Raw genomic sequence first — 144,179 nt, 5'->3', positions numbered from 1 at the left:
ACGTGAAGCTGTTGGAACCACCACTATCATTACACCAAAATCTTGAACTGTCAGTGAATGGGTGTGCAGCTAGAGTTAAGGAACTACGGGAGGTAGGAGAAAGCCATGTCACGAATCCACAGGAGGTGCTGACCTACCAAATGGCCAACAATCCCCCCTCAGTGACTACTGAGGATTCCAGGGGCAACTCCAGGGATTCAAACTTGTGACCTAGCACTCTGATACCATTTATTGGAATCACCACTAGTGTACACCAAAAGATCGAACTGTCAGTGAATGCACGTGCGGCCAGAGATAAGGAACCACGGGAGGTGAGAGAAAGACATATCACGAATCCATAGGAGGCGCTGACCCACCGAATGACCAACAAAAGCCAATTTCCTTTTTATATAATGTATTTATCTTTTAGTTCATTACATATATCTAAAATCTAAAATTTAATAAGAAAAAAAAGGAACATAGCTTGCATCTCCATTTAAGCATTTGCATTCATTTTTCTTCATCTTTCCATTTAGCAAGCTTTATTAGAAGATGAAACCCTTTGTGTCCCTATAGTGCAGTCTCGATATTGTGGGGCTTGTCTATGAGCTTTACGACCCAGACTGTCATAGGAGCTATAGTTGGGAAGACATCTAGATGGAGTTTACCTCCCAATCATTAAAGTCCTCCTCTACTTGGTGCAATGATCAAAGATCCTCTGCTTGACCCAAACAAGCCTTTCACATATCGTCATCTCCATATTTCTTTCAATTGAGTCTCGTCAGATATTATCTCTCAGACTAACTCCCTGATGAATTCTATGTAGCCTTCTCCTCCTATCATTGACCATGACTCCCTTGTCACTATATAATTTGACCATACTCATTGTCTAGAGGAGAACCAGATAGATTTCAAAGGGTTCCTTAATTGAGATAATTTCCTCCCCCAGGATACGAATGTGATTAACACTCTAAGAAACATGCTCATCTCAAATAAGAAAGGTTTAGAGATGCTAAAGGCATTGTCCATGATTATTAAAATCCATATACCCTTGGTAGATGCACCCCCTTGGGATAACCAGTTTGATGCCTCTAGTTCTCAGACTAATGTTGACATACCAAGGTTGAATTTTCATATGGTGGATTCTACTTTTCCTAACATCGATGCCTCATCCACTTCCTTGGGTTACACAGGTATTTCTAGTAGCTTGATCTCTACATCTAGTATAGCTCATATCTCTATGATCAGCACTAGTACTACATTTGTCAGCAGCATTGGTCCTCTTGGAGGTACCAATGGAGGAGGTGGCACATATGGCACACCTCCACCTCCTCCAGCCTCTAATCTTGTCTTGAACACTATCTTATTAAACATGGGGCAGTTACAGTTACAGTTACAGTTTACAAATCTAGCCTCCTCTTTTAGTCAATCATCTATGCATGCATACTATAGCAAGAGTCCCCTTGAAATCATTATCCTAAACATCATCATTCCTTCTATGGCCAAATAATTTAAATTTGATAGGTTCAACGATGATGGGGACCCTAATGTGTACATTGACTCTTTTATGACCATGTGCACCAATTATCACATCCTAGACTTTGTATTGCTTAAATTGTTCTCGGGGTCCCTTAAAGGAACCACATTATAGTGGTATAGGTCCTTTCCAAATCATTCTATCGAAACCTTCGATCGACATATGGATCTTTTCCTTAAACAATTTCAGGCTAATGTTGGCAACAAGGTCACTATAAATGACCTTGTTCACTGAAAGAAAAAACCCAATGAAAAATTCATGGACTTTATCTCAAGATATCTGTCAATCTTTATGAGGATCCCCTTTGTGTTGGCATTTTGGCATTAAGTTGTCATTGATGTCAACCAATTTGGCAAGGCCACCGGTAAGAAAGAAGAAGTGGTCGATATGATGGCAATACACATGAGAGTGAGTAGATAGAAGGAAGGATTACTAATAAGGCAGAAAATAGGATGAAGGATGTGTGTGCTAGAATGTTGAGTGGCAAACGGTAGAGAAATAAACTGGTCTCGAGGTTGGCTGCCTATTTATGATGAAGAGGTAGAATGCTAAAGTAATCACAATCCACCAAAGGTGAAGATGTGCTACCAACGTAATGTACACTCCCAACTAGCAAAAGGAGTAGGTCTCACTGGTAAAGGTGTGTACTAGTATGAGTTTGCTAGATGTTCAAGTATGAACCATCTATGCGTCAATGAGCTAAGTGATTGATCATTGTGATGCAATGTGGAGCTGAGGTGACAAACATGCAGAAGTTAGTGAACCCTCCATTTACATGGTTGTTGAAACAACGAATCGACATTAATGAAACAACCACAAATCACGGGATTGAAACTAACTAATGTGGCTCAAGGAAGAAAGAACAATAGAGTAAGATCGGGGAGTTGTTGGTGCCTGGATCAATGCAAAGGAAATCAAATTGGAAAAAGACCTTGAAAAGGAAACAACTAAGTGCTTTGTGAGTATAGGTGATTGATCCAAGACAGACTGGATTGGATCTCATGAAGATTGTGTTGGGTAAAGGAAACCCTAACCACTCAGTGTTTGAATGCATTCTTGGTAGGAAATCATGGTGATAAATATATGAGCTTGAGACAGAGAAAGATTATGTTGTAGAGAATAAAAAGAGAGAAAAGAGATTAAATACAGAGAAGAATTTTGGCGTTAGAATTTATTCTAAGAAAGTTGTAGAATAAGTGAGAAAGAAAACCAGTGAGAGGTTTTAATCAATAGTAATTGGGTACCAGTATAATTGTAGTCCAACAATTAAGAAAATTGGTGAGGTGTGGCAGAGCAAGACAACATCCAAGTGTGACATAGTGTGTTGTGAGATTGTGAGAAAGAGAGATAATAGAGGCCAAGAATCAGAGAGAGTAATCGCACAACTGGTAGTGTGAGATTCAGTGGAGGAGAAAGGAAAGTCCACCGGTAGTAAGATATTTGATCAAGAGTTGCAAAATTCATTTACAACAAGAAGCCTTAATTGTATCTAAACTGTATTTCAATATGCATCACCAGGTTGGATCTTGGTGCAAGGGTTGGTGCTCCTTGGGTTGGTTCCCTAAATCTTTATAATCTTGTGTTTTACTTGTGAGGCTAGATTGGAGAAGTAGTCCCCAACAACTTTTCTCACTGAGGTTTTTCCCATATTGGGTTTTCCTCATACATCTGGTGTTGTGGGTTACATTTGTGTGAATGATCTCTTTGGTTTTCGTTTCTACTTCATTGGCTTGATTGTTTAGTGCTTAAGCTGATAACCGGTATTCTGGAGTTGTTTTGAAAGATCAAAAAGTTTAGGAACCACTGATTCACCCCCCTCTTAGTGGTACTATGTGTTCAACATTTGGTATTAGAGCGTAGGTTTTTGGTTATTTTGAAACCTTGGGTAGATTCTGGACTTTTAACACAGTGGAAAGAAATGAGTCTTCTTCCTCAAAAGCCCCCATGTTTGATGGATCCAACTATGCCTACTGGAGTAGAAGAATGGAGACCTATATTTCCTCCCTGGGTTTTGATGTGTGGATGTCTATCAAGAATGAGTATGTTGTTTCTAGTATTCCTCCCATTGATCAGGATGCCAAAAAGGAGTATGAGAACAATGCAAAGGCCAAATATGCTATCTTGAGTGGGTTGTCTAGTAATGAATTTGTCAAATTCATGCACCGTGTTTAGCAAAGGAGACTTGGGATAAATTGTAGAGGTTGTTTGAAGGAGATGCAAAAGTCAAAGAAGCCAAACTGCAAGCACTAAGGGGCCAACTTGAAATCATCAAGATGAAAGATGATTAAAAGATTACAGACTATCTTCATAGATTTTATGAAACAGTGAACACCATCAGAGGACTTGGAGAAGAGATTGCAGATGAGATTCTTGTTAAGAAGGTACTTAGATCTCTCATAACCAAGTATGATACTAAGGTGTATGCCATAGAAGAAGCCAAGGATATAAATACTTTTATAATGGATGAGTTATTTGGCTCACTGATAGCCTATGAGATGAGAACAACCGGTGATACTTCCTTAAGGAAAGAAGTAGCATTCAACATCACCAAAAAGGGAAAAGTAGAAGCTACTCATAAAGAATCCAATGAAGACTCTGATGCAGAAGTAGAAAACTTTGCCAAGAAGCTCAAAAGAGGATCCAACCGGTATAAAGGAAAGTTACCACTTAAATGTTTCAACTGTGGTAAGGTCGGACACTTTGCTGCAAATTGCCTCTACAAAGAAACTGGTGGAGATGAGTCAAGAGAGTTCAAAAAATCTATTGCCAAAGATAGAGAAAGAAATGACTTCCGACAAGGAAGGAGAGGCTACCAAAATCAGAACAACCTATATACTATTGAGGATGATACAATAGATGAAGAAAATGTATCAGAAGATGATTACCATGAGAATGAAAGAAAAGTCAATCTCTTCATGGTACTTGATGAACCAATTGACAAAGATGAGGAAGAGAAGGATATTGAAGCTGAAGTGGATTTGGAAGGTGAACCTATTAGTGCTCTTGAGGAATTGAGTAAAATAAGAAGAGAACTCAAAAAGCTCAAGCTTGTTGCAGTAGATGAATAAGATCTCTTGAAACAATCCCTAGATGAGTCCAGTCAGGTTATATCGGACTTAAAATTGCAGCTAGAAGAAACTAAGAGGATATGTAAAGCTACATCCTATGATCTGACAAAGAAGGAAAAGGAGCATCAAGAGTTGGAAGCAGAAATAGTAAAGCTCAAAAAGGAGCTTGGAGAAAGTAAGGAAGAAATAAAAGTAAGGAGGAAATATAAAGGTAGCACTGAAGCCTTAGACAATATTTTGAGCAAACAAAAGCAATCCAAAGAAACAGGTGGCTTGGGCTTTGAAGAAGGTCAAAGCTCAACCCACAAAGATAAATCTAGCAAAGAAATAAAGTTCACCTCTTCAATTGAAGGTGAAGAAAGGAAGACATTCACTATAGGCAAGGATATCGGTAAAAAGACATATGGAGATGTTGTTGGAAATCGCCACTTAAATTGGTATACAACAATGAACCGGAGGCCACACTCTTTGTACCAACATGTAGAAATGCAAGATTTGACCATGAATGATTCATCAGATTCAACAACATGAAGGGAAGACCCCCAATGAGGCAGTCCCATTCAGGACCAAGGCAACCTAACCGGTATGTTTCAACTTTCATGGTTACTGTTATCAGTGTAACAAATTTGGGCATATAATAGCTGACTCTAGATTAATCAATAAGTCCTCTATGAGTTATGAAAATAGAAATCCATTTAATGCACTCTGGGATATGAATATTGTTTTCTAAGAGTGCAATGGATATTGTCATAAGAGTTTTGAATGTAGGAAGAATAAACCGACACCCTACAATAATTTTAAGGATTTACCCTCTAATGAAAATATGAAATTCTATAACTATCAAGAGTTTGGACACATAGAAAGGTTGTGCAAAAATAGGAAGATCAAGCAGAAGAAGACAAATCCTGATCAAGAGCCGGTAACGGAACCTGAACACAATATAGAAGCTAACAAGAAGAAGGAAACCAAACTGTTATGGGTTGAGAAAGAAAAAGAAAAGGCAGAATCAAGTCTTATAGTGCAGACTGCCTTACATGCTGAAAAGAAAAATCTATGGGTTATAGATAGTGGTTGCTCCAACCACATGACTAGTGAAAAAAAGAAATTCAGCAAACTTGAAGACTGGAATGGTGGTTCAGTAAGATCTGGAGACAACTCATCCATCAAAATAAAGGGAAAAGGCACTCTAAGTATTGATGGAAAATTGAAGGCACATGATGTATATTATGTGGAAGGCCTAAAGCACAATCTACTGAGTGTGAGTCAGATGCGTGACAAAGGTTATAAATTCACCTTTGACTCAACTAGTTGCCAGATAAAGAAAGACAGTACCGGTCAGGTTGTGGCAAAAGGAAAGAGAACAGATTGAAATATTTATAATCTAAAGGAATGCTATGAGTCCCAATGCATGTTAGGATAGGTTGATGAAAGTTGGCTATGGCACCAAAGATTAGGCCACATAAACTTTGATAACCTGGTTGAAGTAAGCAGAAAGGAATGTGTGAGGAATATTCCACCCATCATCAAACTAGTAGGCACATTTTTCAATGAATGTGTGAAAGGTAAGAAAAATAAAGTGAGATTCAGGACACAAGATCACAACACCTCAAGACAACTTGAAATTGTTCATATAGATCTATGTGGTCCAACTAGGACAAGAGTACTTGCAAGTGAAAGAAACTTTATCCTCTTTATTGATGATTACTCAAGAATGACATGGGTCAGATTCCCACGAGATAAGTCACAAGCATTTGAAAGATTCAAGATCTTTAGGAAGATGGTGGAGAAATAAAGTGGGTGCAGATTAAAATGCCTAAGATCAGACTGGGGTGGAGATTTTACCTCAAATAAATTTGAAGATTATTGTGAAAAAAATGGAATTAAAAGGCAATACTTAGCCCCTAGGACACCACAACAAAATGGTGTGGTAGAAAGAAAGAATAGGATGGTTAAGGAGATGGCCAGAACCATGTTAAATGAGGCCAGTCTACCAGACACATATTAGAAGGAAGTTGTTCATACTGGTGCATATACTTTGAACCAAGTTCAATTAAGAACAAACAACAGAATGACACCTTATGAGTTGTGGTATGACTGGAAGCCATCAGTCAAATATTTCAAAGTATTAGGAAGCAAGTGTTTTATCAAGAAAGATATGGATGGTCTAGGAAGTTTTGACTCTAGGAGTGATGAAGGAATCTTTCTTGGTTACTCATCTAACATCAAGACCTACAAATGCTACAACAAAAGACTAAGAAGATTCATTGAAAGTGTGCATATAAAAGTTGATGAGGATATGCACAAAGGATGTCAACCACAAGATAACTGGTATGATGACTCTGGTGATGAAAATGGTGAAGCTCAGTCAGACAATGAACCATAAGAAGCATCCAAGAAGGCTCCCAACTGGTATGTATAGCTAAATCACCCAGAAGAGCAAATTCTGGGAAATAAGAGTGATGGTGTGCAGACTAGAAGAAGACTTTCCTGGAATGATGAACAAGTCAACCTCTGCCTCATGACTGAAGTTGAACCCAAAACATTTAATGAGGCTAGCAAAAGACAAGAATTGATGGATGCCATGGAAGAAGAATTGCAATAGATTGAGAAGAACAAGACTTGGGAATTAGTCCCTAGACTGGAAGACAAGAACATAATTGGCACAAAATGGGTCTACCGAAATAAGATGAATGAAGAAGGTAAGATTGTTAGGCATAAAGCTAGACTAGTTTGCAAAGGATACTCTCAGGTAGAGGGGATTGACTGAAGAAAAAATTGCACCGGTAGCTAGATTAGAAGCAATTAGAATGTTTCTAGCCTTCTCTTCCTACAAGGGTTATAAAGTATATCAAATGGATGTAAAATATGCCTTCCTAAATGGAAATTTGGAAGAAGTGTACATGGAGCAATTGGAAGGGTTTCTACTACATGATGATGAAACATATGTGTGCCAGTTCAAAAAGGCCTTGTATGGCCTAAAGCAAGCCCCTAGATCATGGTATTCAAGATTAGATCTGTACCTAAAGGAGTAGGGATTCAAAAAGGGGAGTGTTGACAACAATCTACATATAAAGAAAGATGGGAACCACATGATCATTGTGGTTGTGTATGTAGATGATATTATATTTGGGGGCAACAAGGACACCCTCTGCAAAGAATTTGCTGATTAGATTCAGTTAGAATTTGAGATGTCAATGCTTGGTGAATTGACTTACTTCCTTGGTTTTTAGATATTATAACAAGATAAGGGAATATTTATCTCACAAATCAAGTATGCAAAGGAGATGTTGAAGAAATTTGAACTGGAAGATTCTAAACTGGTAAGTACCCCCATGGTGACCGATAGTAAATTGAGCAAGAATGATGAATCACCGATGGTGGATCAAACTTTGTATAGATCCATGATAGGAAGTCTATTGTATCTAACTACTTCAAGGCCGGATATAGTTCAGGCAGTATGCATGGTGGCCAGATTCCAAGTTGCACCTAAGCAGTCACATATGAATGTTGTAAGCAAAATATTTAGGTACCTACAAGGGACACTCAGTTATGGTTTGTGGTATCCTAAACAAGGAGATTTTATCTTGGAAGAATATAGTGATGTTGATTGGGTAGGTTGCATTGATGATAGGAAGAGCACAAGTGGTGGTGCATTTTTTGTAAGTGATCAGTTGGTCTCATGGCATAGCAAGAAGCAAGACTCAATCTCTCTATCTACTGCTATATGCTTCTCTTAGGTGCTTTGGATAAAGCAGATCCTCAAAGACATAAAGGTGGACATCACTGATCCTATTCTCATCCAGTGTGACAATTTGATTACAATCAACATGGCAAAGATTCTGGTGATACATTCCAGAGCAAAGCACATTGCTATCAAGTATCATTTTCTCAGAGAGAAAGTTGAAGGAAAGGAGGTGAGGATGGATTATGTCCCTATCGGAGAACAAGTAGGAGACATTTTTACCAAACCATTATCGGTAAGCACTTTTGAGTACCTCTGACACAAATTGGGAGTTGTATCATCTACCTAGGAAGGATTTATGTGGCTTAGGGGGAGTTTATAGTTGTCAAAGGGGTAGTTCGACATGGATCAAAGGGGGAGTGTAAAATACCCTTTGTCATTGTGTCAAAGGGAGAGAAATGTATAGGTATGAAGTGTCTTGCGATAAGTTGACATCAATGCCAAAGGGGGAGATTGTTGGAATTTTGCAATTAAGTTGTCATTGATGTCAACCAGTTTGGAAATGTCATCGGTAAGAAGCAAGAAGTGGTTGATATGATGGCAATACACATGAGAGTGAGCAAATAGAAGGAAGGCTTACCGATAAGGCAGAAACCGGGATGAAGGTTGTGTGTGTGCTAGCATGTTGAGTGGAAACTAGTAGAGAAATAAACTATTCTAGAGGTTGGCTGCCTGTTTATGATGAAGAGGTAGAATGCTAAAGTAATCACAATTCACCAGAGGTGAAGATGTTCTACCAGCGTAATGTGAACTCTCAGATAGTAGAAGGAGTAGGTCTCACTGGTAAAGGCATGTACCGGTATGATTTTGTTGGATGTTCAAGTATGAACCGACTGTGTGTCAGTGAGATAAGTGATTGATCATTGTGATTCCATGTGGAGATGAGGTGGAAAACATGCAGAGGTCGGTGAAGCCTCCATTGACATGGTTATTGAAACAACGAATCAACATTAATGAAATAACCACAAATCATAGGATTGCAACTAATTGATGTGGCTCGAGGAAGAAAGAACAACAGAGGAAGATCAGGGAGTAGTTGGCACCTGGATCAATGCAAAGGAAATTAGATTGCAAGAAGACCTTGAAAAGGAAATAGTGGAGTGCTTTGTGATTTGATAGATTTAAAGGTAGAAAATCATGTACGAGATTGCTATCTTTAGTAAGTATGTAGTGGATAATGAAAAACATGTACAGATGCATCCCTGAAGTACAGGTGATCGATCCAAGACAAACTGGATTGAATCTCATGAAGATTGTGTTGGGTAAAGGAAACCCTAACCACTCAGTGTTTGAATGCATTCTTGGCGGGAAATCATGGTGATAAATATTTGAGCTTGAGACAAAGCAAGATGATGTTGTAGAGAAGAAAAAGAGAGAAATGAGATTAAGTACAGAGAAGAATTTTGGCCTTAGAATTTATTCTAAGAAATTTGCAGATTAAGTGAGCAAGCAAACCGGTGAGAGGGTTTAATTGGTAGTAATTGGGTACCAGTATAATTTTAGTCCAATAGTTAAGAAAACCGATGAGGTGTGGTAGAGCAAGACAAAATCCAAGTGTGACATAGTGTGTTGTGAGACTATGAGAATGAGAGATAATCGAGGCCAAGAATCAAAGAGTAATCTCACAACCGATAGTGTGAGATTCAGTGGAGGAGAAAAGACAGTCAACCAACAGTAAAGTATTTGATTAAGAGTTGCAGAATTCATTTGCAACAAGGAGCCTTAACCATATCTAAACAGTATTTCAATATACATTAGAAAGTTGGAGCTTGGTGCAGGGGTTGGTGCTCCTTGGGTTGGTGTCCTCAAATAGAAGGGGTTGGTTCTCCTTGGGTTGGTGCCCTAAATATTTGCAATCCAGTGTTTTACTTGTGAGGTTGGATTGGAGCAATAGTCTCCAACATCTTTTCTTATCGAGGTTTTTCCCATATTGGTTTTTCCTTGTACATCTGGTGTTGTGGTTTGCATTTGTGTGATTGATCTCTTTGGTTTTCCTTTCTACCTCACCAGTTTGATTGTTTAGTTCTTAATTTGATAACTTGTATTCTAAAGTTGATTTGAAAGGTCAAAAAGTTTAGCAACCACTGATTCACCCCCCTCTCAATGGTACTGTGTGTTCAACACTTTTCCCTACTAGATAGTTATTTGCATTGGATGTTCATCGACAACCTACAACCAACATTAAGGGATAAATTCTCTTAATCATTATCAAAACTTTGCAAATATGTGTTCTGCGCTCATAGACTACCAACACATAATGACTTAGTTTGAAGAGTCTACTTTGAACCCTCATAGTGGGTTTTTTGTAGGAACATTCATTGAAGTGTCTATAAAGAACAAAGTTGTAGCTAATATTATGGTTATTTCTTTGATAGCTACTACACAGGGATCACAACAAAATAGAGTCTTCACTAAATTCAATGATTCCTACTTAAGCATAATACAATGATTGCTAAAAGATAATCTAATTACCCTTCCCGAGGTTAGACCACTATTCGATAACATACCATATCAACGTTGGTACAATGGGTCAAAATTTTGTCATTACCATCATGTACCTAGTCATGACACTGAGCGATGTTATTGTTATATTATAGAATACCACATTGACAATGGTGCGGTTAAAGTTTATGAGTAGAAGCATAAGTCAAATGAGTCTATTGATAAGACCAATCATGATTTGTAGATCTACGCCAATCTATTTCCCTCACATTTGGCTAATTTTATTTCTCCATCAGATCCTCCTTCAGATGATGGTCCATTTGTAAATATAGTCAATATCACTCCTATTGGTTTGTCTCCTAGCAAGAAGGGTAATATCTCTAATGCGTCATTATCATCCACCCCTCTAGATGTCTTATATGGTGGAGGGACTTCTCTTTTGTAGGTCCCTAATAAATTGAATGGCCAAACTATCATAGGTGTGATGGTTGAACATTCATGCAGAGTTGATGTCATCATGGAGAAAATTCTATTTGTGAATAGTTGGCATAGGCCTACATATGATGAATATCGATAAATTCTAAGGATGCATGTTTTTTTTTGTATCCCTTCTTTCAGTAGCATCACCTTGACGGTCCTTGTCGGACCCAATGCTATTTGATCAACCTTTTTCATCATTTCCAAGTAACACCTTTTTCACATTAAGTTAGGTATTCCCTGGCTAATAGTAGTCAACACGGTCCCCTTAGTTGTTGATAAATATTTGAATTTCTCCCATGAGGCTTTGGTGCATCTCATCCAAGACACTAGATGTCGACTCCTCATAGATCAAGGATATTTTAGTTGGATCATTTCTGGCCTTCTCTAGTGGGGCCCATACTTCCCTGTGGTCATTTCATATATTGTGCTTACTATCAAAATAAGATGATGGAGTTGGCCCCTAAGTCAATGCAGCCTAGTTATTCGTTACTGATTCTTGTATTGACTTCTACTTTATCCATTCTGGTGCTAGAGTGGGCGGATTCTTCTTGTAATGTGGGGAAATGGTGAATGATGGATCAAGAGGAAAAATACCCTTTCCCTCAAAGAGAGATGAGATTTTCAATATTGATTACCCTTCAAACACTTTTCACCAAATTACATTTAGAAGAGGAGAGTCCAGAATTCACTAGATTCAACCCTCCATAGAAGAATATTGAATTGTGAATGAAATGGGAATAATAAGTTGATCCCCTCTTCCTTTTTTGAAATGGAAAGGAATTGATTGACTTATGTAGTGAAAAAGTGACAAAGAACTGATTAGAACTTAATACTAGGATATGGGATGAAGTTGTGCACTTGGATTTGGCAATGAAATGTCGATACCAAGTCAACCTGCGAATTTGAGGAAAATTTGCGTGGATCATGGTGGGAATGTACACAGTCCTCTAAAAAATCCATGAAATGAAAAGGGTTTTTCCACCACTATAAATGGAGCCCCAATATGAAAGTATAGTTGCACACCTGCAACCTACACACAAAAAAGAGAGGAAAATGGGTTGGTATTAGGGGTTTCCCTTTAGGTCAAACCCTAGTTTTGGAATTAACCAAGTAATGAAAGAAAGTACTTGCAAGTAGATGTAAATGAAAGAATGAATTGTAAATAACCTCAAACGAGGTTATGATAGAAATTTTGATAGAAATGGTTGTGTGGAATTGAATTTTGGAATCAATCTCCTCTTCAATGGTTGAATCCTTGACTTGAATGCAACACCTAGGCTTGAAGGAAGACTTGAGAATGCTCAATGCTAGAAAATAATGCTTGAATTATCTTGAATGCTTGATCTATTATGCAACATAACCTTATCAAAATTCCACCTTATGAACTTATGCAAAGGAGAGGACAAATGTCCTCTTAAATACATGTTAGTGGATTTGATTTTCATCACAGGCCAACATCGAGGGAGTTTCTCGCACAATGAACAACCAACAATGCAACCCTAGGAAGAGTCCTACCCCAAAATAGGGTAGGGACAGGGGTGCTATGCCCTTGTCCTAACCTTTTATTGAGGGTAGAGTGCGGAGAGGGTGATGCAGAGGCCAAGAAAGAAGATGTTTCAGAGGGTTGAGCAATATCCAGTCTCTGATCAGGCTAGAGGATTTGATCTCACGTATGTGAAGACCCTAATGCAATCAAAAATTTCTAGGGTCATAATTTTATGATACTATATTTATCCCCCACTTTAGCGGGAGTATAAGTGTACGCCAATACTATCGGTAAATTACAAGGAAACAAGATTGAAAGAGTTTTACCACGTCAAGGAGGCAAGATGCGCCAAGCCCCCAATGGACTTAGGATATAACGACTTTGATTGAAAAAGTAAAAGGGAAGATCAAGAAGGGGAGAACCATAACTTCAAGTAGCAAGGTTCCCTTTGCTATGAGTCATGAAGGCAAGGATACCAAAGATTACAAAGACAAAGAAAGTTAACTAAGTAATTCTAAGTATCAAGAAGGAAAATATGAGCAAAGTGTGTGCCCCCACATTAAAGCAATCACACGCACCTTATCTGGAGTGATTTATTTAAGGTAAGATACACCCAAGAGCGAGAGAATAAAGGGAGCACGTTATCGCAAGGATTTAGCCCCGAATCAAGGAATAAACCCAAGGATATTGAACACAAAACATGAGGTAGTGTCACTTTCCTCAGGGTCAGTATGTTGTATGATAACTCATGTATATCATGTATGTATATGCATATAATAATCATCATTCCCCAAAGGACACTACAATTAGAAGAAAGTGAAGAGAGGATGCCTTTTGAGTCAACATGAAAGAGACCAAGAAAAGATCTCAATGCTTTTCATATTCTCCAAGAAGAGATTAAGGGAACAATAAAAGAATAGGGATACACATAGAAGAATGGTCATAAAAGAGAAAGAAAGGAGAGAGAGAGAAGATCTACAGTGATAATATTGCTAATCTAGCATGACATCTACCTCCCAATATTGTTGATCACTATTTCGGGAAGGTGAGCAACATGCCAAAGGAGCAACATCGAGAACAACAGATGGAGCTATCACAAGATCTAAATAAGGACTATGCTCTTGTTGTAAGTCACTTTGTTCGATTCTAGGAGCTAGGATTAGGGTTTATGAAAACTCATCTGATAAATGCTTGTCTACATCAACATACTCATACTCGCTATCAGAAGCATTAGGAGTTGTATTTCCATTATGAATAACATTTTCACCCTTTTCTTCATCAAAGTTTAGAGAAAGAGCAACAAGAACATAAGTAGGATTCAAACCATTACATGTTTTGTGCAACTTATGATTTGGAGATGTTGGTTGAACATATTTCTTGGGAGCAAAGGGAATCATGTCAACTATCAGAGTCTAAGGAGATTAAGTATTTTGAAGGATAGCTTCACGAGCTCAAAAACGACATCTTCATCGATGTTCTCTAGCACAACAATTTCGTCTAGTCTTAGTGGAAGGCTAAGAAGGAGGGGGGACATTTGAACAAGTAGGAATTTTTTTCTCCTTGATAGTTTAATGTTTAGGTTGAGGTTTTTTTGGTTGAACAAGAGGAAGGAGGTGGAATAGCGCCATAGAATGGAGGAATATTAGGTGTAGGAAGGAGACTATGTCCATCAATAGGATGAGGTATAGTTCTAACCTTAGGAAGACTATTTTTGTTCTTCTTAGGAGAAGGTATAGTCATATCCATACGAATAGGTTGATGATCTTCCTTAGGAGGGAGATTAGTTCTATCCGCGAGGGGAAGAACCTCATCTTGAAGAATAATAGGAATGTCAAGTTTTGGAGATCTAGGTTGAATTAAGGATAAGATCATATCTTTCTTCCATTTTTTATAATATTGAAAAAGAGTATCGCTCATTGATGGAAGAGATTGAAATTGTTTAGGCCAAAACAAATCAATAAGAACACCAGGGCTTCTTTCGGATGGATGAAATAAGATATGGTTCACGATTATGATTTTTCCATTATGAGGAAATTTCAGATACTTGTGGATGGGAGAAGCAATAACCTTCATGGAAGATAGCCAAGAATAGGGCCCAACTTCACACGGAATTGCTCAGAACAGGGTATGATAACAAAGTCAACATCCATGGATTTAGTATGAATTTCAATAGGAAGGGTGATAGAACCTATGGTAGGACAAGATAATCCATCAAATAACTTCACAACCACATTAGAAGCATCATATATTGGTTTATGCAATCGTATAGTGAAAAGATACTCTTCAGTTATGACATTAACCATGCAAGAGGGATCAATAAGGGCACCATAGCAAGGGATATCCTTAACCTTCACAACTATGTATAAAGGGCCATCGGGTGCTCTAATGGTCTTCCTAGGGTAAAATGTAATACAATGATCCTTAGGCGTATCTTGTGCTTCTACCATATTAACCAAGTTTGGAGCCATAGAGGTGAATTCTTCAGAAGAGAAAGAATTAGGCATAATCTCAATAATGTTTGTGGTATGAGAAGGCAAGGGATTAGTGAAAATATTAAGATTCTGATTAGGAGGATCTACTAATATATTCTCTTTATCATTCACACCTACCACAAATATATTATTATTACCAATCAAGCCTTGAATCTTATTCTTTAATGCAAAACATCTCACAGTATCATGACCAGGTTGACGATGAAATTGAAAGAATGAATTGTTATCAAAATGAGAGGATGCAAGTTTTGAAGGATCAATTTTTTTTATAGGAGGAAGTTTGATAACATTTCTATGCAACAACTGAGACATAATACTATGTAAAGACTCATTCAAGGAAGTAAACTATCTTTCTCTTTGGAAACATTTAGAAATAGGAGGCATACTTGTTGTAGCATTCACATTGTTGTTGTTGATTATATCATTGAACTTGATCAATATTTTTTGTTGGTTTGAACTTCACAAATGGTTGTTGAACACTCTCCCCCTTGTCACTCAGAGCCATAGGAGTATATTTCTCCATTTGACTCACAACCAATTGATAATTGTGGAGTGTTGCGCAGAACTACGGAAAGGAAGTAAACTTAGACAAAATAAGCTTTTCCTTGATATTTTTTTTGTAAATTAGAAATGAAATTTCTTTGAATATCATTGTCAAGTACATGAAAAGAAATTTGAGCACACAAATATCTACCAATAAAATTCTTTTGTTTAACACCTTATTTACAATGCATTAAATTAGTCAAAGTGATTTTGGGACCAATGTTGTTTTGAAATGATTTTCCATTTGTTGAAATGAAGTGGTAGAATAAGAAGGCAAAGAGCAATACCATTATAAATCCTTATCTCTTAGTGTTCTTGTAAATAGTTTTGCAATCAACCTTTGATCATAAGAAAAATCGGTACACAAGGTTTGAAATATTTTGACATGCGTAAGAGGATCACCTTTTCCACTATAGAGTTCTAATCAAGGGATCTCAGCATGTTTAGGTAGCACAACTTTAACAATATCAAGATAAAGTGGGCTCGCAACATCAAAGGTGGGTATAATAAACTTGGATTGACTCATAGAAGCAATTTGTTTTTGTAAGGAATACATAGTTTGAGAAAGATTGTTAATTGTTGCTTCAATAGAAGAAATGATGTTAGACATAGGTGATTAAGAAGGTGGTGGGATGTTACTGAAAGAAGGCATGGAATAACAATAAGGTGGTGGGAAATTATGATAAGTAGGCATAGGTGATGATTGTGTAGGAAAAGGGACACTTAAAAGAGGAATAAAGTTGTTAAAAAAATTGCCCCCTTGTGTCACATTGATTGGTTGAGGAATAGCAGGAATACTTATGGAAGACATAGGTAAAGATGGAGGACTAAATGAAGAAGAAGGATTGCCCCCATAACCAGTGGTTGTAGGAATGACATTTTGAGCTGATGTAGCCATGATATTGGAGGTAAAAGTAGGAATACTAATTGTAAGAGTAGTCAAAGGAATCAAAGGATTGACTTGTGTTGAAGGTTGTGAATAACCTAGGGTTTCACTATAACTCTTGATAGGCATGACATTAGAATCAACAATGTATAAAATGACACACAATATATCAATTCCATTCTTATCACTTTGAATCATGCATTTAAGGCCTTGAATTAATGGAAGAGATTCACTATTAGGGTATTCTTGGGACATCCATTGTTGGAAGTTATCAAATTGATTGTCCAATCTAGAAAGTTGATCTATAGAGACCCTAGTTAAAGCTTCTTCTTCTGTTGGCCATCTGGTGGAATTGATTATGTGTTTCATTGATGTTTTGTCATAGATGCCAACACTAGTTGTTTGGATTCTTTACCGGTACTCTTCTAGTCCCGGTAGGATGAGTGGTTTCTAGTTGGTTTGGATCCAGCATGATCCGGTAGGCTCTGGTATAGTTTGGTTATGAAATTGGCTTGTTCATGATACTCATGTTCATATTTAGTAAGTTGTTTTTGTCTGGTGATCGGATGCTATCCTATTTCCTTGGAGGCTTTGTTTCTGGTTCTAGCAAGGATTTCACCGGCAGAGCTTTTGATGAAGATCTTTGATGAGTTACATAAGTGGTGTTGGTGCAACTTCTGGTAGAGCTTCAGGATGCTGATGGTGATCATGTTTGAGACTTGGTGGATGGAGATAATTGCTTTAGGGTGTGGACCTATATTGGATCTCGGTTGATCTAGGTTATGGACTGGCTTAATGTAATGTGAGGATTGGACCTCTCGATGTGTTTCTGGGATGTCTTATTTATTGGATATTATTTGTTTGGTCTAAGGCTGACATGTTTTGTAATTATTTAATTGGTTTATTAACTGGTGGCTGATCAGATTGTTTATGGTTGAGGGTTTGTATATATATGATGTAAGATCTCATTATAGATTATATGGTAGAGAAAAAGGGAATGTGATATGGATATATAATATGCGAATAATGTAATATCATTCAGACAAAGGATTTTGTCAATCATTGGAGATAAATTTGGGTTTGTGTAAGAGGATTTAGTCCTCCATTACTAAGTTTAACCGGAACTATACTCAGACATAAGAGATGCTATCTTCATAGTTCAACACTTCCTCAGATTGTAGTCTAAATTTCTATATAGTTAGTGAGACTCCTTTTGTGATGAGCAGTGCGCTCTAGGCTATTGGCCTTCCTACAAGTGTAGGCCCCTTAATTGTAATTCACATACTTACTGCAGAAGTATTATCTGACTGTGGGTAGGCTTTCCACTGTGGTTTTTCCCTTTACTGGGTTTTCCACATATAAATCTTGGTCTCATGTAAACGGTATTTATTCTCTGATTACTGTTTGTGCTTAATTAGTTTAATTGATATTCCAGTATTTGGTTTAAGAATTATGGTATTAATGTTTTGGGTTCTGGTATTAAATTTTTAATTTCTAATGGTTCCGATAATTTAGGAAAACTGATTCACCCCCCCTCTCAGTTGTCTTCTGGTTATTTAAACTGTCTAACAATTGGTATATGAGCTTTGTTCCTCTCTGTAGAAAGCTTAAATGCTTGAGGAAGATCCTATGGTGACTAATAGTTCAAGTTCATCTAGGTCATCTGGAGCTATCTTTCGGAGAGATATTTGTAGTCTTGATAGAACAAATTACACAGTATGAAAGATTCAGATGGAGACTCATCTAAGATATCTGTGCAAGGATATTTTGGAGATCACACAGAATGGTGTCATATATTATAATCTGGCATCTATAAATCCTCCTCCAACAAACCTAGATAAGGAGCTTGAGAATGATTTTAGAAAAAGAAAAGCCCTCTTGTGTGCAATTTCTGATCAGAAAATATTGAGATTAACTGACAAATCATCCAGAAAGGCTATATGGGATAAGTTGGAGACTCTTAATGAAGGTGACTCTATAGTGAAGATTGCTAAAAATTGATGGTTACCGAGTAAGATATGAAAACCTAAAGATGGAAGAAGATGAAAGGATTACTGCATTCATGGAAAGGGTAAATAAGATTGTTATGGGAATTCAATGTTGTGGTGGAACTCTAAGTGAAGATGAAATTGTTTCTAAAGTTTTGAGAGCCCTACCCCTGGCTGAAAAAATGAAGGCTACTATTATTAATGAGCTGAGAATAATATATTATACATATGTGAATAGAGATACTTTGGTTGGGAAATTATCTGCTTTTGAGCTTGAAGAATTTGGACCTTCTAGAGTTGTGAGGACTGAACCTGCTTTTCATGCATCTACATCTGCAACCGGTAAGAAAGATTGGAAATCTTTATATGCAAAGGAATTGGAAGACATGAAGAGAGAAGATGAATAATTTGAGCAACTTGAAGCACTATTTCCTAGAAGAGTACCTAAAGGACCGGTAGGAAGTAAGTATGAAGTAAAAGAACCTTTTAAATGTTTTGCATGTAATAAGATTGGTCATTTTGCATCTAGATGTCTTGAAAGGAATTCAAGATTTGAAGAAAGAGTTAGAAGATATTTTAAGCCTAACCTTGGATATCAGAACAGGTATAAGTACAAGAAAAACATAAACAAATCATGCTACATAGCGGATGAGGAAGGCATTATTGATTTTGATGATGAACCGACAGAAGACTCTACTAGTGGTTCCGACAATGGGAAGAAATGGGTGTTCTTGGCTATCAAGGAAGATGTTCTGGCACTGTAAGAGAATATGCTTGAAGAGAAGGCACTTGTTGCTAAAATTCAAGACAAGGATGAATGGGTAATTGACAACAGTTGTTCACATCATATGACTAGAGATAAATGGAAGTTATATCTTTGCAAGAATTTGATGGCGGTTTGGTTAGATTTGGAGATGACAAAGCATGTATGATCAAAGGAAAATGAACTATATCATTGGATGGTAAAAATAATACTGACAATGTTTATTATGTTGAAGTTTTGAGGCATAATCTTTTGAGTGTAGGACAATTGGTGGATAAGGGATTTCAATTATAGTTCAAGGATGGAAAATGCAAAATCATTAACAGATTTGGCTTGGAGATTGCAAGTGGTACACAGACAAAAGGTAATATATTTCATTTGAATTCTGGTGAGAAGACATGTTTGATTACACAGATTGATGAGAGTTGGCTATGGAATAAAAGGCTGTGTCATGTTAATTTTGATTGCATTGTGAAGATTAGTTCAACTAAGGCACTTAGAGATATACCTAAGATTATGAAGACCTATAATCTGGTATGCAAAGAAGGTCAAATGGGTAAACATGTCAGAACCTCTTTTAGGAGTATACAAGATAAATCTAATGATGTTCTTGATCTTATTCATACTCATTTGTGTGGCCTTGCTAGAGTTAAAAGTTTTCAAGGTGATATATATTTCATGCTAATCATTGATGATTATTCTAGACTGATGTGGGTTACTTTCTTAAAGGAAAAATATGACGCATTTGAAAAGTTTAAAATCTTTAAGGCTAAAGTGGAAACTGAGACAGGATTGAAGATTAAATGTTTGAGGCTAGATCATGGTGAAGAATTCACATCCGATGAATTTAATAACTTTTTTGAGAAGCATGGCAAAAGAAGACAATATTCTGCTCCCCGAACTCCTCAGCATAATGGAGTTATGGAAAGAAATAACAAAACTATCTTGGATGTTGATAGAACAATGATGATGGAAGATAGTATACCTCATATCTACTAGAGAGAAGAAGTGAGCACAGTGGTTTATACATTCAACAAAGTACATATCAAAGGAGAAATCGGTAAGACAACTTATGAATTATGGTTTGGAAATACACCTATAAATAAGTATTTCAGAATCTTTGGTAGTAAATGTTATATTAGGAGAGATTATATCATTGGTAAATTTGATCCTAGATGTGATGAAGGAATATTTCTTGGTTATTCTAATGAAAGAAAATCATATAGATGTTATAACAAGAGATTGCAGAGAATCATGGAGAGTGCTAATGTCAAAGTGGATAACCTAAATAAAGGTCAAATCAAATTTTATGAGAAGGAACCGGTGGTGGAAATGATTATATCTAAACTAGTAGCACCTTTACTAGAACAGAGTGTTGAACCAGTTACTCCAGAAGTATCAAAAAATTCTACAGTATCTGAAGAATTGGGAAGAGGAATAGAGAGTCAGAGGACTTCTAGGTATGTAAGATTAAATCATTCAGAAGATCAGATCATTGGGGATAAGAACAATGGAGTAATGACAAGAAGAAGATTGACAACTAATGAGGTATGTTTAATTTCACAAGTTGAACCGGTATCAGTAATTGAGGCATGTAAAGATGAATATTGGTTGAATTCCATGAAAGAAGAATTAGATCAGATTGAGAAAAATAATACATGGACCTTGGCTCCCCAACCTAAAAATAAAAATGTTATTGGAACTAAATGGGTTTTTAGGAATAAATTGAATGAGGATGGTCAATTTATAAGGAATAAGGCTAAATTAGTTTGTAAAGGATATTCTCAGAAGGAAGGAATTGATTATGGAGAGACTTTTGCACCTGTAGCTAGGATTCAAGTTGTGTGATTATTTCTTGCCTATGGTGCTTATAAAAACTACAAGGTTTATCAGATGGATGTTAAGTGCATTTTTGAATGGGGATCTTGATGAGGAAGTTTATATTGAGCAACCTAGAGCTTTATATGGTTTTACTAAGGGTAATGCTGACAATAATGTATATTATAAAATTATTGATGATGATATACTGATTATTGAAGTATTCATTGATGACGTTATTTTTGGAGGTAAAGATAAGTTGTGTAAGGAATTTGCTAACAATATGAAGAATGAGTTTGAGATGTCTATGATTAGAGAGATGAAATTTTTCCTAGGTTTGCAAATTACTCAGACTAACAAAGGTATTTTCATCTATCAAACTAAGTATGCTAAGGAATTTTTGAAGAAATTTGGTATGGGAGATTCTAAACCGGTAAGTACTCCTATGGTTACAAGTGAGAAATTGACAAGGAAAGATGTTTATGCACCAGTAAATCCTACAAGATACAAATATATGAATGGAAGTCTTCTTTATTTGACTCAAACTAGGCCTGACATAATGAATGTTGTATGTATTGTATCAAGATTTCAAAGTGATCTTAGAGAAAATAATGAGAGTGCGGTGAAAAGGATTTTAAGATACTTACAAGGTACATTTGAATATGGTTTGTGGTACCCTAAGGATGATAACTTTACTTTATGTGCATATAGAGATGCAGATTGGGTTGGAGATTTTGATGACCGAAAAAGTACTTCTGGTGGAGCTTTCTTTTCTTGGAAAGAAACTTGTTTCATGGATCAACAAGAGCAGTCATGTACTTCTTTATCTACTACTGAAGCTGAGTATATTGTTGCTGCTACTAACTATACAAAATTTCTATGGATGAAGCAAATGTTGAAGGATATAAAGATGGATTGTAATGGGCTGGTAGTTATTCACTATGATAACTCTACTACTATTAACATATCAAAGAATCCGATATTTCATTCTAAGACAAAGCACATATCTATCAAGTACAACTTTTGAAGCAAAAGGTGGAAGAAAATGAAGTTAGACTCGTTTATGTGAACACTAAAGAGTAGATTGCAGATATTTTCACTAAAACTTTGCCTAAAGAATTGTTTGAGTATCTGAGAGATAGATTGGGGGCTTCTACCCCTCTAGTAGAGACTTGATTGATGTGGTTTGGCATCAGTCTGGTATGCATTATCAAAGATACTTTTCATTCCAGCACTGATGTAGGGATGCTACTCCTTAGGAGGAGTAGTCAACTTTATGATTCAATGGTTTATGTTTTTGCTTTGATATTTTTGTCAAATTTCTAGCATTGATGTCAAAGGGGGAGAGATATTGATGTGGAAAAGAAAAATTTAAGGAGATGTATACATTAGAGGGAGAGATATATGTACAATTTAGAGCTTTACAGAGATATCATTCACAAGGGGAGTTTGGTCTTTTTTCATAACTTCATTACTATATCTTTGAGCGGGAGATTGTTGGTTGTCTTTCATTGGGGGAGACTTGTTTGGCATTTCTTGGTACTTATATATTTTTCACATCTAGTGTTTCCATCAATGCCAAAGGGGGAGATTGTTGGCCATTCAGTGAAATTGATTATGTGTTGCATTGATGTTTTGTCATTGATGCTAACACAAGTTGTTTGGATGCTTTACAGGCACCCTTATGGTCTGGATAGGATGAGTGGTTTCTGATTGGTTTGGATCTGACATGATCCAGCATGCTCTGGTATAGTTTGGTTATGGAATTGTCATGTTCATGATAATCATGTTGATATTGAGTAAGTTGGTTTTGGTCTGGTGATTGGATGCTATCCTATTTTCTTAGAAGCTTAGATTTTGGTTCTAGCAAGGGTTTCACTAGCAGGGCTTTTGATGAAGATCTTTGATGAGTTGCATAAGTGGTGTTGGTGCAGCTTCTGGTGGAGTTTTAGGTTGCTGATGGTGATCATGTTTGAGACTTGGCGGATGGAGATCATTGCTTTAGGTTATGGACCGACTTAATGTAACGTGTGGATTGGACCTATAGATGTGTTTCTAGGATGTCTTCTGTGTTGGATATTATTTGTTTAGTCTAAGGTCAACATGTTTTGTAATTATGTAATTGGTTTATTGTCTGGTGGCTGACCTGATTGTTTATGATCCAGGGTTTGTATATATATGATGTAAGATCTCATTGTAGATTATATGGTAGAGAAAAAGGAAATGGTATATGGATATGTAATGTGTGAATAATGTAATATCATTCAGACAAAGGATTTGGTCGATCATTAGAGATCAAATTGGTTTTATATAATAGGATTTAGTCCTCTGGTATTGAGCTTAATGAGAACTTTACTTAGACATAGGAGATGCTATCTTCACAGTTCAATACTTCTCCAGATTGTAGTCTGGATTTCTATGTAGTCAGTGAGACTCCTTTTATGATGAGCAGTGCACTCTAGGTTGTTGGCCTTCCTACAAATGCAGGCCCCTCAATGGTAATTCACATACTTACTCCAAAAGTATCATCTGACTGTGGATAGGCTTCCCATCGTGGTTTTTCCCTTTACCGAGTTTTCCATGTATAAATCTTGGTGTCATGTGGATGGTATTTATTCTGTGATTATTGTTTATGCTTAATTAGTTTAATTTCTATTCTAGTATTTGGTTTAAGCATTTTGGTATTAATGTTTTGGCTTCTGGTATTAAAGTTTTAATTTCTAATGGTTCTGGTAATCTGAGACAACTGATTCACCGTTCCCCCTCTCAGTTGTCTTTCAATTATTTGAACTGTCTAACATCTTCATTATGGGATTCATCAATGGGGTGAATAGGCACATGATTAGGATGGGAAGAATTAACATGATCCTCATTAAAGAAGTCACCCAAATTAGGCTCCATCTCCTCAGGAGTTAAACCTTGGGAAGCCTTAATTCTAATGCTTTGTCTAATAGGGATAGGATAGGTAGGACTAATAGTGGTAAAACTCATGCACTAGAGAGAAAATTTGAATTTGAAACTTGGAACAAAGCTTACAAAATTGAGCAATGCAAAATTTAAGAAAACAATTATTAAACAATTTGAACTTTATTGGATGAAAAGGATGACACAATTTCCAAAAATGAAAGGAAATTGAAATTTTAAAATTATGGCCAAGGGAATACCACTTAATTTTAGAATCACAATTTTTAAAATCAGGGCAAACTTTAATTAACCTCTTAATTTTAAAAAAATTCCTGAAAATTTGAAATGTTGAATTTTGGACGTGTTTCCGATTCTAGAGGGATCAAAAATCGACAAAATCAACCAATCGTTTGGCTTTAGGCTATTAAATACAGTCATAATAGTCTCCCAAAATTTTGGGAAAAAAGTTGAGGACCATGGTGGGAAGGCACATGGTCTACCCAACTTTTTTCAAAATTTTTAGGGATGAATATTATGATGCTTTTAAAGCTATCCCCAAAGAATTGGCAAATTTTACAATTTCTAGATAGGTGAAATTAAGGTGCAAATGTCAAAATAGGACCCTATTAGGGTTTTGAAGAAAAAAAGAAATTGAATTGCAATTTTGAAAAAGGTCAAACCTAACAGATAGGGACACCTTGGAAAATGTTTGGAAATCAGATTTTGAATGAAATTGATTGAAATTTGCACCAAATCTAGTGAATTTTGAAAATTATGGTTTTATGACCTAACCACTGAATTTTGAAATTTGAATTTTGGAAAAAAAAGGGGGGAGAAATTGAAAATTTGAATTGTAGGATTGAAGACAAATCTGAAAAACAATCAGAAATCTAAAAATTAAATGGAAATCCCATTTTGCACAAGTTCAAGATGATTTTTGAAAATTAGGGTTTTGACAAGTAACCTCTTAATTTTATAAATTTTATTTGTAAATTGAACAAGACAATGAGGAAATTGAATTTGATAAACAAGATGATTTTCAGATCTAAGATAACCACAAGCAAAGTTTTACCACTAGTACATTCGGAGCTGATTTTCGATGGCAGTTTGTCAAATTTGTGATGAATTTTCGTCGGAGTGTCGACAAAATCCACCGTCGAAAACTCAGCATTGGATTGGTCGATGATGCCATGCCCATCGAAAATTCAACAACCAATGGACTCTACCAATGGTCAAAGAAGTCGTCAATCGAAAGCTTGGTATTCATCGTAATTCTGACGATGATAATTTTTATCAAAAAATAATTATTATTATCATCGAAGATAATTATTATCATCGATATAAAAGAGCCATCGAAGGAAGGAAATGCTTATGAATTCTAGAAAGGACTCACTGAAGATAATAACTTCATCGAAAAAAGATATCAAAGAAAGCAGAGAGGGTCTTCATCGACAGGAAAAGTTCTCGAGGAAATAATACTATCGGTGCAACATAAAAAGGACCCACCGATTATGCGTTTTCATCGAAAGAATAATATCGATCAGACAAAAGGAAGCTACAACGAGAAAAGATATCGATGAGGATATAGGTTTTGAGGAGGTTAAACTTCATCGACAAAAGATATCATAGAAAGCAGAGAGGGTCTTCATCGACGCGAAAAGTTCTCGAGGAAATAATACTATCGGTGCAACATAAAATGGACCCACCGATTATGCATTTTCATCGAAAGAATAATATCGATCAGACAAAAGGAAGCTACATCGATAAAAGATATCGATGAGGATATAGGTTTTGACGAGATTAAAAGGCATGTTCTCGATATGCATGGTTTTGCTGATGTAACTTTATCAGTGAAGAATGATAAGGGAAAATAAAGAAAAGATTCGGTGAGATAATAGACTCATTCATTGATGGGGCATAGTAATATCGATGAAAGAAGTATTTCGATGGAAAAATAAAGGAGGCCACCAAAGCCCAAGGTTTCTTCGACATAAGAACCGATGGATATCAGATATGTTTTGATGAGGAGACAGCCATACTGACCAAATATAGTATTTTGATGAAGGGAAAAAATACTTGATCGAAGTAATATTCGAAACAAAAGTTTTGTTGATAGAAACAAAGAGATCGATGGACTCAAGAAACAAATGATCGAAAGACATATCCTCATCAAAATGATTATTTATTGCCACAAAAATTAGAAACAAATCCCATGGAAGGTCACATCGCCATTAAATTTGAATGTGTGCCCGAGTCACCATTGTCCAAACTGCCATTACTAACTGATTAAATATGCCATAACTAGTGGATCAACATCAAAGGACACAACATTAAGGAATTCATAGGTGACGAACTAAAAGAAGGAATTGGGCGAATTCATAGATAAAGCTCAGTAATTCCAAGTAATTTGTTTGCACATAGACCTCTATTTTAAAATTCAAATGGAATCATCATCTAAAACTAATAAGACCAGAAAGGGAAAACAACCTATCGCTGTTGAAGAAAAACCTAAAAGACAGAAAAGGGAAGGGAATTCTTTGGCCCAAGACCTGATTGGCCAGTGCCCATCATCCACTTTGAGGTCCAAGAAGATTAGAGTTGATGAGGAAGGCTTGGAGGACCGGTTTGAGCATCTTGGAGACATATGGACATAATTGAGAGGGTATGAATTATTCATATATGGGTACAACATAAGAGTTTCCCCTCAACCTATCAACAATTTATGGTGATTGAACTTAGGAAGGTTAGTTGTGGCTAATCTATTCATGAATGTGGAGCTCATGAAGGAATTAGCAAACAATTATGACCCTAAAACTAGGACCATATATAACTACATGGGTGAGCCAATTCTTGCAATCAGAAAGGAGGTTATTGACACCGTGTTTGAGTTGGATTGGAGATTTGAAGAATTGATTGACCTCAAGAAGTTAACAAGTGAATATTTTAACCTAGAGCACACTTACAAAACGTGGAGACTCCCTATACATAGACCTAGGAATGTAGGGTCCTTAGTGCCACTAGGTCAGGCTGACAAAGCTCCCTATGATGTCAACTCTTTCCATCCATATTTTAAGTATACCTATTATTGTGTTGCCCAAGTGCTAAGGATAAAATCCCATCCTTTGATGGATATTGCAGCCATGGTCATTTGTGCTGATTTGTTGTCTAAGGACCCTCACTTCTTTGATTTTTCTGCTTATTTGGTTGAGGTTTTGAATCATGGGTTAGAAAAGTTAAAGGGGGATGTCATGAATGTTCATTTCAAGCATTATTCCTTACTTATGCATATGCTATTGTATGTGGGCCAAGATGAAGGGTTATGGCCAGAAGAGTTATGTGTCAGGACATATGACAATGTTGGGATGAGAAAACCCGTGCAACTATGGGTTTCTTCATGGGACCAGAGGTATGTGAATAATCAATATTGGCATTTTGAGGGATTCTTTGCCAAGCCATTATATAGACTGTTGGGATGCCCATGCGATCATGCCCTTGCACCAGAGGTTCAAAGATTCGTAAGACCAAAAGATTTCACTGAAGATCCCTCAATTGAACACAATTTGGGAGATTGTTATTGTTTTTCAGAATGCACACAAGTCAGGGTATACAGGTTCAAAGGGAGACCATACTTACTACCACTTACAGTCCCTAACAAAGTGTCTTGTCTAGAAATTGTGAGGCAACTATCAATAGTGAGTACAGAACATCTGACAAGCCATGGGAAACAATCAATTGTACCTAGGTTGTTAGAATTTTCAGATTTTATTGTGAAAATTTCAAAGAGTTATGGCTTGCTGCAGACAAAATTGGATTATTATGGCATGGGTATGGGGGATCCAAGGCCCAATTTCAATCCTGAAGGATACATAAGGATAGCCCGGTCATCACAAAAGCTAAAGGCTGGAGAGCATAAATCTTACCTACTGGATGACCTCATTAAAAACATTGGCAGAGAAGAGGCCAAAGTGAAGCGAATAAAGTTTGAGAAAGAAATGCAGGCTTATAAATGGAAGATTTTTAGAAGGAAAATGGATGAGGATGTGCTACAAAAGATTGAAGACCCCTTGGAGTTGGCCAACAAACTTATGGAGCATGAATTGGAAATACTTGAGGGAGTCCCGCCTCATGTTTTTAGGGATTACATTGATACTATTAGGAATACAAAGCCTTTGGCTCATATGTCTCCTACTTCCACATCTGGCATCATTCTATTCACTCCTTGAGAGGATTAGCCCCCTGATTATGTAGAGGATACATTGATAGACTTGGCAATAGGACAACTGAATGTTCAAGAAGTGGCTGACATCAAATTCCTGGAGCATGAGGATTTCATTGTTGATAGTGACTTCATTGCTTCCAAGGAGTTCACCGCATTCCTCTATCAACATAAAGGATCTCAAATTAGGAGTAACATGAGAAATAGTGAAGAAGAGCACCAGCTTCAAAAGTTACAAGAGGAGATGGATCTTGTGATGAGAGAAATGACACCTGAGAAGGGAAGATAGTTTCTTAAGGAAGCTGGTGTGCTATTATACTCTGGATGGGACATGAACTCTTCCTTATTGTTTGATGGATTCCTCAAGAAATAGGACCCAAGTAAGCAAATGATGCCAAAAGAGATTGATAAACTCTTTAGAGGATCAGGATATGATCCAGATCAGAAGGCTCTTCTACAGTGGGCTATCTATCCCAAACATAAAAGACCTATATTGGTTGATACAAAAGAAGCTTTTGGACATTTGATGGTGCAGCAGGTTGGAAAGACTAACCCTAGAACAACTGTTAAACTAAATTTGGATGTCGCTAAACTAAACCAAGATCAGATAGATTTTCTGGTCTGAGAAAATTCTAAATACAAAATCCTTTATGAGAAAACCGATGTAGAAAAATAGAGGCTGAAAGCAAGATTTCTTCAGATTGATATAGGTACCAGTCAAATAGGGATGACATACGATATTGACAAAGATGCCATGGATGCCTTAACAGATGCTATGTATTGTAGGAACAGGGCCGAAAAGACATCTCGACAAGTAAAAAAGGAACAGGAAAAGATGGATAAGTTATTTCTCGAGGTCGTTGAGCATAGATTCAAAAGTATGGTGCAAGTTGTAGAAATCTATTGGAAGACATACACTGGAATAGTCAAAGCTTTGAAAGAGCATGAAAGGCTCAGGTCTCGGTTGGAAGGCATGATGAATGACAATAGTCTGATGAATCCAAGTGATAAAATTGAAGTCAAGGCTTACTTGAAGTCCCATGATGAATTGGAAAATCAATTAAGGAAAGAGCTTCAGAGGTTGGACGATGGGAATACCCCTAGGGTACCCTCTTTTTACAGTAATGGTGAGTCAGTATCGTTGGAACAGTGGAAACAAGATTTCAGTGATGAGAAGAATCAAGCAATAGTAGAGTTGGATCGAGACAAAGAAGTGTCACTTTGTGTTAACCATATTCTATCCAATCATTTCCAAACAGAAAGTGACATCAAGACACTAAACAATGACGTTGTAATGTATAAAGATGATAAGTACATTGAAGACATAGGAAGGCTGAACTTGTTTATCTTCCAGTTTGTTAACAAAAGTGCTAATTAATAGTTATGTGCTAAAAAGCCATGATGCTTGCTGACAATGTATACCCTCATATAAATGAGGGAACTTTTGTAACAATAAGGATCATTAGACAAGAAGTAGAATATAGCCTCAGGCTTACTATGGTACCATTTTGTGAACATACATAATATAATCAGTCGTCTTTCCTTTGTGTATATGTTGTGGATTACTACATCTTTCTGTAGGCAGTTGCTTGTGATATAATCTAAAGGAGATAAGGTTACTTGTGTTCTTCCAGTAAAAATCTTTGTTTCATATTGTGGATTTGAATAAAAGATTTACTTGTGAATATAGTGTGCTTGCATATTATCTCAACCATAGTGTGCCTGCATATGTATATAGTTTTGTTTATAGGTGGAAAGCCCAAGGTTGAATGTCAAACTTGGTTGCTTTGATACCATATGTAATATTCCATTAATTCTATACTTAAAGAAAATAAATTGTGATCTATATTAAGATAAAAAATTGAGCATTTCAAAATAAAACATAACTACTTTAGTTGAAGGAGAAAACTAACTAAATGTTCTTCAACATAATAGGAATCTAATTAATTTATCTAAAAGGAAGGTAATCTTTTAACGATAAAAAAAATTGAACAAATATTATTAAGCTAATCAATATGAGAAAGGAATTCAAATGGCCAGTTTCATCACTTAGATAAAGCATCACCATCTTTGCCGAGGTTTTAACATTGCAAGCACCAATGCATTGTTAGTGTTCACCTCCCTTGCTCATCTTGTACATCCAATTCTTGAGCTCAACAAACTCACTAGTTACCAACCATCTAAACAAGCCATCTACTTAATGTGTACTAACAATAATGGTTATTAACAACCATCATATGATAAATAGCATACACTTGAGCCAACTAACTCACTGGTTTACTAACCAACTATCTAGCGAACTGCTTAATGTCTACTAAGAATAATGGTCATAAATGACCATCATAAGATAATTAACATACACTTGAGTTAGTTGATTCATTGGTTACAAAACTTCTAGGTTTAGTTGATCCAATTCGTTACATATCAGTCTCATGTCTACTGACATTAACGGTTTACAAGGACCTTCATGGGATTGTGACATAACCTAACAAGCCAACTGCTACAAATCCCCTATCTCTAACAAGATTCAACTATCATCATGGAATTAAACCTAATACAACATTGGTTCCCTTATTTAGCTAAATTAACACATCATATTATGACTCAACAAAAATTACGGTTCTAATATATTTTTTTGTCTTTCTATATTCCCAAAAGTATGCATCTAATTGATGATAAGAATCCTTCTTCAGGTCTTGCAACCATGGAGACTGGTTATAATCTGATTATAACCATCCTATAAGATAGAAACCATCCTAGGAGCCTCCAATATATCAAAAGTTGAGAAAGTAGAAAGCTTACTGTACAAAGACAATGATCACTATAAAGTTGTAGTCAAGTTCAAAGCATTGATTTGTGGGAACAAAGGGTTTCATATGGGGATAGAGTAGTCTCATGAAATATCAAGATAGTCATAATCATAATCTAAAGAGTAGTCAAATATTCAAGATAGATTAGTGATAGTGCAGTCATTCATTAATTGTTTTGGACATTTCAAGCTATGTTTTCCTAATAGATGGTCAAGTATAGAACAACAACACTCAGAAAATATAGTCTAGAGAGATTGCAGTCTACAGTAAAGCCAGTAGGTAGTCATACCAAATAAAATGACAGTAATCAAGTCTAATAAGTGAAAAAGAGCAGGGTATAAGTCTCTAAAAGGTCTTTTCAAACCTTAACAACAAATAACACGTTATTGTTGCAACATTGTCAAAACTTGACAAGAACAACACCTTATAACCTCAAGAGGCATAGCAATCATAGGGTAACTCATGTAAAATGTGCAAATCAATACAATAAATAATCTTAGTTTGTAGCCCTATAGGATCATAATGCAGTCCTTCACCAAGTATGCATACAAGAAACATCTAGTTCTATTAAGGCAGAAGCATCAAAGTCAGAGGTTATGATAGCTAGTCAAAAACATCAAGTACAAAAATGTTAGTCTCAGTCACTAGAACACAATTTGCAACATGCATTAGGAGTTGTCCTCCTTACAAATACATTAAAAAGGTATTATCAAAGCTACAACCACAATTCAAAGAGGAAGCTTACAAAGATAGGACAAAGCTAGGTACAATCATAAGTCAAGGCAAATACATAGTTGAAACTCAGTCCAAAATAGTGAAGAAGTGCAACAAATGACATGACAAGTCTAAAGAAGTATTATAGAAATCATGAGTCAAGGATTAATGAAGAGATTTTTTGCATCCATGATACAATCCTTAAAAGCATCCATGATACAATCTCAAACACACTTTTTACCATTCTCTTGGTGATTGTGCCCAATTGTGTATGTCTTGCTTATGTATGAAATGGCATTTTGCAGCTTTCCACTGATGATGTATTTGAGATGTCTTTGATTTAGATATGGCATGAGCTTATTCGTAGAGTGAGACTAGGGAGTTGGACCATCTCAACCATGGTGCACCTACATATGTATATAGTTTTGTGTATTCATTAAAGATTTTTATTTAATTTTAATCAACTAAAGAGCAATATTCATGACTTACAAGTAATTAAAAACTTACAAGGATGAGGCATATTCATTACTTAGAAGTAATAAAAAAACTTACAAGGATGAGGCATATTCAAAACTTTTGCAGTCCTACCTTGGATATCAACACTAGAAGAAACTCATAGTGTTCATGTACAGACAAGACAATATGGGAGTTCATTATACCCAACAACTTGTGGTGTTGTTGTTTGTGTTGGCTCTGTTGGACCCTGCAATTAAGATTCAATATACATTATTCAATAAGATTAACTATGCAACATAATGAAATATTGAAAAGTGTGTTACCTTGTTGAGCTTCGCTTGGTTTCGAGAGTAGTTTAATATTCTCTACTTAACAGGGCCAACCACGTGAAGGTGGAAGCTTATTTGGCCCTTCCCCCCCCCTAACATCACTCTAAATTCCCCGTTAACATCTTATAACATTCATTCATTCAATATTTCTACCATTAATAAAATATAGCATTCATTCATTAATATCACATAACATTCATTAACACATAACATTGATTAACATTAATTAACACACAACATTCATCAATATTAATTAACACATATCATCCATAACCATTAATTAGCACATAATTACATTCACTAACACATAAAAATCAGTCATTATCGAATAAGTTAGATTACAATCATTTCTTTCTTTGTTTTTTCTTTGAAGCTATGAAAAGACTAAGTGGAGCATCGGTTTCTTCATCATTTCCTCCTTCTGCAGATGTTCTGCCAACTACTTATGATCTTAATGTATGCCTAGTCCTATATTGAGGATGATGACACTAAAGTGAAGGGGGATCCTTTGCAATAACAAAGAAATGGGTTTATTCAAAAAAATAAATTATTATTGTTACAAGTATTTCATTAATTTAGAGAACATAATCATTGTTCTCTTTACCTGATGGGGCCACATCATTTTGTGTAGCCTCAACCTCAACATGCTGAACACCCTCTAGATCATCTAGAGTTGAAATACTAAAGGTTACATTAATGCTGAACACCAATTGCAATTATATTTGTTTAAAGCAATAATAGTGGCCCTCTTTACCTGAGTGGGAAACATCATGTTCTTGAGGTTGTGTACCCAGATCATGCTCCACTTGCTCACCACTGACTACATGCTCTAAAATATTAACAAAAAAGGTTACATTAATTACTACACTAATTACAAATTAATATGTTTAATTATATTAATAGCTAGCTAAATAAATTTGAATAGCAAATGAATACCTTCACTACTGGGATGCACATCTAGACCTTCATGTGCAGGTGGTGTTTCACAATTAGCAGGTTGCATTCCAATGCCATGCACATTGTTATCATTGCTTGCTTATTTAAAACAAATATAGTCACTTCATGTTGGAACTCAATATCAATTAGATTATTAGTAAAGTATTCAATTTGAAACAACTTCCATTTAGCATATTTACCTATGTGATGGATGCACTTGAATGTTGTGTATGCCCACTCAATTCTCGTAGCTGATCAGCCATGGCTGAATAACCTTGTTGGTAGGCAATTCTCTTGTCATCTTCTCTGGGAGCTCTATTGAATTTAGAGCCCTGCATTTTTGCTTGGTACCATGAATTTTGCTTGCATTGTTTGATAAAAAAAACCGTTTGCAATTTATTAATATTTTGATGCAATATTTCATTTACATGAGATACTTACAATTCGCACAGCAAGTTTCATGTAACCACCAGAGCTGAGTTTGTGTTGCCCGTGCTTTTCTTGCCTTGCCTTGGTTTCCTTTGATGTGTCACTCAGTCTATAAAAATTTTGAAATATGTTAGATTATATAAATATAAAGAGTAATTAATTAGTACATAATTACATTCTTAATAGTATCTCATACCTTCTTCTGGCGTCTAGTGGTGTATTTCCTTTTTTCCTTTCAATTCTCTCCTTGGCATCCAAAATCAGGTCCTTCCACTCCCTCTCTAGAATCATGGGGGGATGCTCGTACTTTACGTTCCTCTCCAAATGGGTCCTGTATTGGTCCCTCACATACTTTAGATATGTGCTAGCTTTTTCAAGGAGCTTGGTTTTGTCAAAGGTGTCATTTACAAACCACTCAACCATTTGGTTTGTCAATTCATCTTTTAACCCTTTTTCTTGGTCATTCCACCTTTTAAAAAAAAAAAAAAACCTGTTAGATTCAAAAATGAACTGAAGCTACATTTATTACACTTCAAGAAATGGATCAAAGGAAAACTATTCTAGAAATGATATGAAATCAAAAGTGGATTAGGGTTAGTTCACATATGATGTACCACCTGTAGACACCTAAAAATGGTCAACGCTTGCGGAATCGTACTTTAACATTTGTGCATTACCTCATTTTAGGTTTTTGCGTTGCATTAACATTTCTCCTATGATTCGCACTTGGTTTTTATCATTTGCGAGCATCGAGTCATTCTTCTATATTCTTCATTCATCTCGCCTTCAAATTTGGTCTTGTCGACAACAATCTTCATTCATGATTTTGGTCGATCTTTGTCCTTGTCAATCTTGTCATATTGCGATTGATTCATCATCGATCCTTGTCCTTTTCAATCATGTCAATTTGGATCAATTTGTCATTGATCCTCAACGCATTTATCAATCAAAGCATTTATCAATTCAAAATCATGATCGAATCAACATCAAATCAATTTTATATCAAGACCTAATTGTCGTCCTTGCATTTCTAATTTAACCTTGTTTGCCATTTTCTCTCCATTCTCCCTCTAGGTTAAATAATTTATTTATTTATCCTAAGTCTTCTTGTCACAATTAAATGTTTATTTAATTGGCTAATTAATTCCTCCTATTTTTGTAAATTAATTAATGAATGAGAAATTATTAATTAATTTACCTAATTTTCATCAATTTCCTAATTTCCAATTCATTATTTCCAACTTATTTTTCTAATTTCTTCTAAATTCCTAAAATGTCTATTTCTATTTCAAAATCTTGTCATAAATCCTTGCATAGAAATTTGTCATAAATTGTCATAAATCATCAATCAATCAATTCTTGCATAGAAAGTGCATAATTTGTCATAATTTGTCATATTGATTTGCAATTTCCATTTGAATCTTTCATGCTAATCTTGTCTTTTCTCCAATTTACCTATAAATTGGATGAATTTATTCAATCCTAATCTAATAATTACTTTGTCGAAATAATCACTTTGTCAAAACAATCACATTTCAAGTACTCTTGCGCCATAATCTTGTCTTCTCATGTGTATGCACTTGAAGGTGAGATCCACAAACAAAGGCTACTTGGAGAGGAAAGAAGAACAATGGAGCCGCATGAAGGAAGCATTCAGATCTACATTTGGTTTGCATAGTATTTAGTTTTGAATGTTTTGTCTTTATGTCTTTATTGAGTGTGTTTAGGATAGATCATTGCATTTTAGTTTTCATGATTGAACTAGTCTAATTTCTTATTACTTTGATGATTTCCAGATTCCTAGCTACATTAATTGGTGAACCCGACGTGAACTAACCCTCTAATCATGTCTTGAGTGCCTTTTGAGTTGATTTGCAGGCCAAAAACCCAAAAATAGGGTAATGCAGGGCTTTCTGGGGACTTCCGCGCCTGTGTGAGACAACCTACGCCTATGTTAAGCAACTTGCACCTGTGTTAAAGACATTCTATGCCTGTGTCATGAGTGCTGCGCCTGTGTCATGAGTTCTGGGCCTATGTAATGTCTAGAAACAGAGGTAAAAATGCAGTCTTTTGCTTAAAAATTTGTTTTGTTTTGCATTCTGTTTTCTTCTTTTTGGTTTTTGGTACTAATTCTCTGTGCAGGACATTAGCATACACATGGAAAAGACAACAAATGAAACTACTAACATGTTTTATGTAGGTTCGATAGTCAAAGACTAAACATATCAAACTTCTGACTTGGGTTTTTGCAGGTTGCCTTGGACTACAACTAAACTTTGTCTTTGCAATTAATATTTTAGGCACCTAGTATGATTTCTAAATAGGTTGGAATGAATGTATGTTTGCTTTGATTGTTGAGCTTGACATTGGAGTAGGAGAGTATGCTCTCATCCTTCTTAGGGTGATCAGAAATCCAGACCTTTGATACCATTCTCATGTTTTTGATTGTGTGTCACCTTTAGAGGGCCTGCCTTCCCGACCATTTGCTTTAGCAAGCAAGTGATAATTGTGAGAAGGGAATGACCCATAGTGAGTACGGCTAGAATACCTTGGCATTCCAACTCACTATAAATAAATACCTGATGAGCGAAAGCTTTGAAGGAAGGGTTACGTGGGAATTGCAGTTACTTGGGAAGTGATGACCCTTGAACTCTTTCTCATATCAACATCTAAGTAGGGCCTCATGGGTCTAAATCGTGCTTGCGCGACTACATTTGTTCGGTATCTTGGTGGGCTTAATGTCTCAATCACGCTTGCGTGACATCAAGGAGTAACACTTAACAAAAATCCTTACTAAACACCTTGTTTTTAGAGGCCAAAAACCTTTCTAGTTGCTTGAGAAGGATAATTTTGGATACTTGGAAGAGATACTAAGTTCGCCATGGGGAGATTTCCATGGGGACTGATGCTTGGCTGCCCTGAGAAGTGAGTGCCGTGGAGTGGAGCCCGTGGGGTCAAGCATCTATGTATTCTCCTTGAATTCCATAATGAGTCTACCTCTCAAGTACCTAATGTCCTTGCCTACCATAAGAAATGTGTGAATGAGCATTATTGTCTTGAGTCTAAGTGGAAATATCTTGTCTTCTTTGCTTGTCGAAAGTTGAATTGTATCTTATTTCAAAACCCAAGACAAATTGATTCAAAACAAGGTTAAACACAAGAGCATTTCATCTAGCAAAGTTCAAAACACCTTCAAACATGGTTGTCAAACATTTTTCAAAGTCTTGTCTCAACATTCATGTCACTTAGATTTAGGTTCATCTTAGGTTTGCATTTTGCAAAGTCACTGTTAACTATCAAGGTTAAGTTTCATCTAGGTCATACTCCTTTGCATATCAATAAGGGTCATCCATTTGCATATGTCCTCTTGCATTAGAATAATACCATTGTCATACATTCATATTTGCATACCCTAGGTCTCTTCATTAAGTTTAGGGCATTATCATATCATATTAGGGTCATTTGCATAAGTAATTGTCTCTTTGCATATAGGGTCAAAACCAGGTTTTGTCATACTTGAGTAATGCAAATCTTTGATACAACCCTAAGTCATTGTTAAGAAGTCTAGACCTTATCAAACCTTTTCTCTTTTTGTCATCAATGTCATTTGGTCAAACCTAGCTTAGTATCCAAGCATATAGGGGAGACATTGTCATTTTGTCCTTTTGTCACTTGGTCCTTTTGTGCTTTGAGGTCTAGACATCATTTCAATTTCCTAAGGGTCTCTTTTTAGATTTGCATTCCAAAAAGTTTGTCAAAATCTTGAAAACAACAAAAACATAGGTTGCAATCTTGCCATAGATTGCATTTTCACCTATTTAGTTTGCATTTAGTTGCATATCATACATTATCCTTGAAAAATCCCAAAAATATTGCATAGTGACATGTCTATTGAAACAAGGTTCCAAGCACCAATGATGCAACAAAGTTTGACGTATCAACCAACAATGCAATTGAATTTTAATCCAAGGCAATCACAATTATATCCAACCCAACAACAAGGCAATATTGATCAAACTTTTTATGATGAAACAAGTCTCCAAATACAAAAACTAGAGGAGAAACTAGCTCAAGAAAATGAGATATTGGAACACAGAGTGAAAAACATTGAGAAGAATAGATCACAAATGTCCAAAATGTTTCAAAAATTTCCAGGTCAAAATCCAAAGATTGAGCCAATTGATGTAAGATCTCTTCTTGAATGATCAAACATACCAGCTCTCCTCTCACAAATAGAGATGATGAAACAATTTCAAGAAAAGAGACAACATCAATTTCAACATTATGTGCCTCCACAAGAACAAGAAGGTGTTTACTATCAATCGGATTTTCAACCATCACAACCAATTGTTCAACAGTTTGAACATTTCCAACAAACACAACCAATTGTTCAACATATACAACCAACACAACCAATGGTCCAATTTGAACAATATGTCCAACTAACTATACAATGTCAACAAATAGTTCAACCAATGGTGGAATATCAATGTCAACAACCACAACGAAACATTCAAAAACAAAGGTTGCAACACACACCAACCCAAGTTTCAAACATGTCAGAACAATTGAACCAAGTCCAATATCAAAACATGACATCAGATCAGAACCAACTCCTTACCAAACAAGTTCAAATTCAAGATACAACTATGTCAAAACCTCGAAAGAAAGGTGGCTTTATTGCAAGGCTCTTAAGGAAACTACCAAGTGAGTTCTTTGAGGAAGATCAAGATAATACACCTATGTCTAGCAATGCCTCATCCCCCCACAAACAAATTGACTCTCCAGTGGCATCTATCCCTACACCTTTAGAAGTTTCACAAGAACCTTCTATATTGTCCTCATCAAACAATACACCCAAGGATGCAATTATCCAAGAGCTATCCATAATTGATTGCCAAGATAATCCAATTCATGATGCACATCCTTGTCATGTTTCAAAAATACAAGACCCAATGCCACCATGCACTTTATTGTCATTACCTGTTTTAGAGGACCCCATTCAAAGTCCCTCTTCCTCATGTTCAAGCATTGATTCCTTGCCAGAATCCATCACAAATGTTCAAAGTGCATTTCCTTCATGCCAAAACATTGATTCCTTGTCAGAATCCTCCATGCATATCCAAAGTCCAACCTCATGTCAAGAGGATAATTTAGAGCACGAAGAAATGTGTCTTGAAATAGATGAAGATCAAGATCTTGAAACCTTATCATCCTATCCAATTGTTGACCAGGACCCCATGTTCCCAGACACTCATGATGATTCCCCTATTCTTGTCCATCCTATCCAAAGTCCTATTGACACTCCATTCCCCAGGCAAGATCAAGATATCCCAGTTCATCCAATCCCAAACGATCCCCTTCCATTTCATGAAAAAAATATCCTTTCAAATCCCATTGACATTCCAGATATCCCTTCCATCCTTTCCGATGATCCCATTGAAAGTCAAGAGCAAAGCACCTTTAAAGAGGATTCCAATGATCTTCCTCCTTGTCAAGATCAAATTATTCCTTCAGATCCTCCACAAGATCCACTTGTTCCTCCATCTCCTTGTCCTAATGCTCCATATACACTCCAAGATCACATTTCTTGTGATGATCCCATTATTCCTCCCATTCCATCTCTTGAAGAGCCTATCATTGAACCATGTCCACAACACAATCCTAGTCCCTCTCATGATCCTAATCCCACTCATGATTCTAATGTGTCAGTGCAAGATGTTCATGAACCCTCAACATGCATAATGGGTTCTTCCACTTTGGTGCAATCCGATCCACTTCAAGATCTCATTATTTCTCTCTTATCATATCCACCTCATAATGGACTCGTGTCTTCTTCCGAAAGAAAAGAGTATCCTACATGTCAAAATATTCATAAAGGAAAAGGAGTAGATCTCCATAAGCAAGAATCCCTTCATGTCAAAGAAGATCTTAAGGGTCATGTCTACATAGCTCACTCTCAAGACATTGGTATCCCTCCATCAAAATCAAAACATACACCTTCCCCATCATACTTTCCATCCATCTTAAGTCCTTATATCCCTTTATCCTCTATGCAAGGTCAGCAAAGGCACACATCCTTGAGTAAATTTCATCCATCCAAAAGAACTCCATTTCATTCATATCCATCCATGTGTTCCTTTCCCCCTCCAAGCAATTTGGATGCCAAGAATAAAAGTTATAAGTCTAGAAATCCACATGTATTCAAGGATCAACATGTCCAATATAATCGACATGTCAAAACAAAGAACAATATGATCTATAAAGAAAAATATATATCCAAAAGGCCACAAAGGCCCACTGAGCAAAATCAAAAACAAAAGTCAAAATATATATGGGTTCCTAAATCCCTTGTGCAAGAAATGCACTCCAAGGAACCACAAAAGCATGAAAAATCAAAAACCATGTGGATCCCTAAGCAGCTTCTTGAAGCACAAAAAGAAAAATCCAACTTGGCATCCAAAATTTCTATTCCTCCATCCAAACCTTCCAAGCCTATTCCTCCATCACCTTCTTCATCCATTTTGGGCCCTTATGTCCCAAAATCCATAGCCTTTCCTTCGTCAAAATCTCCATATCCAAAACCCACTTTTCCTCCATCAGTCCATCACCCCTCAAGGTGTGTGCCAATGTCGATCTTGCCTTCATTTCCATCCACTGAAGCCCAATTCTTCCAATACCCTACCTATTATCCAATGCATATTTTCCATCCTTCGATCCCTTTGATCCAATCCTTTGCATAAATCCTCGCCTTAGTTTCATCTTATTTTCCATGTCCTTATCCTACCAACGTCTTTGATCATGCTTTTAAAGGTCATGGTCCATTTTTTTTAAGGCTACTATCCAAACAAAAAGACGCTTGAGTTCTTCTTCCATCCCCTATCATGTGTCCATCTTCTATTGAAAAAATCAAAATTGAAAAAAAAAAAAAAGAAAAAGAAAAAAAAAGTAAAGCAAAAATAATTCGTCCATTGGTGAAAACCTAGCAAACAGGCGCCTTGGGAAAGTACCGTGATGAAAACCTAGCAAACAGGCGTCATGCGTAATCTATGAACTTCTTGCACATCACACTTGGGGGCAGGTTTCCTCCTTCATATCCTATTGCCCTTCATTACCCTATCATACCATGTCATACTCCTTCATGTCCTATTGTCCCTCATGTCCATTTCCCCTTTTCCACCTTTGATCTTGACAAGGTTGAGGATTGTCATGATCATAATGCATCTTGTTTGCAGCTTTCAATCTATCATAGCTTTTGGTCATTTATCCATTTTCTTATTATAACTTTTCATCCATATTCCCTGTCTTATTGCAACTTTCTGCCACTATCCCGTATCCTATCCCAACCTTCAGTCCATGTCCCTTATCCATTCTTGGTCTTGCTTATCCTATCCATATCTCATCACTATCCATACAATCTGTTTCATTCCTTGATCTTGATCTGACATAAGGACGCAAAATTTAAACATGGTTTCAAACACCTCTTGACATGTCCCTCATGCCATTTCACTGCTTTACATTGTCATATCCAGTCTCTTGTCCCATCATGCAATAGCCCTTGAAAATTGCATCCGTATTGTCTCCATAATAAAAAGGCCTTTGTCTTCCCTCTATCCACCATCATTTCAGAAAGCCTATTTATTCACTTGTCATATTCCTTGCCTTGCTAGACACTGGGGGCAAAATCCAAAAAAGTTGAAAAATGTCCTGAAATAATCCAAAAATATTGAAAAATGTCCTGAAATAAAAACAAAAAAATTGAAAAATGTCCTGAAATAATCCAAAAAAATTGAAAAATGTCCTGAAATAATCCAAAAAAAATTGAAAAATGTCCTAAAAAAAAATCCCTAAAAAGTCAAATAAAGTCCTGAAAAAATGAACACAAAAAAATTTTCAAAACATTAAAATTCCAAAAACAAGCATTTTGTAATAAATCATCCCTTTGTGCATAGACAGATCACTAAGCATCCCTCCAATGACACACAATCACACATTGTGCTTTAACTGAAATCATGCGTTAACAGATGAACTTTTCAATCAAACCAGACATTCAAACTGATCACAATTGTCATATCAATCGAACGTTACCATCAAAATCATTTGTCCTTGGCTCTACTATCATGGGTCTTATATAGGGTGTGGTATGCTCGAAACCAGACTATGTCCTATCTTAGACGGGGTACCGCATGTCCTAAAACTAGACAGCATGATCGTCCTATCAGCACTTTCAACTTTTGACAATGAAGATCAAGATGTTTGTTTGATTTGTTGGAATTTGTGCATCTTATCTTTTTATTGATTTATCTTTGGCTTCGATCATGTTCCTATGTTGCTCGATGATGTCACTGAGTGATTTAGAGTGACCGGGATGGTTCATGGTCCATTTCTTTTTTTTGTTGTGATTGATGTTTGTCTGTGATGTGTTTGTCTTTTGCAAAAAAGGTTTGCATTTCAGCTCTGGCCTTCAATGCCATGATGCTACGCATCCATTTTGCTATATTAAAATAAAGGTTCTCACCTACAAAGTGCATCACCAAAAGCAAGTTTTCCTTCATCTCTAACTGTCCTCTATCTAATTTCTTCTTACTAACATTTCTTCCATCATTCTTGGCAGTCTGTTTGTTCCTATCATGTTCTATCATTCTTATCGATCAATTGGCCTCTTTCCTGGATGTTTCCAGCCAATTCCTTGAGGGGGCATGCATATGTCATTATTATTGTCTGGGGCATTTTCATTATTGTTCTTTGAAACAATGCTTAAAATCGCATTGTCTCAAAGAGGGGCAAAATGTAGACACCTAAAAATTGTCAACGCTTGCGGAATCATACTTTAACATTTGCGCATTACCTCATTTTAGGTTTTTGCATCGCATTAACATTTCTCCTATGATTTGCACTTGGTTTTTATCATTTGCGAGCATCGAGTCATTCTTCTATATTCTTCATTCATCTTGCCTTCGAATTTGGTCTTGCCAACAACAATCTTCATTCATGATTTTGGTCGATCTTTGTCCTTGTCAATCTTGTCATATTGCGATCGATTCGTCATCGATCCTTGTCCTTTTCAATCATGTCAATTTGGATCAATTTGTCATTGATCCTCGGCGCATTTATCAATCAAAGCATTTATCAATTCAAAATCATGATCGAATCAACATCAAATCAATTTTATATCAAGACCTAATTGTCGTCCTTGCATTTCTAATTTAACCTTGTTTGTCATTTTCTCTCCATTCTCCCTCTAGGTTAAATAATTTATTTATTTATCCTAAGTCTTCTTGTCACAATTAAATGTTTATTTAATTGGCTAATTAATTCCTCCTATTTTTGTAAATTAATTAATGAATGAGAAATTATTAATTAATTTACCTAATTTTCATCAATTTCCTAATTTCCAAGTCATTATTTCCAACTTATTTTTCTAATTTCTTCTAAATTCATAAAATGTCTATTTCTATTTCAAAATCTTGTCATAAATCCTTGCATAGCAATTTGTCATAAATTGTCATAAATCATCAATCAATCAATTTTTGCATAGAAAGTGCATAATTTGTCATAATTTGTCATATTGATTTGCAATTTCCATTTGAATCTTTCATGCTAATCTTGTCATTTCTCCAATTTATCTATAAATTGGATGATTTTCTTCAATCAAGGCCTGATCCCTAATGAGAATGAGAATAATCACTTTTTTGAGTCAATCATGCTTTGAGTACTCTTGTGCCAATGTCAATCTTGCTTTCGTATTAGGTTTATGCACTTGAAGGTGAGATCCACAAACAAAGGCTATTTGGAGAAGAAAGAAGGACAATGGAGCCACATGAAGGAAGCATTTAGATCTACATTTGGTTTGCATAGTCTTTAGTTTTGAATGTTTCATTTTCATGTCTTTATTGAGTGTAATTAGGATTGATCATTGCATTTTAGTTTTTGTGATTGAGCTAGATTAGTATTTTGATATGGTTTGATGATTTCCGATTTCCTAGCTACACCACCTTTTATGTATGGTGGGCCCAAATATCTACAATGCAATGTCACTAAGATGTTTATAGAAAATATCATTGCCTGCAAAAAATTCATGGGATCATTAGTCCAAAACGAGTGATCATAAAGTAAATTACAATTAGAGTATATGTAATAATAATTTTAAAGTACCTGGAACCTTTTGTATCATTAAGGGAAGCATTTCTTCGTCGCTCACCACCAATGTGGCCTGCAACGTTCCCGTACTAGCAATACAAGAAGATCCAGGAAATGATGGTATGTTATCAGCAGTAGTCACCTCTGGCACATCCTCATGTCCATCTCCTCCTACAAAAAATGAATCGACTATGAAATGGCATTAGAATTCAAGAAAGATCGCTTGAAGGGAAATAAACACATGACAGAAGATAGAGCAAAAGAGGGATCTACCAATAGTGGGCGGGCCAATATGATGTGCACTAGAGGATGTCTGCATGCTACATGTTACCGACATTGCAGTCGGCAATACAGGTGAGGGTGACCTCTGATGAGGCGGCGGTGGCATTTGCACAGTAACATTGACAACACCTAGAGAATAATACATTAAATATATCAAACATTAAATATATGAAAAGTGGAAGAATTGTAAACAAGGATGAACCTTTATTTTGAAAATTGACAGTATCAAGTATGATGTGTTTTGGGTACTCAAAGTGATAAGCCAAGAAAGTGATAATACAAGACGATCATCATCACTTGAAGATCTTGCAACACCCTGATCATGTGAATGACTTTCATTAGGGCAGATAAATTGCTGTAAAAACAATACGTACATTTTTTAGTTAATGACATAAAAGAGAATAAAATATAAACCATTATTGAACTTTTGTTATAATTAAAGCTTTCATTACTGCTTACTTGCAAGTTTTCTATTGTCTTAAACAATAATTCCACCCTCTGTCATATCTCATCAATGGTAGGATGCACAGTTGCCAAAGCAACAATCTCTTTTCTAATTTTTATAAGAGGCATTTTAAAGAATTTCACAAGGTCTGTGGGATCTTCAGGGTCATGATTGCTTAACCCTAATGATTCCACATCCCTAGAAAGGTGTTTAGGTACTGTAACTCCCTTTCCCTTTCCCTGAACATCCATCTGTGTCAAGAATATCATTAATAATTACAAAATTAGTATAAATCACTAAAAAAAGAACATAATAATGTAACAGTTTGCTTCTATCTAATTTGTACAATTACAATGAGGTTTACCTGCTCGATAGAAGTGTCGCAAGCTACATCTCTGTCTATGATATGCGATAGATCCATGTCGGCCTGTGACAATGAAAAAAAATAAAAAATGTTAGCAAAATTACATAGTACACAACATGAACTTTGTAGACAAAAAGAGTATTAAATAATAAAAAGATGTTGTCATCAAAATCATTGTAAATTTTTTAATTCCTTACCTTTACTTTATGTAGACTATGCAGGATCCTCAACTAAATGGTTGACGATGTCTGTAGTCAATGACCTGTTCCCACCAAGGGTGACAACATCACACAGGGACTATACCTAAAATCAACACCATCAATTGAGCATCATAAGCATTACTACATTTGTAAGTTGATAAACAATAAATACATACGTATCATAAGCATTAGAAGCATCACATGATGTGTCATCATATATGTAATTGAGAATCACAATTAGCATCACATATCATGTGTCATCATGTAAATATGTAATCCATCACATATGTATCATAAATCACCATCCATCACATAGGTAATAAACAATCCGCATTCTATAAATAAACACAAAGTTCAAAAAATGTCACATGCATCATGATAAACATGTGATCCATCACATATGTATTTTAAATCAACATCCATCACATAGCTAATAAACAATCCAATTTCCATAAATAAACACAGTTTAAAAATTGCCACATAAATAGTCACTCTCCCTATCTCCATCTCCATATTAAAAGGTGCATCATGAATTAATTATGTAATGGCATTAGAATTCAAAACATAATGAATTAATTATGTAAAAAAAATTCTATCAAGAAGTCAATATTAAATAGATAATATACTAATCGCATACCTCATACATTTCATTCTTCATCATCATGAACATCAAGGTCATCATTGCCAACATCATCATCATCATCATCATCATCATCATCATCATCATCATCATCATCATCATCATCATCATCATCATCATCATCGTCATCTTCGCCATCATCATCACCATCAACACCATCACCATCACCACCATCACCATCACCAACACCATCACCATCATCACCATCATCATCATCATCATCATCATCATCATCATCATCATCATCATATTCTTCTTCTTCTTCTTCATGTTCTTCTTCATCGTCATTGAGAAACCATCGATCATGATCATCATCCACTTCATCTTCTACTTCTTCAGTATCTTCTTCTTCCATCAAATTATACTTTATCAGCCTTCCTCTTGGATCATGTCTAACAACAAATGACCAACCTGGTTTATGTGGAACCTCTGAGTAAAATACTTTCTCACATTAGCTTGGAAGAACATAGGGCTCATCCCCAACTGGTTCAAATGACCTTGTATTTAGCATTATAAAACCATTATCATGTTCAATAACAGTTCTATCAGGATCATTTTTATTCAATCGTAGCCTATACCATTTGACGACGAACAAAACTAATTTGAAGGAATTAAAGTCACACTCAAGTATATCATCCAAAATGCCATAGTATTGATTTTGAGACTATTGAGGATGAATGTCATTTCTCGATGAAATATTTGTCACCTCAAAGACTGTAGTGATGCCAGAATCACAAGTTTTCTTCGTGTCATCCAATTTTTTTATGCAAAATTTATGACCATTGCAGAACATAGCGTTGTGGTGCTTGACCTGCGATATGTCAAACATGTAAAATTTATTGCATTGTGAGTTGATAAATATATGGGTGATTAATAAATTTATACGTACCTTTTTATCTCTTAAACCATATGCTAAATCGATTTCCCTTTGCGTAACATTGGAATCTCCATTACGATGTGCTTCTTTAACCAATTAAGCCACACCTTCCCATGTTAACATGCATCCAGAATGTTGACAACATTCAATCCATACCGTCATCCAATCAAGATTGTTTGCAATATACAAATGTAGTGCATCCCACTCTCGACCAACTATACAAAAAATAAATAGACGTCTTACAATCGATTTATTTTGAAGATTAAGAATTAATTAACTACAATAACATCTTATAATTACCTCTCACTTTCCTCAATCTACCTTTCCCTGTCAAGTACTCCCCTTCGAATTTGTTAATGGTGTTGGGATCCCAAATGTGATCCATGTGGATCTTTGCTACAAACTTGTTAGTTAAGATTGGGGGGGGGGGGTGAATCATAAAAACTCACAATCCAATATATTTATCAAATTCAACCTTGGTAGCATTAACTGGTATGCAACTATGACTGTAAATCATTCAAACTCATAAACAGATACACTTAAGACATCATAACACATTTAACACCAGATTTAACATGGAAACCCAAATAGGGAAAAACCACTATGGGATTTTGGACCCACTAAGAAATATACTCTTCTAGAGTATGCTTGGTTAAAAGCCAATCTAGTTACAGATTACATAAACACATTGCTAGATGTGACCCGGTAAAGGGTTTTACCTCAGACTTGTTAGAGTCTTACACTTTGTTAGAAGTGACCTTGTCAAAGGATTTCAAACACTCATTCAGAATGTTACCTTGCTAGAGGATTTACAAATAAGACTGTTAGGTCCACTCGGTTAAGAGATTTCCTGTCACTTACAAAATAAATAATAGTATAAAATATATCTGCAACTTCACATCTAAAATGCTAAAGAAAATTCTATGTGCTCAAAATAATCTTGTCATAAGACTTATCTTGCTCCTTGCTGGGCTTCTCAATCTGTTCTTCAATTAGATCTCCACTCTTCAGTGCTCAGTGATCACTACTATAGGATCATTGTTCTTCTTTTAGCCTGCATCCATTGTTCATCAACAATTTCTTATTTATAAAAAGTTCCTAATCACTTAATCTCCTTGATCACATTTCCCATGATCAATCTTAGCCATCAGATCTTCAAACTTGACTAGGTTCATTGTATCCTTTGATCTGAAAATGTTTTATCTCACCTTGGAACTTGTATTCCTTCCTTGGAACTTGTGCTAGGTTATAACCATTCAATTTGCGTTGTAGATCTATCTCCCATGTTTTTGTTGTCATAGATCCCCAAAAAACTTCTTTGCACGACATACCAATCATCTATTCAACTCCAACTCATCGACATTCTACATTTAATAATGTATTTATCCATCCAATGCATTTTGTTATTACTCGGTTGTTACTTGGTAAATACTAAACCTCACTTGGTAATTATTCTGCCTTCTTTAACCGATAGCGATAACCTTAGGGTTTACCGACTAGCATCTTGCTCGGTAACATAGAACAATATCAAGCCTTGAATGTTTCAATGGCTTGAAATCTTTTCTCCTTCTTGTTCAGTCTTCGAATACCCATATATAGGATATCAAAACAATCAAAATGATAAGATCTCATCACTGTCTAACTCGGTAATAATTGCCCATTGAATAACTTATTACTCCCCTTCATTGTTACATTCATTCAGTGTCACTTACCGACATCTTTATATATACTCATTAAGATATGGCAATATCATACTGAATCAGAAAATCAATTGCTTGAAATCAATGACAAAATAATATTATTAAGACAGTAATCATCCTTTCATAGTTATATCAACAATCTCCAACAACCTTCTCAATATCCTCATACCAACAAACTTATTGAAATGTCAACAATTTGCCTTTGTGAAAATGCTAACAATCTCCCCCTTTGGCATTGATGGCAAAACCAATTTCAATGGCAGTACCAACTTGATTTATTTCAATTAATTCAGATTCGGATTGTTGTTTAAACTTCTCCTAAAATTTTCTGGAATTCTCCCCTAGTCATTAGTCTTCTCCCATCTTCTCCTATTACTCTCTTACAAATTAGTCTTCTCCCCCTTTGACAACAATGCCAAAAAGTAAAACTAATTCATGATTTCTTCCTCTGTGAAGTAATTTCCTTGCAGTCTCATTCTTGGTTAGAGCAGCTATGTCTTCAATCACTATTACCTACACAACTTTAGGCAACCTCCTAAAGTGTGTAAAGCAACATCAACTCATAAATATTAATCCTGTAGATTCATAGAATTGATGCTTTCACCGAACTCTGTCAGTGAGTACTAGATAGGGGTAGGACCCCTAACTTACTTCTGAGATACTCAAAAGTGTCCCTTGGTAGTGGCTTTGTGAAAATATCTACTATTTGTTCCTTTGAACTGATATATTCTAGCACAACTTTCTTCTCTTGAACTTCTTCTCTGAGATAATGATACTTTATAGAGATATGCTTTGTCTTAGAGTGCATTACTGGATTCTTTGAAATGTTAACGGCACTAGTATTATCACATAATATAGTTACTGGCTCGGTAACTTTCTCATTCATACCTTCCAACAATTGTTTGATCCATGCTATATTGGTACAATTCAATGCTGCAGCAACATATTCAACTTTAGTTGTTGACTGTGAAATGCATCCTTGTTTCTTGCTAAGCCAACTTACTAGTCTGTCTCCCAAAAAGAAAGCTCCACTGCTTGTGCTTTTCCTATCATCAATTTTTCCTGCCCAATCAACATCAGTATAGAATTTCAAGTCAAAAACATTCCTCTTTTGATATACTAAGCCATAATCTTCAGTGCCTCTCAGGTATCTGAAAATTCTCTTGATTGTTGTCATATGGGTTTCTTTGGGATCTATAGAAAATCTTGCTACTATACCTATTGCATGTGCTATATCTGACCTGCTATGAACCACATATTACAACTTTCCAATCATAGATCGGTAAAGTGTCTCATCAACAGATGCAGATTCATCACTCTTTGATAGTTTACAATTGGTAGTCATAGGAGTACTTACAGGTTTAGAATCCTCCATTCCAAATTTCTTCAAGATTTCCTTTATATACTTGGATTGAGTAATGAAAATCTCATTTTCCATTTGCAGTATCTATAGACCTATAAAGTACTTTATTTCACCGATTAATGACATCTCAAATTCTTTGCATATTTCATTTCTGAAGTTCTTGCATAAAGAATCATTTCCACAGAAAATAATATCATCAACAAATATGGCTGAAAGTAGTATTCCATTGTTCTCATCATTCTTCATGTACATGTTGTTGTTTTCACTTGTCCTTATAAATCCAATCTTGATTAAGTAAGAGTGCAGTTTTTCATACCATGCTCTGCGTGCTTGCTTTAGACCATATAATGCTTTGTTCAACTTACATACCTGATCTTTATTCTTGTCTTCAATAAATCCTTTAGGCTGTTCAATATAAACTTCTTCTTCTAATATACCATTTAAAAATGCAGATTTAACATCCATTTGATATACCTTGAAATGTTTGTAAGCAACATATGCCAACAATGTTCTCACTCCTTCAAGGCTTTCCACAGGTGCAAAAGTCTCACCATAATCAATTCCTTCTTCTTGAGCATAACCTTTGCAAACTAGTCTTGCTTTATTCCGGATGACCTCTCCTTTTTCATTTAGCTTGTTTCTGAAAATCCACTTTGTATCGATTACATTTTTCTCTTTTGGTCTTGGGACCAGTGTCCATGTTTCATTCTTCTTGATTTTTTCAATCTCTTATGTCATAGCATGTACCCAATCTTCATTACTAAATGCTTCTTTTACTATCCTCATTTCAAATTCAGATATCAGACATGTGTTTTGTCTCAGTTTGTTCCTTGTCATCACTGGATCATCCTTATCTCCTATAATTTGACTTGATGCATGATTTCTTTTGACATACTTGGCTAATATAGGCTTGGTAGGCTCTGTATGATCTTCTTCATCACTTGGTAACTGAGTATTTTCTTCATTTTCTTCATCAACTTTCTTGGTAGGACTTCTTGGTTGAACAAATACAAACTCTTCATAATCTTCTAGTTCTTTAGAATTTCCTTCATAATTTCTTTCTGCAAATTTATCAATTTTCACATTTGCACTTTCCACTATTTTGTTAGATAATTTGATCAGACATTTAAATGCTTTACTTCTAGAAGAATAACCAAGAAATGCTCCTTCCTCACTTTTCTGATCAAACTTTCCATTTCTATCATCTTTGTGAACATAACATCTACTTCCAAATATTTTAAAATAACTTACATTAGGTTTCTTGTCATACTAGATTTCATATGGTGTCTTCAAAGTTCATTTCTTCAATTGTACTCGGTTCAGGGTATAAACTGCAGTGCTGATTGCTTCTCTCCAAAATGTTTGAGGTACCCTCTTTTCTACCATTAGGGTTCTGGCACAATCTACAATTGATCTGTTTCTTCTTTCAGCTATCCCATTTTGCTGAGGTGTTCTTAGTGCAGACACTTGTCTCTTTATACCATGATCATTGCAAAATAGATTAAATTCATCAGAAATGAATTCTCCTCCTGTATCAGATCTTAGACATTTCAATTGTCTTCCTGTTTCTTTTTCAACTCTAGCCTTATACTATTTGAACATTTGAAAGGCTTCTGATTTCTCTTTTAAAAACATAACTGACATCATTCTTAAGTAATCATCCACAAATAATATGAAGTATTTATCTCCATAATAACTTTGAACTTTCATAGGACCACAAAGATCAGTGTGCACAAGATCTAAAATTCCTTTAGAAGTGTAGGACTTACTTGTAAATCTTGACTTTGTCATCTTGCCCATCTGGCATCCTTGGCATATTGCATTCTTAGGTTTTTCCAAGCTCGGTAGACCTCTTACTCAGTGCTTCTTACTTATTTTGATTAGGTTATCAAAATTTACATGACAAAACCTTTTATACCATAAACAGGTATCTTCTATTTTAGCATATAGACAATTGTTCCAATTTGAGTCAAGATGAAATGTATTACCTTTCGTTTGTGTTCTGGTAGTAGCCAGCTTTCCATGTTTATCATGCAATTTGACACTTCCTTTCTGAAATTCTATTCAGTATCCTGTATTGTTTAGCTATGATACACTCAACAAATTGTATTTCAAACCTTCAACCCAATATACATCATCACATTTAGCATTGCCAAGAACTATTATGGATCCTTTACCTCTCACTGGACATGGTGCATCATTACCGAATCTTACATAACCTCCATCATAATCTTCTAGTTTAACAAACTTGAGTTTATCACATGTCATGTGGTGTGAGCATCCACTATCTATGATCCAAGAATCATTTTTATTTATGTGAGATATTAAGGCTTTTTCTTCATACCTTTCTTCATCTGATCCATCTTTGATAGCCACATAAACAACTTCCTCTGTCTCAGTCCCGTCAGATTTATCATCGTTGGATTCCTCATCAGCTACTAGACATGTCTTTCTATCTTTCCTTTTGAAGTCTCGGTGTCCTCTGTATTGGTTGTCTTTCTGTCTGTCATCTCGGTATTCTCTCTTTTCACTAGATTCCTTGTTAGGATAGTTAGAAGCCATATGTCCTATTCTATCATAGTTAAAACATTTTGAAGGTAACTTTCCTTTATACTTACCTTTGCCTCTCGATAACCTTCTGGCTAATAATGCTTCAAACTCTTCTTTCTTTCTAATTTCCTCATATAGTTTGTGTACCTCTTCCATATTTTTGCGAAATCTTTCACTTGCTCCACTGTGATTTCCTTTAGTATACTTATACATTCTATCATTGTAATCATCAGATTCACCAATATGAAAAGAACTGAATGCAAATTCAACTTTATTTACCGGAGCCCCACTGTTATCAAAATTACTTAACTCAAATGAATGTAGCTTACCGATAGTAGCATCCAAAGAGACTGGCATGTTTGGTACAAACCTTAATTCATTGATTGCAAAGACTCAAATGGCATAAGCAGGTAGAAGTGTTCTAAGAAACTTACTTTTTACATCCTTTTCTTCAATAGTTCCTCCTGCTCCTTTGATTTGATTGACAGTTTCCTTTAACCTTGTACTGTATTGGGTTATATTCTCACCTTCATTCATTCTCATGGATTCAAGTTGACCTCTTAGACTATCTACTTTTTCTCTCTGAACATGTTCATCACCACCATACATAGATATAAGCTTGCTCCACATTGCTTTGGTATCATTGCAGCCTTCTAGATCATTAAACTCTAAGTCGGTTAATGTTGATGTTATTTCAATCATTGCTTGAATATGTTCTTGCTTTTCCTTTATCTCTTCCATTGTCATTGAGTAGGTGCTAGGTGCAATGTAATCATTCTCCAGATAATATGTTGCATATTCTCCAATTCTTGATAAGTGCAGCTTCATCCTTTTCTGTCATGTGGAGAAACTTGACTTGTTCAACTTTGGTGCATCCCTTTTATACATCTTCGGATCTTGCCTCAAGTACCTTTAAACTTTTCTTCTGGATTCCAAAGCTCTGATACCAATTGTTAGTTAAGATGAGAGGGGGGGGGATGAATCATAAAAACTCACAATCCAATATATTTATGAGATTCAATCTCGGTAGCATTAACTGATATGCAACTATGATTGTAAATCATTCAAACTCATAAACAGATACACTTAAGACATCATAACACATTTAACACTAGATTTAACGTGGAAACCCAAATAGGGAAAAACCACTATAGGATTTCAAACCCACTAAGAAATATACCCTTCTAGAGTATGCTCGGTTAAAAGCCAATCCATTTATAGATTACATAAACACATTGCTACATGTGACCTGGTAAAGGGTTTTCCCTCAGACTTATTAGAGTCTTACACTTTGTTAGAAGTGACCTTGTCAAAGGATTTCAAACACTCATTCAGAACGTTACCTTGCTAGAGGATTTACAAATAAGACTATTAGGTCCACTCGATTAAGAGATTTCCTGTCACTTACAAAATAAATAACAGTATAAAATATATCTGCAACTTCACATCTGAAATACTAAAGCAAATTCTATGTGCTCAAAATAATCTTGTCATAAGACTTATCTTGCTCCTTGCTGGGCTTCTCAATCTATTCTTAAATCAGATCTCCACTCTTCAGTGCTCGGTGATCACTACTGTAGTATCACAGTTCTTCTGTTAGCCCGCATCCATTGTTCATCAACAATTTCTTATTTATAAAAAGTTCCTAACCACTTAATCTCCTTGATCACATTTCCCATGATCAATCTTAGCCATCAGAAACTGCTTAATCTCCTTGATCACATTTCCCATGATCAATCTTAGTCATCAGATCTTCAAACTTGACTAGGTTCATTGTATCCTTCGATCTGAAAATGTTTTATCAAGCCTTGGAACTTGTAATCCTTCCTTGGAACTTGTGCTAGGTTATGACCATTCAATCTGCACTATAGATCTATCTCCTGTGTTTTCATTGTCGTAGATCCTCAACAAACTTCTTTGCATGACATACCAATCATGTATTCAATTCCAGCTCATTGGCATTCTACATTTAATAATGTATTTATCCATCCAATGCATTTTGTTATTACTTGGTTATTACTCGATAAATATTGAACCTCACGCAGTAGATATTCTACCTTCTTTAATCAATAGCGATAACCTTAGGGTTTACCAACTAGCATCTTGCTCGGTAACATAGAACAGTATCAAGCCTTAACTATTTCAGTGGCTTGAAATATTTTCTCCTTCTTGTTCAGTCTTCAAATACTCATATATAGGATATCAAAACAATCAAAACAATAAGATCTCATCACTATCTAACTCGGTAATAGTTGCCCATTGAATAACTTATTACTCTCCTTCATTGTTACATTCATTCAGTGTCACTTGTTGACATCTTTATACATACTCATTAAGATATGGCAACATCATACTGAATCAAAAAATCAATTGCTTGACATCAATGACAAAATAATATTATTAAGACAGTAATCATCCTTTCACAGTTATATCAACAATCTCCAACAACCTGCTCAGTATCCTCATTCCAACAAACTTACTGAAATGTCAACAATCTCCCTTTGTGAAAATGCTAACAAAACTTAGGAAGATATTCAGAAATGTACACCATAGTCTCATATACCATATATCCCTCCACCATAGAACCCTCAGGATGTGCTCTTTGTCAAACCAAAGCCTTCAAAAATTTCAAGTGCCTCTCAACCATCCACATTGACCTAGTGTGTACAAGTCCACACAATTCAATCTCCTCAACTTGGTGTATGAGGTAGTGTTCTTGTGCATTGAAAAAATTTGGAGGTAGACACTTTTGCATTTCACACATTAAATGAGGAATTTTTCTCTTCTAATATTTTATATCATCTTTATGGATTTCTTTACATGACAACCACCTACAAGGTATTCAAGACACAAAAAAATATTACATAAGAAGTAAAACAAATCACAAATATAATATCTATACAACAAACTAAACAAATATCACTACTTACCTCATATATTTTCCAAGTTCATATATGACTTGCTTGACATTATTGTCGAAGTCATATGGGAGAGATAGAGGTAGAATGTACTACAACAATTATAAAATTATCTTTTCATTTTTTTGTAACATAATGAAAAGTACACGTACACACAATACTTAAATACACACTAAAAACACAAGAACATGAATTACCTTAATGAAGGTATGTCAATCATTCATTTTCATCCCTGGCCCAAATTCACTTTTATTTGATATGAGATTGTTTATGTTCGCAACAAATCCTATGGGAAATCGAATTTTTCGTATGACTTCTTTTATAGCATTGCTTTGCTGGTTTGTTAATAACCAAGGAAGCTCACTTATATTAATCTGGTCTCCATGGCTATTTGATTGAATGACATTTATCATTGCATGATTGGAATCCTGAATGTCACTACATATTTTGACAATTTTTTCTTTGTCACACCTTTCATCCAATATTTTCCATACTGGCTCTGTTATGTTCTTTCCAATATGCATACTATCAAACAAATGAACAATTTGTAACAACTCATAGTAGGGAAACCTACTAAATTGTCGGGGATAACTTTTTATTCCCTTAGGAAGGTGGTCATTTATACATTCACGACCTTCATGATCATCAATCACATCATCATTAAACAAAACAAAATAGAAAAGATGTTTTATGACAAACCAATAGATGGAATGGCATTACCTTGACGATTAATTATATTATATTCCAATTTCCACATGTGAGGTGTCATTCTTCGTGGCTTTGATGTATTCTCTTCTTCCCATTGAAAAGATGTTTTTCAGTATTTCGATACTTATGATTTTTGTGGAGAAAGTGCCTATACTCATCAAACACCTGCTTTCCTAAACTTTTTGAATGACGAGATTTCATCTTTGGACCAGAAACAGGACATGCAAATTTTCCCTTTGTTTGAAGACCTACAAGATAATGTATAATTGGATTAAATATGATAATTTTTTGAGTTCTAATGTTCATGCACAACTTAAACACTATAACATACCCCAAATATGTGTTAGCCCCGAGGCATCGTGTATTGTCCATAGAAGCATTGCATGGAATTGAAATTGTCTTTGTCCTATTGGTCTAGAGACGTCATACATAGTGACACCATTCCATAACTCTAGCAACTCGTCGATAAGAGGCTCGATATATACATTCATATCTTTAACTTGGTACTTACCTAATTGAATGAACAAAAAAATTACATAATTATTATGACCATTTTACTGCAATATTTATAATTAAATTTAGACGACTATATTTAAATGATAAAATACCTGGAACAATCATTTCCAACATTATGTGCTCCCTCTTTATTGACATCCATGGAGGAATGTTATTGTTGATAACAAAAACAAGCCACACTAAGTAAATAGATCTCATCTCTCCAAATGGATTGACACCGTCCACTGCCAATGAAAGCCTGAGATTATGAGGTTTTTCTTTAAAGTGTGGCCACTTTTCCTCTATGTCCATAAATGTTGAACCATCCGTAGGCATTCGAATAATGTCATCTTGACTTCTATTGCATGCATGGTAATCCATAAATTGTGCCAAGCTAGTGCACTTGAATAATCGTTGCATACGTGGAATAATGGGAATATAGCAAAGAACCTTGCGAGGAACCCTTTTTGTTATTTGATCTATTCGATATCTACTGATATGACATTCAGGGAATTCAATTTGAAATTCATGTTGTTTGTGATATATAATATGATCATTGGGACAAGCATCTATTACTTGATACTCCATTCCAATATCTTTCATAACGGTAAATAATTATCAGTATGAGTGAGGTAGAATATTTGATGGTGGTAACAAAAACTCATCTATCAATCTACAACGAAAAAATATAATTTGTTATAATAAAGAATATTAATGGTACAGCATGATTCATAGTTTATTATGACATATATGACATACCTTAACATACGTGACATTGTTATGTTTGATAAAACATTCATAACCTTCAAGTTTACCAACAACAATATAGCGGAGAGAAGAGTTGCCTACGAGCCTTCGTAAAGGGCCTCAGATGCCTTCTCAAGTAGAGGGACATCATGAACAACATCAAGGTCATCTTCATCATCATGATCAACTGCACGAGAACTAAATGAGTGATGGATCAATGTATTTGTACCATTATCTTCAATTGTGTTTTCTGGCTCATGATCATCATCTTCCATGGGATCATTATCTTCAGCTTTGATATTCACACCTCCATGTTCGTCCACTTTGAAAACCATATTCTCAAGGTTGTGTTGATCCATACCATGTGCTCCGGGGTGCTCGAGCTATATAAAATTGATAAACATAAATAAACTGTGATCATGATCTAATCATCACGTGATTTATTATGTATATAAATTATCAAAATGATATAATGAAAAACTTACCAATGGATGATAATCATGTCCACCTTCAATGTGACCATGCAGCCTACAATGTTTCTTCACTATTTTGATTAGAAGTCTTCTAGTCTTTAACCCCTTACAAATTTTGCACAGACAATAACATTTTCCATCACCTTTTCTTTTCAAGTTAGACCACAATCTAGCAATTGTCTCCTTATTTTGTTGTTCGTTGATATTGTTTGACATGGTCTTTATTCACAGGCAAGAAAATAGAAATTATCATCATTGAACAAAGCATCTTATTGAATTTAGATTTATAGTTTTCTTATGGTACATCACACAACATGGAAAACAAGAAATACTCAATAAATAACAGGATTCATTGATCTAGTATTATCACAATCTCCACTTGGCCTTCAATATTTTCTCCTCCTAACACTGTTTATCCATTACCTGTCAAGTACAAAACTCTAAAACCCATGGCTATTAAAATACATAAGACAACATTGTAGCATCTTATAATCATATTTTATAAAACCAAAGCACTTGTGAGTGATTCTTTTGTTTGTCACAGTCCAGGAAAATGGTGTCTATTGGAGCCTTGAATAACTGACTAGAAAGATTTTTAATTCCTTTTCTTTTTCCTTCTGATTTTTTCACTGTCACTTCCATCCTCCGAGTCAGATGCCCTCACCCTTTTCTTTCTTCTTGTTTTTTCATACTCATTGTCATGCTTTGAATTATTTTTCTTTCTTGGTGACTCCTTACTGCTCTCACTATCAATTTCACTCTCAGAATCTAAGTCTGATGTATCAGAATCTGACGAACTTGATGAACTAGAAGAATCGTCATTAGAGGTAGATTCATCTGACTCAAGAATAGACTTTTGCTGCTGCATTACAAGCCTTGGCATATTCTTCAAATACTCATGTAAACTCTCAGTGATACCACCAAGACCAATAGAAGTAAAGAAATTGATAGCAAACCATGAATTTTTGGGATTGTCCTTTGCAGAAATTGAATCAAAAGAATCCTACATTGTTGGATCGTTCAACCTTTCAGTAAGCAACAATATACCAAGCTACTCTGCCAGCTCCTGCAAGAAAATATTTATAAAAATATGGGAAGAGGAAGTAGTATCTTCCTCTGTCTCATGTCTATAAGCAAGACAATGCCATGGAAGAGCGTTTGTGCCAAGTAAGTGGGCAAAAAACTTTGCAACATTACACAATTTATTTGTTTCTAGTCTGTGTATCATAGAATACTGTTGTATAAAACACTTATCAAAAAATTCCTCATAAATTTTATTGATCATATAGAATCTTTTCCCAAGAAGACCATAATAATGGAGGTATGTTCTCTCTTGACTAGGTTCAAGCTTGATCTTTAGTAGCTTATGACCAGCTTCCTCAAAATCAACACTTGACATGATTGTCAAATAAATTGTATGTCTTAAATTGACCAAGTTTGTCTCTGTCTCATCCTGTATTCTCAATGCTTCCTCACCTTCCTCTTCTTCTTCATCATCATCATCATCATCATCATCATCTGAATCATCATCTGAATCATCACCTTAATCATTCTCCCCTTCTGCTTCATCTGAAGAAGCATCTCCAAGGATATCTTTCTTAAATTTTTTATAGGTTGCCTCATGCTCTAAGAAATCAGGATCTGGCTTGAAAACATCCAAACCAACTTCTTGATCAAGTTCATCTTCTAGGAAAACTTCATGTGTTAACTAATCTAAATGCACAGTTGGATGAACATCAAACATAGCTTTGCGAAATGCAAAAAGGCCTTCAATTAAAAACTGTACTCATTTGTCAATTTCCCCCTCATGGAGAATACCTCTAAATTTTTCAAAAATCCCATAGAGACCTTTGGGTGAAAGGTCTTGCAACAAAGAACCACATTCTTTCATGAACCCAATAGTAACCTCTACACTATCATCTGTGGGGTTCTCTAGTAAAAGGGTGAGAAGTTCCAAGGCAGTGATCTCATGTGCAACTTGTTGATTCACTAAATGAGCTATGAATTTGGCTGCTGCTATCAACATGTGCTTGTCATTGCATTTGTATGCCCTCTTAAGTTGTAAAGTAATTCTTCGCAAAAGCAGATTGTCAACTTTAGGAAATTTTGTATTTACCACAGCAACCAACGCAGAAAAAACATCTGTAAATCCGGGGGATGCCATTTGGGATTTCATATAAGACCTACAAAATAGACCCCTCCCACAGATGAGATTATCTGCAAACAACTCTGGAATGATGTTCTTGATGTTAGATGCATTTACCTTGTTTACTAACCCCTTGATACTATTCCAAAGGGCATCCCATGTCATGTGCTAGTATTGCACACTACTCTTGTCTTCCACATCTTTCATCATTTGAGCTAGCTTAAATGGGGGAATGTAAACACCCCCACTTCTTCCAACACCCTTCTCAGCTCCTCTTACAACACCTTCGCCATTCCCATTCTGAGATGGAGTAGACACAACACCAGAAGTTTTCACTTCCATTGCCTCTCTATCCCTCTTGTTTCTAGAAGCCCCTTTACCACTTAATTCATGCTTATTTATGTACATAAACCCATCAAGAACCATGAATTTTTGCATATAAGCTCACCCAAATATTTTACAGTTATTTTTCATCAAGATTCCCTCAGGAGATGGTAGATCCTGCTTCCATACTTTAATTCTATTTTCTCAGAGGACAATCCTAAAAATCCATGCATTGCAAACAACTTTTTACACCTTTGTTGGTTGTGGTGGCATCACAGAGAGTTTACATCAATAAATGAAGAACATGCCAATGCTTTTAATGTAGCAGTAGAAGTCTATCTCTTGTTCAATATCTCTAGTGAAACCCCCATGATCTTTTGTTGGAGTAGAATTTGTTATATTCTAGAAAGGGTCTTGTCCTTTGTTGATGGGATATTTATCTACCTCAAGAAATAACTATTCTTTTCTCCAACAAGAAGTGGAACTAAATGAAGATCTAGCACCATGAAATGAATCCTCAAAAGGATTACTATAGTTAGTTCTGGTAGATAATGATCTGGGTAAAATACTAATGTGGCTTTAGGAAACATTATGTACTAGCTTAGCATACTCTAACAACTTTGGTGCGACATGCGACATCCAATTAAGTCTCCATCAATATCTCTATTGTGTTTATGGATTGGGATTCAATGTACTCTTTTTATACACATATTTTACTTTCAACTAAGGAGGTTTGTATGTACTTACTTGTCTTTTGATTGTATCCCTATTTCAAGAATTTCTTCTATCAACAAATCATTTGTTGTAAGTTGTACAAGTGGAAGCTTGAACATGCCTTCCATGCTAGCCTTGTTGATACATTCAACACCATCTTGTTCAACAAATCTTTAGAACTCCACTATTTCATTGAAGAGTGAGTAGTAGGGACAATCTAGGATACTTACAGAGGTTTTGCAAGAGAGATAAATAGACCTAAATATTATGGCTTAATAATGATCAATAGGTAAACAGATAAGAAACTCTCAATATCAAAATGACTTTCTCAATTTTCTTTACTAGAAATGGATAGATCTGCTAATAATGGCTTTATGACTGTATGTCAACTTTAGAATCAATCCAAGAAGAGCTAGAACTAATATGCATCTAGATTTATGATCTCTATAATATAATGACCCCATAATTATGTTTCCACGCATCTATACCACAACACAAGCATCATGCTAGTGTTCAGCCATAGCAATTGATATCCTAATTATAGAATGTGAAATATGCACATAACTATGAATAAAGATTAAGAAAAACAAAGAAATATGCTTATTGAAAACATAAATGACTAATGGACAAGAATTGAAATCATTGTAGATAGTTTTGAATATCAAATTCACTTATTTGTGTGCATTTAGTAACTCATGTACTTGTGGCCAACCATTTATCTCTATCATAAATTAAACACTTATTAATAACATTAAATGGATAAGTAATTATGTTTTAGTTGAAATTGAAAATAAAATATTTTATTTTAGGACAGCTCACACTATTCCCTATCATATTTTAGACTCTCGGTTTTGTTAGTAGTGGTTTGATGTCTTTGGAGCTGATCATTGCATTTATTTAGTTACGTTTGCTAGCGTACTCCCAACCTGTGCCAAAATGGGAGCTTTGGAATAGGGTATGGACATCCATCAAAGCATAAAAGATAGAGGAATTTTGTCAGATGTAGTTGCAACTGCTCTATTAGCATGTATGCAAAATGTGGAAGCATAGACAAGGCATGGGAACTGTTTGACGTATTGCCTCAAAGAAATGTGGTTTCCTAGTCTGCAATGATTGTCAGATATGCACAAAATGGATTTGTTGAGAAGTCTTTAGAAAATTTCAAGCAAATGCAATCGGCAGGTGTAAAGCCAAATTCCATGACCATTGCTACTATCCTTCTTGCCTGTGCCAAAATGGGAGATTTGGAATAGGGTATGGACATTCATCGAAGCATAAAGGATAGAGGAATTTTGTCAGATGTTGTAGTTGCAACTGCCCTAGTAGACATGTATGCAAAATGTGGAAGCATAGACAAGGCACGTGAACTATTTGATAGAATGCTTGAAAGAAATGTTGTCTCATGGACTGCAACGATTGTTGGATATGCACAAACTGGATTTGTCGAAAAGGCTTTAGACACTTTCAAGCAAATGAAATTGGAAGGCATAAAGACAAATTCCACAACCTTTGCCAGCATCCTCCCTACCTATGCAAAAAATAGGAGCTTTGGAATAGGGTATGGACATCCATCAAAGCATAATGGATAGAGGAATTTTATTAGGTGTTGTACTTGCAAATGCCCTACTTGACATGAATGCAAAATGTGGAAACATGGACAACGCTCGTGAATTGTTTGATACGATGCCGCAAAGAGATGTGTATTTTTTGCAACATGAAATTAAAAACTAGGGCAATTTGAATCTACCTCTTACGTGGGATTGTAAGCAATGCCACAAATGCCTTCAACATGGGTTTGATGTTCTTGGGGGTTGAAGTCGCCACAGACGCCTACGTGGGATTGCAATGTTCACAAATGAATTTCCCTCTTCTTTTTTTTTTAAGTAATGGCCCTTGTCGTCAGCATTACGATGAACACGAGCACTTTTTTGAAAAAAAGAAAATTCTCATTGCTAATGCCTTCTTCGTCCAAACCAAATGAGAAATTTCTGTCGGAATTATGGTGAACACAAGCATTTTTTCAAAAAAAATCAAATTTGGCCACAATATACCTTCTCTGTCGAAAACCTCAGTTGGAAATCTAGTTCAAATGTATTAGTGTACAAATCACAAGCTCAATTTTAATCTGAAAAACTAGGGATCTTAATGATTTAACCACTAAGTTTGCAGAAAATTTAAACTTGTAAATGAAAAATATCCAATGTTGTTCAAAGGAAAGCATGCAAGATTTTGGGTTCACCAAAATGTAATGTGGGGAAATGGTTAATGATGGATCAAGAGAAAAACTACCCTTTCCCTCAAAGAGAGATGAGAGTTTCACTATTGATTACCCTTCAAACACTTTTCACCAAGTTACATCTGGAAGAGGAGAGGAGAATTCACTAGATTCAACCCTCCATAGAAGAAGATTGAATTCTACATGAAATGGGAATAATAAGTTGATCCCCTCTTCCTTGTTTGAAATAGAAAGGAATTGATTGACTTATGTAGTGCTAAAGTGACAAAGAACTGATTATAACTTAAGATCAAGATATGGGATAAAGTTGTGCATCTAAATCTGGTAGTGAAATGTCGATATGAAGTAACCTTGTGAATTTGAGGAAAAGTTACCAAGACCATGGTGAGAATGTACATGGTCCTCTGAAAAATCCGCAAAACGAAAATGATTTTTTTGCCTTTGTAAATGGAGCCCAAATTTGAAAGTATAGCTACACACCTACAACCTACACACAAAAAAAGAGAGGAAAATGGGTTGGGAGTGGGGGTTTACCTTTAGGTCAAACCCTAGTTTTGGAATTAAGCAAGTAATCAAAGAAAGTACTTGAAAGTAGATGTAAATGAAAGACTGAATTGCAAATCACCTCAAGCAAGGTTGTGATAGCAATGTTGATAGAAATGATTGTGTGGAATTGAATGTTGAAATCAATCTCATCTTTAATGGTTGAATCTTGGACTTGAATGAAACACCTATCCTTGAAGGAAGACTTGAGAATGCACAATGCTGGAAAATAATGCTTTAATGCTCTTGAATGCTTGATCCCTTATGCAACATAACCTTATCAAAATTCCACCTTATGAACTTTTGTAAATGAGAGGATGAATGCCCCCTTAAATACATGTTATTGGATCTAATTTTCATCATGGGCTGACATTAGCGCAGTTTCCTACCCAATGCACAACCAATAATGCAACCCTAGGAAGGGTTTGGCCCAAAATAGGGTAGGGATAGGGTTGCCATGCCCCTGTCCTAGGAGGGAAAAGATGGCATGCCCCTATCCAAGGGGGGATGGTGGCACCACGCCCCTGTCCTACCCCTTTCTTTGGGGAAGAGTATGGAGGAGGTTATGTAGAGGCCAAGAAAGAAGCTATTTCTGAGGGTTGAGAAATCTCCGATCTCCTATCAAGCTAGAGGATTCGATCTCATGTACGTGAGGACCCTAATGTAGAAAAAAATTGCTAGGGTCACAATTTTATGACACTACACTTCTACTCCATCATCAGGGCCTGAGGTTAAAATGGCTCCCTCGAGAAAACATCCTCGTCCATCTTGGACTGTGTAGCCTCCATCGATGTCTTCCATTCCCACATTCTCCCTTAATGCGGACAAGGGAAAGAAACATACAATATCCAATTTTGTGACCCGCCCTCCCTTTGAGCTCTAAATCTTGGCTAATATCCCTCAACCTTCCAATTATTCTAGGAGGAAGCATTCTCTTCACTCTCATTCATCTCTTTTGTTTTCTTCTTCATAGCCCATGTTAGCACCCCCTTCTCCTCTGGTCATTCCCCGAACGAAGTGAGGTAGGGTGTCCACCATTGTGAATGATGTACCAATCACCTCCATTGGGGCTTCTCCTATCTGCGCCACAATTTTGGAGGCCTTGACCATGGATCATGTTGCTTCTGAGTCCTCTCAAGCTTCAGTGAGTGGCCATCATCTCCAATGTAATCAACATGCACACAAAGTTAAGCGTTATTTATAGGCCATGGCTTGAGAGCATGATGTTGCTCTGTAATCTGCTGATGCATTTTCAGCACCTAGTTATATCGCATCGTATCCTTTTTCATTGGTTGCTTCTATTTTTGCATCATCTTCAGTTTTACTCCAAGCTTCTTCAGGGCCTATCAATGAACCTCCCTCTAAATGGGTGTAGGTTTTCATTTCTCCTTCTTTGGAGCCACCTCTCATTACCTTCTTGTCAAACATACCTCTATTGTCTTCATGTGTTGATCTGTTGCATACACGGGTCATTTCGAGTGTAGCTTTTTCTACTCCCCCTATTTTGCAACCATTGCTACATTAGAGTTTTCCTAGGTTCCTTCAACTTCATATAGTTGATAGGAGACCTATTTCTCCTATCTAGACCAAATGCAAGTTTGAGCAGGTCCTTGTCTTGGTGTTCCGATGATCGAAATCCTCATAGATATGTTCCTCATCCCTTTCTCTACCTGTTTTAGTGTGTGTTGCTTTGCCCATTTTTGTGTGTGGTTGAGAACGCTTCACCTTCTCCTTAGTTTTTCACTACCCCTTTTTCAAAGGCTAGCAGTCATATTCTTGTTTCACCTACTCTGATTGAGTCACCTGCTTCCTCTATGGAGGCTTTCTTGTTCGAATCCTTAGAGGAAATATTGGCATTGTCTATGATCTTTTTGTTATTGTTGATCTTGGCCTCCTCCAAGCCTACATATGCAAATGTTGCTACTGCTTTGTCCCTTGCCCTCCCTTTTGGTAAAGTTATTGGTGATGCTCTTGTGGCAGTCCCTCTCAAAGCTTGTCCTTCTTCTCCCTATGATCTAGATTGGGAGGACGATGATCTCCTAAGGGAGAACCTACAACATGTTTATCTTTTATCTCCATCTTTTTGCATGTGAGCTTGATTGTGCTCCCCCATGGTTGCTTTATATGTTCATGCTCTCCGAGAGGACCCAAGTTACTCTGTAGGTGCTTAGATACAAGGGATTTTTTTTGTTGTGCACCTTCTTCTATTTGTCTCTCTACTTCTTTTATATGTCATATCTTTCTTTGCAATATTTAGGAATGATGCAAAGAATTGGGGGCATCTTTAGCCTTCTTCCATATTGACCTAAAATTTTATCTTTGTCTTTGTCTTCATGTGCTCTTCTTTAGATTTGAGAACTTTGGTACTATAATGATATACGCATCTAATAGTTGTATTACATATTTTTTCTTGCTACTATGGGTTATGACACCAAACTATTAGATCACCCTATCCTCTTCCATTCATCATTGACGTTGTGGACATTTATGTGTCACCAGCTAATGGTGGCATTCTATGGAAACATCTTGCTTTGTTGATGTGCTACAACTGTTCTTCTCCTTATAATAACATGTCTTTCATGCATATCTTTCTAAGGGGGGTCATCATATCTACATTTTTTATTTAGCCTCTTGCATTTATGTTTCTTGTCGATCGCTTTTCATGCTTGCTGAGGTTGGGGCCAAACCACTGGATATTTTTCTTTATCATATTTGCCTAAGTGGGGGCCAAACTACTTGATCTTTTTTCATCTAGATGGGGGCCAAACCATTTGATTTATTTATTTTGTTCACCTTTGTGGGGGCCAATTTACTACATATCATCTTTGATCGCTCATCACATGACTACCGAGTGTATCACTACCCATGCTAGCAAATTCTTTCTCTATCATAGGGTTATCCATACAAGCATCATCTTACAAACATCATCACCCTATCATATGGCTATCTAGCATAACACACTCTCCTATCCATACTAGCACATCTCATATCTTATCTCACATCACAACGATCGCTTATCTTGTATCTTTTCAAAATAAAAGGCTTTCCTCCAAGCAAGGTTCATTTCTATTACGCTATCTTATCTATCATCCATCTTAATCTATCCATTATCTTATCATCTGACATGTTAGTTTGCAGCTAGCATATTTATAATATATCGGTTACCAATATCTATTTCAAACTTCATCTTCATCTCACTAGGGGCAACCTCGTCTAATCAACAAAATTATATCTCCCTGTCATAACTCTTTTCTTTATCTTCCTCTACTTTAGCTTAGCATCTCTTACCAAATACATGCTCGTTGGGTAGGGGAAAAATGTAATATCAAAAATCACACCTTGTACAATTGAGCACAACAAATGGCCCCTTCATCCATGTCATCAAAGGTTGTGTACGACCCATTTTGTCTTTTAACCCACCTAGATCATTTCATCAGCTCCAGATTGGAATCTTACCAACTCTATCGACTTGTCATCCTTAGAACACTAGCGCGGCACAAAGACATTTGCGTAACGTGCTAGCATCCTACGAATCAGGGAGTCTGTAGGTGGTCGTTTGAGCATTACGCTTGCACTTGAAAGGAATCGTAATGCCTCTACATTCATCCACCGTCATTGATTTTCCTTCCACGGCCTATATCTCTCTATTTGAAGGAATTTTAGAGGACTCTGGATCATTTCTTGTAGGTTGAATCTTTTGGTGATCTTCTTGAGCAATATTCACATTTTCATAAGTCAGTCTATTGTTGCAAGCTTGGAGAACACACAACATTTTCCAAGCATCTTCATTGGAGCTTCATAGAGGAGTTAGGTATTTTTCTCTCTCTCTCTCTCATATTATTTTATAAATTCTCCTTGAATCTATATTTCATTCATATTTTATGATTTCTTTTCTATCCTTCTTTATCTTCCTTTACTTATTGAATCTATTGGGTTGTCTATGGAGGTGGAAACAACGAAATGGGAGTTTGACTAAGGCAGACTCCAAAACACAACTCCCAACATTTTTCTCCTTTACATGTGTGCAGGTTCATGTTGATGACGAGCTCACTTAGTAGGAGGATTCATAGCTTGGACCTCTTGTGCATTCATCTTTTGCATTACCCTCTATCCTTTTATTTTATTCCTAATATCTACATTTTTCATATCTTTCAACTACTTTACTTTTTGTTCATCTCTACAAACATTTAGCACCATTTTGTTCAACTCTTTGGTTTTTCCATATATGAAGCCAGTGCTTCACATTGTAGTCTTATATATGCATGCTTATCCAGTCCATAGAGACTCATCAGGGTTGTTTGGGGGCCCATCTGTCTTGTATTAGCCTAGCTTTGTTATTTAGTATGCCTTGGCCCACCCTTAGCGCTAGTATAGAAGAGATACTAGAGGGTCAATTTGTTCTCTAGGATCCATCATCCTTGAGGTAGCAAATTTCCTCCACTACAACTTTGTGCACACACCATGAAGTTTGGTTTGTACACTTTGATCACACACCACGACAAGTTAACTCAATATTAAAACTACTTTGGAAACTAAGCCTTTTACTTTGTAGTCTTTTTCACTAAGTTTTTGATATGATTTTTTCTCTCTCAACATGAATCATAGTAAAAATAAGCCTTAGTAGGGAAACATATTCATAGTCTCTCTTCTCTTCATGTGTTTCTCATTTTATTTGGTATTATACTAATAAAATCCCAAGTCCCCAAGGGCTTGGTGTATCTTAACTCTTTAATATCTTGATCAAAGTTTTTTAATTCTATTCTATACTTTATTGAGAATATGAGTGTAGACTCATACTCCCACTAAAGTGGAGGCTAAATGTAGCCTCATAAATTGTATCCCTATAAAAAATTTACCCTCACTTAGGTCTCACTTTGACATTTTGGATTATTATTATTTCTATAATGTTTGATTCTAGTCACACTTTCTTCCATTCTCAAAATTTACTTATCACTTGTTTTGTGGCCCTGAGTTTATTCCTGATTGGATGGACAAAAGTACTCCAGGAAACATTATCTTTGGATAGTGGTTCTTTTATCACCATTCTCCCAACAAAAAGGGCCCAATTTTTGTCCCAACAATACTCATAAAATGTCGATGGGAATTCTCGTCTCGTGTTGACCTATCTCAAAATTTCAAAGATCTTTGATGTAGTGGGTATAAAATAAATTCTTACCCACTTATTTGAACAAGTCCATCTATCTCTCCCTAAGTTAAAAATTCAATTTCGTCAAGAGAGATTCAATTTTAGTGAGCAAGTAATCAAGAATATTCAAGACATTAAAGGAGGGGTTGACCAAGCTCTCATGATTCAAGCATTCAAGATGGCATCCATGATCAAGATTATCTAAATATATCCTACATGACAACATCAACCTTCCATGAAGACTTTAAAGTAAGACTTATAAAGATATAACATTTCAATTATAGCATCTCAATTTATATCTAGCCTCTCTCTTCAAAAGGAATGTTTTATATTCTCATCGCATTAAAATTCAATTTCAATTATAGGGTCAACTACAAACCTACGTTTTGACTTAGGAAAACCCCTTATCCAAAAAAAAATTATTTTATTTGTGTATGTAGGTGATAGTTTTGAGAGTTGTAAGTCTGGAATCTACAAGAGTAGACAAAGACAATTAGATCCATATTTTATAGGAACAAAAATTGAATGATAGATTTGGCCTAAAATACAGTGTCTGACAAATTTCCCATAAAACATTAGGGGTAGATTTTGAGTAACATTATAGATCTAGATCAATAAAAAAATTCTACATCCAACATTCAAGGGATAGATTCTCTTGGAGCTACTTTGTCTTGACTTTTCACCCTAGAATTTCAGTCACAAGTTTAGTTTGTCTTCCTCATCTCTTCTTTGTGACCAGAGCTTTATATTTGATCTATAACTACCTATTTATGTTCATTTATGTAAATTTTCTATATTTAACCCTATATTTATCATTCATTTTTATATTTTTAATATCTAATTCAACCCTAAAGAGGAGGCAAATTTAATCAGTATTCAACCCTTTCATAACAAGAGAGGTTGAATATATTGATCTCACTCCTCTCTCCAATGTACTATTGTAGAAATGGGCCTAGTTTGTATGCATAAACATATAAACACCTATTCACCTCATCACAAGTGGAAGGATATTGACTACTATCTTCTTTTCCTACTACTTTGGATGTTGGGTTAGAGTCTTTGGCTTATTTAGTGTCTCCTTCTACTAGTTTGGTTGTTTTAGTGGATCGGGCCCCTGTTCCTACTTATAAGGTTCCTCTTGTAACTACTTTTGCAAGTCTTTCAAGTTTTGGCCTCATCCCATCCTTATTTCTAGGCTCATCCCTAAACTTTAGAGATCCCTCTTCAAATTTTGTGGCCTATTTGGTTGATTTATCTATTACATCAAATGGTAACTCTAGCTCTTCTCCAATGTGTTCTCCTCACAAGGATTTTTTCTCTTTGCCTATTTTTTACAACAAAAATAAGAGTTGGTCTCTTATTGTTTAGAATATATAAAGTATTCCATTGGGACTTTTGGTGGGTACCAATTCAAACTTTTAATAAGGATGAATTTACTTCTTTGTCCTACTATGTGAATTGTTTTGATTTGTCTCAGTTATGTTGTCATTGGTTCACAGTTCCATTTGAACAGTAGTTGTTAGGTTTCTTGTAGTCATAGATTTGGTTACCATTTGGGTAACTCTACTATTGTATTTTTTAATAGTATTTTGTCTTGATATTTTTTTGTTTCTAATCTATAATGGGTTAGAGGTACTTCCTCGACTTATTTTAATCAAAAACTATGGAGTGGGACTTAAAAAGAGTCATATTGAAAGACATATTAACAAGGATAATTTATAGAGTGCATACTCAAGTAATTATGTAAAGGCCTTAATTATTATTATTAAATAGTAAACAAGTGAAATAAATTTTGATGCATATCATATATTAATCCCTAAAAGGTATAAAACAAGAATACATTTTGTTGAGGCAAATGCTACCTACATTGGGTTACAAATGGCTATTCGAGAGGGTTTCAAATGTTTTTATCGTGAGAGTGATTCACTAAACATCATGAGATGTTTGAGTAGACAGATAGATCTCAACTAGACTAACAAGCATTTAATTCAAGAATTTCATATCATGATGACTAAATTCGATGAATTTAAAATCTCTCATGTATCGAGAAGGTAATATGTCGGCTGACTATGTGGTGAACCTAAGCATGGTGTATGTGAACACAAGGTGGTGGATGACAAAGGAACATTTCCTCATTCACTTATGTGAATTGACAAGGAAGGATGCCAATAATATTTCCCAATTATCATACTTTAATGATGATAGCTTGCCAAGCATGTAAAGGCCTTTTGTGGGATTTGCGGCCAGGATTCAAAACCAGGTTTTCCAGGTTTTTCTTAACCATCTCATTTTTTAACTCTTGGTTCGAGTCTAGTGGCCATATTTGTAGAGGAAGCATTTTCATGGGCGGAGATAAAAATAGGATGGAACCTTGTTCTTGCAAAAAATGGGAAAAGAATAGGGAATTGTGGATGGAGATTATAGATGGTGGTCTTGTCCCCTATCACAAGAAACTTCATGGCCAAGACCCAAAAATGACTGAAGAGTTTGTTAATGGCTGGCACAAAGGCATCCTTATGGATTTTGGGGTTGAATTCAGAATTGACAAGGCCTTCATTGCTAAGGTCACAGTTTTGTAGATGGTTGGCAAGAAGTTCTACAAGGAGAGAAAAGTAGCGAAGGAAGCCCTCTCAGTCTTTTTCGACAACCAAAGTGAAAGAGATAGAGTGCAAAAAAAGTCGGATGGAGGCTATAACAGGAAATATTTGTTGTCACTTTGGGGAGACATGGCTGAAGTTGTTATGAGGTACACAACCCTACACAGATACTTTTCTAGTATCTTTTCTTACCACTTTATGATCTTGAACCATTTTAGGCATGATAGAAGAATCTCATTTCCCTTTTATTTACTTTCATCACTGGAGTATAGTTTAGCAAATCATGCCAAGAATAGTGACAACCTTGTTCTACATGAGGGTTTAATAGTGTTTATCATGGAATATGTTGAATCCCATGGGGTTAAACCCTCCCCTATAGTTAAAACCCCCAAATTTTTGACCATCCCTGACATGAAAGTTGTGTCTAATAGATTGAGGATGTTGGGGGTCATATAGCTATGGATTGGCGAGACCTCAAGGTACTAGAGGACTCTGACTATTATTCCTCTAAGAAAGAGGCCCCCCCACATAATATCACACCTAGAACCAGCAACTGAAGAAGAAACAAATACCCTAGATTGGCTACTAGTACATTTAAAACCTCAACCCCCAAGTCACAAAGATTGGGCCCGCTGAACCTAAAAAAGTCAAAATTGGGAAAAATAGGGGAAGTTAAGGAAAGGGAAGAGGAAGGAATTAAACCTTACATCCCTCTCAATTTTGACCAGGTGGACCCAGAAGATAATAAAAAAGACGTGGATTTTTAGGTGTTCCTGACAAATTCTACCAATAGCCAGAAAAAATGCTTTCTTTGGGTCAAAAATGAAATTAACATGTTGAAGGAAAGAATTAAGGGTATTATTGATACTTTCAGTAAGAATCCAATGCCTAAAAAAACTAATATGCTTCTTTGAATGACCCATAAGCTTACTGAAGATTTTGAAATCATGAAAAAGGATCACGAGTCCATGATAGGGTAGTTGAAAAAGAACTTGGAGGAGTTTAAGGGTAACCTGAGGAAATTGGTCGAGATTAGCAAGGAAGCCATGAGAGACAACGTTGAAGGCCTTAAGAAGGTTAATGAGATGATTAATATCCATAGAACCTAGCCTATCTCCAGTGTCCCACCATTAGATGCTAAACAAAAGAAGAAAATTTTGGAACTAAGCCCACAAGGAGCAGGATCATAGGTTACTATGGTCCCCTTTACCAAAAAAAGGAGCAAGAATCAAGAGAGGAGTTCAACAAGATTTATCATGTAAGAGCTCAAAGAGATCAACAAGAATATGATATAGAAGAACTCTGAGCTTATGCACTATCTAGTTTATTTTTATGTTGTTCTTAGTTTAAGTTTTTGTTGTTTTTTCTGTGTGGGCTCTATCTTGTTTTGGTGGCATTTTTGCTGTTGGTTTTGGATTGGTTAGTGATTGTTTCATCTTTCTTTTTTTTTTTTTGGATTTTGGCTTCAGGTCCCTATAAAACCCATTTATCTTAATCAAAAACAAGAATATGATATAAACCCAAAGTCCAAAATAAAGGTGGGTAGGTTGGGATATAGATAGGTTATGTAGACTAGAATATAAAACCCAAAATAAAAAATACATCAATGAAGCTCAACGATAAAAGGTAGAATGGATCTATGAATAAGATAAATTAGAGAATGATAACTATAAAGAACACAAAAAAAGAAGAAACCTGAATGATAAAACTAGGTCATTTGTGGTCAAACAAGTTCCATAATATGTGAAGGAAAATTGTATCACATTAAATTTAATCTATGCTAATCCAATAGATGTGTGCATCTCAACATAAATTAGCATATATTAATAAATGTTAGATATGGGAATGATAATTAAGATATTGAATTCTATGCTAAAGAATAAAATGTAACAAGGTAAAGGTACTTAACCTAGGCGATGAACTCACAATACTGGTTCCCACTTTTTGGTACATCTTGATTTTTGTTGAAATCATACATTTTTTTAGAAAATATAATGATTTAAGTTTTAAGAGGTCCCATTTAAAGTAATTAATTGAAGAGAGTTAGATCAAAGGCTCTTAGATCAAAATTTCTTAGATAGAACCTCTCTACTTCTAAATCATACTTGCAATAGAGTCTGCTTTGCATCTATCAAATGCCGATAAAAAATTAATTTTACATTAGATTTTGGGGGGGCAAATTAATTTATTTATAAGTTTTATTTTTTTAAGTATTTAGTTCTTATTATAAGCTTTCCAAATAGTATATTTTTTAATATATTTCATTTCATTAATATATTTTTGTTTTATTTCTTACGAATGTAGGTTTTTCACCAAACATGAACTTCTTTGTTCAATGCATTGGGAAAAATAGTAAACTAATTCAAAACAATTCTGAAAAATATCTATGCCCTAGGTATTGATGTCTTATTTCTAAAAAAAATAATTGAATTTTGATGTATATAGAACAATTTATGTGTTCAAACATACACCTATATCTAAATTATAATTACTCGAACTTCAAAACTAAATAAAATGAAAAATACTCAACATATTACTATCACACCAACTGCCTACACTGAGTATTGATGTTACAAACCAAAATTAAAAAGAATTAATTTTTTATCATTTATAGAAAAAATCATTATGCATTTCAGGATGCACATCACTCTTAAAAAATGTTGTTTGTTGTAAAAAACTACTTTTTGAGTGAGATAGAAAAATCAATAAAATTTTATTCAAAAAAAATTGAAAAAAAATCTATTTAGAATCTACAAATAAGATGTTACAAATCACTAGTTTACATCATCATCAAATTCTTAATGATTTAAAAGTTATAGGGGTCGGAAAGTGAAGGTTTTTTTTCAAAATGTTCATCGAAGTGTCAAAGTTGGTCAAAAAGTGGGAACCAGTATTGTGAGTTCACCCTATGTTAGCAAAGGAGAAGGAACTTTTTAAAAAAAATTTCTAACTTACACTTGTCTCCAAACTAAAAAATTTTCCTCTCCATATATATTTTTCCTAGAAATTAGAATAATTTTTCAACTCTACCAAGGAAAATATTAGTCAATTTCATGGAATAAGTGTATATATAAATTATGATTGATATATTTGATCTTACATAGGGTTCCTTCCTTCTCCTAATTCATTACATATTGCTAAATGTCAATGACTAGTGATATTTAAAATATCTTAGGTAGGACATTAGATCATTATGTATCTTATGTTAGCCCCATAGAAATCCTATCAGTATAGTAATGGAATAACCAAGGGTCCATTAATATTTAGTCATGCAAATGATGATGAAAACCTAGACTAGTGGAATGAGCAAGAGTTGATCACTTTTAATTTTTAGACTTTTATAGGATAGATATGTGGGTTTATAATCCATTCCACACTCATAATATTAAACCGAGACAAAGGAAAATTAACATCTAGGCAAGGAATAGATGCATGTGTATATGGTCAATGATTTACAAAATAAATGTGAGATATATAGAATAATGTGTATGTACATGGATACTATGTAGCCAACTATGAGATAATGTGTAAATGAGGATGAGTAATAAAAATGGGGAATGAACTTTACTTTACACAACAATGCATCCACTAATACATTTGGCCTAAAATTTTGACGAAGAAGGTATATTGTGAACAAATTTAATTTTTTAAAAAAAAATTGCCTGCATTCGTCGGAATTCCAATGATAATTCAATATATGTTTTCGATAGAGAAGGAATTGGTAATGAAATTTGTCTTTTTTACAAAAGGTGCCTGCGTTCGTCAAAATTCCGACGACCGCGGACATTACTTTTTAAAAAAAAGACCAATACATTTCAAATCATTTTCACAGCCTCTTCCCATTCTCACGTTGCCTCCCTAGTAGCGTACTCCTGCCTAGAGTAAGCGTGAACGGTGAACCGTTTTTACCGATTAATGCCAGCTCCAAGCATTCTCGGCTCATGGAATATGGTTTGAAAAAATGGGAGAAATGTCAGCTCATGGAATAGGGCAGGTGTAAAGCTCTATGAACATCCTCTAGCCTGTGTGAAAATGGGAGCAATGTCAGCTCATGGAATAGGGCATGCTCCCAGGCATGAATCATATATCGTATGAATCAACATCCTTTTTGGGGAATTTTTTTTCAAAAAACAATTCATATGTTTTTTTTTATGCTCCCACATTTTGCAGACATATCTACCGGGGCATTCACAACTACAACATTTGAAAATCTCCCTTAATGTTTTGATTGATGCCCAAACCCTATTCCAACGTTCCAATCTTAAATGAGTACGAAGAGGGTGTTGGAAATGGTTGTGGATTTTGGTTCTACACCTACCATGTGCATTTCCCTTAAGGTTTCAAAAATATTTTCAACAAATCTACTTTTTCCATATTGTGCATTCCATGAGACACCATTTTCGTGAGGAATTTTAGCAGTTTGAATTCTTTGTTGATGTCTTCACAGTATTGAAAGTTTCTAAACCATTTTCAAAGGTTTATTTTGTGCAATCCCAACAATCATTGTGTTTAACTAAAGACCAATAGGATTCATTCCCCTTATTTCACTCATTAGTATCAATCACCCATCTATTTTGTACATGCAGATCGATAGTGATGTTTCTAATTCTCCATTGGCCTGGGCGCGGGTGTAAAGCTCTATCAACATCCCCTAGATTTGAAATGGCATGCCGACTTTTAATAGACTGCCTCACAGAAATTGGAAGTTTTTGAACAAGGTATGAACATCTATCATAGGATAAATAATAGAGGAATTTTGTCACATGTTGTAGCTGCAATTGCCAGGGTACATGCTTTAAAGATGTTTTATATCATAGCATCAACATTCCAATGGCTATTTATTTTTTCAAATTTGGATATCGTATTCCCAACTGATGTCTATTTTCATGAAACTATTCCTTTAGGAAAGAAAAAAAAGCCTGAAAAAACTACACAAGGCTTAAACCATTATTCATAACCCCTAGAAAATATCTTCATTACCAAAAAAACCTATTCATACTTGAAAACATTATTCACACCTAAAATATTGTCCATTCCTAAGACATTAATCACAACATCAAATAATATTCATAGTGTAAATAAACACTATTCATGTTTAAACTATTGTTCATAGATTCATTTAACCTCAAAAATTACTCTAGAAGCTCTTGAGTCCAAATTTGTTGTTCTCTATATGAATTATGGGGTTTCAAATCTATTTAGTATGATTGTGTAATATCCCTTGTCCAATGATGACTGAAAATTAAGGAATATTCACTGTCAAATCTACAAGAGTCCTCAAAAAATGGGCGTATGATGATGCAACCTAAAATTCCTCTTATTTCATATCTAAATCAAACAAATGCCTCATTCACAGTCATAAATATATGTTATAGGAAGCTAATATAAAATTACATGGACTGTCACAATAATGTATCAAAATCACACTTCACTAGATTATTGACATTTCGTCAAACATGTCATGCAACCTTTGAAAACATATTATAGCTACAAGCCCATTCAAATCTTATTATAAACCAGTTCCAATGCAATCATAGGATCTTTACATAGGCTGACTACCAAGAGATATGCTACTGATTTTTTGAAGACATTAGACAGTCACTAACTGAAGCATATATATCAAAATTACAATGAAAGAAGAGGTTTGAAGAACCTAATTAAGCTATGCCCAAGTCTGGCGATGTAAACACCAACATTACTCATCCAAAATAAAGCCATGTTAGAGTTATGATCTTCAATAATTTCTCTTAGACAAGAGATAAAATTTAAAAACCACATGATTACTACAATAAATTTACTTTCTTATTAAAAATATAAATAATTACATTAGATATATATTCCACATAAAGAAAAGAAATGATGAAAATCATTTGTGTCTTAAATAATGAGATCAACAACTAAAAATGGGGATATAATATCCTAATTACGACTCCCTAATTAGTATAAGATACTATTTCCAATATTATACTAAGGATAAATATTCAAAAAGTATAATAATTACACTAATACATATATCACTATCATGCCTTCCTTAATTTGATATAAGGTCCCTCTATCCAAATATGAAGTCTCAAGGGAGTTGTATGTGTCAATTATTCAAGCTTCTTCTAAATCTATTCCAACTTCTTCTTCCAACACATATCTTGATGATGGTTGGGGATCTTTAAACTTTGAAAATATGAATGAACACACTCCTCTAGACATGATTTAAATACCACATTTAATTATACACATGGATGCAATGAACATGATTTAGGATGTGTGCAATGAAGTGTGGAGGTTCATGAGAAATATACATTACATTTTTCTAAAGAAGATTTAGGTTTCTATCCCCCTCCTTTGTTGAAATCCCCTCTCCCATTGTCTATTATGTTTTTATCTTGCTATATGACATCAGTAGCTTAATTACCTATTAGGGGCTCATTATCATTCATGGTACTATGATTTCATGTGCAATCATACTTGGGAGGAAACATAATAGCCTAGTTCTTCTTGTCTCTACATTGTGGAGCAAGAATAATAGTTGTCAATTGTTCCACCTTTTAAAGGATCCACTTTACCTTTGTTGATTTTTATCTTTTATAACTTGATATCCTTTCTTGCATAGAATTGTCCTCAATCCAAATTCTCTCCTTTCTTGGACGTGTGTGTTCCTTTATTAGGACCTCTTTCATTGTTTTGTAGGAAAATAAACAAAGACATCGATCTCTCCTCTCTACTTATACACAAAATGGCTAATTGAAACCACTTCATATAAACAAAATGTCTCCTTGCATTGATCGAGCCTCAAAAATATGACACCCTTGTTCAACAAGGGTTGATACTCTACAAAACAATGCCTATCATTCATGAGCTCAAGGTGGTTTCTTTCATGCTCAATAAAAATATGATCAAAACTTTTTGTAGTTTCGCCACCATCATAATATCATTTTTCTATTGTTAACATCATACATCCTCATGCTACGTTGGCATTCATCGAGCTCTTCAATTTATTGCTGGGGGATTTCCTAGGTCAAATAGGTTTGAATATACCTTGAAGTGTGCAATATGGAAGGTTTCTATTCTTAATCTCCTGCCCATTTCTTAATTTAAAAGATGATATCTTTATTAAATATCTCCTCTATTTTTGGAGGTAGACATATTTAGGAAAAGATCTCTTCCTCCCTCTTTAAAATGATCCCTTTACACTTGTTGAAAAATATTTCTTTTACAACTATCTCTTCCTTTCTTATAGAAATGAGGCATGTACAAGGATCTTTCTTCCTAGCTTGGAATGCATGTATCTTTCTTCCTTTTTGAAGGTGCTTATCCTTGATCGATATCTACCTTAAGATATCAACCTAGAGGTATGTTGACATCTTAAGGGGATGCATATGAGCTCTCCTTTTTTCTCGTGTTAATTCATTTATGTTATATCCTCAAACTAGAAGTGTTGTGTTACATAGCGCCCCCTAAGGCATGGTTATTATTTTTTTGAGATTGGTTACTTGGAATAGCATGGATTAATGCTAGTGTGATCATTATTGTTGTTTACACCTTTGAAAGTGCTGGTTATTATTGTTGTTTGTGTTTTGTGTCACTACAACAACCATTTTGTAGTAGAGTTTTATTGTAGACCTAGAAATCATATCTCTTGTCCTATGACAAAGTGTTCAAGTAGAATTGTTGGGACTAGGAGGTGCGGATCAACCAGATCCTCCACTTGTCGGATGTAGAAAAATTGAATGCTTTTTGGATTAGGATGGTACACATAATCTACTATCAAAAGGTTGTCAAAAATTCTTGGGAGTAGGAGGTGTGAATTGGCCTACTTTTCTGCTTTTCATGCCATCAAAATTTGAGTTTGATTGTCATCATTTACTTTACCAAATTCTTCACACCTAAATCAATTTCCTACACACAAAATGACGAAAATGCATTTGTTGATGGGACCTTTCCTAGGTCAAACCTCGGGTTGTGAAGTAACCTTGAAGTATAAGGTTTTCCTTTTGAGGGAAAGGATAGATCTAATCTAAAAATTCTTAAAATTGAACATGATACCTGATGAATCTTTCTTCAATCCTCACACAAGGTTTTAGGATGTCATGCAGACTGTTGATCATGAATGTTGTGCTTTAACTTGAATTCTCCTTCAATGCTTGATGAAAGCTTGATTCCTTGTTCACTTGGAATTGAATTGATTTTATAATTAAGAGATCACCTGAATTGTATGTAGACCCCTTAAAATGACAGGGTAGGCTTCCTTTTATACCTAATCATACATAAAGTGTTTGAATTTTTTCTCACACATGAGGCAAGAAATGAGGGGTCATATTTTGGGTCCCAATCACGAGCAATAGGGCACCTAAGGCATCCTATTCTTATCAATTTAGGATGTGACATACTAAAGTGGGCATCAATGTCTCAAGATCAGATGGACCTTAAGTCATTGTTCGACAAGGAAGTGACAAGTTGAAGACTCTTGTGCAAGTAAATTTCGTAAAATGACTAAATTGTCTAGGATCTTTCCATCAGATAATATGTAACATCTAATGACTAAATATTTTATTTACAAATGCTTAATTTATTTAATTATCATCTAAGCATGAATTAAAATTTATATCTGTGCGGAAGAAGAGCATACAAGCTGAAGACTCATGTGCAAGTAAATTTTGTAAAAGAAAGCAAGCATGCATTATCTTGAATGACATGGAAACAAGCTCATCGAATTCCTAGAAGAGGACAATTGGAGAAAATAAGAGGAAAGTGTTAAAGGGTGATAAATACATAGAGAGTATGCAATACAAACAAACAATGTCTAGAGTGTGTGATGTGACGTCTCTAATTTATGTCCGGACGGACTAACTGGTTTTGGAATTCCTGGGGAACCTATTGGGCCACACTTGGAGGAAATCAATGTGTTCATGCAAGGGCCGCCTTTTTTCTATTATGAGAATGATGCTTTTGCACCGAAGGATATTTGGAAGCTACTATTTGAAAATTTCTATAATGTGGAACCAGAGTTGGTGGATTCGAAGTACTTTTCGGCTTCCAGAAGACCAAGAGGTTATGTACACAATCTCCCAATAGAAGGGAGATTTCAAGCATTACCTCTCTCCTCCATGACTATTCAGGAAGAACTTCCTCAGACAAAGGACTATTGGCCTCCATGGGATCAAAGAAAAAAATTGAATTACATAGACTGCAGATGATGTGGTGGTGTCCTTTGTGAAGAACTCTACACTATAATTGAAAATTCATGAGGGAAATTGCAAGATAGTGAACAAAAATACATTCTTGAAAAGTGCGAAGAGTGGAACTTGGTTTGGGTGGGGCCAGGTTAGGTGGCTCCTCTAGAGGTTGACGAGATAGAAATTGTATTAGTATTTGAAAAATATCACACTCGTGGAACTTTGTGTGCGACTGATCAATTGCGTTTTTTGGGTAATACATTCCAAATAGATATAGTTGCATACTATTTATGTCTTGAAAGTATTTTATCCTGATGGCATTAAATTAAAGTACTTTCTCTTCTATCTAGTATTGGTGGAGTATAGGTTGCATTGCATCGACCTAGGATAGATATTTCCATAGATACAACACAAGTTAAATGTATCCTAGGTCGATGCAAAGCAACCTCTGCTCCAAAGATCACCAAAAAATAGAGAAAGAACTTTAATTTAATGCCATCAGGATAAAAGGCTTTAATCAAGATAGATAAATGGTATGCAACTATATCTATTTGGAATGCATTACCCAAACAACGCAATCGATCAGTCGCACATGAAGTTCAACGAGTGTGATATTTTTCAAATCCTAAAATAATTTTTATCTCGTCAACCTCTAGAGGAGCCACCTGACCTGGCCCCACCCAAACCAAGCTCCATTCTTCCCACTTTTCAAGAATTTATTTATGTTCACTATCTTGCAGTTTCCCTCATGAATTTTCAATTATAGTGTAGAGTTCTTCACGAAGGACACCACCACATCATCTAGAGTCTATTCTTCAATTTTTTTCTTTAATCCCATGGAGGCCAATAGTCCTTTGTTTGAGAAACTTCTTCCTGAATAGTCATGGGGGGGAGAGGTAATTCTTGAAATCACCCTTCTATTGGGAGATTGTGTACATAACCTCTTGGTCTTCTGGAAGTTGAAAAGTACATCGAGTCCACCAACTCTGGTTCCACACTATAAAAAATTTCTGATATTTCCTTCCAAATATCCTTCGGTGAAAAAGCATCATTCTCATAATAAAAAAGGTGGTCCTTGCATGAACACATTGATTTCCTCCAAGCCTGGCCCAATAGGTTTTCTAGGAACTCCAAAACTAGTTAGTCCCTCCAGACATAAATTAGAGACATCACATCACACACTCCAGACATTGTTTGTTTGTATTGCATACTCTCTATTTATTTATCACCCTTTAACACTTTCCTCTGCTTTTCTCCAATTTCTCTCTTCCAGGCATCCGATGAGCTTGTTTCCATGTCATTCAAGATAATGCCTGCTTGCTTTCTTTTATGAAATTTACTTGCACACAAGTCTTCAACTTGTATCTTTTGCTTCCACACAGATATAAAATATAATTCACACTTAGATGATAATAAAATAAGCATTTGTAAAGAAAAGATTTATTCATTGGATGTTACATATTATCTGACAGAAAGATCTTAGACAATTCTTGGAGAAAGGAAACATCATTGATAACCTTTTTTTGCAAATAACACTGAATCAAATAAATAAAAAATATTTTATGCAATTTTTAAAAGTAGAACTCGTTCAATGCTTTCATGCACTGACGACAAAGCCATCTGACCCACAACATCTGATATTGTCGGAATTATGATGACAACTAAAGAAACATCTGACAAGGATGCTGTATATCCGACATCAATTCCTTGTCGGACAGTCGTCGAGGAGCAAACATAGCATCTGTTGGAATTCTAATCGTAATCCGTCGAAATTTTTGGCCGAGGGAGCAAATATAGCAGCCATCAGAAGAGTTCATAACGTCGTTGGACTACCAATGCAAATGGCATCGTCAAGAAAACCGATGATGAGTTTTCAACGGTTAAATTGCTCGAAAATCTGACATGGTGTCGTCGGACTTCCAACAAATAGCCATCGGAAATTAGGCCCAAATCTACTAGTGATCATTTGCTGATATATAAATGAAATAAGTCATCCATGAAAACAAGTTTTTTAACTTGCATGTCCCCCTATTGTTTAGTTGAACCTGGTGCATTTTAATTTGTTTCTTTTCTTTCATTCATTTTTCACACACTCATTTGCAACAAGTTTAATAGTCAACAATTATTCAAATAAAAATTTATTTGTATCCACATTACACTACTATTCAACTTGAATCCCAAAGCAATTAACAAACAATAAATAATTGACAATGGTTCTATTTATTTCCAGCTATTCACAATCTCAATTTTACTTTTTTCCTTGAGAAAAATACTTTCCATTTTATTCAATACACATTAATCAAATACAATCTTCAAGTGAAAAAATTAATAACTTGGTAATTGTTGGACATTGTTGCTGCTAGAATATGTTGTTGCCATTGATGTCAACATATTCTTTCTCTAGTGATTGCAAATTGGTTTATTGGGATCATGGATTGGTGTATGGAGTATTCCTAGTATCAATATATTCTTTTCTATTGGTTTTGGTGATGTGGATAGCTTGATTGATCATATCCGATGATCTGGTTTTGCAATTTATTTATCTGATCAATTCATTGCAGAGTTTAGTATTTCCTCCAATATATTTTGGCGTGATCAGATCTTGACATAATATTTTGGGAGATTGTTTGGGATGGTCTTTTGTATCTTCATTTAAGATGTTTGTGATTTGGTACTCCACAAGTTATCTTTCTTCATGACAGTTGCTTTTGTTTGAGTATTCTTGAAGTTCAGATGTTGATCGATGAAGATTTGATAAGTTGTATTGGTACATCTGTTACTTATGATTCTAACATGCTTTCTGGTGTTTCTTAAGTATGTCCTATTTGTTTTGATCATTTTCATTGATCATTGTGCAAGTTCTTGGTGATTTTTTTGAACCAGTGATGCTCTTCATGTTATGTGGTTTTCCTAGTGGTGTAGCGTGTTACAGTTGATCTTGTCATTATTTTTGATGGTGTTTCCTATTTGGATATTTGGTTTAGGACCATTTTATTTCATGTATATCATTATATTGTTCCAATGGTCGATATTTTTATCATGTGATATAATTTGGTAATTATGAGTTGAGGGTTTATCCGACCTTGCTATCAAGGTTGATGATTTATATACATAAGTGGTATTGTCATGTAATTTAGGTATCATGTTTGTGTCTGCATTATCAGAGAGTGGTGTATGTGCGAACAAGTGATTCATCCTTTGGCATTGTGATTGAGCATAGATTGGTGTCACAAAGCAGACAATGTGCTTAATCGGAACTGTCATCAGACATTAGCAGATGCTATTCTTTCAGTTTATTTCTTTTGGATTGTAGTCCGATCATTTTTGTAAGTCAATGAAACTTCATTGTAAGGTAGTGAACCTTCCCTAAGGTTTGTAGCCTTCCAGGTTATTATATCTTGAGTTGTAAGCTCTAGACAGTGTGCCTAAATGCTGATGTATTCCCCATTATAATATTTTCACATACTACTGCAGAGTATCATCTTATTGTGGGTAGGTTCCCACCGTGGCTTTTCCCTTAACTAGGTTTTCCATATTAAAATATTGGTGTTGTTTGTTGTGTTGTTTATCTACTTATCTTTGTTGTTGTTGCAATTTATCAGATCTATATTTGTGGTTGAGTTTATAGATCTTGTAGAAAATTGATTCCCCCCTCTCAGTTTTCTCTCATTGTTGTTGCCAACAATTGGTATCAGAGCTAGATTCTCGGAAAGAATCTTAACCATTTGAGGAGGTCGAGGATGGCAACTTGAAGTGGAAGTGTTATCTTTAAGAAAGAGAGTACGAGATTTGATGGTAGTAACTATGTTATATGGAAGAAATAGATTGAAGTGCACTTGAGATGTCTTGAAGAAGATTACTCAAAGATTACTAAGAAAGCCTATTCTATTCCTCAGAATGGTTCGGTTACTCCTGATGAGATCAAGGAAGCTGAAAATAACATTAGAGTGAAGGAAGCATTGTCAAGCGCCCTGATTGATTCAAAGATGACAAATTTAATGGGAATTCAAACTGCACATGAGATCTAGGAGAATATTGAAACCCTATATGAAGGAGATAAAACAAGTAAAATTCGCTAAGTTGTAGAGTTTTAAAGGGAAGTACGAGATGTTGAGGATGGGAAAAGATGAGAACACAAATTCATTTATGGCTAAAGTGAATGAACTTGTCCTAGGTATTAGATGTGCTAGTGGAACCCTTGAAGAAGATGAAATTGTTGCTAAGGTGATAAGATCATTTCCTCCTACTTATAAACATAAGGTAGCTGCTATTGATGAAATTTGGAGTGTTACTACTATGATAAGAGACATGCTGGTTGGAAAGATTGTTGCATTCGAATTAAGAGAGTTTGGTGAATCTCATGGAAAGTCTGAGACAACATTTAGAGCATCTATATCCAAAATGAATAAATATGATCCTGATGAATTCAGAATATCCTAATATGAAAGAGAAAGAAGAGAGATGGAACAGAGAGAAAGATAATTGGATGGGCTTGAACCATTGAATGCTTGGAGATTGCCTAAGGGAGTCGGTAAGTACGATGAAAAATTACCTTTAAAATTTTTCTCTTGCAATAAGGTAGGACATTTTTCTTCTAGATGCCTAGAGAGAATGTCTAAATATGATAAGGCATGAAAAATTTCATAAGCATGATTAGAGTAATAGATATGAGAAGCGTGAGAAGTATGATAAACCCTATAAGTCTAACTGGAAGTATAAGCATCATAAGAATTTTTATTATGTTCTTGATGAAGGTGTTAGAAATGAAGAATTAGAAGGAGATGAAGTTGTGTTTATTGTAATTAAAGAAGATGGATTGGTGTCTGTTGACTCCACAAGTTGCACTATTGAGGATAAAGATTTAGCTGCTAAAGTTGAAGAGAAAGATGAATGGGTGATTTACAGCGGTTGTTTACATCATATGATCAGTGATAAAAGAAAATTTGTCAATTTAGAAAGATATGATGGTGGAATAGTAAGATTTGGAGATGACAAAGCCTATGTGATCCATGGTAGAGGTTCTATTTCCTTTGATGGTAAGCATAACACTAATGATGTCTTTTATGTTGAAGATTTGAAGCATAGTCTTTTGAGTGTTGGACAAATGGCTGACAAAGGTTATGATTTACAATTCAAGAATGGAAAATGTAAGATCCTAAATGCCTCTAGTGTAGAGATTTCATCTGGAACTAAGACTAAAGGTAATATCTTTCATTTGAATATTGGTGAGAAAAGTTGTTTGATTTCTCAGATTGATGAGAGTTGGTTGTGGCATAGAAGAATGTGTCATGTTAATTTTGATTCAATGATTAAGATCTGTAATACTCAAGTTGTTAGAGATTTTCCTAAGATTGTTAAGCCTGCTAATCCGGTATGTAAAGAATGTCAAATGTGTAAGCAAACAAAAGTTTCTTTCAAGAGTAAGTAGTATACATTTGATGGATTGCTTGATCTTGTACATACTGACCTATGTGGACTTATAAATGTTAGAAGTGTACAAGATGACATAAATTTTATGTTACTAATTGATGATTACTCTAGGATGATGTGGGTTGTCTTTTTTAAGGAGAACTCAGAAGCATTGGACAAATTCAAGATTTTTAAAGAAAAGGTTGAGACTGAGACAAGATTAAAGTTCAAATGTTTGAGATCTGTGGAGGAGGATAATTCCATTCTGGTGAGTTTGATTCATTCTATGAGAAGCATGGGATTAGAAGATAATTATCTGCTCCTAGAACCCCACAACAAAATGGAGTTGTTGAAAGGAAGAGCATGACTGTCTTGGATGTTGCAAGGACTATGCTGATTGAAGGGAATGTTCTAAAGATCTATTAAAGAGAAGTTGTAAACACTGTTGTTTACACATTCAACTGAGTTCACATAAAAGGTGATACTAGTAAGACTCCTTATGAGATATGGTTTGGTCATGCTCCTACTGTAAGATATTTCAGAATTTTTGGTAGCATTATATCAAGAGAGATGAGGATATAGGAAATTTTGATGCAAGAAGTGATGAAGGAATTTTCTTGGGATACTCAACAAAGAGAAAAGCCTATCGATGCTATAATAAGAGACTGAGAAAGATAGTAGAAACTGGCAATGTGAAGGTTGATGAGAACTATGGAAAAGAGATCAGAGCATGTGGATATGATGATGATCAGCATGTTGTTATAACTCCTATTCAAAGTGATGAATTGAAACAAAATGATCTAGTAGAGACAGTCAATCTATATATTGTCGCTTCTGATGGAGAGGTACAAGAACCTGAAAATCAGAATAATTAGAATACTCTAAGGTATATGTAAGATTGAATCACTCTAAAAATCAGATTATTGGTGATTATAGTAAAGGTGGGATGACTAGAAGAAGGCTAGCTACTGAACAGGTGTGTTTGATTTCCAAAATTGAACCTAAAGATATTGTTGAAGCTTGCAAAGATGAAAATTGGATGAGAGCTATGGAAGAAGAATAAGATCAGATTGAAAAGAATAACACATGGGAGCTTGTGCCTAGACCTAAAGATAAGAATGTTATTTGTACTAAATGGGTATTCAGGAACAAATTGAATGTAGCTGGTGACATTGTTATAAATAAAGCAAGACTGGTATACAAAGTATATTCACAGAAAGAAGGAATTGATTATGAGGAGACTTTTTCTCTGGTAGCTAGACTTGAAGTTGTTAGAAGTATTGCTTGAATATGTTGCCTATAAAGATTTCAAGGTAGATAAGATGGATGGAAAGTCAACCTTTTTGAATGGTGATCTTGAGGAAGAAGTCTACATTGAGAAAACTGAAGAAAGCTCTTTATGGATTGAAACAAGCCCCTAGAGCCTAGTATGATAGATTGGATAAGTATTTGCTCAAATTGGGATTCAATAAAGGTACTAATGATTGTCCATCTTAATTATTGAAGTTTTTGTTGATGATATTATCTTTGAAGGAGATGATAACTTGAGCATGAAGTTTGGCAATGATATACAGAAAGAATTTGAGATGTCTATGATAGGAAAGATGAATTTTTTTTAGATTTGTAGATTTCATAGACTGGAAAATGTATTTTTATATCTCAAACTAAGTATGTGAAGGAATTATTGAAGAATTTTGGGTTAGATGACTCCAAACCAGTTGGAACTCCTATGGTGACTGGCTGCAAATTATCTAAAATGATGAATCTTCGAAAGCTAATTAGTCTTTGTACAAATTTATGGTTGGTGGACTGTTATATCTTACTTAGAATAGACCGGATATTATGCATGCTATGTGCATGGTTACTAGATATCAAGCAGATCTGGAAGAGAGTCATGTCACTGCTATAATAAGGATATTCAAATACTTGAAAGGGAATGTGAATTATGGTTTGTGGTATTCGAGGAATGATGATTTCATGTTATGTGCTTACACTAAAGCTGATTGGGTTGGTGATGTTGATGACCAGAAGAATACCTCTAGTGGTGCTTTCTTTTTAGGTAAGAAATTGGTTTCATGGGCTAGTAAGAAATAGGATTCAATATCCTTATCTACTACGGAAGCTGAGTACATTATTGTTGCTAGTAATTGCACTCAGGTAGTATGGATGAAGCAAATGTTGAAGGATATCAGAGTTATCTATGATGAGCCTACTATCATATATTATGATAATTCCAATGCTATTAATATGTCAAAGAATCTAGTGCAACATTCAAAGAGTAAATATGTATCAATCAAATATCATTTCTTGAGAGAGAAAGTTGGTGAAGAAGAAGTAAAGTTGGAATATGTATCTACAAAAGAACAGATTGCTGATATTTTCACTAAATCTTTGCCTACAAATAAATTTATCTATTTGAGAGGGAAGATAGGGGTATCTATCCATCTTTATGAGAACTAGATGCATTGATTTGCATCAATCTGGTGGACTTCACAGTCTTTTCCTTTTATCTGGATTAATGAGTTAGTGTTCCTCCTCTAGTGGAGTAGTCTTTTAGATTGGTTATCTATTTATGATGGAGAGAATCATGCTCTATTTATTTAAGGGGGAGAGTAAGTTTGGTTTTTTGTTTGAGATCTTTGGCATTGCTATCAAAGGGGGAGAGAAGCATGTGAAAAACTATTTTACCTACTTGATCTTAGGGGGAGTTTGTTGGAGATGTTTTCTTTCTTTTCATTGAATGTTTTTCACATTCATATGTTGCCATCAATGCCAAACAAGGAGATTGTTGGATATGTTGCTGCTAGGATATGTTGTTGTCATTGATGTCAATATATATTCATGCTCCAGTGATTGCAGATTAGTTTATTGGGATCATGGTTTGGTGTATGGAGTATTCCTAGTATCATTATATTCTTCTGTATTATTTTTGGTGATCCAGATAGCCTAATTGATCATACCATATGATCCAATTTTGCAGTTTGTTTATCTGATCAGTGCTTTGCAGAGTTCGGTATTTCATCTGGTATATTCTGGTGTGATCAGATCTTGAGCTAATATTTGGGATATTGTTTGGGATGGTCTTGTGTATCTTCATTTCAGATGGTTTATGATTTGGTGATCCACAAGTTATCTTTCTTCATGACAATTGTTGTTGTTTGAGTTTTCTTGAAGTTCACATGTTGATCAATGGAAATTTGATAAGTGGCGTTGGTTGTAAGTTGTTACTGATGATTCTAACATTCTTGCTAGTATTTCCTAAGTATATCCTATTTGTTTTTATGATCCATATTGATCGTTGTTTGAGTTCTTGGTAATTTTGCTGAACTGGTCATGCTCTTCGTGTTATGTGGTTTTCCCAGTGGTGTAGCATGTTGCGGTTGATCTTGGCATGATTTTTAGTGGTGTTGCCTATTTGGATATTTTTTTTAGGACCATGTTATGTCATGCATATCATTATATTGATCTGATGGTTAATCTTTCTATCATGTGATGTAATTTTGCAATTATGAGTTGAGGCTTCAGTAGACCTTATTTTCAAGGTTTATGATTTGTATAAATAGGTGGTACTATCATACAAGTTAGGTATCGTGGTTGTGTTTTCATTATCAGAGAGTGGTTTATGTATGAATAAGTTATTCACCCTTTGGCATTGTGATTGAGGAGAGATTGGTGTTGCAGAGCAAACAATGTGCTTAATCAGAACTGTCATCAAGCATTATCAAAAGCTATTCTTTCAGTTCATTTCTTCTGGATTGTAGTCCGGTTATTTTTTCAAGTCAATGAGACTTCCTTGGAACCTTCCATGAGGGTTGTATCCTTCCAGGTTATTATATCTTGAGTTGTAAGCTCTAAGCAGTGTGCCTGAATGTTGGTGCATTTCCCATTGTAATATTTTCTCATACTACTGTAGAGTATCATCATATTGTGGGTAGGTTCCCACCATGGTTTTTTCTTAACTGGGTTTCCCACGTCAAAATCTTGGTGTTGTGTGTTGTGATGTTAATCTTCTTATCTTTATTGTTGTTGTAGTTTATCATAGCTTTATTTGTGGTTGAGTTTATAAATCTGGTAGAAAACTGATTCAACCCCCCCGCCCCCACCCTCTCATTTTCTCTCATTTTTGTTGCAAATAGTAATTGTTAATTTGAGTAGATTATTTGGTCCCTACAACCCAGCAACCACCTTCACATTTGCATTAACAACTGTAGCTTTCTATTCTCCATGCTACTAGTGTTGGAGTGGTTCTTTGTCCATGCCTAGGTTGGACCCCCTCAAGGAGATCCACACCAACTCTATTCCCTTTACACACCAAGAAAACACAGCGAATACTAATAACCATGTACAGGTGGAATAACTAAACATGACCAATAAGAAGAAGAAATATGATTGTTGTTATTTGTTTCTGGAACTACTATGCTATCAAAATGGAAAGGAAGAGTTCCCCTAGGCATGATAATGCCGGAAAAGTGGAGTCTCCCTCAATGTCCCTAGAGTTGCCATCTTACTCTCAATGCAAGGCACCCAAACTCAAACCATGTGCTAGTTGTTGTACCTCCTGCCAAGACTGCAACTAAAATAATCAATAGATAATTATATAGTGTTGGGGGTAAATATAATTACTAATTAATTTGTACCCTGCATTCACCACACTGGCTTAACCTCTAAAAATCGATTTCCCCTCAATACCAAATTTTTTTATTCAATGTCAACTGTCTAATCTCCCAGACTTGGTTTTTCATAGGTGTAGGAAATGTCACACCTGAGGGATTTCGTTCCCAAATGCCAAATATTTCCAAATTGAATCTAGAAACATAAATTCCAAGAATACACAATTTTTCAAATGCACAACTAGCATTTAATTCTTTTATTTATAACTCCATTTGGGCACAATTACCAATACACCATAAATGTGGATTAAAATAATGTTGTAATAAAATATTAATATCCCTTATGTCTCCAAAATGAAAGGGGACTTTTAATTTTCCCTTTAAACATTAGCCCCAACATTAATTAGTCACTAAAGTTAAATATTAAATTTAACTTTAGGAACTTTTAATTTAATTGCTCAATTAATTAATGGCTCATTAAATTAGCAATCTTCATGAAGAAATAAATGCACCAAAATACTGACATCCCAGAAATGCTTCAAACATTACTAGTCGCTGAGGCACAACTAACTTACTATAAATAGTAAGTATTTGGAAACCCTATCAAAACACCTCCGATTGGTCTTAAACTGAAAAATGCCTAGGCCAAAACCTTCACTCCTGGTTAGCCCTCAAGACCATGGCAAGATGGGTTAACGATAGATCATTGCGTGACTTCTAAAAAGGGAACATTACAGTTTATAATCCATCCACACTTATAATATTAAATCTAGATAAGAGAAAATTAACATGTAGGCAAGGAATAGATGTATGTGTATATGGTTAATGATTTACAAAATAAATGTGAGATACATGGAATATGTGTATGTACATGGATAATATGTAGCCAAGTATGAGATAATGAGCAAATGAGGATGAGTAATAACAAAGGGGAATGAACTTTACTTTACACAACAATGCATCATTTGTCATTTCGAAGACAAAAGCTGCTCTTCAATCTTTGAATCTTCTTAAAGTTTGAAAAGATAAGATATCAGCTTTGTTCAATTAAAAATATTATTCAAAAAATGTTAAAAAAATGTTTAAAAAAAATTCATATCCTGAATATTCCCCTTCCGGACTTTCTCAATTTCGATGGCAACGAGGCTTCCTTAAACTTTGGACAGCATATACCCTTTTTATTCGGATCATTTGATTACTCGGCATCTCCTGCCGAACGGAAGTGAAAACAGTCGGTAATTAATTCAGATAAACAAAACTACAGGAGTTGCTTTCAAGAATGTTTATAATCTGAGAAGTGCAGGACTGAAAATTTTCAGGGTCAATGTTAAGGCTGAGCTAACAAATTATAGTTTCAGGTACGTGTGGTTGAATTCTTGCACGCGCTTTCATCATGAGATCTCCGGTGGAAACCAGATTACAGCAGGGAGCTACGCAGATTTCAATTGAACAGCCTAATAATCTAGAAATTGTCGAATTTGCGGAAAATTCTCCGCTAGACGAGAAAATTTGTGTGGCTGTAGGAAAAGACCTTTTAGAAAGTGTCTCTGCTCTCAAATGGGCTCTTAAATGGACTATGTGCTACAGATCTTTAATGTTACTTCATGTCCAGATTCCGATTCGCCTCATTCCATCGCCGGGTAAGTATTTCACTAAATTTTGATCGAAATTTGTGCCTCTTGAACTCGCTCATAAATTAGGTATCTTTAAATTGCAGTTGGAAACATTCCTGTTAATCATGTAAGTAAGGATATATTTAATGCTCACAAGGAGGATGAAGAGAAAAAGTTGAGCGAGTGCATGGAATTTTACTTGGAGATTTGCTCTCAAGCTAGGGTATGAATCCTGCTCCCTTTCTTTACCATTTTGAAATGTAAAGCCTTTTCAAAACGAAGTTCCCGAAATACCTTTATATAATCCAGGTGAAAGGAGAACCTTTGATAGTTGAGAAGGCGGATGTTGCGAAAGGAATTGTGGAAGCGGTTTCAGAGCATGGTATCACGAAGCTTATCATAGGCACATCTTCCGGCGGTGCAATTTCCAAGTAAGCGAAACAATTTTGAAGACTACTTTGTGTTATATGGCCACACGTTTCATAAATAGTCTAAATTTGTTGAAATTTGTACAGAAAGATGAAAATGCAGGGACCTGGCAAAGCGGATTATGTTCTCAGGCACGCGATCGAGTCCTGTGAGGTTTCAATTATTTGTAATGGAAAACTTGTACAACTCAGGGAAGCGACTCATCTACACAATGGTTAGTACAGTTAACCATTTCAATGCAATCTTTCCATTGTATTTAGGAAAATTAATACTCGATTTAGCGTTATCGGAGCGTAAATTTATATGCCGATTCGTGTGGAATTCTCGTAGTAGCTCAGAAGCCAATGAATTATAGGATTCCGCTCTCAGAATTGCTTGGGAAACAATCGGAAACTGCCACTTTTAAGCCCTCTTCGGTCCAAGGCAGACTATCGGTTTCATTAAATCCGAACGTCCAACGGAATTTGAACGCCTCCTTCCGAACTCCGTCAATTTCTTTGGTAAATGAAGATCGTACCCCTGTATGGGTTCAAGAGGTGAATAGCCCTTGCTTTGAAGTTTCATCATTCCAACAAATTTATTCCGTCTCGGAAGAAGAGCACAATGAAAGAATTCAGGATGAGGAAGCTTCTGGACATTTGCCTTTGACTCATTCCCGCGAAGGATCCCAAGTACGTTCTCTCCACTACTAACTTTTTAAGGATCAGTTAAACTTTCTTTGTTTGTTCGTTCTTGTCCTTCCTACCAGAAATTAATGGGTTCGATTGAAAGAAAGAACAAAGAAGCAAAGATAATGTATTAGTTTCTTACAAGGAGGCTTTAAAAAAAAATGATAAGAGCATAAATTTATCCATTTTAATATTTTTGGTCTTTCGTATAGAGGAGATAGAAATAGTGTCTCATACATATTTTTAATCTTTTAATTTTAAAATGTATAGATTAAGAATATTTTTTTGTATATATTGTAGAGGTGTGAATTATATGTAATATTCAAAACAAGACATAGGTAGGAGAGGAGAAAGTAGTTTATTACAAAATCGTTTCTAGTAAATGAACAACTGTTGACAATTTAAATATTTGATGCTACATAATAAATAAGACAAAAATAATAATGTTAGTTGACATTGCATAATCTAACACTTCCCTTAATCACAACTAACACCACCTTAATATAACACAAACAAAGCATGTTGATTATAAAAACTAAATACATAGTTGTTCGAAGAATTTTCTTTAAAGAAACAAATCCTAAATTGGGTTAAACTCCATCAACATGCCTTGTAACCCTTGGAAGAGTGCATCTCAAAGTTGAATTCCTATTTTTTTAGACTACTACCTCCCCAAACTCCCAAATCATGGATCCATCGAGTTATTTGATAACAATCTATATTGAGCTACACTCATAAGAGCCCATCAAGTTGTTTCATGACCCTCGAAATGGTATAATTCCCTAGATCACAATTGGAGAACTATCTAGACAAAATCCATATTGAAAGTGAATCCCTTACTTTTCTTTGAAAAGAAAACTTCACAATAGATGTATTCTTCAATTCTATCACATCACAAAGGAAAGCATAATTTAGAAAGTTAAAACATATCCTTCTCATGAAAAACATCATCTCAAAGTGAGAAGCTAACTTGGGATGATGGAAGTGCTCCATCCTTATGTTCCATCAACCCCAACTGAATTCATGAAAAATATTAACCGATTGATCGTCTCTTATTTTTTAATTTTTTGAAGCTATTATATTCAAAGGATACATAATCTAATCAAAAAGTCCTTAATCAATAGCTTCATTAGTTTTAAACATCTTACGATTTTGCCAATCTTTTATATTATTTTCAAATGTTTGCCTTTACTTTAATGTGAACTACCTAATCCTTGCAATCTTGTTTGCTTCATTGATCATATCATTAGCCTTTTAATGACGTACTCTAGTTATAGATTTAATTGTGAGAACTAATATGGGCATCATATAATTAGTTCCCTTATATTTAGCTGCTAGAATATATCCCAATATATTGCATAAATATCCTACTATGAAAGGTGCAATTTTGAAAAACTCAATCTTTCCATGGTATCATAGATTTAAAATAATGGAACAATAATATGTATCTCTAGTATGCTATCCCAATAAACCACATTGATGAAAAAACTTGATTTAACAAACTACATATCTTTCTTTCCATATGGTGAATATAGATAAATTGTATAGATATGCTCTATTAATACCAATCTATTTTGAAAAGGTCATAATAATCTACACTGCTATCAACATTTTATTGTTGTATTAATTAGCCATAAAATAATTTGTCATCCTTTCAACAATAGAGTATCGGCATTGCAAAATTGTTTAATAGAGTAATTCCCTTTAGTATGAGGAATAAATATCCCATGTTTACTGAATAACACTATGATGTAAATTTGAAGTGCAATATCACTCTATTGAACATCTTCAAAAGAATAGTGATTAATAGTTTCATATCTAAATAAGGAATAATAAAAAATATTCTCTATTTAAAAATTAATACCTAACTCACATGCTCTAATAAAAATTAAGTTCTTTAAAATATTTTTTTAGGGACAACCACAAAAATACTAGATGTATCATTTCTCCTTCATGCTCCAAATTTTAATAGAACAAGGAATATTTTTTTAGGGACAACACTTTCACTCCCAACAAAGAACAAGGAATACTACCACATTGACTACACTATGTTATACATTGCTCAAGATCATGGAGTCACTCTCATACCAAAATTATGAGAAATATAAAATTATTGATTGATTTAATTGATGAACAATGAATGAATTCGATAAACGAGAACTATAATTGATATAATTGTAACTGAAGAATATACTACAACTATCATCATAACTAGTGCCTAAACTATACATGATGGACAATGTAATATTCTAAAACTAAATTTAGCCAATGGGACAAGGATATCCTTGGAAGATCAAAGAATTCCTCTCCAAACAAATTTTCTAAACGAGAAATACAGGACCATTATCCTAAAATACTAATATAAGAGAATAGAAAAAAAAAAGAGGAAACCCCAAAATAGCCTAGCATTATTGAATGCTTGATTTCAACAATACCATTTTATTTCTATAAATATCCACATAAAATGGGCATCAAAAGAATTGATGAGAAGAATCATTCTCATTAGTTCCATAAAGGACACACTTGGAAGGACCATGAAATGGTCTCTTTTTATCGTGTCCCAAACAAGAATATTTTTTCTATATATAATCCATTAATAAAAATTACATTTTGACCAAAAAGCATATTTCAAACCTTTTCCCACAAGGAAAAACATCAAAATCATTCATTTATAGATCTAACTAGTATCAAATAGAAATAGGGTAAACTCCTTTATGATCATATCCTTTCTTTCTAAAGAACCATGTCAATCTTCAAATAATAAAATAAATATCCATGAGATACATCATCTCCTTTGATATGATAGCAAACAATATTATTCCAATGAGAAATAATAGTACTCCCCACTCAACAATATTCTTTTAAACTAGAAATTTTAAACCAACCAACATCCATAAAAATATTACTCAATTGATGAAGATAAGGAAAGAAGGAAGGAATTGAGAAATGAAGATCCTATAAATTATTTGAAATTATATTCTCATCGCAACAATTTATAATCTAAAAGATATTGTGCATAACAAGGGAAGAATTCTTCTTGATAGTTCTGCATACCATAAATTCTCTACCAATTAAATAAATTCTCAACAACTCCTAAGGGAAAATCCCATGAAGATATTTAGAAATAAGAACTTTATCCCAAGGTTGATTCTAAATGTACACCATCTTTAACAAATTTTGGCAGCCAAAGCTTGGCTATTAAGTTCCACATGTCTAGGACCAATGGGACCATTTTGTTAGGCTATAAAAACTTATCACAACTAATCAAGTTCCACTTTTTTTATCCATATTCTCTACCCATTAGAATTTTTTAGAAAGGGAAATAAACTCCAAAAAAAAATTAACAGATGAAAGAGCTATAAATTTATAAATATGGAGAGACTATAAAATAGAAAATAGAAGAGTAAGATGACTATAAAAATATAACCAACGGTAAGTCTATTAATTAAAATTTATCCTAAAGTGATAAAAAAAATTTATCCCTTTGAAGGTGGTTAAGAGTTGTTATGAGTAATAAAAGAAAGATAGGCCCACACCATTACATAATCATAGAGAGACACCTAGGGTGCACGAGGGATGCACAACCAGCAAAAATAACCCCCACAAACACAACACAAAAACCTAGTAGGGCAACCCAAGAGCTAGCAAAACAACTAGAAAACCTACAGAAATAGGAAGATCAAAAAACACCAAAAAAATTAGAACAACCACCCATGAAAGGTGCAAAGAGATGGCCAACTAAATGGGGGAAGTTTTATCCTACCAATTCTTTCATAAGCTTAACACTATATCAGAGAAAGATACTTTTTGGCAAGAATCAATCCCAAAGTCGGAGGACACCAAGACAAAATCAGGGGTGGCTTTAACCAGGAACTCCGTGTGGATTGAACTCAAGATCAAGGCCTTTATACCATTTTGTTTCTTATCCCTTTTCCTGTTCAAATATTCCCATATGGTCTTGATATCCAACAGGGAGGTGTTATGCATATTGTGTTAGACGTATAAATATTACCATTAATGTCAAACCTAGTAATCTAGTGGACCAGTTAGCTTACCACATTCGGTGTATTCTATTGGAAAAAATTCTTGGTTGAGCTAATGTAGTAAGGCATATATGATCTATTGGAATTGCTTCTAAAATATCATTATCTTCGGAACCCTGTGTTGTTCTTATCTTGGTATATTCTCACCTTTGGTATCAGTTATATGAGCTCAGGTATCAATGATATTAGTTGTATCTAATTGTACCCATATCATGAATTATGTTTCGACATGTGTGCTTTTTGTATCTTGGAGTTAGGAATAGTTGTGCTTGGAGTTTTGTGCTTATGGGTCCATGTCTATGTGTGTGATAGACCCTTGTCTTGTCCTAGTTATTAAGGCATATGTTGTGGTAAATAAAGGTTGTGATAGAAACATGTAGAAGTTGGTATAGATCTACTTGTTTATCCTATTTTATGGTCAAGGAACGTTCTAGATGTCATGTTGATTGGAGCAAATTATTGTGTAAATAATTTTTGTTTGTCCAACATATTATATCGATTTATGAGCTTAGAGGTATATATATATAAGGTGAGTGATAAGAGGTAGAAGTCAAACAAGTAAATGTGTGAAGCATGTGTGAGAAGAAAACAATGTGTGTGCAGTGTAGCAAAATAAGAGGTATGTGAATGACAAAATTATGGATAATAGAATAGAAGAACTATGTATGAGCAAAGAAGTGTATAGAAAAGTTTGAATGCAAAGAGTAGTGTAATAATCCTTTATTAGATCTACTGCAGGTAATTATGGACAGTAGTGCAGTGATCCCTTACTAGATCTGTTGTAAGTTTTGTGAGTTGGTTATTTGAGCTTAATCTGGAACTAACCTCATTCATTAGGAGATGCAATTTTCTTCAATTCAACTATTTTTTATTGTAGTGAGCATCCCAACAATGTGTCATTATTTTTGTAATCTACCAGTAAGCCACCCTTTTGTAAAAACCATATAACTAGTTATATTATCTTGAGATTTAACACTCTCCATGGTTTTTCCCATTTGGTTTTTCCATGTATAAAATATATTGTTCAAATTTTTTGTCATGTTTTTTCCTTGTTATGCATTTGCTATTTCATGTTGGTGAGCTTAATTGATACATCAGTAAAATTTTCAGATATTGTGGGAATATTGGTTAACCCTCCCTCTTACCATTTCGATCTATTCAACCAATTCAACATATTGGCCTCCTCGATTTTCATTTTGAGGGCCTCTTGGGATCACTTGATTTCTTTCACCTCAAATTTAGTCCCAGTCACCTTGAAATTGGCATCCAAATCTTCAGTCCTCCCATTCAATATCTCATCAACCAACAAATTCATTAGTAAATCTCCAAAATTTGTCATCATCAACGTCCTCAACTAGGTATTAGCCCTAGATTGAGCTTCAACTGCTACCTCCAACATATTAATTTTCCTTATCGCCGCATTCATTTCCCCAAAAAGTCATATCAACAAATCATCCTACCTTTGCACATCATCATGGAAGTCATTCACAATTTTGGTGAGGACCATAATCGAGCTCAAGGACTAGATATTCGTAGAGGGGAGGTTTTGTGAGAGGAATGCTAGGAGTAACATCATCCATAACATTAGTGCTAAGAGACCAATTTGATCCAATAGTTTCAAAGGAGTTTGATTCATCAGAGGAAATAGAATCAAAACCTCAGTCCTCAACTATGATCTCCACATCCTTATGCACCTCAATTTGGGATTCCACATCCAGGTCTTTTTTAGAGGCAACAATGGCTTTAAATTTGAACATGCACACTAGGTTCTTTCTTATGGGCATTTTAGAACCTGAATGAAACACTTCACTAGAGTTGTATGGGGTGACAATGAGGTCAAAATATAAGCTAGGGTCATAAGTGGACCCGATTTCAATAGTAGGGATCTCACCTAAAGGGGTGAGGGCCAAATGAAAATTATAAAGCCTACATATGAGTCTCTAATGAAGGGGAGTTTTACCCTTAATAGAGGCCCTAGAAATAGATTAAGACTGAGAGGACAAGACCCAGTAAGGAAAGTTCATTCTTATCACATGGTGCATGCAGTTCAATATATGGAAGAGCTAAAGGTGGAATCTCCTCTTAATAGAGGCCCTGGAAATAGATTAAAACTGAGAGGACAAGACCCAATAAGGAAAGTTCATTCTTACCGCATGGTGCAGGCAGTTCAACATAGGGAAGAGCTAAAGGTGGAATCTCCTCTTTCTACCATCTAAAGTGAAATATTTCATGAGAAGAAGGGTAGCCTCCTTCTAGATACCATGAAGCTCTTCTTTGTTGTATCCGCTTTAGAGTTTAGAGATCCCCTCCCTAGGTTCAAAAAACTAGTCAAAATATTTCTCGTAACTCCCATTGGGCTTCTTGGGGAAGGAGATGTCATCCAAGGCCAAAATAGTCACTTTTACAGTGGTTTCCAAAGAAACCACAAAGGCAACACTCCCAATCTTAACATCGCTATTATCCTTGGCTTGAACAAAAGCCATAGAAAGTTTGGGATCATGGTCAATCATTCCCTTCACATAGGAATCCAAATTACCCTAAATCACCTTACTGTAGAGCCCAACACTATTTTAAAATTAGAGAATTTGTCAAGTTCAACCAAGTTGAAATCACCTCCCATCTTTGAAAACCCAAAAGCCAGAATGAGAAAGTGACAAGTTTGATAGAAATAATTGTGGGTACCAACAAAATTAAAGTCATGTTGCCTTATCCAGAAAGAAAAGGAGAAGGTAAGAATATTTAATATGAAAAAGGTAATCTTGGGATTACACATCATTAATGGGTAATTCATTCGATAGTCGGACCACACTTTCAAATTATTAACCATTGTGCCAAGCCCTACCAGTGGAAGAATATAACATCATCGAGAGTCGGAAGGATGGCACAACACTTGTTAATGAAAGAAGCAGCCTTCTAGTCCAGCTTCGACACCTCATTAAGAATAAAAACTATGTTGCAAGAGTCACCTTCAACAATGATTTTTCTTAAACTCTTATCCTTGGCAGCAACAAGCTTGTGAAACACAACAACCACTTCGAACATGTTAGAGGTTTGTACACCAAGGTTTATTGTGTAAGCAAGAATTAAACCAACACATGAATCTCTAATAATGCCACCCCCTCTCACTCGACCTAGGTTACCATGGGAAGACCCGTAAAAATTTAGTTTTAGCCAACCAATGTCAGGGGGTCCGATGGTTAAGTCATTGCTAACAAAGGAATCATAAGATAATTAATAAGATAATGGAATTTTTTGACTAAGTGAAAAACAGGTTTTCAAGGAACCCCGAAACCCTTTAATACAACATTACATAGAAAGATTGAACCTTAAGGACCCACCTAGAAAGAGAATTAAAATAAAGATAAAATAGTTGGCAAATAGACAAAAATCTAGTGAAGGACCACCAAGAAACAAACCTAAGTAAAACTTATAAGAAGCCCCACAGCTTCTAGCTCCAATTAATCCATAGAGGCAGTTGCAATCTTAATTTATTTGATCTCCTCATTAGCATGCAATGCCATCTTCCTGCTACTTGCACATGTTCTCTTACGTGGGCCAGTATATGTGTCTTCAAGGCTCGTATCCTTGTTTTCCATAACTTCAACAATAGCTTTCTTTTGGTTGACCTGCTCCAACTTGGTGGTCAAGATCTTTAAGTTTTCAGTAGAGGCCTTAAGTATTTTATGACTCTTCTCCCCAATTCTCTTTAGGGTACCTTGCAAATTGGAAACCCTCCACTTCAGGTCTATAAACCTAGCCTCCACCACATTGAAATTGGATCCATAGGCATTACTGATGGCTTCAACATCACTAATCGCTTTTGTCATCTCCCTCAAATTATCAAGGAGAGAGATAAGTTTTCTAGTGGTCATGGCTTCAAAAAGTTCAATCTTGTTGGAGGTAGTAGTTTTCTTGGCTTTTATATCCTTGACCTCAAGAAAAACCCATTTCATTACCCTGTAGAAATCTAGTGCCCCATCCTTGGCAGTTTCTAGCACATTGAGAGTAGGGTCTCTGCTATCATTTTTCAGGTCAGTAAAAGTAGCCTCTTCACCAGGGGTTTCTAAGTTAACAATAGGGATTTTGTCATTGATAGGAGGGAAACCCTCACCTACTGCATGCTTAAGCATACTATCAAGAGGTTGAACAGGTCTCTTAGAATCCATAGGAAGGGTTGGAGCTTTAGAATTGTCCATATCATCCCCCAGGATTCTGGTAGAGATGAAGGGCGTAATATTTGTCTTCTTTTTGGGAGGAGAGGCAACCCATTCATCCTCATTATCCATCTTTCTACCCTCAATTCCATCATCTTCTTCATCATACCAACTCTCATCCTCTTGATTCTTCTTACTCCTATTCTAATAAGATAATGGAAGCTATCCCATATTAAATCTAAAAATAGTAGCAATTTACTTTTGAATGGTTTAAGTAGTATTGAAAAGGAAAATATATGATTTTTTGAAAATTATTTAGTTGTTTTGAGGCATCCAAATACTTATATAATGAATATGAAAGATGCAATGGTTCTATATTTTTACCAACCCTTATCAAGGTAGTATCATCAATGAATTTAAATATGAGAAATAGAATCAAATTCCTTAACAAAATTTCAAACTTCGATGAAACTTCAATATGTGATTGATGATTTACAAACCTTCCCAAACCCTTAATAATAAGAATTAAAAGATATGAGGAAATTGGATCACCTTGTTGAAGCCTACATGAAGTAGAGAAAAGAAAATAGATCCCATTAAATAAAAAAGAGAAGGATGAAAATTCCACAACATATATTTTTCTTTAGAATAAGTAATTAAGCGAATTATATCAATTGTAAGGACAACACCATCAAAATTTTATGAATCTTAACAAAGCCTCCTTTCTCAAGTGGTATAAGGTAATCAAGAACCTTTTCATACATTTAGTAATGTGTTTATTTATAATCTTGTAGATGATATTACACAAAAATTAGGAATAAAAGGTTAAAAGAATGAGTGCCAATGTTCTTAGGAATTAAACATAAAGAGTTAGAATTTATGGATTTCATCATCTATTTATTATGTTGGGATTCCCAAACAACCTCCAAAACATCTTCTTTTGGAATGAGACAGGAGAAGGAATACATTCTAAAATAAGTCTATTTACTCTACATCAATAGGGTTACATTTCAAAACCAAGGAAGAAAAATAAAGAATGGATTCACTACTAATATCATGAAATGAAGACAATATAATTCCATGGGAAAATATGATATAAGTAATAATTTAATATAGTTTTGGAAGAAAAAAGTATTTTTGTACCCTCTTGTAACTAATAGATCCTATATTTTTGCATCTAATAAATCTCTTCGTGAAGATTCCATTTATAAAGCTCTTTAGATAAAATAGATTCTTCTGAAAGTTGGTCCAATGTCATACATAATTCTGAAATTTAAAGATGGTATCATTAAATTTCTCTCACACATAATGCTTCTACATTTTTTTTTTTATCAAAACTAACTTGTAGAAAATAAGATACCACTGAGAGGGAGGGGTGGGGGGGGGGGGCAATCGGTGTTTATTAATATTCTTAACCTATTAATCCTAAATATGTTTACTGGTTAGTGGCATAAACACCAAGCAAATATACCGGTGAGATAGGGGAAGAGATTAGAATGCAAGCATACATAATAACACATCACACAACACTGGATATACGAGGAAAACCCAATGTGGGAAAAACCACGATGAGAAATGTTGCTAGAGTCTACTGCTCCAATCCTGCCTCACAATAAAAAAACATTATTACAATGTTTAGGGCACCAAACCAAGGAGCATCAACGCCTACTAATTTAGGGAACCAACCCAAGGAGAACCAACCCAAAGGAGCAACGACCCCTACACCGAGTACCAACTCAGTGATTACAGTGAATGCTATCAACTCAACATAATAATAATAACCCAGTTACAAATGAGTTTTGTAACCCCTAGAATTAGTTCTCTCTTTCAGTTAACTCTTCTCTTCTGGTTCAACCCTTCTCTATTCTTTGTCTGTTCTCTACTCACCCTCTCTTTCTAATTGCCCTTCTGCTCTACTTCTACCTTGCCATAACTCCTCTGACACTCACTCTGCCCCGCTTCACTCTCTATTGCCTTCTTACCCATTTGGACACTATCGGTTGAATGATCTGTTAGATTATGTGATAGCTTACTGGTTACCTTAACATCACCAATTAAAACCTCTTACTGGTTCTCCTTCCAACACTCAATCACTATGGTCTTCTGCAGATTGCACTTTGACCGATTCTTCTTGCACCCTCATGCTCTGTTCTCCTATATCTAACATCATCAACTTTGATCTTTGATCTACACATTTATACTTGTACTTTCCCGCCAAAATAGAGATTCAAACTTGGCACACTAGGGTTTTCTCTACCGACCACAAAATGTATCGAATCCAATCAGATCTTGTTTTAGGGATGGACAACTTGCAAGAAATCATGCAACACTGCAATTTTTCCACCTTCCGGTACACGTTTCCTAAACTTAGCAAACTGTCACCTATCTTTTTGGCCTTGAGATTTGGTCAATCCCTATAAATGATCTCATGGTTTCCTTCACCAAATCTTCTCTACACTTGGACATCCTGCAGTGATCCTTGCATAACAAGTTTGTGCCATTCGATCTGCTTCGATCCGCAATCCTCTATACTCGACCCATGATTTTTGTAGTCTTCATTAAATATCTTAGCAATCACCTACTACCTTGACGATGCACAGTTCACTAACCACAACATGTTTGACACTTGGAGTCCATGTGGTGTCTTTGTTGACGTCCATCTCAGTAGACTGTGTTGGTTCAAGTTCTGTCACCAACCAAGCACACTGTCGGTTCACCTTACCTTATGAGTTACGCTAACCGGTTAACCTTCATGCCATCTCTTCTTTGTTCTATCGGTTAAAACATATCAACCCAGTCACCAACCTTACCAATAAAAGAATGTACAAAGAGTGAGTCATCATGCTCATCGCCATCCAATAAGAGATTTTTTCTTTTCCTCTTGTCTCGCTTATCAGTTGACCTACCTACCAATTCATAATACATCTGCCTACATACTAGTAACATCCTTGGTGACTGCAAGCCATTTATCTCCAACTATTATGCAGCAATCTACATCCGAATTCTAGTTGACATCAACATCCCTATTGACATCAGCAATCTAGAGTAGGTCCATGTCTGTAGATGCAAAACCTTTCCTTCTCCTTCATCAACCATATTCTCATCTCAATAGGTTTGTCAAAGTGACAAACTCATCACAACTTACTCTTCACATCTTTTATCCTGGTATCTCATCATACCTTCTATTGTTGATCCATTGCATATCTCTGATTTTATATACAAGAGGCTTCCTCATGTTCCACTTGGGTCATTCACTATAAGCCTTCAACCACCGGTACGAGTAGATAGACCATTAGACTCAATCTTCCAAACACCCAGTGGGAGTGGATCCTTGTCACCTGCTAGACAGTAACTGGTGGGAATCAGTTCTCATTACATTGTGCTCTTTGCTTCCGGTATTATCCCAATATGACTTTCCTTTTTTAGTAGACACAACTTCAACCAGACATGTAATCAGGTTGAGCACACTCTTTGTCAGTTTTCTCTACATTCTGTGACAATATCTTTATCTAGTGGGAGTCCTATTGTATGACATCAAACTACATACCAGTTTCCTGCACATTCTTTATGGGATCAACCTTTCTTACCAGTTGGCAACAACACACTGCCAACACATCACTCACTAGTTGATATTTCCATAATACCAACTATCTCCAATGCAAACTCAGCAGTTGACACCAACTTATATACCGGGTACCAGTTTCTTTTCCCCAACACTAACATGGATACTGGTGAATCTAACTTGCATATCGATTGACTCCAATGACCATAAAGCTAGTTGACATCAATGACAACATAATTTGAACAATCTCCCCCTTTGGCATTGATGTCAACACATGTAGCATCTGATATACTATTGGTTTCCTCCCCCCCTTTGAAAACAATGACAAAGGGGACAACAAGAATACTCTGCTCTTTCCGGTAGACAAGACCACAAGATTTTTCATTCCTTCAACCAACAACACTTGGGAGAGAGGGCTCAGACACCAACCTGATACCAATTGTATATTCTCCCCCTGTGTAAGTAACTCTCCCTCTTTTTCATCTCTCCCCATTTGACATACAGGTTGAGAGTTGCTTTCCCTTTCTGTACACAACCTGTTGAGTACATTTTCTCCTTTGTTGGAGGTACCTCTCTTGGTACATCTGACTAGTGCTCCTTTCACCCAGTGGTCCAACTGTGACTTCTATCAGTACAAATTGAACTGACCCCACTAGAAGCCACTATCAATGCCTGATGAGAACACTCTTTTCTTGTTCCATTATTCTCCTAGGCAAACTGATTTGTGACTTTGATATATAAAAAAATTGAATTGGCAACTTCCTGAAGTTTCAAACCTACCAGTGGGGCTATACAACTATCTAAACTACCCTGTGGCCAGCAGCATATGGTTAAAAGATTAAGGGCTGTAAAGTTGTGAACTCCCCTTGAACCATAGATGTCAAGTCTTCTTTTCCTATTGTTAGTGAATAGATTTTGCCTTTCTTTAAAATAATTAACTTTAAACTCTGTCACCTTCTTTAAAAGACATAAATTCAACCGAACAGTTGGATAAGTGTAATATACTACTTCCCTCTGAATTTTTTCATAGGTACAACTCCCTCTATTAGTTATTCGGGGAATAATCTAATTAATTTCCAACTAGTATGCTTTTAACCTGAAACCACGTAAGGTTGCCTACTTCATTCTTTTGATGAGAGGCTAATGATTTACACATAGCTCAGAGAAAAATAAGCTTCCTAAATGCTTCAACATGAGAAATAGAAGAGACTGAAACAAAGTTTTGAATGCCAGTTTTACCGTACATAAAACAGATAAGAGAGACAAAGTCTCTTTTCAAACACACATCCTTTAAAAACTCACAGGAGGGAATCTCAGAAAAGAAATAACATTCTGTATTGGAAAGGTGATCACTATCATTTGATTAGATCAACATATACCAAGATATGCCAAGGCGCAAATTCAAAACTCAAACATTTTCTTTCTCCCAAAACAGTCTGATCCTTTATATATATATCTTTCATGTAACAAAGACACAATCAATACATGTATAAAACCCTTTTCAATTCCAGATCTTTAAAAGTTTGATGACTTCCTTCAACAAAATATAACTTTTCAAACCAAAAAGAAACTAAGTAAAAACTAACAAAATTCTAACCAAAATCTAACCCTTATTCCCTCCATCTTAGTCTAATTTATAGTTTCTAGAACAGAGGAGGTCTCCCTAAAAACTCAACCTCCTCTGAAACAATTATGAAACTAACAGAGTATAATTGGGACATATGTCTTGAAGTCTTTTGCATAAATATGAAAAACACATAAAAATAGAGCCTTGATCAAAGCATTATACTACTTTCCCATCATCATCTTCTTCTCCGCTTTCCTGGGCATCATGGTTAGTTGTGAGTTCCTGGATTATTGATTGGTTCAGAACCTTCATCACATTGAGTTTTTCCTTCACCGCTTCCTTGTTCCACTTGTGCTTTACCATCTTTTCCACATGTTTCGGTAACTAATCATTACCGATAAACGTCATGGACTCGATCCGAGCAACCCTTGTTATATCCTCAGGAGTGAAATTGCCCTTGGCTTTGATTTTCTCCATGTATATTCTGAAAACTTTTATCGCATCCTGCATGTTCAGCTTGCAAATCCCCGACTGCCAATCATGGTCAGGGTTAACCACTTTTTTGTCATTAACTAAACTGCATTGGAGGTCTTGGAGTTCATACACAGAAGTCTTAGCATCAGAGATCACAGATTTGAAGGTGAGCACCCGCCACATTATGGTCTTCTTCAGCACGAAGAGTTGGCATTCATCTGCTACCAGCCTGATTGAATGTTCTGTCAAAAAACTGGTAGCTCCATGTTCTTCTATTTTAGTGAACATAGGCAAGACATTCTCCCATTTGTGTTCCTCTTTCTCCCATGGTGAAAGCTAGTTTTGAATCTCTGCAATGAGGCTCTGCATCTCATCACATAATTTCTGGGAGTTCGTAATATACTTTTCTCCATCTTTAATCACTCCTTCAATCCATCTTTCAACAGCCTCTGCAATGCTTTTAGCTCATTGAACCTTACTCATTAGCTTTTTATTCTCTGGTGAAGTAGGATCAAAGCTCTCTATAGCATGGGATATAGGAGGGGCTCTGAAGCAATCGATGTTGTCAATGAATTGAGCAAGGATGCTTTTATGCTGCTTTAGCTCTATCTTTTCCCGCCCGTCTTTCTCTGACCTGGTGAGCATTTTCTTTGTAGATACCTAGAAGAAATGGTTATCTAAATCTCTACTCATGTTTCCCAGCTCCACCTTAGTGACCTCAAAATATTCTGTGTTGACTTCCTTGTCCTCTCCCTTGGGCTTGTATGAGGCAATCTCGGCAACCCACTTTTCGGTCCCTTCATCACTATCTAGTCAAGCAGTTGTTTTGAACCTTTTTGACTTGGGGCCCTTCTCTGTGTACTTAATGACCATATCTTGAATTAGAATAGTCACAGGAATGGAACTTCATTTTTTGTTCACTGAAGTAGTCAGCCACTTAGGGGTTGCATTGGAACTAGTTGCTCGTTCGATCACTTTGGAGGGTGGTGTCATAGCTACAGTAACCGCATGGGAATCCAGGGCATTAGCAACGTCATTGTCCAGATCTTCAACTTCAAATATCTAGGAATCAAGAATCTTATCCTTCACCTTTGTATCCTTAGCTTGATCCATCCTTCTCTGAGCAACACTTTGTGACTGGGTATGTCGAGGAGTGGAGAAATCCAAAGCTGGATTAGACTTGTGCCTAGCCTGAGGTGGCCATTTATCCTTACCTGCATGAACAACCATAGAAGCATTATTAGAAAAATGCTTTGGTGAATGCAGAGTAACCTCATTATTTCTCGTAGAACTAGACTTGGTGCCTAATTTCACTGCTTTCTTCCTTTCAACCCATTCTGTGGTTCTCTCTAAAACCCTTTTGGTTTTCAGCTATATATCATCCTCTTCTTCATCATCCCAATTGATATGGGACACTTTGTTTTGGCTTGAGCTAAGTATCCAAGTTCAAACAATTCTAGATAATCTTCTTCAAGCCCATTTATGTCAAGCTTTACCTGCAATGAAATGACTTGCTCCAACACCATCGTCATGTTTCCCCTTTTGAACACCTTGAGTTCATCACTACAATCTTCCCAAAAGTCCTCTAATTGTGGCATTTGGAGATACGGCATTAGACCAAGACTTTGGGAGAAACACTTATTGTCAAAAACTTTCCTTTCATGGTACAAGGGAAAATTGAAGCTCTTCAGGTCTGCTCCAATACTCAAAGCATCCAAAATTGAACTACAGGACAACATACCTAACTAGATGGGAAAATGACCCTCCCATTTGTCCCTAGGTTTCACCTTTTTAATCATAGTAGTCAGCTACCTACATATCTCTGCTAAAACAAAACAATCTAAACAAAAATGAGGAAGCTTGAAGGGCTCTTCCTCAAAACCGCCTATCCTTATATAGTAGAAGCAAGAAAACTAGATAAAGAAGCTACCAAACCTCTTTACCAATGCCTGTGCATCCTCAGAGATTCTTTTGGTTTTCATATTCTTCAATTCGTAGCACAAATCTCCTAGAAAAGCATTGTGCACCCTCCTAAAGTCCCGCCAGGCATTATCCTTTTGCAACATGGGGTAAAAATCATATACGGGGACCTCCTCCTCAGTGGGTTGTCTAGGTATTCCAACTATCTCCTTAACACATGCCAAACAATATATAAGATATGAAGACATGAAGAAATTTTGCTTAAACTATTTGGCCATACTCAGCTGCTCCCTCATTGAATCGGCAATCAGCTCTACCCAATCAAGGTATTGCTTCCCTTCTAATACTAGCTGCACATAACAATAAATCTAGTCATTGAAACTGTAGGCTTCTGTAGAGCCTCTGACTTGATGCAACAGTAGCATGACATTGTGAATGTGAGGCAGCATATGATTCTTATTGGGATTCTTGGGCAATCTGGAACCACCCCTTTGGGGAACCTTCAACCAATATTTTGCTACATTATTTCAGTGCCCGGTTCGGTCTGCAATGAAACTCGGTGATTGACTAGGTGAGAGAAAAGTTTGAGAACTGGTAATCAGGTAGCTTGAAGACAAAAGAAATTACTTTGCGATTGATAGGAAGGAGGGTTACACCATTGTCTCTTCTGATTGTTTCGGAGGCTGGATCATACGTAGCAATACATTCCCTAACCAATTCTAGGCAAGGGATTGTTGGGGGAAAGGCTGCCGCCTCTATGAGACCACTACTAAAAACTTCCACACCAAAGGAACCATCAATTCTCTTGAATAGCTTTTCTTTTAAAACTTCAAGATTTTCCCCTTTAAGGTCAGTATTGCTGACTATAGGCTCTGTACATGCAAGACTAAAAACATTCCCAGATAGGTGCAATGTGGACTTCATAATTCATAAATGATAAGCCTTATTTTGTTGTAGCAAACCTTACTACGAGAGAAGAAATGCAGGTAAAAATTACTGGAGAGAACAAGAAATGGACTCACCTTCATAGTTGAGCAACGAGACGACTACCAGCAAACAAAACTTCTATCCAAGAAAAATAACACCGCAGCGACGAGGAACAAAGTTTCAGAGAATTAATCCTTCATACCTTATAGCAAGAGAAATGATATAGACTTATTAAGTGCAATAATTCCAATTGTTAGTTTAAGTGTGTTGAGTTTCTAGATTGGACATCGCACGCATGCATTGAATGCATGGCGGCATTTTTTAAGTAACCACCAGTTCCTGAAATGATTACTTGCTTCGAAACTCCAACAATTGACATCACTTAAGATATGGTTCGTCTTCCTCATACTTGGCAATAAATGCACCATCAAATCTTTTAACTCATGGGACCCACCAAATTTGAACACACATGAACATTCTGAATAGACTTCATTGGGGTTCAAGTAGTTCAAGGCGTACACCGTGCCCAGGAGAAATCTTTTCTGAGTGGATTAAGTATGTCAAGTGCTACTAACCATTTGAACTGTGTTGAACATGTTGAACATGTCTAAACCTTTTGAACTAGGTTCAAAGAGTTCAACGCTTGGAGAGAGATGACATAACACATCACCAAACAAGACCAATAAGGAACTACTGCAAAACACTTTAAGAAAATGTTAGTATGAAAAACCCCTAGACACCTAAGAACCCACGGAACCTAAATGAACCTGATGAACCCAATTCAAGATGGTTCAATGTGTTCACGGAGTTCAACCAATTACTAAAACTCGACATTTTTTATTTAAAGACAATTTACAAATGAACCAAGGGCTTAAACCGAGGCATTGCAAGAAAGACAAGGACTCCAAATGAAATTTTATAGGTCGATTTACTCCTGTCATGAAGAATAAATGATGCAGTAACATTGGCTCTGACTGGGGATTGTATTTTGCGAAGGAAAATGCAAAGAACTCTAAATCTCTGGTTTCACATGGCCAAAAAAAAGATGAGGGAACAAAGGAAGACCTACACCTAAACAAACACAAAACAAAACACCTAAACTACTATATATAGGAAATCCCAACCATAGGTTTCATAGTTTGTAGAGGTTGAAATCTTAACCATTGTAGGTATAGGGCATAATCATTCCATCAGAGTAGTTGAGTCTAAAAGAATTTTGTCCCACCACTTCACAGATCTTGAATGGGCCTTTCCATAATGAGTCAAATTTACTGTGGGCACCCTTTGGTTCTTTCCTTTTATCCCATAACAGTACTTCATCTCCTTTAAGGAAACCTCTTGGTCCATCTCTCATGTCAAAAATCCTCTTCACTCTGCTCTGAAGCTCCATAATTCTGTCCACCAACATCTCTCTTTCTTCCTCCAACTTCATTAGGTACATAACCCTCTTCTCTAGAGCATTTTGAAAAAAAGAAACCTCCACTACTATGTGAAGCTTGGCTGCTGACAATTCTAGGGGTAAAGAAAGTTTTGCGCCGATCCCATAGACAAGCTCAAAAGGTGCTATTTCGATGGCTCTTTTAGGCATGATTTTGTCTGCCCATAAAGCTTCATATACCTTCTTATGCCAATTTTGAGCATTTTCATCAACCAACTTCTTCATAATTGCTATTAGGTTCTTGTTGCTTGATTCTACCAGTCCATTACCCTGTGGAAAGTAAATAGAGGAATGTGAGAGAGTAATATGATGTTCATAGTAAAACATAGTTATTTCTTCAGAGGAGAAATACGATGCGTTATCTGCAACAATCTTTTGAGGAACCCCAAAATGGACCAGGATGCAATCTTTGAGAAAGTTACACACGACCTTTGAGTTTGCCTTTTTAGTGGGAATAGCCTCCACCCACTTGGTAAAATAATCAGTTGTTGTCAAAATGTACATATGACCAGCACTGGAATGAGGGTTTATCAGCCCAATGAAATCAATACCCCCCTCTTTGAAGGGTTCATCTATTACCACAGGCCTTAAAGGCAGAGCTGCTAAATGTGGTTTCTCAGAAAAAAGTTGGCATTTTTCACATTCCTTAATATAGATATACGCATCTCGAAACATGCCAAGTCAAAAAAAACAATTCCTTAAAATCTTGAAGGCAGTGACAGAGGATGAGAAGTGCCTTCCATAGGCTTTATCATGATAGACTTCCAAAAGTTTTTGCTGTTGAGGCTTATCCACGCACCTTAAGTATGTTCCATCCAAAACTTTTTTGTACAAGACATCCTACCAAATAACATACTTAGCAGCCTTTAACTTAAGATTCCTTTGCTCCTTTGTTGACAAATGACTTGGGCAGCTGCCATAAGTCAAGTAGTAGGCCACATCAGAAAACCAAGTATCCTACAATCCAACAAATAGAGTCAATGGTAACTCTTTTTCTATTTCCATCTCATTTTCTGCTATTAATCTGAATAAGCCTTGTCCTTTGACTGTCTTCGTAGGGTGAATGTCTATATCATATTCCTAGATTTTTGTTACCCAAGTTGCTCTTTTATTGAGTCCGACCTCTTGCTGAGTTAAAATGCTTTTCACTACAGAATCTGGAACAAAAACCATAGAGTGAGAGTGCAAAATGTAATACCAAAATTGTTTCACAGCCTTGACCACATCAAAGGCTTGTTTCTCTGAAAGTGAATACTTAAGCTCATGCTTCTTGAGTGGAACACTCATGAATTCTATAGGTGCTTCTATCCCAGATTCATCCATTTGCAATAGTATTCTAGACATTGTCTATTTTGAGGTGTAGCAGTACAAAATGAAATCCTTTGTGAAATCCGGGTTGATGAGAGTAGGCGCATTTGCAACTAAACTCTTGATTTTTTCAAAAGCTTCTTTGGCTTCTTCAGTCCATTTGAAAGGGTGGTTTTTGTTCAATAAGCTAATGATATGTTTGGTAGTTTCTGCAAATTCTGGTATGAACCATCTTAAGAAATTCACCTGGTCGAAGAAAGACCTTACCCCAATCCGATTTGAAGGCAAGCTGAGATGTTGAATCACATTGACTCTCTCTGGATCAATCTTGACACCTTCTTTTGAAATGATATGCCCCAATAATTTACCCTCAGTTACACAAAAAACTGACTTCTTTAGGTTCAAGGAGATTCCATGCTCTCGACAGCGTTGCAGAACCGCCCTTAGATCCTTGAGATGATTCTTCCTTTCCTTAGAAAACACTGTCAAGTCGTCTAGGTAAACAATAATAATTTTGTCACGAAAATCCTTAAAAGAAGAATCCATAGCCCTTTGAAAGGTTGCTCCAGCATTTATTAAACCGAATGGCATACAATTATATGTGAATGTTCCCCATGGAGTGATGAATGTTGTCTTGTGCTATTCATTCTTTGCGACCCTAATCTAATTGTAACCAGAAAAACCATCTAACATCGACATCATTTCTGACTGAGATATCGTCTGCAGAATATGATCCATATTGGGTAAGGCATAGTTGTCCTTAAGACTTGCCTGATTCAAGTTGCGAAAATCTACACAAATCTCAATCTCCCCATTCTTCATCCTCACAAGCACAATGTTGGCTACCCAGGTAGAGTGATGAATTGGATATATGATTCTGGCTTTAAGCATTTTATCTACTTCCTTAAAAATTGTGTCTGCCATCATGGGGTTAAAATTTCTCAATTTCTGTTTGAAAGGAGAAACACCAGGCTTCAATGGGATTTGATGTTGAAAATGCCCATCCCTAAACTCCTTCAAATCATCATAGGACCAAGCAAAAACATCATTGTATTCCTTCAATAGCCCACTAAGAATTTGTTTTTCCTCGGAGGAGCAACATTTGCCAGTTGTTACCACCTTAGGATTAGATTCATCACCCAAATTAATCTTTTCACAATTTCCTTTCCCATCATCCTCAGGAGATTTCTTGCCTGTGAACGCATCATTTCAGGTGAAAAACCTCTCCAAAGTCACTAGCCCTTTTGGAATTTTGTTCCCTTTAAGCTAAATGAAATTGTTTTCAGAGTTAGCACCCAAATCTAGACTAAATTCCTTGCAATTATTTTCAGAACCTTCAAAATATGATTGGGAGAATGACTGAGCGCATTCCAGAAAGTCTTTGATCTAAGCATCTGCATCAAATACTTGCCAGTGGTTTACATTATCAGGGACACTAGGCCTATAAATCATTTCAATCCTATATGAATTATCCTTAAAGTCTGGGTGTGGTAACAAAAGAGAAGCTGAAACGGCCAACGAATCCGCCCTAGTGTTTTGATCCCTTGGAATAGCTTCAATAGAGAAGGCATCAAAAAATTCTATCTCATCCCAAACCCTATTTCTATAATGTCTCAATCTATCATTCTTAACTAAATAGACATTTCTCACCTATCTAACAATTAGCTCCGCATCCCCCTTAACTTTGAGAAATTTAATACCTTTACACTTGGCTTCATTTAATCCTAATAATAATGCCTCATACTCCGCAGTATTATTAGTATTCTTAAAATCCAACTTGAAAGAAAAAGGAAAAATGTTACCATCTGGGGAGAGCAAAACTATCCCGGCTCCAGAGCCTGAATTGGTGCAACTTCCATCAAACTCCATATGCCACAATCTGCCATGATCATCAACTGCTTCTTTAAATTCTTTTTCATCAGGTGCAAGGATGAGATAGTTGCCAAATTCACATTCTTGAAACAAAATCTGGGCTTTAGGATTATTAGAGGGAAAGATTGTGTATTTATTTTTCGGTTCAGGTTCAAGTTTGATTTTCTGTTTCCCAAGTGGAATGATAGCTTTTGACTAGTCCATCTTAATTTCACCTCCAATTTCCTTACAAAAAGTTCTACTCAAGAGCATCCCATAACTTGCAGGAATGTCAGCAACCAAAATAGTCAATTTTACCCTTTTATCAAGACATGCTGCTAGCACTACCTGGACATCCTTTATCTGTCCAATAAGAGGGACTTGCTTCCCATCCATTGAATAGCATCTCCCAAATGTCTTAGTAAGAGTTAAACCTAAAGACCTAGCAACAGATGAAGGCATTATGTTATCTGATGCTCTTGAATCTATTATACAATTGCTAAGCTTTTGACCATTCAGGAGAAGGGATATGTAGAAAGGTTCAAGTTTCAAAACCTCAATTTCAAGCCTATCTTCAGCATTATGAAAAGTGCAAGGATCAGCCAAGTTAGTGGAAGGGCATGGGATAGATGCAGGTTTTTCAGTAGTAAACAAATCACTATGCCCTACACATTCATACACTGAGGAGTCTGAAGAAGAATCTCCTTTTACGTACTTGACCAGTTTGTCTAGTTCCTTCGGGTTTAGTTTAAATATTCTGTAGTGGAAAGTTGAATAGTTGAGTCTTTACAAAACTCAATTATGTCAAAGGAGGAGGAAGGAGAAGAAATATTCTTACTTTCAAGATTTCTTTGCAAAATCTTAACCTCGGGGGTCTTTGCATGAGAAGGAAAACCATTACTTGTGGGATCTTTACCTTTGTAATTAACTCCAGAAGAGCTCAAAAAAGGAGCAGGTTGGGAGGTCTGTTTATTCCTTGTAAGGATTGCACACGCAGGATCTTCAAGAGTTGCCAAAATATTACCACCTCTTTTTGAATCTGACTCATATTCAAGGTAGAATGATCCAGAGTTGCTAGGTACCTCTTGAATTTTCTCTACTTCAGAAAACTCACCTAGTTCATCCTTTGTGTTTTTCATTTGAACATGTCTTATCATATCTGGACAAGAACCTCCATCATGATCTATAGTGAGGTGAAAAGAGCACATAGCACCCTTCTCAGGAGGAGCCTCTATTTGCAATCTTTGTGGGGCAGTAGGCAATTGCAAAGACCGTCCATAATTATACTGGTTTGGGGTTTTTCTGCTTATATCTTGATAAGGTTGTGGGTAGGAAACTCTAGGTTTCGGTATCTGCCTCTTCAAAGCAATCATATTTTTAACTAGCCTTTGATCAACTAGATCAATTGAAGAGGTGGAAGCTTGGGGTTGACCTTGATGAATTTGTACATCATTTCTCCATTTCCCGACAGTTATTAAGTCATCTTCGACTTCTATAGCTTCATTTTGTGCAGTCTTGAGATTGACTGGCCTATTTGTTCTGAGGTGGAAACAAACATCGGGAGGCATGGAGTTTATAAAGAAACATTGTTGATTGTGAGTAGTTGGTCCCTTAGCCTGGGGAATTTTATGGATAATCTTATTATACCTAGCTACATAGTCCCTTATTGGCTCATGAATTTCTTTTTTCATTTGTGTGAGCTAAGCTAGTAGTGAGTGTTCATCATCAGCGCTCTTGAACCTTTTCTCAAAAGCGATTTTCATTGTTTGTTAGTCAGTTATAGATCCCACTCACAGATGACTAAACCAATCTGCTGCCCCTTCAGTAAGAGTTTGAGCAAAAATCCTAACAGCCAGATCCTCAAATTGTACCACCAGTATCCCAGTAGCTACATTAAAAGAATTCAAGTGTTCCTCAACTAAGACTTTTCCATCTCCATTAAACTTAGGTAGAACATCCCTTGCTCCTTTTGGAAGTGGATTATGAGCTCCGAGGGCAAGAGGTCCAATTGCGGAACCCCATGGTTGGGCCATTGTGAAAATAGGATATATAGTTACAAGGGGAGGGGCTTGAACTCTAGTAAGTGTTAGTGCTTGCCAATGGCTTGAAGAGGAAGGTATAGGAGTGGTCCTAGTGGGAGAGGAAGGCCTACTTTTAGCATTTCTTTTGGGAGTGAAATTTGTGGCAAATGGTAACCCCTGCAATTCCTCAAAATAATTATCAATTACTCCCTCTCTCCTTTGTGATCTAGTATAAGGACGAGAATCCGGTGTTGTCACCCCTAGGGTTCCTATGATCTTTAAGTAGATTTTCAACTTCAGCGATGCTCTTGAGTTATGGAAATTTGTCTCAGACAAAACAAAAACTATGAATATTGTTGATTATGAGTTCAATTCTATCATGCCCGTGGCATGCTGGTCTATTGAATGTTCGACTTATTTCTTTCCCCAGCAGAGTCGCCAAAAATCTGTTAGTGAACGGATTTTGCCTTTCTTTAAAATAATTAACTTCAAACTCTGTCGCCTTCTTTAAAAGACAAAAATTCAACTAAACAGTTGGGTAAGTGTAATATACTACTTTCCTCTGAATTTTTTCATAGGTACAGCTCCCTCTATTAGTTATTTGGGGAATAATCTAATTAATTTCCAATTGGTATGCTTTTAACCTGAAAGCACGTAAGGCTACCTACTTCATTCTTTTGATGAGAGGCTAATGATTTACACATAGTTTAGAGAAAATTAAGCTTCCTAAATGCTTCAACATGAGAAATAGAAGTGACTGAAACAAAGTTCAGAATGCCAATTTTACAGTACATAAAACAGATAAGAGAGACAAAGTCTCATTTCAAACACACATCTTTTAAAAACTCACAGGAGGGAATCTCAGAAAAGAAATAACATTTTGTATTTGAAAGGTGATCACTGTCATTTTATTAGATCAACATATACGAAGATATGCCATGACGCAGATTAAAAACTCAAAGGTTTTCTTTCTCCCAAAATAGTCTAATCCTTTATATATATATCTTTCATGTAACAAAGACACAATCAATACATGTATGAAACCCTTTTCAATTCTAGATCTTTAAAAGTCTGATGACTTCCTTCAACAAAATAGAACTTTTCAAACCAAAAAGAAACTAAGTAAAAACTAACAAAATTCTACCCAAAATCTAACCCTTATTCCCTCCATCTTAGTCTAATTTATAGTTTTTAGAACAAAGGAGGTCTCCCTGAAAACTCAACCTCCTCTGAAATAGTTATGAAACTAACAAAGTATAATTGGGACAGATGTCCCAAAGTCTTTTTCATAAACATGAAAAACACATAAAAACAGGGCCTTGATCAACACATTATGTTGCTTTCCCATCATCATCTTCTTCTCCGCTTTCCTGGGCATCATGGGCAGTTGTGAGTTCCTAGATTATTGATTGGTTCGGAACCTTCATTGCATTGAGTTTTGCCTTCGTCGCTTCCTTGTTCCACCTGTGCTTTACCATCTTTTCGGCATGTTTTAGTAACTGATCATTATCGATAAATCTCATGGACTCGATCAGAGCAACCCGTGTTATATCATCAGGAGTGAAATTTCCCTTGGCTTTGATTTTCTCCATGTATATTTTGAAAACTTTTATCACATCTTCCTTGTTCAGCCTGCAAATCCAAAACTGCCAATCATGGTCAAGGTTAACCACTTTGTTGTCATTAATTAAACTACATTGAAGGTCTTGGAGTTCATACACAGAAGTCTTAGTGTCCGAGATCATAAATTTGAAGGTGACCACCCGCCACATTATGGTCTTCTTCAGCACGAAGAGTTGACATTCATCTGTTACCAGCTTGATTGAATGTTCCATCAAAAATCTGGTAGCTCCATGTTCTTCTATTTTAGTGAACATAGGCAAGACATTCTCCCATTTGTGTTCCTCTTTCTACCATGGTGAAAGCTGGTTTTGAATCTCCACAATGAGGCTCTGCATCTCATCACATAATTTCTGGGAGTTCGCAATATAAATTTTTCCATCTTTAATCACTCCTTCAATCCATCTTTCAATGGCCTCTGCAATGCTTTTAGCTCATTGAACCTGACTCATTAGCTTTTTATTCTTTAGTTAAGTAGAATCAAAGCTCTCTATAGCATGGGATATAGGAAGGGATCTGAAGCAACTGATGTTGTCAATGAATTGAGCAAGGATGCTTATATGTCACTTTAGCTCTCTCTTTTCCCGCTCGTCTTTCTCCAACCTGGTGAGCATTTTCTTTGCGGATACCTAGAAGAAATGGTTATCTGAATCTCTACTCATGTTTCCCAGCTCCACCTTAGTGACCTCAAAATCTTTTGCACTGACTTCCTTATCCTCTCCCTTGGGCTTGTATGAGGCAATCTCTACAACCCACTTTCCGGTCCCTTCATCACTATCGAGTCGAGTAGTTGTTTTGAACCATTTTGACTTGGGGCCCTTCTCTGTGTACTTAACGACCATATCTTGAATTGGAATAGTCATGGGAATGGAACTCCATTTTTTGTTCACTAAAGTACTCATCCACTTAGGGGTTGCACTGGAACTAGTTGCCCCTTCCATCACTTTTGAGGGTGGTGTCATAACTATGGTAACCACATGGGAATCTAGGGCATTAGCAACGTCACTATCCAGATCTTCAACTTCAAATATCTGGGCATCAAGAATCTTATCCTTCACCACTGTATCCTTAGTTTGATCCATCCTTCTCTGAGCAGCACTTCGTGACCGGGTATGTTGAGGGGTGGAGAAATCCAAAGCGTGATTAGACTCGTACCTAACCTGAGGTGGCCTTTTATCCTTATCTACATGGATAGGCATAGAAGCATTATCAGAAAAATGCTTTGGTGAACGCAGAGTAACCTCATTATTTCTCACAGAACTAGACTTGGCACCTAATTTCACTGCTTTATTCCTTTCAACCCATTCTGCGATTCTCTCCATAACCCTTATGGATTTTAGCTATATATCATCCGCCTCTTCCTCATCCCAATTGATATAGGACACTTCGGTTTCAGCTTGAGCTAAGTATCCAGGTTCAAACAATTCTAGATAATATTCTTCAAGCCCATTTATGTCAAGCTTTACCTCCAATGAAATGACTTGCTCCAACAACATCCTCATGTTTCCCCTTTTGAACACCTTGACTTCATCACTGCAATCTTCTGAGAAGTCTTCTAATTGTGGCATTGGGAGATATGACATTATACCAAGACTTCGGGAGAAACCCTTATCGTCAAAACCTTTCCTTTCGGTACAGGGGAAAATTGAAGCTCTTCAAGTCCGCTCCAATACTCAAAGCATCTGACATTGAACTACAGGACAACATACCTAACTAGATGGGAAAATGACCCTCCCACTTGTCCTTGGGTTGCGCATTTTTAATCACAGTAGTCAGCTGCCTACATATCTCTACTAAAACAAAACAATCTGAACAAAAATAAGGAAGCTTGAAGGGCTCTTCCTCAAAACTGCCTATCCTTATATAGCGGAAGCGAGGAAACCAGATAAAGAAGTTGCCAAACCTCTTTACCAATGCCTGTGCATCCTTAGAGATTCTTTTAGTTTTCATATTCTTTAATTCGTAGCACAAATCCCCCAGAAAAGCATTGTGTACCCTCCTAAAGTCCTGCAAGGCATTATCCTTTTGTAACATGGGGTAAAAATCATATACGGGGACCTCCTCCTCAGTGGGTTGTCTAGGTATTCCAACTATCTCCTTAACACACACCAAACAGTGTATAAGATATGAAGACATGAAGAAATTCTACTTACACTGTTTGGCCATTCTCAGTTGCTTCCTCATTGAATTAGCAATCAGCTCTGCCCAATCAAGGTATTGCTTCCCTTCTAATACTAGCTGCACATAGCGATAAATCCAGTCTTTGAAACTATAGGTTTCCATAGAGCCTCTGACTAGATGCAACAGTAGAATTACATTGTGAATGTGAGACAACATATGATTCTTATTGGGATTCTTGGGCAGTCTAGAACCACCCCTTTGGGGAACCTTCAACCAATATTTTGCTACGTTATTTCGGTGCCCGATTCTTTCTGTGTTGAACTCGGTGATTGACTAGGTGGGAGAAAAGTTTGAGAACTGGTAGTCAGGTAGCTTGAAGACAGAGGAAATTACTTCGTGATTGATGGCAAGGAGGGTTTCACCATTGTCTCTCCTGATGGTTTCGGAGGCTAGATCATACCTAGCAATACATTCCCTAACCAATTATGGGCAAGGGATAGCTGGGAGAAAGGTTGTCGCCTCTATGAGACCACTACTCAAAACCTCCACAACAAAGGAACCATCAATTCCCTTGAATACCCTTTCTTTTAAAACTTCAAGATTTTCCCCTTTAAGGTCAGTATCGCTGACTATGGGCTCTGTACATGCAAGACTAAAAACATTCCCAAACAAGTGCAATGTGGACTTCATAATTCATAAATGATAAGCCTTATTTTGTTGCAGAAAACCTTACTACGAGAGAAGAAATGCAGGTAAAAATTACTGGAGAGAACAAGAAATGGACTCACCTTCACAGTTAAGCAACCAGACAACTACCAGCAAACAAAACTTCTATCCAGGAAAAATAACACTGCGATGATGAGGAACAAAGTTTCAGAGAATTAATCCTTCATACCTTATAGCAAGAGCAATGATATGGACTTATTAAGTGCAATAATTCCAATTGTTAGTTTAAGTGTGTTGAGTTTCTGGATTGGACATCGCACACATGCATTGAATGCATGGCGGCATTTTTGAAGTAACCACCAGTTCCCAAAATGATTACTTGCTTTGAAACTCCAATAATTGACGTCACTTAAGATATGGTTTGCCTTCCTCATACTTGGCAATAAATGCACCATCAAATCTTTTAACTCATGGGACCCACCAAGTTTGAACACACATGAACATTCTGAATAGACTTCATTGGGGTTCAAGTAGTTCAAGGCGTACACTGCGCCGAGGAGAAATATTTTCTGAGAGTATTAATTATGTCAAGTGCTACTGACCATTTGAACTATGTTGAACATGTTGAACACGTCTGAACCTTTTGAACTAGGTTCAAAGAGTTCAATGCATGGAGAGAGATGACATAACACATCACCAAATAAGACTAATAAGGAACCGCTGCAAAACACTTTAAGAAAATGTTAGTATGAAAACCCCCTAGACACCTAAGAACCCGCAGAACCTAAATGAACCTGATGAACTCGGTTCAAGATGGTTCAATGTGTTCACAGAGTTCAACCAATTACTAAAACTTGCCATTTTTTATTTAAAGACAATTTACAAATGAACTAAGGGCTTAAACCGAGGCATTGCAAGAAAGACAAGGACTCCAAATGAAATTTTATAGGGTGATTTATTCCTGTCATGAAGGATAAATGATGTAGTAACACCTGTCAGGTCCTAAATCAGGGCTCCAATCTAAACCTTATACTTGTAGAGTTGAGCATACATGATCTACAGATGGCCTTCCACTTCCATGATATCCATCACAAATTTGTGACGTAATTTTGCATGACCACAAAGCCAAATCACATCTACTTTATTTCAACTACCAAACTAGTTAAATCATAATAATACATGCACATACGGTTAATTACTGAACTAACACATTTTCATTTAGGACTTCTCCAATATCACTTAAGGCATAATTTCCTTAATTTAAGCAATAGGAGTCACTGTAATGATCCTAGAATGCATTGACTCATATAGTCTGCAATTCTAGTTGACCCTATACCGGACCAATATCTCCATTGAGACACTTTATCCACTAAACTCCAACTCACATATGTAGATGTGTAGCCAATGTTGAAATGTGGTGACTGATCAGCAAAGTACTGTACACTCAGCACGTATCCTCACCCTTGTAATAAAAACCCTAAAAAGACCGACTTTATTTTTTCCCTAAAAATGCATGTTATAAGCGGTTGGGATGCTTAAGGCATTGTAAGGTTGATGTACTATTTTTGCTGGATAATAAAAAAGATTGGATGACTGTGTATGGTGGACGTAACCCATTCTAGGTGAACCACATTAAATCTCTATGTTATCTGTGTCCTATTTTATTTCTTTATCTTTTGTATTTAAATCTGCATATAATTGTTAGTTCATATTTGCTTCGGATCTGCTTGAAACCCTAACAATTGGTATCAGAATGAGGTTTTCTGTAAACTGGCAGGACTTTCAGATTTAAGTGGGAGCAATGGAGGACTCCAAATTCAAGGTCAAAAATTTTAACAACCAGAATTATCAGTTATCGAAAATACAGATGGAGGATTGCTTATATCAAAAAGATTTTTGGCGGCCATTGGAAGGAAAGACAAAGAAATTGACCACAATGTCAGATGAAGAGTGGGACATTTTAGATAGAAAGGCATTGGGATCTATTCGATTATGTCTTGCACCATCTATAGCATTCAATATAACAGAACCAAAAATGACTGTAGATTTGATGGCGACATTGGCTAAGTTGTCTGAGAAACCCTCGGCTTCGAATAAGGTATTTCTTATGAAGCGTCTTGTTAATTTGAAAATGAGTGAGGGAGGATCTGTAGTGGAGCACTTAAATGAATTTAATACAATTACCAGTCAATTGTCTTCAGTAAAAATTACCTTTGCAGAAGAGGTTAGGGCTCTCTTGATTTTATGTTCTTTGCCAAAAAGCTGGAATAGTTTGGTTATGGCTGTAAGTAACTCTGTCTCTGGTAAAAATACTTTCGTATTTGATGATATTGTTGGTGTTATCCTAGGCGAGGAAATGCTAAGGAAAAGCATAGGTGAGACTCCAACATCATCGGGTAGTGTTTTGAATGTGGAGAACAGAGGAAGATCAAAGGAAAGAGGAAAAGGCCCTGGGAATGAGAAGTCACGAGGGACGTCAAAGAAAGGACGCTCTCAATCTAGAGGAAAGAAAGATTGCTGGTACTACGAAAAGCTTGGTCATCTAAAGAAAGACTATTGGTCTCGAAAAAACAAAGGAGGAGACAAAAATGAAAATGACAGTAAGGAAGCTAATATTGCAAGTAATACTTTACAAGATGCTTTAATCTTATGTTTGGATAATGTTAATGATTCCTGGGTAATAGATTCTGGGGCTTCATTTCATGCTACACCCCATAGAAAATATTTTCTAGATTATGTTCAAGGTGATTTTGGACAGGTATATTTGGGTGATGATGAGCCCTATCAAACTGTTGGAAAAGGAAAGATAAAGATCAAGTTGCAGAATGGAAATGACTAGTTTCTGCAGGAGGTAAGACATGTTCCTAATTTAAGGAGAAATTTAATTTATGTGGGGCAACTAGGTAGTGAAGGTTGCATAGTTACCCTCTCAGATAGTATGTGGAAGGTTGCTAAAGGATCATTATTAATAGCTAAAGGTGCGAAGGTAGGAACATTATATCTGTGTACAGGTAACACTTACTCTACCCTAGCTGCTACAGATAAAGTTACTATAGGGACAACAATAATAAATGTTGCAAGAACAGATTCGATAATGTGGCCCCATAGGCTTGGGCACATGAGTGAGAAAGGGATGAAAACCCTTCATTCCAAAAATCTATTGCCAGGACTAAAGAAGATTGATTTAGAGTTCTATGAAAACTGTATTTATGGTAAACAAAAAAGAGTCAGAGTTATCAAGGTTGGGAAAGAGAAGAAGAGTGAGAAGTTAGAGCTTGTACATTCAAATGTATGGGGACCGGCTCAGGTATCATCTCTTGGTGGCTCTTATTATTATGTTATTTTTATTGATGACTCAACCAGAAAAATATGGGTATATTTCCTAAAACAAAATTCAGATGTTTTTTAAACTTTTAAGAAATGGAAAGCTTTGGTTGAGAATGAGATAGGAAAAAGTTGAAGTGTCTCAGATCGGATAATGGAGGTGAGTATTGCAGAAAAGCATTTGAAGATTACCTGTTTTATTTCTTTATCTTTTGTATTTAAATCTGCATATAATTGTTAGTTCATATTTGCTTTGAATCTGCTTGAAACCCTAATAATTAGTATCAGAGCGAGGTTTTCTGTAAATTGGCAGGACTTTCAGATTTGAGTGGGAGCAATGGAAGATTCCAAATTCAAGATCGAAAAGTTTAATGGCAAGAATTATTAGTTATCAAAAATGCAGATGGAGGATTACTTGTATCAAAAGGATTTGTGGCGGCCATTGGAAGGAAAGGCAAAGAAACCAACTACAATGTCAGATCGAGAGTGGGACATTTTAGATAGAAAGACACTGGGATCCATTTGATTGTGCTTTGCACCGTCTGTAGCATTCAATATAATAGAAGCAAAAACGACTGTAGATTTGATGGCGACATTGGCCAAGTTGTATGAGAAACTCTCGGCTTCGAATAAGGTATTTTTTATGAAGCATCTGTTTAATTTGAAAATGAGTGAAGGAGGATCTGTAGCAGAGCACTTAAATGAATTTAATACAATTACCAGTCAATTGTCTTCAGTAAAAATTACCTTTGCAGAAGAGGTTAGGGCTCTCTTGATTTTATGTTCTTTGCCAGAAAACTAGAATAGCTTGGTTATGGTTGTAAGTAACTTTGTCTCTGGTAAAAATACTTTGGTATTTGATGATATTGTTGGTGTTATCCTAAATGAGGAAATGCAAAGGAAAAGAACAGGTGAGACTCCAACATCATCGAGTAGTGTTTTGAACATGGAGAATAGAGGAAGATCAAAGGAAAGAGGAAAATGCCCTCGGAATGGGAAGTCACGAGGGAAGTCAAAGAAAGGATGCTCTCAATCTAGAGGAAAGAAGGATTGCTGGTACTACGGAAAGCCTTGTCATCTAAAAAAAGACTGTTAGTCTTGGAAAAACAAAGAAGCAGACAAAAATGAAAATGACAGTAAGGAAGCTAATATTGCAAGTAATACTTTACAAGATGTTTTAATCTTATGTTTGGATAATGTTAATGATTCCTGGGTAATAGATTCTAGGGCTTCATTTCATGCTACACCCCATAGAAAATATTTTCTAGATTATGTTCAAGGTGATTTTGGACAGGTATATATAGGTGATGATAAGCTCTGTCAAATTGTTGGAAAATGAAAGATAAAGATCAAGTTGGAGAATGAAAATGACTGGTTTCTGTAGGAGGTAAGACATGTTTCTAATTTAAGGAGAAATTTAATTTCTGCAGGGCAACTAGGTAGTGAAAGTTGCATAGTTACCCTCTCAGACAGTATGTGGAAGGTCGCTAACGGATCATTAGTAATAGCTAAATATGCAAAGGTAGGAACATTATATTTGTGTACAGGTAACACTTACTCTACCCTAACTGCTACAGATAAAGTTACTGCATGGACAACAACAATAAATGTTGCAAGAACAGACTCGATAATGTTGCACCATAGGCTTGGGCACATGAGTGAGAAAGGGATGAAAACCCTTCACTCCAAAAATCTATTGTTAGGACTAAAGAAGATTGATTTAGAGTTCTATGAAAACTATGTTTATGGTAAATAGAAAAGAGTCAGAGTTATCAAGGTTGGGAAAGAGAAGAAGAGTGAGAAGTTAGAGCTTGTACATTCAGATGTATGGGGACTGACTCAAGTATCATCTCTTGATGGCTCTTGTTATTATGTTATTTTTATTGATGACTCAACCAAAAAAACATGGGTATATTTCCTAAAATAAAAATCAGATGTTTTTGAAACTTTTAAGAAATGGAAAGCTTTGGTTGAGAATGAGACAGGAAAAAAGTTGAAGTGTCTCAGATCAGATAATGGAGGTGAGTATTGCAACAAAGCATTTGAAGATTACCTATTTTATTTCTTTATCTTTTGTATTTAAATCTGTATATAATTGTCAATTCATATTTGCTTCGGATCTGCTTGAAACCCTAACAATTGGTATCAGAGCGAGGTTTTCCGTAAATTGGTAGGACTTTCAGATTTGAGTGGGAGCAATGGAGGATTCCAAATTCAATGTCAAAAAGTTTAACAACCATATTTATCAGTTATGGAAAATGCAGATGGAGGATTACATGTATCAAAAGGATTTGTAGCAGCCATTGGAAGGAAAGGCAAAGAAACAGACCACAATGTCAGATGAAGAGTGGGACATTTTATATAGAAAGGCACTGGGATCCATTCGATTGTGCCTTGCACCATCTGTAGAATTCAATATAACAGAAGCAAAAATGACTATAGATTTGATGGCGACATTGGCTAAGTTGTATGAGAAACCCTCGGCTTCGAATAAGGTATTTCTTATGAAGAGTCTGTTTAATTTGAAAATGATTGAGGGAGGATTTGTAGCGAAGCACTTAAATAAATTTAATACAATTACCAGTCAATTGTTTTCGGTAAAAATTACCTTTTCAGAAGAGGTTAGGGCTGTCTTGATTTTATTTTCTTTGCTAGAAAGTTGAAATAGCTTGGTTATGGCTATAAGTAACTCTATCTCTGGTAAAAATACTTTGGTATTTGATGATATTGTTGGTGTTATCCTAAGCGAGGAAATGCGAAGGAAAAGCACAAGAGAGACTCCAACATCATCGGGTAGTGTTTTGAATGTGGAGAACAGAGGAAGATCAAAGGAAAGAGGAAAAGGCCCTGGGAATGAGAAGTCACGAGGGACGTCAAAGAAAGGACGCTCTCAATCTAGAGGAAAGAAAGATTATTGGTACTATGGAATGCCTAGTCATCTAAAGAAAGACTGTTGGTCTTAGAAAAACAAAGAAGGAGACAAAAATGAAAATGACAGTAAGGAAGCTAATATTGCAAGTAATACTTTACAAGATGCTTTAATCTTATGTTTGGATAATGTTAATGATTCCTAGGTAATAGATTTTGGGGCTTCATTTCATGCTACACCCCATAGAAAATATTTTCTAGATTATGTTCAAGGTGATTTTGGATAGGTATATTTGGGTGATGATGAGCCCTATCAAATTGTTGGAAAAGGAAAGATAAAGATCAAGTTGTAGAATGTAAATGACTGGTTTCTGTAGGAGGTAAGACATGTTCCTAATTTAAGGAGAAATTTAATTTCTGCAAGGCAACTAGGTAGTGAAGGTTGCATAGTTACCCTCTCAGATAGTATGTGGAAGGTCGCTAAAAGATCATTAGTAATAGCTAAAGGTGTGAAGGTAAGCACATTATATCTGTGTACATGTAACACTTACTCTACCCTAGCTGCTACAGATAAAGTTACTACAAGGACAACAACAATAAATGTAGCAAGAACAGATTCGATAATGTGGCACCATAGGCCTAGGCACATGAGTGAGAAAGGGATGAAAACCCTTCACTCCAAAAATCTATTGCTAGGACTAAAGAAGATTGATTTTTAGTTCTGTGAAAACTGTGTTTATGGTAAATAGAAAAGAGACAGATTTCTCAAGGTTGGGAAAGATAAGAAGAGTGAGAAGTTAGAGCTTGTATATTCAGATGTACGGGGACTGGCTCAGGTATCATCTCTTGGTGGCTCTTGTTATTATGTTATTTTTATTGATGACTCAACCAGAAAAATATGGGTATATTTCCTAAAACAAAAATCAGATATTTTTTAAACTTTTAAGAAATGGAAAGCTTTGGTTGAGAATGAGACAGGAAAAAAATTGAAGTGTCTCAGATTGGATAATGGAGGTGAGTATTGCAGCAAAGCATTTGAAGATTACTACTCTTTAAATGGGATTCGAAAGCAGAAGATAGTTCCAAGAATTCCACAAAAAAAGGGTGTCTCAGAGAGAATGAATAGGACTATCATGGAACGCGTGAGGAGCATGAGATTGCATGTTGGATTGCCCTTACATTTTTGGGCAGATGTTGTACATACTACTGTCTATTTGATAAATAGAGGACCTTCAACCCCTTTGGATGGTGGTATCCCAGAGGAGGCATGGACTGGTAAAAAGGTAAATTATTCTTTTCTGAAAACCTTTGGTTGTGAAGCTTTTGTCCATGTTGATAAAGAAAATAGAACCAAGCTTGATGCTAAATATCAAAGTTGTACCTTCATTGGATATGGGATAGATGAATATGGCTATCGGTTATGGGATTTTGAAAATAAGAAAATAATTAGAAGTAGAGATGTTATATTCAATGAGAAGGTCATGTAGAAAGAAAAGATGCAGGAAAAGAAGTATGAATAGGACAAACAAGAATATATGGTGTTGGATGAGATTCCTAAAAATGAAATGCCACAGGTACCTGATGCTCAGCAACAATAGATTGTCCTACAAACTCCTGCAAGTGTTAGACATTCTATGAGGACAAGTAGACCCCCTGAAAGATTTTCTCCTTCTTTGTATTCTATTTTATTAACAGATTCTGGTGAACCAGAAGAATATGAAGAAGCAATGCAGGTAGATGTCAAACAACAGTGGGAGCTAGACATGAAAGAGGAGATGGACTCCTTGATGAAAAATAAGACTTGGGACTTAGTCCCTTTACCTACAGAAAAAAGAGCGTTACCTAACAAATGGGTTTATAGGCTGAAGGAGGAGGAAGGAGGTCAAAAAAGATATAAGGCCAGACTTGTGGTAAAAGGTTTTGCACAGAGAAAGAGTATAGATTATGATGAAATATTTTCTCCAGTTGTAAAAATGACTTCAATTAGAACTGTACTTAGTTTTGTGGCTATAGATGATTTACATCTTGAACAATTAGATGCCAAAATAGTTTTTCTCCATGGAGATTTGAAGGAGGAAATTTACATGTTGCAACCACAGGGATATAAGATCAAAGGTAAGGAGAACTTGGTGTGCAGGTTGAAGAAAAGTCTGTATGGCCTAAAGCAAGCACCCTAATAATGGTATTGAAAATTTGATAGTTTCATGGCTGAACACGGTTATCATAGATGTCATTCTGATCATTGTGTATATTTTAAGAGATTTGATAATGGCAGTTATATTATCCTGTTGCTTTATGTTGATGACATGCTTGTTGCTAGGTCTAACATGCAACATATAAATGATCTTAAACAGAAATTAGCCAGGTCATTTGCTATGAAGGATTTGGGTGCAGCTAAGCAAATTCTTGGTATGAGGATTACATGGGACAGGAAAAATAGAACCTTGAATTTGTCCCAAAGTGAGTATATAAAGAAGGTGTTGAAAATATTTAACATGCAGGATGCAAAAGCAGTTAGTACACCTTTGGCTAGTCATTTCAAATTGACTAAGGAGATGTGCCCAAAGGCATAGGAAGAGGTTAATAAAATCTCTAACATCCCGTATTCATCAACTGCTGGCAGTATGATGTATGCAATGGTATGGACAAGGCCAGATATTGCACATGCAGTGGGAGTTGTGAGAAGGTTTATGAGTAATCTGAGTATGGAACATTGGAATGCTATGAAACGGATTCTTCGGTATTTGAAAGGAACTACTACGAAGGCATTATGTTTCAAAGGATCTAAAGCTGCTCTGAGTGGATTTGTTGACTCTGATCTGGCAGGTGATATTGATTCATAGAGGAGTACTACAGGGTATGTTTTTACTATAGGGGGAACTGCAGTCAGTTGGATTTCTAGGCTGCAAAAGGTTGTTGAACTTTCAACCACTGAACTGAATATGTTGTTGCTATAGAAGCCATCAAGGAGATGATTTGGTTGCAATCTTTTCTAGAGGAATTGGGTCAGACAAAAGAGGATAGACCATTGTATACTGATAGCCAGAGTGCCATTCATCTTGCGAAGAACTCTGTTTTTCATTCAAGGACAAAGCACATTCAGCTCAGGTACGACTTCATCCAGATTGTTTTGGAGGAGGGTTAGTTATGGCTTGAGAAGATTCACACAAGTGAGAATCTTGCCGATATGTTCACGAAGGCAGTTCCACAGGAGAAGCTAATTTCTTCATCAATTTATGTTGGTCTTCTTGATTGATAATTGTGGAGTTTATACTAGTCGAGTCCTAGTGTTTTATCTAGTGGATGTTGCATGTACAGTGGTGTCATGTAGTATCAGTCTCCAAGTGGGAGATTGTTTGGTGTGGAGCCTGATTAGTCTCCAAGTGGGAGATTGTTGAAATGTGGTGACTAATCAAAAAAGTACTGTACACTCAGCATGTATCCTCATCGGGGTCAGGGGCCGAGCCGGGCCTCGAGCAAGGGTTTGGGGGCAGCAGCTCCCGAGAAAAGTGGGGGTTTGGGAGCGGGAGCCCTCGATAATTTTTTTTTGATGAAAACCAACATTGTAATAAAAACCCTAAAAGGCCAATTTTATTTTTGCCCTAAAAATGCATGTTATAAGCAGCTGGAATGCTTAAGGCATTGTAAGGTTGATGTACTATTTTTGTTGGATAATAAGAAAGATTGGACGACTGTGTATGGTGGACATAACCCATTCTGGGTGAACCACGTTAAATCTCTGTGTTATCTGTGTCCTTTTTTATTTCTTTATCTTTTGTATTTAAATCTGCATATAATTGTTAGTTCATATTTGCTTCGGATCTTCTTGAAACCCTAACAGCCAAGGCACTACCTACACACACTACCATATCATCTTCTCCCTTATACTGGTAGAAACATGTCCTTACATTTGTCCTTATCAAATTTGGGGATGAATAATATGATCAATATGTAGCTCCCTCTAAGGCCCTGCATCTCCTTTAATCCTTAGGAGACATCACTTATGCATTGAATGCACAGTCCCTGCCCATGGTCATGTTCTCATGCTACTTTACCCATACTTTCTTGATCTCACACATTTTCTCATTTCAAGTCTTTGGAGCAGTGTTTATTTTCTTCTGCTGATTGGCCCTTTCTCTACAAGATTTTGTAGTATGACCAAGAACATTGTTGTAGTAGCATACTATGTTCATGCCAATTGGATGATCATGGGGTCTTCCATTAACCTAATTTGATCCTCTTCTCATGGTCATGCTATTGTAGCCACTTACTAGTTTCAATAGACTTCTTGATCTTGCAGGAGCATTTGTCCTTTTCTTCCATGTAGGTCTTTGTCTCCTATACATTCTATCACCTCTTCCATGCTAACCATAGTTGCTATATCTTGCAATTTTGTTGGAAGAGAAGGTGGAAGGGTTGCCATATGTCTGAGACTTATTTTTCTTGCATTGATGACTTATATGGCCAAGTCCATTATATTGATAACATACATCATTTACATTTCTAGAAGTATCAAATGAACTCTTCCTATCATAGATAGAAGTAGATCTATGCATGAGTCTGTAGAATGAACTTTTATGTCCATGTCTATGACATCTATGACAAACTACATTCCTCTTTATAGAGAATGCAACTTGACCACATTCAGAACCTTTCCTACATTCAGTTTCCCTATGACCATAATCTTTGTATGAAAGACAGTAACCAAAGAAAGGGGGATTGTAACTTACAAAGTTATTTTGCCAAACATGAGGTGATCTTGGTGATTTGGCTTCTTCATTTCTACTTCTCTGAGGATTGTTCTTGAGCTGTCTAGTTTTCAAAGTCCTTTCATCTTATCCCTTCCTTTTCCACACTTGTCTTGTCTTGTGGGCAGCAACATTTCTTTGTCTTCTGCTGGCAGGAGGTCTGCTATGCTATTTTCTTGTGTCCTTGTTTCTGATGAAGCCATCTTCTATCAACTTTCCTTTCCCTTTTGGATCAACATTATTCCTTTTTTCAGCAACAAACTTCATCTTCATATTTTCACCAGTTGTAGTTAGGTCTATCTTCCTTCTTGGAGAATTTATGACAATTAAGGTCTATCCTTTGTTATTTCCACTTGAGGAGACAAACTAAATGTCCTTGTTGGAGAATGCTTTGCTTGTGGAGCATGTCCCGGTATCAAATCCTAATCCCTTAGTATCCTTGGAGTGTTTTTGTTTATTTATCATTTGATCAAAGGATTTACTGTTGCCATCATACTAGATCCTCACCTTTAGCTCATCCTGGCACTTCTCATGGTCTTTCCTGAGATTCTCCATTTCACCTTTTAGCTTCTGACATTATTTATCCTTGACCTCTAGCTCTCAATCTAATTATTTACACTTGTACTTCTTGGTATTAAAATCTGATTTTGATCCTTCATTCATCCTTTGAACATCATCCACTTCTGCTTTCAAATTTACAATAGCTAACTTCGACTCTTGAAGTTTTTTATCAATCTGTCTTATTCCATAGTGTTAGTATTCTTATACATATTATATGTTGGAATTGAGTTGTCATTGATGTCAACCAGTATTGCAGGCAAAGCTACTGGTATGAAGAATAATGTACCAGTATGATGAAAGACAAGTATTATCAGTAACTTCATTGGCATGAGACAAGATGCATGTGTGGGTGAGCATGTTAACTGATAACCGGTATAGCTTATACCTATCTGAAGCTTGGATGCATGTTTATGATGAAGAGGTAGAATGTTAAAGCTATCATAAACCACTAGAAGTGAAGATGAGTTACCAATGTAGTATACAATCCCGGTTAGTAGAAGAAGAAGGCCCCACCGATAAAGGTGTGTACCTATATGAGTGTGATGAATGCTCAAATATGAATTGACTGTGTGTCGGTGAACAGAGTGCCTGACCATAGTGATGCCATGTGGAACCAAGGTGGCAAATATGTTGCGGTTGGTGAAGTCTCCATCGACACGTTTGGTGAAACTGTCAGTCAACATTAATGAAGCAGTCGCAAATCATGGGACTGTAACTGACTGAGGAAGCTTGAGGAAGAAATAATGATGAAGGAATATGAGGGAGAGGTGGCTCTTGAATCAAGGCAAAGGAAATCCGATCCCAAGATGATCTCGAAGACAAAATAGCCAAACGCTTGTATGGGTCAACATATTTCAAAGTGAAAAACTTGTACGTGATTGATATCTATGGCAAGCATGCATTGGGTAATGGAAAATGTGTATAGATGCATCCTTATAGTACAGGTGATCAATACATGAAAGACTAGATAGGATCTAATGTAGATTGTGTTGGGTAATGAAAACCCTAAGCGCTCAAATTTTGAATTATGTTTTGGCGGGAAATGTGTGGTAAAAAAGAATAGCTCAAGATAGAGAATGCTTCTGTTGTAACAGAAGACAAGGGTGATATTTTTTGTTTGAAAGCCAGAGAGAAAAATACTTAAAGTGTTTTGTGAGCAATGTATTAATTTATAGGTGAAGCAGAGCAAACCGATATAAGGAACAATTGGTGAAGAGTGCATTAAAACATAGATGTTGTAAACCGGTAGTAGAAGTGTCTAATAAAGAGTGATTGAGGGTGATTTAAGAAGGAGGGAGATAGTGTGAGTGAGGATTGAGAAAGGTGATCAAAAAATTCAAGTTGCAGAGTAGGGAAAGAGGAAACAGACCTATAAGATTGAAACCGACAGAGCAGGATATTATAAGGTTGCAAAACTTAATCTGTAATAGTGATTTCATTTGTGTATATGAGTTTTATATAATTTTTCACTAAGTTGTAGCTTAGTGCAGGGGTTGTAGCTCCTTTAGGTAGTATCCTATAAATTGTGCAGGGTTTGGTGCTCCTTTGAGTTGGTGCTCCTTGGGTTGGTGCCCTAAATTTTGTAATCAAAGTTTCATTGTGAGGTTGGATTAGAGCAGAAGATCTCCAACAGCGATTCTCATAGAGGTTCTTCCCACATTGGGTTTTCCTCGTATATATCTAGTGTTGTGTGTTGCATCTTTGTTTATGTGATATTTTAGTAGTTTAGCAAATCCTTTCACACACCTTGGTTGCACTGTTTATGTTGTCAGTTAACACTCAGTTTGTTTCATTTACCGATATCTTCTTGTTAAAAGTAAAAAGATTAAATCACTGATTTACCCCCTCTCTCAGTGATCCATTGTGTCGAACAACTAGTATCAGAGCCTAGGTACCCTTTTTTGTCAAAAGCATTCTCTAGCTTGGGTAGATCCTATCAAGTGTTCATAATGGCAAGAAAGGAATCAACCTCCTCAAAAGCTCCTATGTTTGATGGTACCAACTATGCATTTTGGAGTAGAAGAATCGAAACCTATCTGTCCTCTCTAGGTTGTGATGTATGGATGTCATTTGTAAATGGATATACAATTCCTAATAATCCCCCTACTGATCCATATGTAAAGAAGGAATATGAGAACAATGTTAAAGCCAAGAATGCCATTCTTAGTGGGTTGTCCGATAATGAGTTTGTTAAATTCATGCACTGCTCTTCTACCAAGGAGACCTAGAATAAATTGTGGAAGATTTTTCAAGGCGATGCTAAAGTCAACGAAGTCAAGCTACAAGCTTTGAGAGCATAGCTTGAGGGCTTGACGATGAGAGATGAAGAGAAGATTGCTGACTATCTCCAAAGGGTTGATGAAACAACAAACACCATCAGAGGAATTGGAGAAGAAATAAAAGATGAGTTTATAGTGAAGAAAGTACTTATATCTCTTACACCTAAGTATGATACAAAGGTCTCAACAATAGAAGAAGCAAAATATTTGAAAGTCTTTAAAATAGATGAGTTGTATGGCTCTCTAACTGCTTATGAGATGAGGATTGCCAATACTAATATTGTGAAGAAAGAAGCCGCATTCAAGACATCAAGAAAAGGAAAAGAAGAATTTTCTCATGATGCAACTAGTGAAGACTCTGATGACATCATGGAAAACTTTGTCAGAAGACTCAAGACAGGTTCAGGCAAATATAAAGGCAAGCTTCCTTTAAAATGTTTCAACTATGGAAAGATTGGACATTTTGCTGCTAAATGTTCTTATGGTGATAAGAATGACGATGATCAACCAGAAGGTAGTAGATCATTTAGTAAGGATAAGAAGAAAAATGTCTACTGACATGGTAGAAGAGGCTACCGAAAGTAAAGCAGCCTTTACACACATGAAAATGATACCACAGATGAGGAAATTTCCTCAAATGACTGTTCCACTGATGATGAAGTAAGAGAAAACCTTTTTATGGCCCAAGAGGTATCGGTACCTGAAGAAGCAGAAGAGGAAGAGAAAGAAGGTGAAGTAGATCTTGAAGAAGAACTCATTAGTGCCTTAGATGAGCTAAAGAAAACAAGAAGAGAGTTGAAGAAGGTAAAAAGGGCTGCAACTAAAAAACAAGAGTTGTTGGAAAAATCTCTTGAAGTCCCAGAAAACCATTGCAGATCTAAAACTTTAGTTAGAAGAGGCCAAGAGGATGTGTGAAGTCATCAGTACCAATCTGAGTGAAAAAGAAAAGGAACATCAGAATCTAGAAGCAGAAATAGTGAAACTCTGAAAGGACTTAGAGAAAAGTAAGGAAGAAATAAAAGTGAGAAGCAAGTATGAAGGTAGCACTGAAGCTTTGGACAAGATGCTGAGCAAACAGAAGCAATCCAAAGATACCAAAGGTTTAGGCTTTCTAAAAGGTCAAAGGTCAAATCAAAAAGATACATCGGCTAAGGAAATTCAATTCACTTCTACTAAGGAATGTGAAGAGATGAAGACATTCACAGTGGGCAAGGATATCGGTAAAAAGACATATACAAATGCTACTAAAAACCGATACACAAACCAATATGCTAAATCAATGAACCGGAAACCATCCTCAATGCACCAACATGCAGACCCAAGAAGGAATGTAGGCATTGATCATGAAGGATTCACAAGAGTTAGCAGCATGAAAGGAAGCACCCCAATGAGGCAGTCGTTTGTAGGTTCAAGACAACCTAACCAGTATATACCAAAATTTCATGGTTATTGTCATCGGTGCAATAAGTTCGGTCATAAAATAGCAGACTGTAGGAAAATGAATGTCAATCCACGTTTTGAGGGTAGAAACTCATTTACTACATTACAAAGTACAAATATCATGTGTTATAATTATTGTCACTAAGGATTGCACCCGTGATGCTATGTTCGAAAACAAGCAATCCTGTGAAACATGGAAACACTTTAAAGCCTATGGATTGCTCAAAGTGAAGGTGAATCTCCAGAGATCAGGTCAGCTTCCTATTTGGTGAATCTCTTGTAAATACCTTTGATAAGAAAAGGGATAGAAAGGGATAGAAAGCTTGCATGTAATGTAAATCTATTCTAATGAAGGTGATGCACCAACTATCTTATCTAAGATCTGCAACCTGCTTAACTCACAAGACCTTCAATAAATAACCCTAATTGCTTCACAACTCAACTAAACATGTAGATACATAAATATTTCCTAGAAAGGAATGAATTTAATGCATGCATGAAGGAAACCAACAAATTTTCACAACTTCAAGAAATTAAAATCAACTAACACAAACTAGAACCTGCAACTAACACGTATCTCCTTGCACCATAAATTGACTGATTGAGATAAATTAGAAGATAAAAATCATAGGAAATTATCAAATCATTCATTCACTAGATAATATAGGAAGTATCAAGAAGGAAATCTATTGTTATATTACTAAAAAATAAAGGAGTGTTGTTGTTACAAAAAAACTCAAAGACTGCTAAGCTACAATGCTTTTTAGCAAAAATTTATATGCAAAAAAGAAAGAACTAGAGGAGAAAAAAGGAGGAAGAGAATATATAGAAATTATGATGAATCCCCTTCAAAAACCCTAAAAAGACTGCATGAGAAAAGCCTTGGGTAAATCTTCTCAAGAAAGGCATAAAAACTCATGCATAATATTGTAAAATAACAATCTTTATTGCTCAAAAGGATTGCCACTAATTCTGCATGAAGAGAAAATCTCTTTACTGCATATGAAGCTGCCAGTCCTGCCTAACAAAGCTTCACTAAAAAAGAAGAACCCTTTGTTTGAAACTCAGCATGTCTAAGCGCAAAAAATAGCTATCCCCATGTGAAATTTGCATGATGAAATGAATTGAGACTATATTAAAAGAAATCCCATTGAAAATATTGAATGTATTCCCTAGCGACTGCTCTTCATGCTGACAGTTCTGGTATAAATAGTTAAAAAAATATGAACTCTCTGTTCTATGGGCTTTCCAATGATATGCAACAATTGCATATTGGGCAAACAATTAGTGTTCACATTGATCTTTTCCTACAGATATTCATCTCCCTTCTTGGTGGGCTTTATCATGTAGACAACCAGTCTTTAGGACCTCTGGAAACAATACTATCGGGTCAATGGTAAATAAGTCATGCATGGTATCCTGATCGTTGGATCCTCTTTGATTTTTTGTCTGCATTCTATTGCGTGGTATTTTCTAATTGACTCCAGGGCTCTATTCTTTTTCCTTGGCATGGCCTTACTAACCACTCAAAATGAAAGTTACTGCTTGTCACCAAGTGGCGACTGATATCCTTCATTCAACTTCAAGCCACGGTATAATGATGTTCGTTGATTTTGTCAGAACTTGCTTAGTTTTTAACTCTTGAGATGCTAGCCATCTACTTTAACCACCTTTGTAAACCATTATATTTTCTTTTACTTGTTGGGGCTTCTATCAGCTAGTCGCCATGTCATGGTGATTAAAGTCTGAACACTTTTCCTTTGTGGTATAGCGACAACCACTAGATTCATCTAGAGTTTCTCAATCTTTATCTCTTTTGTTCTCTCTTTGAAAATGGGCCCACTAGTCACATGACCATTGCCGCGTGCTTCCTTCAGATTTACATTACGGCTCCACCTGGGCATCACTCAAAAATCTTAACACTCTGGAATGGGCCCACCTCTTTCTTATCTCTATTCGGCAAGTCTTTCGGTGAAATATTCTCTTCAGAAAATAGTCTACAAGACTCATCAAAATACAAGTTTCACTGAAACTGCATCTCACTGGGTCCCAATGCTTAGTCACCAAGTCACGGTTGTAATCATTGTGCATCTTTGTATCGCGACATAGCAATAATGGTCAAATCATCTTTGGTCACTATTGATCTTTCTGACTTTCTTGCTAGTTAATCTCTCTGAGTGGATCTCTCTTAGGCCACGGTGTCGCCGTGCGTCAACCACTAGTTCGCTCACAGGTCCACCTTGTCCCGTCACTTGGACCTTCCACTGGACTTGGTCTGCCTTGGTTCTTCATCCCTATCTATCCCATGGCACATCCTCATTCATTGTTAGCCCTTCTGGATGGCCACCTTAACTACCACATCATCCGTCACCAAGTTGCAGAGTTAATCCAGTGTGCAACTTTCCATAGCGCCTTAGAGACCACCGTTCGATCTTTTACCTGACCGCTGGATGTGATCAATCTACTTGATCTTTACTCTTGATTTGCCCATGGTTCTTCGTCTTCTTTCTATAATGTAGCACATCCTTATTCATTTTGAGTCCACCTAGACGACCACCTGGAAGGCCACATCATTAGTTGCCAAGTTGCATGAGATAACCAGCAAGCATTTTTATCTGATGGTATAGTGACGACCATTGATCTGCCCTCAAACTGCTCAATCTTTAATCTCTTAGCTGCTAACCTTTCCTTTGCCTTTTCCGCACGTGCTTAGTTGCCAAGTCGCTATGATAACTGGCGATCTTCTTTCTATAGCTGTATAGCGATGGCCCTTAGATCCTTCGGATTACCATTAATCTTTCCCAAACTTGCTTGACCTTTAACCCTGGTTGATCTACTCTCTTGTGACACGTGTCAATATGTGTCACCCTTGATTGGTTCTAGAGATCTGCCTAGATACCACCTGTCTGCCACGTATTGCCATGCATCTTTCTCTATTAGATATCCTTCTTTCAGTCAAATTACTCCCTTGGTGAGTTGCTTATCAGTCTTATCGAACCTGCAGTTTCATCGATATCCTCATTTCGGCCAAACTGCTTTTGATTTCTTTGATATGCGCTATGTCGATGAAAGTGATCCTTTGGTGAAACATTTTCAAGACTTATCGCAGCCAAGATCTACTCGATGTTGTCCATCCATGCCATGTCACCTGCCACTGGACCACCACCGGTCTGCCATGTCATCAATCACCAAGTCACGGTTGTAATCCGGTGAGAATATAACCATCATGACATAGCGACAACCGTTGGATTACTACGATCTACATCTGATCTCTTCTTACTTGCTCACTCTTTAGTCGCTTCCTCTTGGGCAGTCATAAAATTAGAACTCCTTGAGATAAGCACGTATGTGGGGTCCACTGGGTGACGAGCCTCTTCTTGTCAAAATCCCGTAAGCTTTGACACTATAGTTACATGTGATCTTGGTTTTAAATACAAGAAACTCCCTCTGTATTGCCAATGTGGGATAAACCATTTTCATGACCTAGTGACCAAAATTGCTTTGGAAAGTCTCTGGCCTCTCTTTGTTGCCATTTGATCACACGGCAGGGAGAATTTTGGCATTCTTACATTAGCATGTTGAGCTCAACCTCTTCAGGAGCCCATTTTAAGCCACATGATACATTGCTTCTCCTGTATCTACACATGAAGCAAACAAGTTAGACAAAACAATGCTTTTCTTCTTTGTTCATGATTTGGACCTTTTCAAAAATGAATGCAAGGCTTCATTAGGGCACCAAATTTGGCATTGTGCAAAATTTTGGTAACAATAATTACAATAAGTTTGGTCACAAGAGTTATGATTGTAGGAGTAACATGCAAATTTCCTACAAGAATGTATTGAGCACATCCTTTGGTGCTAATGTGAAATGCTATAAGTGCCAAAATTTTGGTCACATAGCAAGGCACTATCAGCTAAGAACTAACAAGAAAAAGAGAGTTGTACCGGATGAAAAGTTGGAATCAAAATTAAAACACAAAGAGACAGAAGAAGAAAAGAAGGAAGAGAAACTGGTTTGGGTAGAGGAGAAAAACAAGACGGAGTTCAGCCTGATTGTGCAGACCTCTCTACATGCTAAAAGGAGGAATTTATGCAGTTGATAGTGGTTGTTCAAATCACATGACTGGAGAGAAGAAAAAGTTCATCAAGCTTGATGATTGGAATGGTGGTTCAGTTTGTCTCGGTGACAACTCTTCCATCAAAATCAAAGGTCGGGGTACACTGAATATTGATGGAAAGCTCAAGGCTCATGATGTGTACTATGTGGAAGGCTTGAAACATAACCTATTGAGTGTAAGTCAGATGTGTGACAAAGGGTACAAGTTCTCATTTGATTCTACTGGCTACCAGATAAGGAAGAAAAGTATCGGTCAGGTGGTACTAGAAGGAAAGAGAATAGAGGGTAATGTCTACAATCTAAAGGAATGCTATGAGTCCTAGTGCATGATGGGACATGTTCATGAAAGTTGGTTGTGGCACCGAAGACTAGGCCATGTGAATTTTGACAATCTGGTGAAGATAAGCAAAAACCGATATTTGAGAAACATACCTCAGATTATAAAACCAGCAAGTACATTTTGTGATAAATGTGTCAGAGGTAAGCAAGCAAAGGTCAATTTTAAACAAAATAATATAACACCTCAAGACCTCTGGAATTTATACATACCGACTTATCTGGACCAACATGGACAAGAGCTTTGGAAGGAGAAAGGTATTTTATGTTATTCATAGATGATTACTTACGAATGACTTGGGTAACCTTTGTTCATGACAAGTCACAAGCATTTGAGAGATTCAAAACTTTCAGGAAGATGGTGGAAAATGAAAGTGGACACTAGTTAAAGTGCTTAAGATCTGACCGAGGTGGAGAATTTTCTTCAAATGAATTTGTTGACTACTATGAGAAACATGGAATTCAAAGATAGTTTTTAGCTGCAAGGATACCTCAGCAAAATGGGTGGTGGAAAGTGTAGCGTCCTAAAATTGTGACACTTGCAATTTCGACTACATTTGGGTCTTCACGATGGCGGCGCAACACTGAACCTAAATGGAGACCCCGAAACTTGTTCATGACATCAAAAACTGCATTTTTCAGCACCCTGGCCTGATCCTCCTTGCACCCTGCTGCCCCTGGAGGTGGGACCATGGCGCCCAGCGCCCTGGTCCTTCAGGACTAGGGCGCCCAGTGCCCTGGTCCCCCAGGACCATGGCACCCAACGCCCTGGTCCCTAGCCCTATTTTGGGCCTGGTCTCTTTTGGGGCTTCGGGTCTTTAAGTTTGCAAATTGGAAAATAATATTTCCTGGTCGGCCTAAGGTTGGGAAAATCAGTCTTTCAACCCTAATTGACAAGTATAAAAACTGCATTTCCTCTCTCATTTTGGAAGAGGAGGAAAAAAGGCAGAAGCGATATTCAAACATTCAAGCATTCAAGCATTCCTTCAAGCAATTGAGCATTCTAAGTCTCCATTCAAGGCTAAGTGTTGCATTCAAGACAAGGATTCAACCATTGAAGAGGAGATCACTTACAACATACAACATACAACATACAACAACATTTACACCTTTGCATGTAAGAATACAAACATTCTTACAACAAGGTATCAATACTTGTTTACATTACAAACATTTACATTTACAGCATTCTCATTTCTTGGTTAATTCCAAAACCGGGGTTTGACCTAAAGGCAAACCCCTTATCCCTAACCCCCCAATTGTCCTCTCTTTTCTGTGTGTAGGTTGCAAGTATGTGGCTGTAATTGAAGATCTGGAATCCTTGTGCAGAGACGAACAGATCCCCCTTCATTTCGCGGATTTTTCGGAGGACCGTGTGCACGCCGGGCGCTATCATCCCGTCGACTTTCGCTCAAATTTGCAGAGCAGCACCGTCTTGACATTTTACTGCTAATTTCAGGTCCACAGCTTCATCCCATATCCCTATCTCTATTTACAAGTGAATCTTTCCTACTTTACATGCATTCCTAGTTCAATCATTCTTTCCACATTTCTTTACAAAAGAGGGTATCCTTGCTATTACAACCCTTGAAACTCATATAGAATCAAATCTTGCATTGTGTGGGATTGGATCTTGTGGGTTTCAACCCCTCTTTTGAATGTAAAGTCTCCCCTAAGTGAAAACCATCAACCCTAGTGACTCCCCCTTCTCTCTCCTTGGAGTTGGGGAGGGGAGAATGACTACGGTTCGATTTTTCCGCTTTACATTTTGGTGAACCCGACGTGAACATCCTCATTCTGATTTTTCATGGTTAGATCTAAAATTTTTGCTTTCCTATCTACATTTCCATGTTTGATCTTTTGCAAATTTTAGAGGTTGATTGCATAAAAACCCTAAAATTTTCTTTTTAGTAATTGAGCTTGTGAAATATTTAATTGTTAATGCTTGTTTCAGATCTACCATTCTATTGTAAATTGTCAATTCATATTTGTGCTTTAATTCTGAAAATTAAGTGGTTAAATGTCAAAACCCTAATTTTTAACACCTTCTTGATCCAACCTTTGACTGATAATTTCACTAATCAAAACACCTCCAAATCGGCTGTAACTTTGGATTCCGCAATAAAATCACAATATCTTTCATCCCTGAAAATTTGGAAAAAAGTTGCGAGGACCGTGTGCACCCCGAGCGCCATCGTCCCCGACATTTTTTCTGAAATTTAGGGAGCTAGATCTTACTGTATTTTTCTGCTAAAATCCAGAATTTTGGTTGATTTTATCAATTTTAACACTTTCAAAATTAAAGTCAAAGTTGTTCTAGCGATTGCTTGGATTGAGGCTTCTAATCATTCAAAAATTGTTGAAATTGAAATTCATATCAAAATTGTGTTTCTTACAGTCCTAAATCTGAAAAGTGTGTTGACATTCATTCGAAATTTCAGTGTTTTATTCAAATTTTTGCAGTTTGTGACTTTTGAAATTAAGTGTTTAATTGCAACAACCTTGATTTCCACTTTCAAATTCGAATTTTGCATGAAATTGAGTCAATTTTTAATTTTCAAAGCCTGCATTGCTTTTAGTATTCCCTCTAAAATCATAAAATTCAAAATTTCAGTTTCCCTCTCTTTTTCAAAATTCAAATTTTGCATTTTTTCAACAATCTAGGTAGGGTTCAATTTTGAGATTGCAACTTTAATTTGGCCTATCTACAGATCATAAAATCACTCAATTTTTTCAGATTAGCTTTAAAATCATCATAACTTTCATCCCTGAAAATTTCAAAAAAAGTTGCGAGGACCGTGTGCACCCCGAGCACCACGGTCCCGGACATTTTTTCTGAAATTTCAGGAGATTGTCCTGATTGCATTTAACAGCTTAAATCTAGGAGATTGGTTGATTTTATTGAAATTTGCTACCTCTAAAATTCAAAATCTTCTCTCTTTAGTGCATGAGTCTTACAACAATAAGCCCTACTTACACTATTCCCGTTAGACGAAGCCTTAGAATTAAGTCTTTCCAAGGTGTAATTACTGAGGAGATGGAACCTAATTTGAATGGCCTTTTTAACGAGGACATGGGTAATTCCTCTAATCCTCTTAATGATGAAGAAGCTCTCCATGAGGTTTCTATAGAACAACTTTCAAAATTGGATAACCAATTTGATGATTTTCGACAATGGATGTCTCAAGAATACCCTGATAGTCAAGCTCTTCCTTTAATTGAGGGTCTAAAACGTATGGTTCAAAGTGATAAGAATGGAATTGATATTTTGTGTGGTATTGCACACATTGTGGATTCGAATGTGATGCC

Source organism: Cryptomeria japonica, chromosome 4 (genome assembly GCF_030272615.1).
Source record: "Cryptomeria japonica chromosome 4, Sugi_1.0, whole genome shotgun sequence".
Classification (NCBI taxonomy): Eukaryota; Viridiplantae; Streptophyta; class Pinopsida; order Cupressales; family Cupressaceae; genus Cryptomeria; species Cryptomeria japonica.
This window is presented reverse-complemented; position numbering follows the sequence as displayed.